At 40.9% G+C, this 144,179-nt stretch overlaps 1 protein-coding gene across 1 annotated transcript; it reads right to left on the bottom strand.

Moving 5' to 3' along the window:
* Positions 1-33,194: 33,194 nt before the first annotated feature.
* Positions 33,195-136,088, bottom strand: PIKFYVE (phosphoinositide kinase, FYVE-type zinc finger containing). Its single transcript, XM_056111650.1, has 42 exons — positions 135,952-136,088; positions 131,021-131,201; positions 126,376-126,537; positions 120,763-120,881; positions 118,912-119,083; positions 114,488-114,695; positions 110,474-110,563; positions 107,836-107,974; positions 105,053-105,210; positions 103,451-103,562; positions 101,266-101,413; positions 100,555-100,722; positions 90,256-90,315; positions 88,593-88,719; positions 87,988-88,168; positions 86,864-86,938; positions 82,539-82,646; positions 75,999-76,139; positions 74,713-74,839; positions 71,371-72,542; positions 68,133-68,233; positions 64,893-64,964; positions 63,517-63,688; positions 60,212-60,390; positions 57,713-57,826; positions 56,823-56,931; positions 56,564-56,718; positions 55,411-55,501; positions 53,872-53,932; positions 52,697-52,834; positions 51,760-51,880; positions 49,968-50,063; positions 47,712-47,795; positions 46,762-46,862; positions 46,339-46,503; positions 43,945-44,004; positions 43,245-43,421; positions 42,865-42,968; positions 42,079-42,207; positions 38,683-38,944; positions 37,780-37,854; positions 33,195-36,449 (listed from the first exon to the last, which is right to left on the bottom strand). The coding sequence occupies exons 2-42, from the start codon at positions 131,190-131,192 to the stop codon at positions 36,334-36,336; spliced, it is 6,321 nt and encodes a 2,106-aa protein (XP_055967625.1). The 5' UTR covers positions 131,193-131,201; positions 135,952-136,088; the 3' UTR covers positions 33,195-36,333.
* Between the last annotated feature and the right edge of the window lie 8,091 nt (positions 136,089-144,179).

Raw genomic sequence — 144,179 nt, 5'->3', positions numbered from 1 at the left:
GAGCTTTGTTATCTTGTGGATATGGTCGATGGTGCTGAATCCTTTGTGGAACCCAGCTTGCTCGCATGGTTGTCTTTCATCTAGTGTTCTGCCAATCCTATTCAGGATGATTCAAGTGAACAGCTTGTAGATGAAGACAACAGGAAGATTGGGCAATAGTTGCCAATGTCGTGGATGTCTCCCTTCTTGTACAGTAGTACAGTCCAGTTGGTTTTCCATTGGGACAGAACCTTTCATTCAGACAGGCAGTATGTGAAGTGCTAAGCCAGCGTATTGATGAGAACTGGCAGCGGGTTCTTCGGTGTTCAGGTCTGACCTTGTCAGGGCTAGGTGCTGTTTGCTTCTTTACTGATGAAATGGCGTGTTGGATTTTGGGAGGGAGAATGTTGGGAACTACATATCCATCCTGCAGAATTTGGTATGTGGGCAGGTGGGCGTAGCTATCAAAGAGATCCGATTAGATAGATGGATAATCTTATCTTCTCCACATCACACAGAGGCAACCAATCTTTTATACACATATATATGTATGTATACATACATACATACATATATATGTATACATACATACATATATATGCACATAAGGTTCAAACTTTAACAACATGTTAGTGATCTCTTATAGAAGCATTTAATGGCCCCTGAGTGAAATACAACAATCTTCACACTCTTTCCTCTAAGGAAACGTTTTGGATCATTTTTCATAACAAAGAATACAAAATAAATTATTTTGGTTCTGCCCTGGGGTAGGGGTTGGGATTTGAGATGGAAATACCTGAAATATGGTTGTGGGAAGATGTAATGGTGGTGAGATTGGTGTTTGAATATTAAATGTAATAAAATATTATGAACTACTTTATAAAATAAAAAATAAAAAAGAATAGGGATGTTTTAGAAAGTTGTGCTGAATTGGACTCCAGTATTTTTTGCCTAGATTTATTTATTTATTTATTTTATTAGTGAAACACCATGAGGTACAGTTATAGACTTACAAATTTTTGTGCTTGGGTTTTAGTTATACAATGATCAAGTACCCATCCCTCCACCAGTGCCCATCCTCCACCACCACGGGTCCCAGCATCCCTCCCACCCCCCGCGTCCCCCTCCCATCCTGCCTCTGTGGCAGGGCATTCCCTTTTTGCCCAGATTTTTTTAAATAATTAGCCAAGGTTTTTGCTGGTTAACATAATCAAGATATTCTAATTTGATAGTTCAAGGCTTTGTTGTATTATTTCAAGGGACATAGATCAAGCTTAGATTTTCCCAAGAATGCATCAAATATCACAATATCAAATAACAAATAGGTTGGTAAGCAAAAAAAACAACTCCTGATAAGCAAATAAAACAACTTAAGATTTTTCAGTAGGACAGTCTAATTATAGTCCTAGGAGCCAGAGAAACAGTACAGAAGATAATATGCATGCCTTGCATGCAATCAACCCGGGTTCAATCCCTCACACTGTATATGTTTTCCTGAGCACCATTTGGCATCACTCCTGGTCATAGAACCAGGAGTAAGCCCTGAGCACCACCTGGTTTAGCCCCAAAGTCAAAAAATAAATTTAATTATAATCCTAAACCAGATCCATACTATCATGCACAGACTCTAACATGACTCTTTTAAGCTGCTGCCACTGTAGTCCTCCACCTCACAACTGAGATCCACACAGATGCTAACCTGCTAAAAAATTCAGGTATACTGGGGCTTTTTGGCTGAAAACTCCAGGCCTTCTTGGAGTCAGGTTAGGCAACCTCCCCCAACTCTCCATACTTTCAGAAGCCCCAGTAGCCACACCCATGTCCCACCACTGACACCATGTAAGTTAAGTTCATCTACTGGCCTTGATCCAGAGACTCATAAATAAATCTCGAAAGAGATCAATGAGCAGCAAAAAAATTCTTGTATGCCCAGTCCCAGTTGAGACTTCCAGAGCAGTCTCAGGAGGGAACAGACAAGTTCCTGCCCTATCAAGACCCGAAAACTGTACTCATATCCCAGTCACCAGTTCTCTGGCTGGATGGTCTAATTAAATATTCTGAATTTTCTGGAGACTTCTTCAAATTCTACAGTGCTAACATTTCAGTGGAAATCCTTCAGATTGTATGGGAATGTAATGTAGAAGCCAACTAATCTCAACTAACAAAAACATTAACCCAGAATGATCAAAAAAATACTTTAGTTAACAAAATAGGAGACTAACACCCACGAATAGCCTAGATAAGTACTAGGTGGTTTATTCCATGGCTTGGAGGCCAGCTGCACATGCTAGGGGAAAAGGCAGCTCAGATAGATAAGGGAGCACCAAATAAAGGGTGTTGGGAGGATCCTCCCAGGATGGGAGATACGTGCTGAAAGTAGACTATAGACCGAACATGATTGCCACTCAATGCCACCTTTGCAAACCACAGCACCCAAAAGGAGAGAGAGAACAAAAGGAAATGCCCTGCCACAGAGCTGCCTGTGGGATGGGCTGGATGGGAGGTGGGAGGGATACTGGGGTCAGTGGTGGTGGAGGAATGGGTACTCGATCATTATATAATTGAAACCCAAACACAAAAATTTGTAAGTCTACAACTGTACCTCATGGTGTTTCACTAATAAAAATAATTTTTTAAAAAGAATTAAATCTTTATAAAGATGTTAAAAAAATAAAACAAAAAAAAAACTTTAGTAAAAGAAAATTTGTGAAAATAGTTGTATCTCACCATAGGGACATTAAGTCCTTGTCTGAGGGTTTACTAAGCTATTGTTTCAAGTTAAGCCTTCTGCCATTTAATGGTAACAAACAATATAAAATAAATTATTGTGGACCTACTATGGGGTTAGGCTCGAAGTGTGAAATTAGAGACAATGGTGGGGTGGAGGGAAGGTGAAAGTTAAGGTGGGATTAATACTGAGATATTGAATGCCTATAACAAACCATCATGAACAACTTTGTTAATCACAGTGTTTAGATAAAACACTAGTCATTTTTTAACTAAATGACTTTTAAAAATAATGATATAACATCCCTAAAGAAGTTTCTATTTGGAACACAAGTCTGTGATTGCTTCCACCTCTTCCTTTAAAAATCTAAAGTTGCACATTTACGCATCTACTAAGGCTCCATGGCAATTAGAAATTCATGGAGCACTAATCCTGGCTGCCACAGTAAAGAAAATCTTTCAACCACTGTTACTAATTTCTACTACCCCCCAATGAGTTTATTTCACCGGTTCTTACATGGTCAATGTATTTCACTTCCATGCTATTCAGGTATCATATCCTTGAAGAAAAAACTAAGGAGTGCTATGTATTGTGTACACTATACACTGAAAATTAAGTGAACATTGCTCTCCAATTAATGGTAACAAAGACGTCTGCTACAGAACTCAAAATGTTTCATTAAGAAAGAATAAAGAAGTTAATATTTAAAATGAAATGCCAAAGGGAGCAAACAATTTTTTCCTGGATTTCTGTAGCTTAGCAAATATTAAGAATCAAAGACCTAACAACTTGAAGTTTCTATTGTTTGATATTTTTATGAAATGTATGAATAAACTGATTATAATCATATACCACATGTGTTATTGTGAATTAAATAATAATACTTTCAATAAATAACTCATATTTGGAGACCTATTGGGGAAATATATATATATGCTCTAAAAAATAGCACTAAGAGAACATTTTTTATTTTTCAAAAATATATATTGAATGATTGCTATGTACTGGGGCTTTTCTGGATTATAGTAATAAAGCAGCAAAAAGTTTCTCCCTTTAAGGATCTTAAAATGTGTTCTTTAATAGTTTACAATAGAACATTAATGTTTGTTAGAAGCATAGAAGAATTAGCTTAGCCATGATTCATGATTTCCCCTTGTGAAGCACATATGCCTAAACTTGGGAGGAAGGTGATATTCCAGAGACTGTATGTTGACAACAATTTACAAATAATGATATAACATCCCTAAAGAAGTTTCTATTTGGAACACAAGCCTGTGATTGCTTCCACCTCTACCTTTACAAAATTTACAAAGGTTCACTGAATTTCATTAAAAGGCTAGAAATTAAAAGATGCATTTAGTCATCAGTCCTCCAGTGCTTCTGTTATCTTTTTTCATGTATGAGAGTTAATAAACTACCATGGTTTCTGCAAACATAACTGGCAATGATCCACAATTAATTGAGCTAATTAAGCAGAACAATTATCAAAAGCCAAAAATAATGAGAAGGAATAATTTTCATGAAACAGAGCATAGTGCTTTATTGTTGTACATATGAACCATGGATGATAGACAATATACTAGAAGATTTTCTCCTAATGAATGATGTGTTTGTGTTCTGCTGCTGCTTTTAATATTATTCCATAGAGTATGGCAGATTATTAATTGAGAGTAATGGAAAATAAATTATTGGAAGTCTAATCTTTCCCGGGACCTTAAATGTATTATAATTTCTAATACTTAAATTCAAATATATTGGAAACATCTTCACTTTATGTACACTCTACTACTATTCATCAAAATTTCTTGATTCTAAGAAGGATACTTTATTTAATTCAACATATTCATCAAAGTTTCTAATAGAGAGCTTCCATTAATTTTACTATGTGTATACTATGCTCCATGGAAACCGGAATACAGGACATTTACTGGTGATATCTGTTCATACTCAATATATACCTAGCTTTGGTTTAGAATCCACCATCATGGTGTTGGTGTCAACAAAAAAATTTTAAGCTCTTGAGATAGAACTATAACCAAAATAGGGAGAAGCAAAAGTTCAGAGATGTGGTCACTGAGTTGGTATGTCTCATCTACTAATAGTTTAATCATGGGTTATTCACAGTTTCCTTCCTGAAATTATGTTTATTCCAACATTTCTACTTTGCCTTATAATAATCTTCAATCTCTAATATCATGTCTTTTTTAGAGCATTTGCTATTACTTAATCTCAAACTGCACAATTCACAAAAATGCATTTATAGTAATGATAGATGATTTCAGGGGTTACAATACTTATGTACCCAAGGTACAGTGGATGGGAAGAAAATATTTAGATTTATCATGCTTTTGAAAGTAGACTATAGACCAAACATGATTGCCACTCAATGCCTCTCTTGCAAAACACAGGACCCAAAAGAAGAGAAAGAGAATAAGGGGGAATGCCCTGCCACAGAGGCAGGGTGGGATGGGGGTGATGGGGCGTGGGAGAGATGCTGGGACCCATGGTGGTGGAGGATGGGCGCTGGTGGAGGGATGGGTACTTGATCATTGTATAACTGAAACCCAAGCACAAAAATTTGTAAGTCTATAACTGTACCCCATGGTGTTTCACTAATAAAAAAAATAACAAATAAATTAGCATGCTTTCCCAAGTTTTGATACAACGGGACTCAGGAGAAGACACATCAGAAGAAATTTCATAGAAATGTTTAGGGAAAGTATGTAATGTCATTCAATAAGCGTCCTTCCTCAGGCTATGAATTACTGCTTCAATGGTGTAGAGACTCTTCCACTAAAGGATGGGTTCTTCCATTTTCACAAGTTTATTTCCATCCAGGGTATGTTACCAATCTCCTGAAAAGACATGGTACAGAATTTGCTGATTTTGAGAGCAAGTCCAACACCCAAATCCAGAATCTTCCAAAATCATCTGTGCTCTTTGAATAAGTTACTTACTCATTAAGCATGAATATCCTGATCTTTGTAAAATAAAAGAGGAGAGGAGTCAGAGCTATAGTAAAGCAGGTAGAGCACTTGTCTTGTTTGTGACTAATGAGCTTGGATCCCTGGCACCACATTTGGTCCACTGAACCCCCCCAAGGAGTGATCCCTGAGCACAGAGTTAGGAGCGAGCCCTGAACTCTCTGGGTATGGCCTCCAAATCATAATACATAAAGATCATCATCATGGTCCTCCTGTTGTTCATTGATTTGCTCGAGCAGGCCCAGTAACATTGTGAGACTTGTTACTGGGTTTGGCATATTGAATACATAACCGGTAGCTTGCCAGGGTTTGCCGTGCGGGCTAGATACTCTCGGTAGCTTGCCAGGCTCTCCAAGAGGGGCTGTGGAATCGAACTCAGGTCGGCCATGTTGGCTGCATGTAAGGCAAACACCCTATCCACTATGCTATCGCTCCAGCCCTACATAAAGATAAATACAAAATAAAAGAGGAAAGAAGAAACACTTTTATCCAAGGGTTGTTGTAAAGATGTGTTCAGAAATTGAGACAGATTGTATGCACTGCTTTTCAGAGAATAATCAAGAAAAATATTTTTTCAATACTGTGAGTGTTATGTAAAATAAATAGGCAGGGGTAAATAGCTCAATGGGAAGAGTGCATGTTTTGCTCACAGGAGGTCAATGCTTGATCCCTAGCATCACATGGTTCTCTGAGCACTTCCAGCAGTGGTTTCTGAGCATTGGATTATAAGAAGTCCCTGAGTAACACAGGTGTGGTCCATAAGACTGAAAAGAAATTAAATAATTAAATATAAAAATCAAGGAGTATGGTGCTGCCAGAAGGTCAATCTGTGCCTGTGAGGCGAATGCATCAGCAGCCTGATAGCGCCTTCAGACTTCCAGATACCCCAAAATTGCTGCTGTGCTTTTGGCCAGACACCAAAAATTTGGGGCAAAGTTTGCCAAGAAAGTAAATGGCCAAAAGTTAGGTATGTGGGAGACACGCCCACAAACCACCTCCGGCTCAGCTTTATAATTGGAGGCATGGCCTCTCTGGTTCCTGATTGAACTGCTTAATGGCCATGATCCCAGAGACTCAGAAACAAAGCTCGAAACCCAGCGGCTTTTGGCAGAAATGCGTCCAGGCCCCGCAGTAGATTACTGTTGCCAGGCCATCCTAGGGGAGAAAGGGTGCTACCCCTTCGCGTGCTCCCCCTTGGCAGTCAGTGGCTGCCATCCTCCAGAGGCCATTGGATGGTCAGGTTTAAGCCCTCAGTAACAAGACACGTGGGGCCTCATGGGATGGGGGTGGAGCCGTCCTTTTCCTCCCCGTCCCAACAAGACCCCAAGTAGCCACCCAAGAAAGATCTCTCTGGCTCTTGATCAGCTGCTTAACGACCATAATTCCAGGGACTCAGGAACAAATCTCGGAACTCAGTAGATTTTGGCAGAAATCCTTCCAGATTTAATTGTTAAAACTTCAGAATTTCAAAATCGCGCAGCCACTACTGCAGCCACATGACATCATATATTATTCATAACCAGCAATAGAAAACAAATTATCTACTGTTGCCTTTTCAGTAGATCTAAGTGTTGGGGTAAGATCCCAAGTCATAATGGTGGGTCTGGTGTCAAAATATTGAATGTAATCAAAGTAGAGAGAGAGTAACGTGGAAATCATCTGCCCCACATGTAGGGGGAGGGTGTGGAATGGGGGTACACTGGGGTTTTGGGTGGTAGAGAATGGGCACTGGTGAAAGTACAGGTGTTTCATTGTATGACCAAGACTTAAACCCAAAAGCTTTGTAACAATTCTCACGGTGATTCAATAAATAAAATTATAAAAAAAAAATGAAAAACAAAGTAAGGTGGAGTTCATGCCAAATTCAGTCAGCTAATCAGTGGCTGAATAAATAGCAGTACTCCTGTCCTCCCATTGTTCATCGATTTTGCTCAAGCAGGCCCAGTAACGTCTCCATCGTGAGACTTGTTGTTACTGTATTTGGCATATTGAATACATCACGGGTAGCTTGCCAGGCTTTGCCGGGCCGGCAAGATACTCTCAGTAGCTTGCCGGGCTCTCTGAGAAGGGTGGAGGAATTGAACCCGGCTTGGCCAGGCTGGCTGCGTGCAAGGTAAATGCCCTACCGCTGTGGTATCATTCTAGCAGTACTCCTAAATAAAAAAAAATTTTTTTAATTAAAAAAATAAATAAAAATCAACTGGATGTTATTTTCCCTCCATAATCTTCATTATGATTGTTGGACTGCAATGAATAAAGTCAACTTTTAAAAGGGAATTAAACTTGAATATAACTACAAAGCTCTTTTTTCCTGAAATCTCTGATTTTTTTTCTAACAGAATCAAAAACTTTAATACATATATATACAGATATATAATATATAATGTGTATACACACTTTCACCTTAAAGATTTTTTCATCTTTATTGCACATCAGATTTTATATTGCTCATAAAACAATTTTAGTAATATAAAAGCTTTTTTGCAAACAGTACAAGATAATCATGTTGATAATGTACGGATAACAATCTAGAGCTCAAAACACAGAGAACATTAAGATAAATGGTTTTACCTTTGTAAAAAGAAGTTAATTAAAAAGTAAAAAGAAAAGTTTAGAAATAGACTACAAATTGCCATCTAAACTTAAATTTCTGCTGTTTTATATAGAGAGTCTTTGTTTTTTACTGAATCTCTGTAAGATACAGATACAAAGCTTTCATGATTCAGTTTCAATCATACAATGATCGAACACTCATCCCTCCACCAGTGTAGATTTTCCACCATGAATTTCTCCATTATCCCTTCCACTGCCCCCACCTCCTGCCTCTGTGGCAGGCACCTTCCTTCTTACTCTCTCTCTACTTTTGGGTATCATGGTTTGCATTACAGATACCAAGAGGCCATCATGATTGGTCCTTTGAGACTTAATTTTTGAGATTCTGTATACTATCTCTTATGGTTGTTTGTCCCCTCCCCCCCCCAAATTTATATGCCTTAACTTCAGTGTAGGCACTGAAAGGTGGAATTATTGGTGAATGGAATCCTTTAGGAAGTTATTTATAAGGGTGGAGCCCTTCCTTATGAATGGATTTAGTGCCTTTATAAAAATAAATCATTTCTCTCTCTACATATACATGTATATATTCTTTCTTGCTCCTAGCCTCCCATGTGAGAAATACAGCATTTGCAAACCAAGGTGGGCACTTTCAAGTGAAAAATAGATCTGACAGTACCTTCTTCTTAAGCCTCCTACTCCCCTCAGAGCTTATGAAAAATAAGTTTCTAAATTTTTTGTAAGCCATCTGTGCATTTGAAATGTATGGGCACGCGCCACATGCATTTGGTGGTCAAGAGTTGCCTCCCCATCACAGCCAGCCACCACCGCTGTGGACAGATGCATGAAGGAGGAAACAGGGCCAGACTGGTTATCAATCAGCTGCCATTTATTCCAATCTCCGTCCCCATTCCAGTCTCACCACCTTAGTTATAGCACAAAGCCACAGTTGGGGATAGCAATATATATATAGGTGTGGTTGCACGATCAACATATATGTAAAGCCCCACTTTCTGAGGAAACTTCTTGTAGGACAAAATATCATCCTGCTAGGAGACCCGCCCAAAGGCAGAATCTCATGTAAGGCCTATTTCTTTTTTCCTTAGTCCAAATCTGTTTAAACGGTTATCTTAATACTTCTTAATAACATTTCTAGTCATTTTGTATGGACACAGAAAGAGATATATTATGCTTAAAGGGTGTCTCTTCCTGGGGACATCTCCCTAAATATCCCAGACTGCAGTCCACAATTCAGGATGGTCTTTCCTAACCCCAGCAGGAAAGTTACTTCTTTTTGGGTTGTGACAGAGTCTGTTTGTGACCTTGCTCTTCACTATATCACTGTCATCCCATTGTTCATCGATTTCCTTGAGCAGGCACCAGTAACATTTCCATTTGTCCTAGCCCTGAGATTTTAGCAAGTGCCACATTGGAGGCTCTTTCAGGGTCAGGGGAATGAGAACCATCATTGATACTGGGTTTTGGCATAGTAAATATGCCATGGGGAACTTGCCAGACTCTGCCGTTCAGACAGAATACTCTTGGTAGCCTGCTGGGTTCTCTGAAAGCAAGAATTAGACAATAAGAAGTCAAGCGGCCTCAAATGCACCCACGTGATTCTGGGAACTTGGTTTTATAGTCTCAGAATCTTGGCTGTTGATGAGATTGCATGGCGCCGGGGCAGAGGGAGGGGGGCAGTTGTGGATGTGACACCTAGCTATTGGAAGATGGGGGATCTGGGTGGAGGAGGCCCAGTCTCAATCCGAGTAGGCTTGGAGATCTCTTAAATTATTTTAAGTTTTATCGCTCTTGGCCTGTCCATTTTTGAAGCCAGGGTAATTCACAACTTGTTCCTTTGTGATGTCTGGGTAGCTTATGGCTTGCCCTGGGTCCATCCAAATCCCTTGTCAGACCCTCCTTTTGGGGTGTTAGGAACTAAGGGCAACTGAGGCTTAAGTCGATAAATATGACAGATGCCCAGGAGTAAATATTATCCAGATTCAATTAACTACCAAGTTACAAAAGCAGAGTGTTAACTGTCTTCCTGTATCTATACAAAAAGGACATTGCTCTAAAGTAAATTATGCAAAGGACATAAAAGAAAGTGAAAAGCAGTATTTCACTTATATATACAAAATCCAAAGTCCTCAGAAGAATCTGACTTTACAAGTCACAGGGTCTGATCTGGGGATAATAGTGATTAACAGGCGAAGCAGAGCACAAACGAAAAGTTAAAAATAAACACAGAGGAATGGGAGTACCTCGGGAGCACTGTGATGGGTGTAATTCAATAAACCCAAGCTCCCTGTGGCAGGGAGTAAAAGGACAAACCAATGTTATCCAACAGCCATCTATCTTATGGAACTTGTTAAAGCAAACTGAACTAAGAAATTTCCAAATAAATCATATGTATTAGCAGCTTCTCTATGACTATCTAGGCACTCTCACTATTGTTTATTAGCTATAAGGTGGGCTGTGATCTAAGAGCTTCATTTGTATTAAAATTATTTAAGTTTTACAATTCAACGATGTATTGATGTGGATGCAGTCAACATGAATAAGAAATACAGATGCAATTGTACAAGTACAGCGTCTATGTCAATACTCTATCTAAACTCAAACTGTATCCATATTTAATAACATATATATGCTGTGATCATGTAACTATGTATAAAATGATTAGGCTCATCAGAGCTTAATCTATGTTGTACATAGATTGATCTGATAGACATCATCTGCATATTATTTTCCCTGTCATCGGTAATTGTGACTCCTTCTTGCACCAGACATATGGAATAAATTTTAGATTTGAATGTTCAAATGTCTCCTGGGACTTTATGAAGGGAAATATTAAAAATTACAGTGGAAAGCTGTAAAACCAGCTGCTGACAATAATTACTGACAGAAGAGGGTGAAGATGAAGACCCAGACTTCTTGGTCTCTGAGTCAGGACCAGGCTGGGCAGATTCCTGAAATGTGTTTCAGATGGCTAGGATAGGATGGGTAGACTGCCTTTTAAATCAGAAACATATTCCTTTTTACTCTAGCTCATTTTGCTCAACTTAATTAGTAGTAACTTTGTCAATAAAGTATCTGTCAAACTTGTGTTTTTGGTTTTGGTTTTCTGAATCACAAGACCGAGGACACGGGTGATAGTTTTTTTTTTGTTTTCTGGGTCATATTATGAAGTTGGAGAAGTTATATACAGTTAAAAACCTGCTTTCATTTCAAATCTACAACCCTAAAATTAAACTTGACTCATAAAAATGATTGGTAATATATTAGATTCAAAGAATGAACTACTGCAAAAATCTTCCCAGAAGTGAATTGACTTCAGATTGTTTAGGTATGACTGGAATTCATCAGGCTTTCTGCAGAAATAACCACAGACGTTAGGTAGCAAAGTCTAGGAGTGGACATGTTGGTTCAAAGCCTATGAAGAATGTATTCCTTTTTTTTTCCCCAAAAAAATAGGGAACAAGGTAGAAGAACAAATACTGGCTGTCCTCTCCTATCTGTGGCATAAGACAGTGAAGTCAGTAGATGATATAAAACTCTTGGCCCGGGTCATAGAAATGAAAATGCCAAAGAAAAGAGGGACTATGGGCAATAAAGAGGCCGACTGGCAATAAATTAGGAGCATTGGTAGAGTCTGTACAATTGAGTGGTGTAAAGGTGAGGAAACTATGTATATTAAGAGAGTCACAAGAGTCAACAGTAGGTAAACAGTGAAAGAAACTATAATAAGCTAAAACAAACAAACAAAAAAAACTCATAATACCAAATATTTTAATTTTTGCTTTTGAGCCACACGTGGCGATGCCCAGGGATTTCTCCTGACTCTTGACTCAGGAATTACCTCTGGAGGTGCTTAGGGGACCATGGGGCCCACTGTGTGTGTATACCACAAGCACCTTACCTGCTATACTATCACTCTAGACCCAAATCATCAAGTTTTAATGAGTTTGCTAAGGAGGAAGGATGGGAAGAGGGAGAGAATCTTGACTGACTGTTGGAGAGACATGGGCACTGGTGGGAGCTTTAGACTTGGAACAATGAATGCAGGAAACTGTCAACAGCTTTGTAGATCATATCAAATTAATTTTTTAAATATTAATGGAAGTTTGCTATTATATTTGTTACCTACTCAATGCTGATGTTCATAAAAATTTTATTGATAAAACAAATTTTAAAATATTCTTTTGATTGCATAAAAAGAATAAATAATGAGCATCCCCTAGATCTTTTATGGAAACTAGAATATTTGAACAAATCCCATTTTTTTTTACTTCAAAGAGACGTTTCTTTTCTTAGGATTATGTCTTTCATTTTCTTCTTGCTTGGTAAAAATTTAAATTTAAAAGAATAGAAAAAATCAGCCAAATTTACATACAGGAACAAGTTATTTCTGTATATCCCTGAAGTCTCCTCATTTCACTATCACTCCATTTCCTTTTTTCTGAACCAAGGTGACAGAGGAACTTGCATGTCTTTATGAAACACTGTCTACTGTGAATAGTTTTTCCATTTTATTTTTCAGATATACAGGTTTCCCTTTAAATTTTGAAATATGAAATTCTCTTTCTCTCTCTCTCCCTCTCTCTCTCTCTTTTTTCAACAAGGAAGATGATGTTTTAGGTAGCAAGACACTGTAACTATACTGATACTACGTCCAATAATACATACTTTCCTTTCATAGTGCTAAGTATGCATGCATATATTATTATCCTTCGTATGAAATTCTTCTCACACATAACTGTAGATAGAAACTTTATACATATAAGCATCTTGTAAATTCGAAGTTGACTTATGTTCCTCTAACTTTGGCTGTTTTCTCTCCTTTTAAAATTTTTTTAATTGAATCACTGTGAGCTACAATTACAAAGCTTTCATGATTGAGTTTCAGCCATACAATGATCGAACACCCATCTCTCCACCAGTGTACATTTGCCACCACCAATGTCCCCAGTACCCCCCCAGCTCCTCCACCCCACCCCTCCCCCTGCCTCTATGGCAGACAATTTCGCTCTTACTCTTTCTCTACTTTGGGGCATTATGGTTTGCAACACAGATACTGAGAGAACATCATGTTTGATCCTTTATCCACTTGCAGCACACATCTCCCATCCCGAGAGCTCCCTCCAACTATCATTGATTTAGTGGTCCCTTCTCTATCCCAGCTGCCTTCTTACCCAGCTCATGAGGCAGGCTTCCAACCATGGAGCAATCTTCCTCGTTCTTGTCTCTACTATCCTTGGGTGTCAGTCTCATATTATGTTATTTTATATTCTACAAATGAGTGCAGTCATTCTATGTCTGTCCCTCTTTCTGACTCATTTCACTTAGCATGTGTATTCTCCATCTAGTTCTAAGCAAATTTCATGACTTCATCTTTCCTGACAGCTGCATAGTATTTCACTGTGTAGATGTACCAGTGTTTCTTTAACCAGTCATCTGAGCCCGGGCACTGGGGTTGTTTTCAGACTTTGGCTATTGCGAACAGTGCTGCAATGAACATACAGATGCAGATGTCTTTTCTACTGTGCTTTTCTTGCACCCTCAGGATATATTCCCAGAAGTGGTATTACTGGGTCATATGGAAGCTCAATTTATAGTTTTTGAAGGAATACCCATATTGTTTTCCAGAAAGGCTGGACCAGTCCACATTTCAACCAACAATAAAAAAAAAAGAGTTTCTTTCTTCCTGCATCCACGCCAGCATGGTTTGTTCTTGTTCTTTTTGATGTGTGTCAGTCTCTGTGGTGTGAGATGATATCTCATTGTTTTGATTTGCATGTCCCTGGTGATTACTCGTGCAGAGCATTTTTTCCTGTGCCTTTTGGTCATCAGTATTTCTTTTTTGAGGAAGTTTATATTCATTTCTTCTTCCCATTTTTTAATGGGGTTGGAGTTTTTTTTCTTATACAGTTCTACTAATGTCTTGTAATATCATGGATATTAACCCCTTACCTTATGGGTATTGGGTAAATAATTTTTCCCATTCAGTGAGCTCTCTTTATATTTTGTTTTCTCTTTCTTTTGAGGTTCAGAAGCTTCTTAGTTTAATGTAGTCCCATTTCTTTATGTTTGTTTCCACTTGCTTGGTCAGTGGTATTTCATCCTTAAAGATGCCTTTAGCTTCAATGTCATGGAAGGTTCTGCCTGCATTTTCCTCCATGTACCTTATGGATTCAGGTATGATATTGAGGTCTTTAATCCACTTTGATCTGACTTTTGTGCCTGGCGTTAGACAGAGGCCTGGGTTCATTTTTTTGCAAGTAACTGTCCAGTTTTCCCAACACCATTTGTTGAAGAAGCTTCCCTTGCTCCACTTCACATTTCTTGCTCCTTTATCAGAGACTAGGTGATTATATATTTGAGAGCCTGCTTCCTCTCTTAAATAATCAATCCCCTGAGGCTTCTTCATGAAATTTAACACTAATTGTCCTACTGTCACTTGCTAAGGACAGCAACGCTCACTGGAAAGCTACTCTGTGCCAGAGGAATGGCAGAGCCTGTTCACTGACTCCTCAGACTGATCAGTATATTCGGTACTAAAGCTCCAAAAAGTTACAGAGCTGCCCATGAGGGCTAGTGTGGATGAAGCACCAATGTTCCCAGCTAATTGACTTGGGAGGATTTTTTGTCCTTTGAACGTTTCTGTTAGAAACTAGATCAAGAATGATAGGTAAAAGGAACACCACTTACCAAAGTTTCTTTGTGTGAGTGTACAATCTATTTTTAAATGTTATATTCCTAATGTGCTAGATTTCACTCTTTGGTCTCTCTGATGGCTCTCGGTTGTTGCAAATACCTTCTCAATAAGCAGAAGATGGTAACATTTTTATTTTTTATTATTAGAGATCACTAATTACATAAGAGCTCCGGTTAAATTGATTACTATAGCGGTTGGAGAAATAGTACAGCAGTTAGGGCATTTGCTTTGCACACAGCCAACTCAGGTTCAATCCCTGACATCCCACATGGTCCCCTGAGCACTGGCAGGAGTAATTCCTGAGTGCAGAGCCAAAATTAAGCCTTAAGAACCACCATGTATGGCCCAAATATTTTTTAAATTTAAAAAGTTATTACTAAATATTTCACTTATTCTAAGGTGCCTTCCCTCTACCATTTAAGAAGTACTCTGGGATGCATTATATTTTGATACATAAAATGCATTTTTATATGTTAAGAGGACTTCATTTTTCTTCTGTTAACAAATTAAATGGGTATAAATCTTAAACTCTCCACATGCTTGGACAAGGAACTGGCAGAGGAACCCAGGTGTGTGGGACCTGGGGCTGAGATCTCCAAGCCTGCTCCGTTTGGGACTGGGCCTCCTCCACCCAGCTCCCCCACCTTACAGTAGTTAGACAGTTACACCCACCAACTGCCATGTAACCCCATCAACGGCCATCCAGAGACTATAAAAACCAAGCTCCCAGAAGACCTCTTATTCTCTAGTTCTCATTCTCAGAGAACCCGGCAGGCTACTGAGAGTATCATGCCCGCTTATATGCCTGACTAGGAACACCTGTAAAGGTGGTTAGAGGCTGCCCCAAAAGCCTCCATCCATCTCAGAGAGCCCGGCAAGCTACCGAGAGTATCCCTCCCACATGGCAGAGCCTGGCAACCTACCCGTAGCGTACTCGATATGTCAAAAACAGTAACAATGAATGGTCCTCATTCCCCTGACCCTGAAGGAGCCCCCAATATGTCATCGGGCTACATTTGCACGTGACAGGGATGAATGGAGATGTTACTGGGCCCACTCAAGCGAATTGAAGAACAACGGGGTGATAGTGATAGTGATAGTGATAATGATAATGATAAATCTTAAACACAGGCAGAGCCTGGCAAGCTCCCCTTGGCATATTCGATATGAGAAATATAGTAACAACAATAGGTCTTATTTCCCTGACCCTGAAAGAGACTCCAATCATTGGGAAAAGACAAGTAAGAAGAGGCTGCTAAAATCTCAAGGCTGGGAGGAATAGAGATGGTACTGGCACCTGCTCGAGTAAATCGAAGATCAACGGGATGACAGTGATACAGTAATAAATCTTAAAAAACTAACAAACAAAAAAAAGTAGTTACAGTTACAAGTAGTTACAGAACTTGGACTTTTGTTAAATATTATCACCATGTATAAATCATGTTTAAGTTTTGATTTTTGTATATTATGATGGTTTGAAATCTTTTAAAAAAAAAAACTATTCCAATGGGAAGAGGCTCCCCCTCCCAGCTCTAACCAATCTCAGAGCCAGCCATGGCCCAGCTGAGTCACCTTTTCTTTTTTTCTTTCTTTTTTTCTTCTTTTTGGGTCATACCCAGAGATGTTCAAGGGTTACTCCTGGCTCTGTACTCAGGAATTACTCCTGGCAGTGCTCGGGGGACCATATGGGATGCCAGGGATTGAACTCAGGTTGGCCGCATGCAAGGCAAACGCCCTATTTACTGTACTATCCAGCCCCATGAGTCACCTTTTCTATGCTGGGAACTCACAGGAGAACCAGCCTCCTCTACCAGACTCACAAGCCCAAGGAAAGAATGTGCCCATAGCTTAATGATCCTAGTCCAGGTGCCACTCAGGGACCCTCTTACAGCCCAAAGCCTGACAAAATCCTTCAAACTATTCAATCCGAGTAGGCTGGGAGATCTCGGCCCCGGAACCCGCGTGGATTTGTCCCTCTGCCAGTACCTTCAGGTGTGCGGAGAGTGGTCTCAGCATGGTGGTGACTGTAGTCCTAAACTGTAGTTCCTTCCTTGCCTTGCCTTAAAAATAAGAGGTTTTTTTTTTTCCAAATCACTATATGGCTCTGGCTAGACTACCAAACCTTCAGCATCTCATGCCCAAAAGCTAATTATAGAAATAACCTTTGGGTAAAGAGGAAAGGTTTATTTGTGACAGCAAATAAAGTCAGGGAGATGCAAGATCTCAAATCCAAGCCTGCTCCCATTCCCCTGGTCTGATTATGAAATGTGCTATGTGTTTCTGAACATTTTTATCTCAGTGATTCAATTTCATTTTCATTTCATCATCCTGTTATTCGTCGATTGCCTCGAGCAGGCCCCAGTAACGTCTCTTTCATCCCAACCCTGAGATTATATTCAAGGCTCTTTAGGAGAATGAGACCCATCATTGTTACTGGTATTTGGCATATTTGGTACGCCACGGGGAGTTTGCCAGACTCTGCCCTGTGGGCAGGCTACATTCGATAGCCTGCAAGTTTGTCCAAAGTAGGATTGAGATAGTAAGATGTCATAAAAGATGTTCTGAGAAGATGTTGCGCAGCCGCAAGTGCGGCCGCGCGGTTCCGGAAGCTGAATTTTATAGTCTCTGAGTCTTGGCCGTTGATGGGATTACACGGCGCCAGGGGGCCAGGTGGTGGGTGTGACCCCTGCCTACTGGAATTTGGAGGATCTGGGTGGAGGATGCTCGACTCCAATCCGAGTAGGCTGGGAGATCTCGGCCCCGGAACCCGCGTGGATTTGTCCCTCTGCCAGTACCTTCATGTGTGCGGAGAGTGGTCTCAGCATGGTGGTGGCTGGTCCTGGAGGTCTTCGGCTGCCGGAGCCCTGGTCGGGGCGGGGAGGAAAGCTCAACCCGCTCCCCTGCAATAACATCCATGTATTTCATGTATTTCATTTTATTAAAATATATGAATACTTAATATACTCATCATTTTTAGGAAAATAAGTGCTGAATGAATGTTATCAAAAAATATAGTCTGTTAATTTTTTATGGAAACCAGATCCCCATTAAAGACTGGCTAGGTAAAGAATGATATTTGGTTATGTTTTAAGTTGAATGGATAATTTTTCCTCAAAAAAGTTTTATATTCTTTTTTTCATTTTTTTATTAAAAAATTTTTAATAGTGAGACATGAGGTACAGTTGCAGACTTACACATTTTTGTGCTTGGGTTTCAATTATACAATGATCAAATACCCATCCCTCCACCGGTGCCCATTTCCCATTATATTCATTTTTTAACAGAAGATCAACTCTTCTGTTTCCTATACCTAATACAAACCTGCCTTGAAATAGAGAAATTACTGAAGAGAGATTACACGGATTTATAACATTGGAAGGGAGGTCTTGGGGCCCCTCTCAGGGGTGCTCAGGGATTCCTGGCTCTGTGCTCAGGAGTGACTCCTCCAATAGCCACACTCAGTGCTGGAGATTGAATTGGTGTTGAATGAATGCTTACAAAACAGGCACCTAAATTCCTATACCATCTTGCTGGCCTTGAATCTGTTGCATGTTATCAAAGAAGTTGCAGTTGAACGCAGAATTGTTTGTAGGCAGGGGGTTGAGGGAAATGATTGTATTCTTCAATGAAGATATGCCAGGATGTTTCCTCTAATTTGTAAATGAAACTACGCATGGCTTATGAGGAATGACAGTTTGTCATAACAAAAATTTTGACTGCATCAAAGGAACATTTTATCCTTTGTAGCCACAGTGAACTGGGACTTAGAAAGACAAGTTGAAGACAGGGATCTCTAGAAGCACTGCTGGCACTATTCGCAGTGGAGAGGAAGTGGCTATCATTTTTTTTCATTCATGTATTTCCATTAATTTATTTTTTTAATTTGTTTTCCATGTATGTCAATGGACTGAAGATGAAATAGATACCACTGAAACAAATACCAAGAAATATATTGCCTATTTTTCAATACATTTATGGTTTTTTATCTAACATCAAATATTTCATCTATTTTTTTATTAGTGAATCACCATGAGGTACAGTCACAAACTTACAAACGTTCATGTCTGCGTTTCAGTCATACAATGATCAGTTACCCATCCCTCCACCAGTGTCCATTCTCCACCACCAATGATCTCAGTATCCCTCCCATCCCCCCACTCCCTCCTCCTCCCCACCCCACCTCTGTGACAGGGCATTCCCTTTTGTTCTCTCTCTCCTTTTGGGTATTGTGTTTTGGAAGTGGCTATCATTGAATTTTATTGAAACAGAAATAACATTTCCCCGAAGAAATGGGTATTTTTATGCATTGCTATTTTCAATCATATGTCAGACTTTGTTTAGAACTTCCATCATTTTAACTATTTGTGTTTGTGATTTTAACGATTAATTTAGGGATAGGAGGGATTGTACAGGAATTAAGATACTTAATTGCATGAGGCCAAATCCTGCTCCATCTCTGGCACTGCATTTCTGGCACTGCAACACTGGAAGTAATCCCTGAGCAAAGAGCCAAGAGTGAGCTCTGAGCATCAACAAGTATGTCCTACCCACCCACCACCCCAAAAGAATTAACTTAGCAGCAATTTAACGCAATTCCAGCAAAAATCCTTAAAGAAATTAGCTACTATATCGCCTTCCTATATTTCTCCAAGCCCTTATAAAGTTCTTGATGAGAATCAAGAGGCCATTATATTTCTACTATGTGTATTTAAATGCTTTTGATGGTTGTAACATTTTTTCAATCCACAGAGCAGTGAGAACAGAAGCAATGACAGAAGTCCTGCAATGAGAGTTCTGCCTGCAAACACTTGAATGGTATCATGCTGAGCTGCCATTATTATTTTATTGAATGAATCTCAAATAGATCCTCATCCTGTTGGAACTCAAGTCGGTTTTAAGCACAGTCCATGAGACCACACATTTTGGGATAACTCAATGTTCCCTCCGGTTATTCTGAATTTCTAAATTTATGTTAACAGACGACATTTATTTAAAAGAAAAGAAGAGAAAAGAAAAGAGAAAAGGAAAGGAAAGGAAAGGAAAGAAAAGAAAAGAAAAGAAAAGAAAAGGAAAGAAAAGAAAAGAAAAGAAAAGAAAAGAAAAGAAAAGAAAAGAAAAGCACTCATTCTCCAGTCGCTGTGGGAAGGGAGGCATCAGCCTCTGAGGACAGCCCTCTGTGAACTATACTATTGTTAAACCAGGGTGAGATCTCCCCAGGTGAATCACACAAAGACAAGTTGTGATGCAATAAGCAAAGGGTCTTTATTGGCTAGCTCGAGCTGGGGTCCAAGTCTCATCCAACTCAGTGGAGTCTTGATAAGGACCCTGACTCCAAATCACAAGCAGTTTATATAGGGTTCAGAATTAAGAGCGGTTTGTATAATGAACTATTTTTAGCATTGGCTTTATTACATCAGTGGTCAGCAATTAGACGGCAGGTACCAGTAACAGTTTGCTGTTCTTTCCAAGAAGGGTGCGGTGACCCCTCATGTCTGGTCAAATCCAACTACCCAGTTTCTTATCTAGGTGAATTACTCAATTCAGAGTTTACTAGAAACTGCAAGTCCTGCCTCAGGGAATCAGAAACTGAGGCCTAGTTGAGACTTAATGTTGGCTGCAGCTTGTCATGGCATCAGTTTCATTCTCACATTCCCCCCTTTTCTTTGAACTAAACTGAGGAAACTTCCTCAGGCACAGGGTCATTAATGTATTAGTATTGCTGCCCCAAAGCCATCAACTGTACTGTATTTATTCTGCCCTTAATGAGAACCACTAGCTTGTTCAGGATGCAGGGATCAAGGGTCTGGAGCAAAACAGGAGCACTGGGGGTCCCAGTGGGCATGGGATCAGGGTCAAAAGTTGGCTTTCTCTGTTCCCTTCCTATAATAATATACCTATAGCACAATCTTTATCATCAAACACAATTCAGGAGTACTGGAATTGGCACAGTGGGAAGGAGACAAGCAAGGGTCCCGGTATAGGAGCTCTTATAGTTGACCTGTGGTATAATTACTGGAAGGTCACTCTAGAGTTTTGGTTACAATAGGCTCAGTAGGGGGAATCTTGCAAGTTATAAGTCCCTGAACAAACACAAGTCCCTCTGCTTGCATGAGGCTTTTCAATAAAATGGGATGGGGAGGAAGCCCAGTGTAGGATGTAGAGGGGTGACAGCACTGCAAAGCACAAAGCCCACATAGGTAAATCTGTCCAAGGCACAGATTCAATATTGTGAGCTTGAGAAATAAAATAATATGTCACCAAAAGGAACCTAGATTTTAATAGATGATTCAGAGGAAAGGGTTTTTTCCCCCCTTACTCTTACTTAATTGCCTGTGTGGGTTGGGGAGCAAGTCCAAAAATAATAGTTAAAACCCTGTGGGTACTCTTGAAAAATCAATTTACAGATGGTAAATTAGCTTCTGTGGATCAATTTTTGTGGTAACACAAAATTTTAACTTCAAACGGAGAAGAATTTGACAAAAATATTAAAGTTTCAATCAAACAACTCCTAGCTGATGAAAATCACATATTTGTCAATGATAGCTTTATTTATATGTACAAAATACATTATAATATAACAGCAAGCATTTTGATTTAAATAAAAACTATTATAAAAATAATATGGATAATAAAATTCCTTCCCAAGCTTACGTGGCTGGGGTTCTTTGTAATATTTTTTAAGTACTGGTTTACATTTAAAGCATAGGATTTCTAATACTATTTATCTTGGCAAAAATGTAATCATTACTGCCTGAGAAACAGAAACAACATAAGGCTAAATGTTAATAGCATGGTGGAGTTGGCGTGCTGTTACACCATGTGGCAATGAGGCATTAACTACTACTCAACTGTAAAAAAGAAATGAAATCCTGCCACTTACCAGGATAACCTTAGCAGCTTTTATACTTAGTGATGTCAGATGGAGAAAGACAAACACCCATATAATTTAATTTATATGTGATATACAGAGAAACAAACAAACAAACAAACAAAATAAAACAGGTGAACTAAATAAAACAAAAACAAGCATTCAGACCAGCATTTCTCAATGGTGGGACAATAGAAGAAGGGAGAGAAGAGGAGAGAGGAGAGAAGAAAAGGGAAGGGAAGGGAAGGGAAGGGAAGGGAGGGGAGGGGAGGGGAGGGGAGGGGAGGGGAGGGGAGGGGAGAGGGAGGGAAGGGAAGGGAAGGGAAGGGAAGGGAAGGGAAGGGAAGGGAAGGGAAGAAGAGACGAGAGACAAAGAAAGACAAGAAAAGGCAAGGAGAGAGGAGGGGAGGGGTAGGAGAGGAGAATGGAGGGGAGACCAGAAGGGAGTATAGGGGAGAGGGAAAGGAAAGGGAGGGGAGGGGAAGGGAAGGGAGGTGAGGAGGGGCAAGGAGAGAGGAGAGGCAAGGAAAGAGGAGAGGTGAAGAGAGAGGAGAGGCAAGGAAAGAGGAGAGGTGAAGAGAGAGGAGAGGCAAGGAGCACACTGACCATGAAATGACCAAGGAATACAAAGCTAAGAGCATCCCACGAGGGCAACTGCAAGATGAAGGAAAGAACCGGGTTTTTGGTGACGAGCTTAACGCAGTGTATATACGTATTCATTTTGGATGCTGCTCATCTGAAACTTATAATTTATGTTCTAATGCAGGTTACTTCAAGCTTAGAAAGCTCCTTTCAGAATCATGAGTGTCTAAATCGTGTTAGACCCTTCCAGGCGGTCGTGCCCAGCTTACCTGACAGGTGTCTTGCATAAGCAAGAAAGAAAAGAAACCCAGAACCTACTTAAGTTCCACGGAGTCAGGAAACTCGCCCCTACCCCGGGCAAGGTGGCGAGCCAGTGCAGTCAAAGTGCTGGGCACGGGCACATGCGGTCATGCCAGGGGTGGAGGGAACGGCTTTTACAACTCACCCTGCAGCAGCCGCGCTACTCAGGGCTCCGCTTTCCTTTCGGATTGTCCCTCTGCTGTCCCGGGTCCCCCACACAGTGCCTGCTCTTACTGCCTTCTCCAGAAATTAAAAGTACCAAACGGAAGAGTTGGACTGGATCTTATAGGCACCATCTATTGCGGAGCCTTGGGAAGGACAGACGGAGTGGAGGGGGAGGGGAAGTCACGATGCTTTTAGTTGTATTTTTTTTAAATAAAATTACCATGAGACATACAGTAACAAAGTTGTTCATGGTTGCGTTTCAGTCATACTGATGTTCTAACACCCAAATCTTCACCAGGTACAGTTCCCACCATCAATGCCCCAGTCTCCCGACTGCCACCCTAGCAAGCCTGCCTCTACGGCAGATGCCTCTCTCTCTCTCTCTCTCTCTCTCTATATATATATATATATATATATATATCTTGCTCTCTCTCCCTCCCTCTTTCCCTCTCTCCCTCCCTCCCTCTCTCCCTCCCTCCCCTCTCTCTCTTCCTCCCTCTCTCTCCCTCTCTCTCTTTCTCTCCTCGCCCTGCCAAACCAGATTCCCTTCATCCAGTCTGGCCAATGCAGATAAGTAGGCAAAGCACAGTTTAGGTTTCTTCATGAGAGATCTGAATTAACTTTCTCCCTTAGCTTACAGAACCTCATCCCTGAGCTTGGTGCCAAAGTGAGTCTTGAAACTCAGAGCTCAGGTTAAACTGTACTTAGTACAGTCTGCTTTGTAAAGTGATACCACCTGCTATGAATGTCACATTCATAGCAGGTGGTATCACTTTACAAAGCAGACTGTACCAAGTCTGCTTCTTAAACATAAACAAATTTTGTAATTACGTGACTTTTATAAATTAAAAACTGAACACAAACATCATCCTTAAGTCATAATACTAATTAAGTCATGTTGCCTTGAAAAACAAAATAGAGCTTTTTTAGTCTTTACCTCACATCTTACGATTGATTTATACTCACTTTTATATATCCATATATAAAGGCAAGCTTCTTGAGGCTGGGGGTGTGTCTTTGACATTTATACCCTCAGGACCTAAATAAGAACACATGTTCCAAATGTGTCTGTTGGTTGCTTGAGTGAAGGTATTTTCTAGATATACTTGCTTTTTTAAAATAAGCATCTACGTAGCCTGTGAGATAGTACAAAAAGTAGGGCACTTTCTTTGCATGCACCCAATCTGGGTTTGATCCCTAAAACCATCTGTGGTCCACCATGCCCTACTTCCATGTACTTCCTGAGCACAAAGCCAAGAATAAGCCCTGAACACTACTGGTTGAAAAATAACAAACTAAATAAACAAGCATCTTTTCAGGGCCAGGGATAGTCCAGGGGTTAAGGCATCCACCTTGCAATCAGCTGATCTCTGTATAATCTCCAGCACTGCACAATCTCCTAGCACTACTGGGAACAATGCCTGAGCACAGAGTCAGGAGTTACCTGGAACACAGCCAGGTGGGATCCCAAAAAAAAAACCCAAATAAAATAAATGAGCTTTCTGTTCCACAAAGTAACCAACATATATTTAGGTCACTAGGTCTCATACACAAAAGTAACCATCAAACTATCAATTATTGGAAGGAAGAAGACAGATGGCAATGGAGGAGAGGTCATAATGAGAGCAATGAATCAAACACGGGTCTTAAAGCTTTATAATAGGGGGAAAGAGAGGTATTAGAGGATTTTTACTTTGAGGAAAATTGAGGGAGAAGGCCGAATAGTGATTGAAATTTCAACATATCAGTGCCTACTTCTGAATGAGGCTGAGAAGGATACAGAGGAATTGAAGATAAACAGGAATTGAAAAATCATCAGGGTCTAGAGCCATAGTACAGCAGGGAAGGTGCTTGCCTTGCATGTGCCATACCCAGGTTTGATCCCCAGCAAACCACCTCATCCCCCAAGACCGCTTGGAGTGATCCCTGAGCACAGAGCCAGCAGTAAGACCTGAGCATTGCCGGATGTATTCCAAAAACAAAAGCAAAAGATAAAAGAAAGAAATATATCATCTAGTTAGCACACTGGTATATAAATGTGTATAGATTATAGCATAATACTGAGTAATCAGTGGAGAAGTGGAATTTTACGCAAACTATAAAACTGTAAAACTCACATTTTCTTGGATTTGGGATTTAGCTTATTCTTAAAATAGCAATTTGTTAACCCCCCAAAAATACCAAACTCTTGATTCAAACATCTATATGTATTATTATAGAAGAGTAGGGACTGTCAAATCTTGTCTGTACTTGTAAAATCAAATGTTCTAACAAACATAGTTAACAAAATTAAAATGTTAAAATCCCATCTATATGACAGTTTAAATAGGAAGGTTTCAAAAGTCATAAGTTTGTACACATAATGCCGTTAAATATATTCTTGATTAAAAAGAGCTGCCATTAGCTGACCTCACATGCTGGGGTAAAAGGCAGCTCAGATAGAGAAGGGAACACCAAGTAAAGGGTGCTTGGAGGACCCACTCGGAATGGGAGATCCATGCCAAAAGTAGACGATAGACTGAACACAATGGCCACTCGATACCTCTATTGCAAACCACAACACCCAAAAGGAGAGAGAGAACAAAAGGGAATGCCCTGCCACAGAGGCAGGGTGGGGTGGGGGAGGATGGGGTAGGGGTGATGGGAAGGGATACTGGGATCATTGGTGGTGGAGAATGAGCACTGGTGGAGGGATGGGTACTCAATCATTGCATGACTGAAACTCAAGCATGAAAGTTTTAAGTCTGTAACTGTACCTCACGGTGATTCACTGGGCACTGGTGGAGGGTTGGATACTAGAACATTGTTTGACTGAAACACAATCATGAAAGTTTGTAAGCCTGTAACTGTATCTCATGGCGATTCATTAAATTAAAAAAAATTGAAAAGAAAAAAATTTTTTAAAAAAATTTTAAAACTATTTAAAAAAGCACTTCCATTATACACAATTTAGATTTTCTTGGTTTAAACTTTTAAACTTGTTTTTCAGGCTAAATTTTGGTTAATTAAACTAGCAAAGCACGGGCAGCAGAGATCCTACCATAGGTAAGTCACTAGGCTTGCATGCGGCTGACCTGGATTCAATCTCCAATACCCTTGATAGTCTCCTAAGCCCCACCAGGAACGATCCCTTAGCACAAAGCCAGAAATAAGCCCTGACCACAATCTGGTGTGCCCCCCCTCACCCCACACAAAATAATTAACAATGCAAAAAAGATGGCTGAGATTCATCCAGCTCTGTTGATTACATTCCCTATGAATTTGTATACTCTGCACACACACACACACACACACACACACACACACACACACACACACACACACCCCTTATACAGAGGATTGCGGAAATGTTACAAAATTGAAGAATTGAAAATCCAAGTTACATGAAGCAAGATAGCCAAGGGTCGATTTATTCCAGGGAAACTCTATTCACTATACGGCTACTATCACCTAGTGAAGAAAGCCCAATACAGTCAATCAAGTATATGCTGTGTTAATTTAGCCCATGTTAAGAAAAGTAGCACACAGGCATGAAAGTTGGGAAAAAGGGGCGCTCTTTCACTGTTGGTGGGAATGCCGACTGGTCCAGCCTTTCTGGAAAACAATATGGACAGTCCTTCAAAAATTAGAAATTGAGCTTCCATATGACCCTGCAATACCACTTCTGGGAATATATCCTGAGGATGCAAAAAAGCACAGTAGAAATGACATCTGTACCTATATGTTCATTGCAGCACTGTTCACAATAGCAAAAATCTGGAAACAACCCAAGTGCCCTAGAACAGATGACTGGTTAAAGAAACTTTGGTACATCTACACAATGGAATACTATACAACTGTTAGGAGAGACGAAGTCATGAAAATTGCTTATAAGTGGATAGACATGGAGAGTATCATGCTAAGTGAAATGAGTCAGAAAGAGAGGGACAGACATAGAATAACTGCACTCATTTGTGGAGTATAGAATAACATAACATAAGGCTGACACGCAAGGACAGTAGATACAAGGGTCAGGAGGATTGCCCCATAGCTGGAAGCCTCTCTCATGAACGGAGGGGAGCAGGCAAATGGAATGGAGAAAGGATCACTAAGAAAATGATGGCTGGAGGAATCATTCGGGATGGGAGACGTGTGCAGAAAGTAGATAATGGACCAAACATGATGACCTCTCAGTGTCTGTATTGCAAACCATGGTACCCAAAAGTAAAAAGAGAGTATGGGAAATATTGTCTGTCATGGAGGCAGGGGGAGGATGGGAAAGGGGGAGGGTACACTGGGAACATTGGTGATGGGGAATGTGCACTGGTGGAGGGATGGGTGTTTGATCATTGTGTGATTGTAACCCAAACATGAAAGCTTGTAACTTTCTTATGGTGATTCAATAAAATTTAAAAAAAAAGAAAAGAAAAGAAAAATAGCACACATTTTTACCAGCCCAGCTTTACAAACTCATGATTAAAGCTCAGAGGAGATCAACTAGATACAGCTGTCTCCCAGATGGAAACTCTGGGAGCACCCTTAGGAAGGGGCAGGCCAAGTCCCCACCCTGCTGGATCCCAGGTAGCCACACTCAGCCCCATAGCTGCTACCAGGCCCACAGCCTGACTCCACCACCTCAGGACTAAGCTCTGCAGACATGCCAAACTGGCAAAATCTTCAGGTTCAAGGATCTTCAGACTGAGAACTCTGAGGTCATCTTGGAGTGGGGGCAGGCAGCCTCCCACCGCAGTACCTCCTGAAGCACTGGAAGCCACACGCACATCACTCACACACACACACACACACACACACCACCACCACCACCACCACCACCATGTAAGCTCATTTATTGGCCCAGCTTTACAGATGTCCTAATTAAAACTAGAAGGAGATCATCTAGCTGCAAAAATTCATTTGGGACCAGGCCACACCTCAGAACTCTACAATACTGACATCCCAGGAGGAGCACACCAAATTAGATGGCGAAGTAACGTAGACTCCAACTAAATTCAATAATCAAAAACATTCACACAGAAGGCTCAGCTAGCTTAGTAACCCTCAAACAAGGAATTAAGATCCCCATGGTGAGATAGAAATATTCACAAATTTTCTTTTACTAAAGTATTTTTTGGTAATTGCATTAGCCATTTAGCCAAAAAGCAATACAAAATAAATTATTTTGTGCCTGCAAAGGGCAGAGGCTGGGTGGGGGGGAGGGGAGGGTTGGGAAAATAGAAACAATGATGGAGGGAAGGTGACAGTGGTATTGGGATTGCTTGTTGGAATATTGATATCTGTAACAAATGAATCATTAACAACTTGATGAACAACATGTAAGTCACAATGTTTAAATAAAGGAGAGAAACTAAAATAAAGATAATTTTTTAATGGTGGAGGTTAATAGGAATGTAAACAATTGTTGTGTATTTTTTTAAAGAAAAGCCACACACAAAATCCCTTTCCTGTGGCAGCTGAATAGATTATGCTAGACAGCAATTTCCAGGTTTAGATTAATGCAGCAAATTTCCGCTTTTCATTGTAACCAAGGAGTTTCGATTTCTTAGAAACACCTCCTACATTCCCTAGCAGAGCGATGGAAGTCGCAGTCCTCAGAAATCAAGAGTAATACCTTTCATTGCTAGGTCTACCTACTCAGTCATGCACCAACTCGGAGCTCTGTTGTACAACTGCCATAAAGCAAAGAAGGCGACCAACCTCGGCTTAGGGTCTCTGGGTCTCAGGAACGAGCCCTCCTCTGTCCAAGCCAGGCCATGGGGTCTGGTGGTGACTCAAAGTGTATTTTTTGCCATATTGAATTCACCGAAATGAATTCTGGTTTTGTTATTATCTATTCTAATTTGTGCAGATAATGGGATTTCACTTAGAAAAGACTGGGTTTTTGAAAAATAATTTTTAAAAGCCACAGAATGAGAACGACCTTTTCTTTTGAGAGCGGAAACATCAATAATTGAACACATTTATGTACAGTCTTTATAAACATGATCTGCTTTGCAGAGAGAAGGTAATAGAGTAGATTCACACTCAGTTCTCCAGCACCCCTCCCACCTTAGAAACAGGTAAGCTTGCTGAAACAAAACAGTCCACTTAAACACATTTAAGCCAACATCTTTAAAGCGAGATTATTGCCATCTGTAGAATAATCATTTGGAGTTGGGTTTTTTCTTACTTTTTTGGGGGGAGGGGTCAGAAAAATTATAAATTACAAATTTACCAATATAGGAGCTTCCACAGGCTGGAGCGATAGCACAGTGGTAGGGCGTTTGCCTTGCACGCAGCCAACCTGAGTTCGATTCCTCCACCCCGTTCGGAGAGCCCAGCAAGCTACCAAGAGTATCTTGCCCGCATGGCAGAGCCTGGCAAGCTACCCATGACATATTCAATATGCCAAACACAGTAACAACAAGTCTCACGATGGAGATGTTACTGGGCCCGCTCGAGCAAATCGATGAACAACGGGAGGACCGTGACCGTAAGGAGCTTCCACAAAGTTACTCCTACTATTGTTATAACGCATTTCATAACATATAATTGCACAATTGAAAAATCGAGATCGACACAATTTTAAGGTCCATGCTTCATTGATATTTCTCTGGTTCTTCCTAATGTCTTTTTCCTGATTGTCACTTCTGTATATAGTTTTGACTCTGTGTCAGTGGCACATTGAGGAAAATTTGCTGTTTTCAAGTGAAGTTTTAGTGTTACCTTTATTTGAAAGAAGTTACACCAAAGAGTAGAAAACATTAGTTTTCTAACAAAGCCTGAAAAAGTCAAATTCTAAGGTGTAACAATAGCTTAATAAAACATTTAGGACTCAGGTGGAGACTTGGGGAATGTGGATTCCACTACTTCTGGTTGATCTATGGTTTCCTCTACCTGGAGAGCTAATCTGGAATAATTTTATCATACTAAGCTTAGTACTATGGTAACTCAATAAAAATAATTAAAAATACCATAGATACTAATACTATTGTAAAACATGCTACTTAACTACAAGGGGAAAAAAAAAGTAACCCCAAATTTATGACCAAGTATTTTAGTGTCCTCTACTGGCCAATGCTTGCTACTGCAACCTAATTTTGTTTGTTTTTATTTTTTTTTATTTTAATGAATCATCGTGAGGTACAGTTGCAGACTTACAAATTTTTGTGATTACATTTTTTTTCATTTTTTATATTTATTTATTGAATCAGTGTGGGAAAAGTTACAAAGCTTTCAGGTTTAAGTCTCGGTCATACAATGATCAAACACCTTTCCCTTCACCAGTACTCATTTTTCACCACCAAGAACCCCAGTATACCCCCCACCCCTCCCAATGCCTGTGAGGCAGATGATTTCTACTTAATTTTTCTCTACACTGATTACATTCATTATTTTGACAAAAGATGCACCATTATTGTTTAGAATTCCCCCCAACAATCAGAATTGCTGAAAAGGCATTGTGAAATACTTGTTTTGTTTGTTTTAATCCTAACAATCTCCCTGAAAAACAAAACCATATACTAACATGCACTTTACAGGACAGAGAATAGATTTAATTTTAATAAATTTCACTTGAAACTTTTTGCAATCCCCACATTGTTGCATGACTCTAGAGTTGCAAACCAATTTCAAAAGCAAGGGTTTAAGACTAGAAATGTGTAAGATAACACTAGTTTGTACTTTTTGCCTTGCCACAGGGAGCTTAGGTTTAACTGGGATACTTCCATCACAGTGCTCCCATTCCTCTGTGTTTATTTGTAATTTCTTTCATTGTGTTGTTAACTTGTAAATATTGCTTTTCCCTTCTTAAGTCCTTTGCGTAGTTAATTCAGAGCAATATCCTTTTTGTATAGATATGGGAAGACAGTTAATGCTATGCTTTTGTAACTTCGGAGTTGACTCTGAATGATATTCACCTCTGGGCATCTGTTCTCTTGACTTAAGCCTCAGTTTCCCTTATATCCTAGCACCCCAAAAGCAGGGACCAAACTGGTCCCAATAAAACTGGATGGACCCAGAGCAATCAGTGAGCTACCCTGGCATCAAAATGGGTCAGGCAAAGCTCCATAATACTATAAATTAAGAGCATGGTCATGGGCAAATTCTGTCATGACCCAAAAAGTACTATCTAGAATAGGACCCTGCTAGGGTTAGGAATGATTAATCTGGCCTGAGCACTGAGATCTATAGCAAGAGTCCGCAGGAGAGCCACTTTACAACCTCAATGTATCTCTTACTATATCCATACACAATAATACGAATAAGTAGAATTAAGATGTTAATAAAGGTGTTAATTAAGTTATTGGACTCAGAAGAGGAAAAACACCTGTAGGTGGTATATCCACCCTTGAGCCTGATCGTGATCAAGAAGAGCTTTTGATATGTTGATTGTGCTACAGACAGGGTGTGGTGTCTACCCCCAATGCTGGGGAGTTGGAGAGAGACAAGAGAGACCAGGGCAGCAAGACAGGGCGCAGAGAGACTAGCAAGGGGGACAGAGGGAGAAGAATGTAGGGGAAGAACGCAGGGGCAGGCGCGTGGAGAGATGAGAGACGTGGCTGTGAGATGGAGCGCGGAGAGATGAGTGGGAGAGACAGGAGGAGATGGGAATGAGGGGCAGTGTGAGACTAAAATGGGGGGGGTGCTCAGAGAGACTGGGGCAGGCATGTGGGGAGAATGGAATAAACGGCAACTGATCACCAACCATCCTGGCAGCCTTGTTTTCTCCTCGTCCGCCCATGGCATGGGCCACGGGGCGGGGGGTGAGGAGGAGGGGGACAAGATCGGGAAGCGGCTCAAATCCACGGAACTCTGGCGGTGTTCCCTAGCCGCCCGGAGTTTACACAGAAATGCTTTCTAGAAAAGTAATATCAACCTGAACTAAGTGCTATTTTTATTAAGTGAAGTTTATTTTCAATTTCTTTGTATTATCAGTAGATGTTTATTCTGTGGACCTATTTACATACCTATATACCTGGGTCATTAAAACTTCATGGGTGAAAAGGAGTCGTGACTGGGAAAACCTACAAACTGAATTTCAATGTAATTTAAGCGACAATCTTTGAAGTTGGTTAAATGACTTAATAGAAGGGAAGCTCTTCCCGTCTCATTCCATACAAATACTGGATCTCAACACTGAGTTGATATCAACTATCCTGCACTTCTCTATTAGTGGTGAACCCAAAAAGAAAACAGCAGTGAAAGGATGGAATACTGGAGTTCAGATGAGGTTTATAGGCATAAATTGTTGGGATGTTGCAGCGGGATTGAAAGTCCATTAATGCCCCTCTGTTCAGAACTTCTCTGGGAAAGCTCCAAGATAGCTGGACTCCAAACAGTGAAGCATGTTGTCCGATAAGGGAAGTTTACAGCAGCTTTTTTTCTGTAGTTACTTGCCAATTTAAGTATTTTCAGTTTAAAGTCATCTTTAACTCATTCTGATGGTGGATGTTCCCTTCACTTTCTCAATAAGAAACTCATGGCAACAAACTCTTGACTACACAGACAAGAAGCTACGTTGATTACTGTGGAGAAAAGACTGGGCTCAGAGAATGGTAAATTAGAGAACTATCTAGGGCTAGATGACAACAGATAAGAAGAAATAATGAACAGAAAATAACAAATCTAATAAACAGAAAATAATGAAACTAAGCACAGCTCCTAATGATAAAGGGTCAATTCACTAAGATGATATCATTATACTCATGCCCCAAACTCAGAGCTCCTAAATAAGTGGGAAAAAATTTTAGAAGAATTAAAGAGAAAAAATGGACAGCAATATGGTTAAGAGCTCCTTTCCCTTGTGGCTCTTTCTCCCCCAGGTCATGGCTCCAAGGTGTGCCAAATCCTTTTCAGATGCCAAAGGAGAAAGAAGACTCTGAACACGGGAGCAAGTGATAACAGTGATGGACAGGGGCTGGAGTGATAGCACAGTGGGTAGGGCATTTGCCTTGCACGTGGCTGACCCGGGTTTGATCCCCAGAATCCCACATGGTCCCCTGAGCACCGCCAGGAGCAATTCCTGAGTGCAAAGTCAGGAATAACTCCTATGCATCGCCAGGATTTGACCCAATAAGCCAAAAAAAAAAAAAAGTGATAGGCAAACTTGATCATTCTGGGCTGGAAATAAGTGTCTCATCAGAAAAGAGTTAACAAAACTGAACAAAAATCATACAGGTTCAAGACTTCGCCTTGAACACAGGTTCAAGGGTTACTTCCAAGATAAGTTCTCCAGTGGGAAGAGAATGAACAGGCTGTTAATTGACCCTAATAAGCCAGAGCCAAGGTTTCCTACCCCAAATTCCATTTTTGCATGTTTCCCCAAGCAGATTCAAATCAAGGTGAAGTAGATTCTCCATTTATTGTAAGTCAGTTTTATTTTACAGTATTAAGTCTCCAAAATGTCAAGGCAGTTATCATTTAAATAACATGTCAATCATATAAAACAGCTAGAACCAAAGTAGATAAAATATACAATATATTACATTAAGTATTTTCAGTATTGTTAAATTTTTCATATTAAATTAAAAGAGGCTAATCTGATTTACAATGTCACTTCTCTAGTTAAAATGTAATCTGCCTCAAAGACAAAATGTACATTTTTTACAAAACCAACACAGCAGCATTAATGACACTGCTCATGATTGCATTTTTGTTTTTTTATAATACACTGCACTCATGTTACAAAAAATAAATGAAAAGGGGCATTGCACGAGATGGTTTGAACACTGCGTTAAGTCAGTATGTTAACACTCGAAGAATAATGAACGGCTTGGTCGGCTGCACCATCAGGCTCATCCACAGTAGTTTTTTCCCTGACAGCTAAGCAAACACTCTACAGACTGCTACCCTTGGCAGTTTGATTGTAGTCCACTGTTACAGGGCAATAATGCCAAAGAGAAGCTGAAGCCACAAAAGCCAATACAACCCTACTATTTACAACATCTAATAAAAGCCAAAGCTAGAAAACCACTGACTGCAGAATCAAGAAAAAAGTCTGAAGTAAGACATTTTGTAGGAAAGTTTGATTATCTATAAATTCAAAAGATTCAAGACTATAAAAGGACTTACCATGTCCCTCCCCCTTGTTTTTCTTAGGCTTATGTAAGAAAAAAAATTCTTTTTATTAATTAATAAACTTTTTATGGCATTAAAAAGCTTCACATTTATAAATAAGATTCTTATACAATGTAATATGTTCGCATCATTTTGTTGTGCTACTTATCAACTGTTCTTAGGATTATGTTTTATTCTAAGGAAGAAAGATTCTTCCTCATTCCTAACTTTTCACCATTAATATGCTCCCCGGGTTTTAAAATGGAACTGAAGAGAGGTGAATTGTCATTCAACATTTAATACTTAATACTGAACAGCACAATATACGAAACAAGTTCTAACTATGGTGGTGGTCTGAATAAGAGCAGCTCGGGCTGAGGATACAGATCTACCACTCACAACAAAGTAATTTCTCATGTCCCCTCCATTAAGACAGTTTTGAAAGGGCTGATTATCCCTATATAAGGCAGCATCTCTTGCTTTAGATTATATGATATTGGAGTCATTTTTAGCCACAAAATTACCTAAGAGACAGCAATACTTTCCTCAAGTCATGGGCAAGGAAAACACAATCAACACAAGATGTTATTACTGTTGGGAACTCTGACAATGGGCTATTCAAGCTACACGCATGGCACTAGGCCCGCAAGGAACCCCTGACTCTCCGAGTGACAGCCAGATGTCTTCAACTGGAAGTGGACTGGAGAGAGAAACAAGAAACTGGACGAATAACCCTAACCCTGTGCTGAGTGAAACATAAAGTAGAACATACAGTGTTTGCAATTAAAAAGAGAGGTGAAATCAACTGTTTGTAAACACATAACAAGCTAGTAATGTTGCACTCTCTTTCATTCCTGTCCAACTCCTTAATAGCTGATATCAAAACTAAAGTCACAGGTGTTTTTTTATGTTTTTAAAGGCACGCAACATGTTTTCCTTAAAAAAAAAAAGTGCTTATCATCCAAGTAGTCATAGACCCTTGGACAACTTGCTGCTAACTACATAAGCCAGATTTTAATAAGCACCAAATGCCAAAATAATGTTTTCATTCTCTAAAACATATATTCCAAAATGTTCACATTTCTATGTGTTTCATACTACATAATCTCTGTAACTGGAATGTATCTGATTTCTTTCACTCACTATGTAAAAATTATGACAGAAATATGCTAGTATAAGGCTGCAAAGAGTAGAACATTTGGAATTATGTAAATTCTCAAAATTATTCTTGTTATATAGACAGAAGCCATGCAGAAACATCTGGGATTAAGCCTTTTTCTCAAAAGCAGCTTAGCATGTTTGATCGTTTTAAAGGAACAATGATCTCTATCAAATAAGAAGCTCCCATAGTTATCACTTAACATTTCCCAGTAATCAGTGGGCAAAAGACCTGATAAAGTTAGAAAATAAGGATGTTCACATTGAATATTTTGAATCTTAGAGATCCCACTTAAATTACTGGATAGATTGAAAATAAAACTTTACAGATACACAAAACACTTAGCCATCTCCTTCTCACCTAATTTTCACTGATCTTTTATATAAAAAAAAATCCTTCATTAAATAATGAAGGGATTCCCTCCCTTTAGGGATTCACTCATTCAGATTCATTTACTAATGTTTCCTTGGAAGTGGGAGAGAAGCCTAGAATAAAAGCATGTGCAGAAAAGTGCAGTTTCACATAACAATTTTACAAAAGCTGTAAACAAACTTAAAAAAAAAAAAGCCACCTCAAAAACTTACAACTACTGGCTGCTGCCTCCTGTCACCCAGAGATAACAGAATTTTTAAAACAACAAACATACTTCAAAACAGGGCAAGATACAAAAACCTGACAGGAGTCTAAATTTTATGCCAGATATCTCCTGGAAATACAACACATAAAATATGATCAACATGTTTCACTGAAAGCTTTCATAAAAATAATTCAGAATTTTTCAACGGCTTCAGAAATTCTGTCACTAGGCCACATTAAATTGTTCCATAAGACACACAAGGTCACCAGATCTATGAAATCTTTCTAAGTAAAGAAAGACTCAAATGTGATGACAGGAAAATCAGTCTATGAAACATTGATTTCTGAGCTGAACTCTTAGCAAATATGACAAGCTAGTTTTCATTTTATCTTCTTGCCTCCACCCCCACATTTGTCCTTAAACCTTTAAAATGTGTCTACATTCAGCTTCAATGGGTGGGGGGGGAAATGTTCACACAACTTGTCAATCCTACAGGTGGCTAATTTATGATATCAAAAAACCAAATCCATGGAGTCTGAACCCATCATTGATGATGGCCTATGGAGATTCAACACTTCAAGGCCTTTGCAGAAAGTGGTGAATATGATAAATCAATGAAGTAGCTTATTTTTGGTCCTTTGTTCCAGTGCCCTTTCTTTCACGGTCCACTTTAGGACATGTGCTTCATCTCAGCAATTCAGACCCAAGCCTGTCCAGTGGTCTGGGACCATCAGGAAGTACTTGTCCATGGCTTCACAAAATCTAGTCCTGTACAATTCTGGAGAGACCACAGTTGGCATTTTACCTGAGATTACAAAAGAGAAGAGGGAAAAGAAAGCAGTTACATCACTGGTCAAATGCCTTACAGTATGTTCTTGAGGAACTGCCAAAAAGATCGAGAAAGGAAGAAGGGGTTCTAGCAATCCATGTTCTCCTTTAAACATGTGCATCCTCCTTTTCTCACTCTGGAGATGTCCTGTTTTCTCTTGAACACAGTATTCCTCAGTCTGCTCCCACTTCCCTCCCTCCCTCCCTCCCTCCCTTCTTCTTCCCTCCTCCTTCCCTTCCTCCTTCTTCCCCCCTCTCTCCCTTCCTCCTTCTTCCCTCCCTTCCTTTTTTTAAAAAAAAAAATTTGGAGGGGATGGGGCATGCCCAGCAGTGCTCAGGGGTTACTCCTGACTCTACTATTCCTGATGGGGCTCAGGGGACAATATGGGATGCTGGTGATGGAACCCAGGTCTGCCACATGCAAGATAAATGCCCTACCTACTGTACCATCTCCTTGGGCCCCATCTTTCTAAGTAAATTTCATTCAATAAAGAAATACCTTGGGGCTGGAGCGATAGCACAGCGGGTAGGGCGTTTGCCTTGCACGCAGCCAACATGACCGACACAGGTTCGATTCCCAGCACCCCATATGGTCCCCTGAGCACCGCCAGGAGCAATTCCTGAGTGCATGAGCCAGGAGTAACCCCTGAGCATCGCTGGGTGTGACCCAAAAAGCCAATAAAAATAAAAAATAAAAAAAAAGAAATACCTTGCTTCACAAGGAAGGAAGAAGGGAGGAAGAGAGGGAGGATGAGTCACTATATCACATGATGATGGGAAGGGTCCTTTCTGACAGGACTTTATTTTTTAAAAATAGCCCTTGTGTAGAAAGGAGAGATGTCTAAAAGCACCAATGGGGCTACCAGGGAACCTGATCGGTTTCCAGAAAGACAATCTTGTAATCAGAACCTCTAGCCCTTCTTTTGTCCTTCTGTTTTGTTTTGTTTTTTTTTTAATTTTGAGAACCTTAGGCATTGAAACACAAGCATAAGCCCCTGATGTTATTGACTTGTTCATTCTCAAAATGATAAACACAGATATAACCACTTTTTAAAATGTGTTGAAAGCAGACATTTAGCTTTCATTTTTTTTCTTGTTTGTTTTGGTGCCACACCAGGGTGCTCAGAGCTGACTCCTGGCTCAGAGCTCAGGGATCACCATTGGCAGTGCTAAGGGACCACCTGAAATGCCAGTCATCAAACCCAGCATGGCTACCTGCAAGGCAAGTGCCTTATTGCTATACTCTGACCCAAAACATAAGCATTTTTTTTAAGGTTAACTAATAACAAAAGGAATAATCTGCTCACCTTGTCCTCCTAAAATTCCTGTAGATTTCACAACCATTTCAAGCTTTTTATCCCAGGTAAATGTTCTAATATAATCTATTTGTTACAGGAGGCAAAAATAACAGTTAATAAATATAAATGAATGATAATAGAATTTAACAGAACACTTCTACAATAGTTACCTCTAATTAAGTGATAAGTATGCCAGGTGCTGTCCTAAGGCTTTTTTTTTTTAATTCCATATTAAAAGTCTTTAAATGTTCACAACAGCTCACAGAGCTTCACTTATAAATTACTTTTTGAATACAGACATTTTTTGGTAAAGATAATTAAAATGCTGTGGAGTATAAAACAACATAACATGAGGCTGACACCTAAGGATAGCAAATACATGGGTAGACTGCTCCATAGCTGGAAGCCTGCCTCATGAGCAAAGGGGAGAAGGCAGCTGGAATCGAGAAGGGATCACTAAGAAAATGATGGCTTGAGGAACTGGTTGGGATGGGAGATATGTGCAGAAAGTAAATAAAGGACCAAACATGATAACCTGTCAGTGTCTGTATTGCAAACCATAATGCCCAAAAGTAAAGAGAGAGTATGGGGAATATGGTCTGCCATGGAGGCAGGGGGAGGGTGGAGAAGGGGGGGTATACCGGGGAGATTGGTGGTAGAGAATGTGCACTGGTGAAGGGATGGGTGTTTGATCATTGTGTGATTGTAACCCAAACATGAAAGCTTGTAACTATCTCACGGTGATTCAATAAATTTTTTTAAAAAAAAAATAATTAAAGGCAAACAGGGAAACTGAAAAGATGATCGTAAAATTTTAAAATGACTATTTTAAAAATCCCAAATGCAGTTTATGAGACACTAGGCCAGTGCATCACACCCTTTACACTGTACTCTGGATACTTACTGACTTACCTATAATCCCAACTACCAGCTCATTGCTGGTATCATCGCGCCCAACCAGCAGAGAATAATCTATAATGAGGTGGCTAGAGAGGAAGTGGGAGTCGCTGCGGATGGAGGCGCGCAGCACAGCCTTGGAATGAGAACGGATATACAGAGGGTTGTCTCGAACCATCTTTAAGAGGTTTTCATCCAGCAGGACTACATCACAACTCTCTTTCCCAGTGTCAGTTTTCACATTTCGATTCCGAAGTGAACCCTTCAAATCAAAAACCTAGCAGCAAGAAAGAAAATTCTTGGTCATTCTGTGCACTCAAGCTGCTGGACTGTCACTGTCACTGTCCTCCTGTTGTTCACTGATTTGCTTGAGCGGGCCCAGAAACGTCTCCATTGTGAGACTTGTTGTTACTATGTTTGGCATGTCAAATATGTCATGGGTAGCTTGCCAGGCTTTACCATGCAGGGGAGATACTCTCAGTATCTTGCCAGGCTCTCTGAGAGGTACGGAAGAATTAAACCCGGGCTGGATGACCTGCCGCGTGCAAGGCAAACGCCCTACCTGCTGTGCTATTGCTCCAGCCCATCATTCCATGTATTTTAAATTTTAAAATGTCAGGCTAATTTACACAATAGAAGTCATTAAAAACATGTATTACAACTGAGTAATATACAAAACATGACAGAACAGCACATGACTAATTCCTTGGTACTCAATTACGGAAGCCCTTCAGAAATATACTGACCCATTTCATCAACTTTAAGAAAAACATTAGCTATATCATAAAACATTTATAAAACAAACACAGCCTTAAGAAACCGGAAAGTTTCTATTCTAATCTATGCAATTACTTGCGACAAGATAGAAACAATAATATCTGTAAGGTCAAGGACCAGTATTTTGAAGAGCAAGTGCACAACTCTTTTAGCATTAGAATACTCTAGAATCTAGACAAACCTAAGCTCTACAAAGAACTATGTGACTCTGATAGATTATTTAATGTCTCCCAGCCTCTCCTATTCATTTTTCTTTTGCAAACGTCCCAACTAATTTGGGGAGGAAGTGTGTGTGTGTGTGTGTGTGTGTGTGTGTGTGTGTGTGTGTGTTTAGGGGTGGGGGGGTGCGTGGAGTCTGCTTCCAGAGTCTCAGCTAACTGAACTGTGATTCAATGCAAGGGCCCAAGGATGTGGTGCTTCTGGGGCCCTACGGCTCCAATGGCCATCACAGTCACCACACAGTGCTCAAGGCCGCCAGGGCCACACCCAGCAGTGCTTGGGAGGCCATGCACTGCCAGAGATCAGGAATATGCCTCACCTAATCTCCTCAGCCCCCATGTTTTCCATCATTAAAAGTGAGGTGACAGAAATATCTTCCCAATTATCCTGTAATCCTATGGTTTTAGAATATGGATATGCTAAATTTTGGGGTCAGTTCACAACGTTCATCTTTATTCCTTCCCATAGGGCCCTAAGAATCAAAAGTTAAACTTTACAGAAATACACGTAAGTGTGATAGGCATACACATGCAGATAAACATGCTGTTAAATATGATAACATGCTAGAAAATATGTAAAGAGTACACATAAAACTTTACTAACCCCATTAGAGTAGTTTGAAAAAAGGAATTCATCTTTGGGTTCCATACTTTGATGAATTGCTGAAGTATATTAGATTAGCTTGTACAATAATTAGCCTTGGAGTAAAGAATTATTTATGAGTGGTGATGATTTTCAAGTCTGCCTTAATGCTCTTTGATTTCTTAAATTACTGCATTGAAGATTATTTTTATGATGCTCTAGCTGATCCTTCTCATGGTTGTTTTATGTCACACTGAAGATGATTAATTCTTCCTCAATAGCTAAGAGTGTATCTCAAGTGGACTGTTTTTGTTAAAGGCTCTTTTTGTATATAATCATGTGAACATATAATTCTTCTATCAGTGACGAGTTCTATGGATAGATACTTGGCATTGCTATGATAAAACTTACTTCATCAAGGCTGAAGAGACAGCTCAGGGGTTAAGGGGCTTGCACAATGGTTTGATCCCTGGTACCACATGTGGTCCCCGGAGCAATACAAGGAGTGATCCCCAAGCAGAGAGCCAGGAGGAAGCCTTTAGTACTACAGGTTATGACCTCAAATCAAATATAAACAACAACAAAAAAGACTCACTTTGTCTTGATTTAATAGAGAAGAATTTGACATGTAAGTTTAAATTGTGCAGCACGATTTAGGGGACCAGAGATAGTACAGCGGGAAGGATACCTGCCTACCCGTACCAGCACTGGTTTGGTCACCTACAGGACATCTGGTTCCCCAAGTACTGCCAGGAGTAACCCCTGAGCATCACTGGTGTGGCCCAAGCCCTTTCCCCAACCAAAAAAAGAAAAATAAATAAATAAAAGCAACACGATTTCATTTCCTTTCTTCATATTGTCTTTGTGTTGTACTTGGGGGTACTAATTTTGTATTGCTTGCTGTATTGTTTTTTTTTAAGGGGCTGGAGCAATAACATAGCAGGTAGGGCATTTGCCTTGCACATGGCCAACCCGGGTTCAATTCCTCCGTCTCTCTTGGAGAGCCCAGCAAGCTACCGAGAGTATCTCGCCCGCACCCTGGCAAGCTAACTGTGACGTATTCGATACGCCAAAAACAGCAACAAGTCTCACAATTTGTTGTGAGATGTTACTGGTGCCCACTCGAGCAAATCAATGAATAACAGGAGGACAGTGCTACAGTGCTATTGTTTTTTAAATTTATTACTATGATTTTTAAAACATAACAAAACAGAATTCAATATATAAAAAAATTAATAAAAAAAAATTTTAATTTGAAGCCATAGAGACTGTATAGGGATGAAAGGGTTAGCCTTGAATCTACGACAAACCCAGCTCAAATCCCTGCCCACATATGGTCCCCAGAGCTCTACCAAAGGACACTCCTTAGCACAGAGCCAGTATTAGCTCCTGAGCATCATTGGGTAAGGCCTTCCTAAAAGGAAGTTAAATTTGAGCATGTAGCCAATTTAATATTTATTAGCAAAGTTTAATATTTATTAATATTTATTAAATAAATTATTTATTATCAAAAGTATCCTGCCCACACGGCAGAGTCTGGCAAACTTCCCATGTCATACACAATATGCCAAATACCAGTGACAATCATGGGTCTCATTCTCCTAACCCTGAAAGAGCATTGAAATGGCTCTTTTAAAATCTCGGGGTCTAGGAAGAAGGAGATGTTACTGGTGCCTGCTCGAGGCAATCAAAAAACAACAGAATGATCGTGATCGTGATCGTGAATATTTATTTATTAGTAAAAAGATACTAGTCCTTGGACCATTACATTCAAGAGCCAGAAGCATACAAAGGGTTCCAGTAGCAACGCTTTGCACATTCCAATAGTCTTACCTGTGCCATCTTTCTCCCATAGAAAAGATTTTCCATGACAAGCAGATCTAATTTCTTCTCGGTATTGTTCTGAGAATTCTTATAACCAATTCTGTACACGCCAAGAATTTTGGCCAATGCAGTGGGCCTCTAATCAAGGAAAGGCAAAAATGCACTCGTCAGAAAGATGATCTGAAACTTCTCACTGACATCTGGATTATCAACTTAATACCCACACATGATTTCCATCTTCAGAGCAAGCACTGCAGCAACACTAATAAAAATACTAAATCCTTAACACACTTTGAAGTAACAATCTTCCACAGCTGCTCAACTTTTCACTTTTTCCCCTCCATGACCTAGAATTTCCCCAATGGCGGGCTCTAGACGATGAATGGAAATTATCGGTGGGACTCTAACATACTCCTACTGGGAGTCACCAACTCCTCTGGCTCCTTCACGGCCCTCAGGCCCTCCTTTCTCAATACACATCGCAAAATTATACATTAATAAAGGTGCAAATAGTTTCCTCCCCCTTTTAAGGCTTTTGATGCCCTGCTCCCCTCCTCCCGCCCTTCTTGCTTTTTACTGTAGCTGGCTGTCCTTGCTTTTTAACAGAGATTCTAATTATATGTAACTTGATCATTATTTCTCAGTTCTTAACTCTATCGTATCCTAACAGAGCTCAGAGATCTAACCTTGCCTGGGTCACACCTTAGCACAGAGAAAAAATAAGCACTAATTTTCAGGATCTAAAAAAAAAAACCCAATGAATGCTAATCATCAGCCCAGGTTTGGGATTTCTACCTTTTGTTGAACAGCATTTGTGATATAGTTGAAGTAATGTGGTGCGAAGTCAAGGAATGACTGGACTTCCAGACGGGGCATTTGCTTCAAAATGAATCGATCGTCTACAGGGCAGAAACATCAAGGGAACAGTCAAGGTTATTATGCACAAAAGTAACCTAGAAGTCACTCCACACATCCAAAGTGATTTGTTCACTTTTTCTTTTTTTTCAGTCACAGAGCAATAAAATGATTTAAAACATGGTTCTCAAATAAATGAAGGGCTTCTGAGGATTTATACAGTCAAGAAAACTCTGGAAGAACCAGACCTAATTTCATAGCGAGGCCATCTACTTTTATAAATTATTAAGTAAATGTAAAGTAAATGATTACAGACCCACCTTCAGTGGCATAAAAGGCTGCTCCCGATTTGCCTCCTCGGGCCTGCCAGGGCGATGAGTGAGAGAGGGAACGAATGAAATCTTCCTCGCTGCTGCCCAGAATCACCTCACGCATCTTATGAAACTCTCCCGCGTAGTAAAGCCGACAGTAAAACTTGGCATTAGCGTCAGAAAATTCTAGAGACAGTGGAGTTTAGAGAAACACACAACTTGAAAGGATCACAAGTATCTTCTCTTTCTTGCCCCTGCCAATTCCAACCACTTAATTTCCTCTGTAACAGCAATTTTAAGTCTACATGCCCGTACAAAAAAATTACATATGAAACAAGACCCATTTCTAATTTTACACTGGTTACTTGGTTTAAAATTTAACTGTCCATATTATGCAGATGAAAGTAATGTTTGGCACCCCATGCCTATAAGCATAAGTTTAATGGTTTTGGCTTACTAATGTCATTTTTTAAACATTAGAAATGAAATGAAATAAAAAATATCTCAAGTTATAAATTAAGTTGCAATTCCAATTATATTTAAGATTAAATAGTTTTCGTAAACTAAATCTCTTACTAAATAAACTTAGTGTCAGTACTTAACATTCAGTTCAAGAAACAAGATACATATGGAAAAGATGTGAGTCTCGCAGACTAAGTTTGCTCAATTCTAGCCCCTTGTCCTGAAAACAATGTTATTTCATACTTACGAAGCTCCACATGAGGATTTGTGAGTTGTTTCTTTTGTGAATCTCCTCCATCAATTTCATCTACAAAGTTTAGCATCATTAGTAAAATTCGTCTTAGATAGTTCATTTTTGTCTCATCTCTTTCCCCCCTTTGTTCAAACAATAAAAACTAGCAAGTCAACTCTTATCCTAGTCAAGTCATTCACAAGCATTAGATATACAATTCAAATACACAAATTATTACAATAAAAAATGTATGTGCCTTTTGGAAGATCAACTCTTAACATTTAAAAACCATTCAAATTGGAGAGTAGTTTTCCCTTTTTTATTGTTTTTGTTTTGTTTGAGGGCCATGACAGGTGGTGCTTAGGGCTTACTCTTGGCTCTGTGCCTAGAAATCACTCCTGGTGGAACTGAGGAATTGAATGCCTGGGAATCAACCGGGACTGGCCATGTACAAGACAAGAGCCATAACTCCTATACTATCTCTTCAGCCCTGATGAAGTAAGTCTTATCATGCAATGCCAACTGTGTCCACATAATTCATCACAGATAGAAGAATTATATATGTTCACAAGGAAAACACCCTACCTGCAGTACTCTTTCCAGCCTGAGTAGTTTTTCTTATAATTAATTCCTAGGATAGCAATATTCTGACTCAGTTGTTGCATCAAGTGTTCACATTCATTTTGATGGTTTTTAAATAAACTTGTAAATTGAGATGCCACTAGTTTATAATATCACTTTTAGGTATACAGCATAACGATCTGGTACCTGCATACACAAGGATCACCAACAAAAATCTAGTTTCCAGCAGGAGAGTACTATACAGATAAGGCGTTTAACTTGCAAACAGCCAACCAGGGTCCAATCCCCAGCATCCCATATGGTTCCCAAGAACTGCCAGCAGTGATCCCTGAGCAGAGCCAAAAGTAAGCCCTGAGCACAGCTAAGTGTGGTCCCAAAACGAAACAAAAAATCTAGCTTTCATGGCTTCAAAATAAGACTTGTAAAGGCTTTCTTCTTATAATAATGCTTACCCAGTAGTTTGAGATGTTGTTCTAACTCAGATACCAAGATATAGATATAATAAGATACAATGTACAAAAATATAGTTGTCTATTTTGGAGTTATTAATTTTATTTGAAGGTATGTCTGGAAAATTTACTAGCAGATCAACCCTGTTCAATTATCATGACTATAGAATACATTTTAATGTATTAAAGAATAAATTATTCTGAGTTTACATTTCAAATTATTTTTTCAAATTATCAATGCTTTCTAAGGATCATATATAACAGCAAATAAACTACTGCACTTTATTTATTAAAAAATAAATTAAGCATATCTTAATTATTAACATGAAAATATTCTGCAGTTGCTTCACATACACACACACACAAACACACACACACACACATACTTCACAATCTTGGGGCCGGAGTGTTTGCACAGTAGGGAGGATGCTTGCCTTGAATGGGGTCAACCTGGCTTTAACCTCCAGCACCACAAATGGTCCCCCAAGTCCTGCCAGGAGTGATTCCTGAGTGCAGAGCTAGGACTAAGCCCTGAGCACTGGCAGGTGCGACCGAAAAAACAACCAAACACACAAAAATGTAAGATCTAGGGGTCAGAGCTATACTACAGTGGTAGGGTGTGTGCCTTCCACATGGCCAACCAAGGTTTGATCCCAAGAACCCCACACGGTCCTGTCAGGAGTAATACCTGAGCACAAAGGAATAAACCCCGAACATCACTGGGTGTAGCCCAAAAACCAAAAATACAAAAATAAATAAATTGTATGATCTAAACCCATTACTTCAGCAAAACATCAAATGATAAGTATTTAACTCAGTCAACAATGATTTAACTTGCTACCATAACATCCAAACAGTAGATAAATGAGTGCACACATGTATTTGTTTAATATAAAAAAAATAAATAAAAGTGCATATCGGTGACCACCTCACCTACAATTGAAATGATGAACTTCAACCCTACAAACACTGGACCAGAAAGGAAGTATTTCAAGGGACAGTGAAATAAACACCTTTGAACAATACCAGAAGCTACACAGTGCAACAATACTGCGTGTGTAATCATCTCACTTAGTCAACCTGGCAAAGGGATGTGACTTTTGCCAGTGGACAGCTGTGGGGACTGAGGACTTAGGGTCCTGCTATGCAGTCAGGGATAGCAACAACACATGCCACCGGTAAACTCGTCAAGTGACCTGCTTTTCCCTTTTTACCACACTAAGGTATGAGAAGAGAGAGAAGGAAAAAAAGATTTTTTTTTCCTGATTTCAGCAGGAAATAAAGGAAAAAAATCATAGTTAAGGCTACAGAGAACAGAAGCAACTGACACAAAATCAATCAAGCCTGGAATCAGCACATTCGTCTACTTTGAACACACCTTGAGGCTCAACGCCTTGATTCTCCGTCCCCTCCTTGCCCGTCTGCCCAACCTGGTAGTAAGCACTATCTGCTCCACGTAAGGTCTCTCTCTTCTGGGAAGAGAGATCAGGGCTTTTCCCTGCTGTCCCTCGGAAGAAGGACAACATTCCAGAAGCCTTTTTGGCTAAAAATAAGAGGTAACATATTAATATGAAGTACAGGTCACTGCAGGTTAAAAAAAAAAATTCAAATTTTTCAACTGAATCCTGTGAGCAGTAACCCTCTTAGGAGGCTAATGGTGATGTACCAAAGAGGTACACTTTTTTTTTTCTTTACTTTATGCCTCAAATACCAAAGGCAACAAATCCTGGATGTCTTTTCGTTTCCAAATCACAATGTGGAACAAAAATCACAGTAACAACTTCTCCATTTGTGATCTTACTTGGCTGCGGCTGTGGATCCGCTTCTGCTGTGCGGTTCGTCTGTCCTCCGCCGACCTCAGGCAACCGCACAGGGCTGCTGCTCTTGGGTCTATCGAAAGCACTGGAGCGAAAAACAAGGAAACGCAGGTCAGAGACAGTCAAATAGGAAATTCCCCAACTTCTACATTCATCTACCTTCACCTAACCTTCCCCACAATATTTAAAAAAATCAGATTCGTCACTTATATAAATACAAATTAAAACATAAAAGAAAAAGTCTTTGGAATTAAGAAAAACACTTTGGGAAATTAAAAGAAAAAAACACAAAATTATAAAAACATATGGAAAATACATGAAAGCATAGGTTTTTCTACTATTTTTCCCCCCTAGGTCCATTAGGGTAATACTGCTGCTTATAAGACAATCAGAGTGAAAAAACAAGTTCACCTTTCTCATGCTAGCTACCCACCATAACATAGTTACAGATCAAGTTTCAAAGTGTTAGTAAAGGTGGAAAACCTATTTCAGTAAGAATCATGATAATGAGTCCACAACAATTTCCATCTAAATGCTTAAGATACTGAATATTAAAAAAAATGGTTTGGGAGAATTTCTTTTCTAACTATTAGGCTCTTTATGGAAAATTCACAAACATCTGAAATCACAAAGTCAATCCAGAAGTTTACTGACTTTCCAAGTTACTGTTTTAAAAATCTAAAGAATAAAGGGGCTTAAACCTACAATGTACGTGAACTCTTGGGCACTTATCTGAAAATTGTTGCCTGGAAGACTGTGTAAGCCCTAGTGCTACACTTGGATTCTCTTCTACCGTCTTGGGTAAAAGAGAGGCCCACTCTCTATATCCATGAAACCTTTATGCTGATACTATTCTATAATGAAAACCAAGTACAGAATAAATGAGGAGAGAGAATGATGAGAGCTGAATGAAAACAGATGCTACTCGGATCACCTATTTGCCGGAAGCCCTTCTTCGGAACTGTTCCGCACGGTCGCTTTGGACAACTCCTCTAAGGCATTTCGGTATTCTTTACAACTTAGGGTAGAAATAGTTTGGAAAATGTTAAACATTAAGCTCTTCTTTTTAAAATCATAGGCTTCAGAGTAAGTTTTGCATCCTAGAAATACAATCATTGTAAGTGTCCATAATTCAACAAATACATTGGTGTTAACTTAAAAGTTATCGTGGAGAAGTAGCTACGTTCTTCAGGAAGATCATGGTGTTCACGGAAAACAGCACAGAAGAGAATCTGACAGGTCAACTAGAATCAAGATCTGAAATGGTGACTGTGAGCATCACCATGCCAACCCTTAGATAAAACGCCTTCAGGAGTTGGAGAGGTCATTTAAGATAGGAAACTCCAGGGTTTAGCATCATGGAGAAGAAAGGAACTTAAAAAGTGCTTTACTACTTAAAGGCATTCAATTTGAGGAAAATAATATTTTGAGCATATTGGCCCCCAAATACCCAAGTGCTATACAAGCACCCCAGAAACCCTGCTTTAGATAAACCCAGTATCAAGAAGAAGGGGGTCTTGGGTGTGCTGATAGTCACACTATGTTTGACTCATGTCAGCTCCACTGCACCTCGCATAGACTGTTTTTAACAAACAGAATATTTGTAGCAACCCTGTGATTAGCAAGTCTACTGGTGCCATTCCTCCACAAGCATTTAAGTCTCTGTACCAATGTAATAATTCTGACAACATGTGAAACCCTTTGATGACATTGGTAATGACTGCGTAAGAAAGGAGCCTAACTGGCTGTAGACTCAAATGATGGTTAGTACGTTCTAGTAATACAGTCCTGCTTAACTAAAGAACAGCATAACTACTTATTCAGGCATCAAGCTGCTGCCCACATAAGAGACTACAGTTTAACAAATTTAACTTTTAATGTCTCCGAGGAAATCAAAAAAGAAGTGTGGCATGCACTATTGCAATATGTACTATTGCAGTGATCTGAAACTAAACCTTGGTGTCGTGAGTTCTGCCTAAATACTTTTACAAGACATTATTTTATAAAGTGACTTCAGCGAGTATAAATGGATACTAAGTAATATCTAATATTAAATATTACAGAAGTTCAAATCATTGATAAATAAGTAGACTCATTTTGACTGATAAGCAGAAGAACTTAATAGAAAGTTTGATTATTTCTTTGTTTGGTCACACCCAGTGATGCTCAGGGCTTACTTCTGGCTCTGATTCTGCACTCAGGAATCACTCCTGGCATTACTTGGTGGACCACAGGGGATGCTGGGAATTGAACCTTGGTTGGCTGTATGCAAGGCAAATGCCCTATCTACTGGACTATCACCTCCCTCTCCCTGCAAAAAGTTCAATTTCTTGTAGGAGAAACCACACCCCAGGGTGCTGGGCACTTCTCCTGGCTCTGTGCTCAGGGATCACTCCTGAAGTTGCTCAGGAACTGTATGGTGGCAGGCTTAGAACTAGAGCCTTCTGCATGCAGTTCAGGCACTCACTCCTCTCAGCTATTTCTCTGGCCCAGAAAAAGTTTAAACATTCCAGATTTTATTTAAACTAAGTCCCATCACTTCCAAGATATCATTCAGATGGAAAGGTTTTGTTCTTTAGACATATCAATATTTCAAGAGAGGAGTGTTCTTTAAAGACACATGATAAATTCACACATGTAAATTAAAAGTCAGAAAAGTCTATGGGTTAAGACACTAGAAAAGCATTACTCTAATTAAGAAAACTTTACCTGGTATGTGTGGGAAGCGGGAAGGAAAAGAATAAAGAGTACAAAAAAAAAAAAGAGAGATGTTTAGATAATATTACACAGAAATATTCTAAGAATTGTGTAGAAAATATAAAAGGTTAAGTGGATACACATAAGAGAGAAAATAGTTATAGGATATAAGGATCACTACATAATAACTTATCTACTTGATTTAGCTACTAGGAACCTGCTTAAGAATCATTTTATTGTTTGGGTAAAGGGCACAATTACAAAAAGAACAAATTATCATACCCAGAGTGTCTCTGTGTATGTGTATATGTATGTATGTATGTATGTGTGTATATATATGTATATATATATATTAGAGTATATATATATATGTGTGTGTGTTTGCTTTTAATTATTCATTTTCCCCTGCTCTATGTGAAAGATTTCAACAATATGGTAATTAATAAACAAACATAAAGAATAAAGATAAAACCATATATGAGAAAAACCATACCTGAGAGCAAAAGCAATGATGGAACTAGGCTCCTTCTCACAGACTGCAATGGGCACTCGTTCATGTTCATACATTAAGTAGTGTTTATCTGGATCACTGTTCGAAAATTCAAAAGCAAATAAATTCAGAAGCACAAAATTAGCAGAAAACCTCATACAGTATACCATTGAGACATATAAGTAAATCATGGGGCAATTTACAATTAGTGAAATGCTGCAAAATGTTAAGAATATAAACCAAATATATGAAGAACTTGAACAAGACAGGCAAGGAAAGGACATAAACAGAAAGACAACTGAAAACAAATCAGCATCAATTGTCAAATCAGAATGCCTTGGAACTAAATTTCTCTACAAAACTTCTCACATGGCCAAGATCTCGGGCCCATGTTAATCTCAGAAAGGTTTTACAAGAAACAGCAGGTACATGAAAAATCTTTTTCTTAAAAGAAAATATCTTGTAGGTGTTTTCCAGAAAATGTGGAGATGTACAAATAGTTCCATAATAAATGACATAAACCAGTCACTCTTTGATCGCACAGAAACTCAATGGGGTGATTTCAACCCAAATCGTGCTCCCCCACTTCCACTCTATCCTACCTAGGAACACATTTATTCATTTGTGCAAGTGTTATTTACTGAGCATGTAAAGCATTTGCGGTCGCTTGATACCTTATTATCTCATTCTTACTTTGGACAACCTGGCGGGCTACCGAATGTAACCTGCCCACACGGCAGAGTCTGGCAAACTCCCCATGGGGTACCCAATATGCCAAATACCAGTAACAATGATGGGTCTCATTCTCCTAACCCTGAAAGAGCCTTGAATATGGCACTTTTTTAAAAATCTCAGGGCTAGGGCGAAGGAGACGTTACTGGGGCCTGCTCGAGGCAACAAACAACAGGATGACCGTGATTGTGATCGTAAAGCATCAGAAACACAGTATGTGGAGAATCTACTGCTAAACATCTAACATGCACAAAACAACACAGCTGTGAAAAGCACTGGCATGGGAGAGTTTACAGTATAGTGTGATAAATCCTACAAATAACATTTTCTGTGGTAAGTGCATTAGGGAATCTTGAAAGAAGCAAGAGCTAACTTGGTAAGGACAAGGAGTTAGAGGAGGGTCTGGTAAAGGATTTTGTGTGTGTGTGTGTGTGTGTGTGTGTGTGTGTGTGTGTGTTTTTGAGAGCAACGAGTAGGAGTAACTAAGAAGAAAAGTCAAGGCCATGAAACAGGAAGGACCATAACCCAGGCCACCTTAGACTATATTTGAGTTTGAAGTAAAAAAAAACAAACCTTCTCATGCCCTAACAGACAGTATCACAAACTATGACTCTCTATCTTATTTTATCCCAACTGTAAACTCTTGTTTTTGTCTTTTTTCTTGTTAATGTTAATCCTACATCCTCAAACACCAAATACTAAATAATAATAATAATAATAATAATAATAATTCAGTATTGATTGAAAAATCCCAAGAACAAAGATCCTTGAGGCTGGAGAGATAGCAGATGTAATAGTATATCTTCAAAAATGTATACATGTAGTTATTTGAGAATCAGAAATCTTAAAAACTGAGCAACATTAGTGTTCTACTTATCTACTATAAAATTTTACATGTTCTATACATTTTATTGGGACAAAGTACATCTCTTTACTATGATAAAGCATAAGTTAGGACAAATACATTTACAGCCATATTTTAAATATCTACAGAGTAAACTTGTTGATTTTTTTAAATTTAGTGAAAATAAATAACCCAACAAGAAACAGTTTTTATACTTACAAAGGAAATGGAATAGGGTTATAGCTATTTCCTGGAAGCAAATTTGCAAAGATGGCTTTCATAGTTGATTTTTCCTTCACCTGACTGTCTGTGGATCCCAACAAATGTCCATCAAACACATCTACGACAAATAAGATTTCACTTAAATTTTAATATGCAGAAAACATTCACAAAAGTATAAAGTTTCAGCTTTAGTTCTTTTCCTTTTTGAGACACGGACAGTATTCACTGCCAATTAACAATGAAGATTTCTGATCTAGGAATAATGACTCACATAGGATGAAAAGGAAATAATAGTAAAATACAACAGCACTGACTTCAAGAAGATTCCCTCTCATCCCCCTTTAAGAAAAAAAAAAAGTTTTAATATCTCTGAAATTGAGACCATCCTACAATTGATGGCTAATTGGGATCTCAGGAGCTGGGCAGCAGACAGGATGTTCTCTCTGCCTGTGCGAACCTGGCCACAGCTATTCATGTCGCTATGGCAACTCAATTTGCACAACGTGATTCATCTGAGCTTTAGTGCAATTTAGAAGTCGAAATAGTTAACTGCTTAATCAGAGGAAGGGCAGGCATACATTTATTAATAGTGAAACAGACACTGTTTGGGGAAACACAGCTGCAATCCCTCTTACTTCCGTGCATGGCAACTCACATGTGCTTTGGGGGACATAGAAACGTAACTGTCCCTGCCAAAACGCAGATGAAGCTTAATCACACTTGGTTGCTCAGACACTTCCACGTCAGGCACAACTGAATTAGTGAGAGGTAAAACGTACAGGCCGAAAAGGGCTGCAAATACAACACTTGGCTTTAGAACTCGCCTAGTATGGGGACAGTAAAAGAGCACTTGCCCCAAATTCTCAACATTAAAATGTCAAAGCATTAGCAGCACTTTTCTGGGAGACATGGAGCCTGTGTGGCTGATGTGTACCTTCACAACTGCTGGCGGTATCGAGGTCTGCGGGCAGGCCGGCTGACTGCTCAGGTGTGATTTCGGGGGGAGTGGGCAGCTGGAGGTGGGAAGAGCTGGTGGAACTCTGACTGGACAATGTAGTCAAGAAGCGGTCCTCTAAAGAAAAATAAGAAACAAAAAAGCCATTCAAACGGTAAGTCCCTTACTTCCAACTGGTCATGTTTTTAAAATGCCAACTCTTAATTTTTACGAGTAAACTAAAAAAAAAAGATTTTTAGCTTCTTAAAAATTATCTAGGTCAGGGCTGGAGCGATAGTACAGAGGGTAGGGCATTTGCCTTGCACGTGGCCAACCCGGTTCGATTCCCAGCATCCGACATGGTCCCCTGAGCACCACTAGGAGCAATTCCTGAGTGCGGAGTCAGGAGTAAACCCTGTGCATGGCTGGGTGTGAGCCAAAAAAAAATAAAATAAATAAAATATATATATATATATATATATATATATTTCATTAGGCATGCAATTTTACAGATTTTTCCATATTCCACATAGGTCTTTGGACTTTTTTGTGACCTTATGTTACAACAGTGTTAGAACCATAATGGTCAACCAAGATTGACTACTACCCAGTCTTTCAACTGCTTACTTAAGTTTTAGTTTACCTAATAGGAAATGAAATTAAGACACAGTTGGGCAGGGGTTAGCAGGGGGAAGAATCACATTCTCAGGGGAAAAATTACAATTTAAGCTCTTGTTCTACAAAGAGAATCTAAGTAAATGCCCTTATTTATTTTCTATGATGACACTAAATTATTCAAGGAAATATTGTGAAAGACAAATCAAGCTTAGAAAAAATTTCAGTGACATAAAAACATAAACTTCCCAAGACTTTTTCAGTAAAATCTGGAAGCTACCTTCAGAACAAGCAAAACAAAAATATAATTTCCTCTTTTCTCTTTATTTTCCTAACAGCAGCCTTCTCTCTTTATCATGCGTTTCTCTATACAAATTCATCTTCTTGCCTTGTACTTTAGGATCATCTAAAGCTGACAGGGCAGAAATGCTCTATGGGAAAGAATTAAAGTCTACGAATAAATGCATCTGAAAAAAAATCTCAAAATTGGCGGTTCAAAAGAACTTAGAGACTAAGAAATTCCTTAAGTCCAATGGTGGTTACCAACTTCAAAGACCAACCTTTTTCTCCATTTTGAAGTCCTGGAGAAACATTGCGTGGAGATGCATCTATCGCACCTATCTGTAGAGAAGAAAACACTATTCTTATGAAAAATATTAAAATCACATTTAAACATAAAAATATATACGATTTGATTCAAAATGATTTAAAGACTTGAATCTAAGACCTAAAGTCAGATAGTATGTATCAGAAGACATAAGCTGGAGAGATAGTACAGTGGTAAGGCACGTGCCTTACACGTAGAGGACCCGGGTTTGATCCTGAGCATTGGATATGATTTCCTCAGCCCTGCCAGGAGTAAGCCAGGACCAAACCCTGAGCATCGCCAGTTGTGGCCCCAAAACAAAACAACAAAACATAAGCAGTAAGTTCCTTAACATTAGCTACAGAGACATATTTGGGGAAGTGACTCCAAGGGAAACAAACTAAAAGCGAGAATGAACAAATGGGATTACGTTAAATAAAAAAGCCTTTATACTACAAAGCAACCTGTGCCAAAATGAACAGACATTTCACTACATGGAAAAAGATATTTTGCACACCATACATCCACCAAAGGGTTAATGTCCAAACTATACAAAGGAAAAAGTGAAAGTAAAAAAGTTTACTTTTTACTCATTAAAGTTAAAAAAAAAAAAAAACCTGATTTAAAACTGACAACGCATTTGCATAGATTTTTTTTCCAAAGAAGACATAGAGACCACTGATGACCAACAGGCCCATGAAGAAACATTCACCATCCCTTAGCAGAAAGATGCAGATGAAAAAAACAACACATCACCTCAGATCTGTGAGGGCAGCTATGACACAGCTAAGAGAAAACAAGTGTTGAGGAGTGCATGGAGACAACAGAAACCTTGGATTCTGTTGGTAGAAATGAAGAGTGTTGCAATCATTATGGAAAACATTATGAAGATTCCTCACACAAGGGAAAAAAGAGAAATTCAACACAACCTAGTTATAGCACGTGGGGGTATTCAGTCTACTATGTACAAAGACACTGATGCAAAGAGACATAGGCTTTTGAAGACTACACAGCTGCAAAGAAAGACAAAAGCCTGCCATTTGCAATGGTATGGACAGACAGAGGGCATTATGCTTGGTGAAGGAAGGCAGAGAAAGATAAGCCACTGTATGATTTCACTAAGAAGTGGCCTAAAAGTAGGGGGGGTGAGGAACAGGAGAAAAAGGAAGAGACAGACCAGAAGTTATATAAGGACAGTAGTAGAGTCTTGGGAACTTTGGTAGTGATTAAAGCATAATAATCCTTTTGTAACTGGTTTTTGAGCCATACCCAGTGGTGCTTAGGGTTTACTCCTGGTTCTGTGCTCAGGAATCTGTATTCATATGTAAGGCAAGCACCCTATTGGCTGTACTATGCCTCTGACCCCAACAGTGCAATAATCTTGTATAACCAAACCATAAAATTCATCACTGCTGTTAACCATGACACCCAAGATAAAATAAACAGATTAGTGCATGAACCAATGGTTGATGAAAGTTTTTTCAGAGTACCTGTTATAACTACATGTTATTACCTTGCTTTCCTCCCCTTGTCTCAGTCTTCCAGGACTTGGAGGAACTGAAGGCCGCTTTCGACCCTTCTCCTGCTGGAAGAGATCCTGCAGCCTGCATTGAAAGGAAGGAAAAATAGCTTTATATCTCACTTTTTTTTTTTAACTTTCTGGGTCACGCCCAGCAATGCTCAGGGGTTACTCCTGGCTCTGCACTCAGGAATCACTCCTGGCGGTGCTGGGGGACCATATGGGATGCTGGGGATCAAACCCGGGTCAACCGCATGCAAGGTAAAAACTCTACCTGCTGTACTACCTCTCCGGCCCCTATTTCTCACATCTTTTAAACAATATTTACAAGTTCTTCCTGTGCAGCTTTGAAAAAGTTAAAATGAAATTTTCCTACTTTGGTTGTAACAGATGTGAAAGTTGCACGTAGCCCTATTTGTATCATATTCATATTCCTAACCAAATTATCAGACTACCATAATAGGGCATTTGGGGGGGGGTGTGGGTTGGGTAGCAAGACGTTCTAAGAGTACAAAGCACAGTGTAAGGCATGGAGCTTTAGAGACCAACAGGTCAGGGTCCAAAGCCCAGCTCTGTCAGTAGCTGTATAACTTCAGCAAACTCCTTAGTCTTCTAGAACCAGGTTTCCTCTTTTAGAAGACAGAAACAATATAAACATTATAGGATGTAAAAGACTGGATATAAAAGTGACTGTCCATCTTAAACTTACTCAGTGCCGACCATAACCCAAGTGTTCAAAAAGTAAATTCTGCAATAACCTGAGCATTTAAATAATTACTAAAGAGAAATACTCCCTAGCACAAATTTAAATTAAGATATAAGATGCACATCATAGTTGAAATTCCTGGCCTAAAAATTGATCATCATCACTTCAGGGTAACACTGATTCAATTACTCTGGATTAAGTAAACATACACACTAATAAGGATGTGAAATAGTGTTAGAAGCTATTCTCACCATTATTTTTGACCTTCACAAAGTCTAAAGATCGGCATATTTTACAGAATGAAAGAGGAAGTCAAGATAGAAAATGAAAGTTTCAATTTGTTAGTAAAACAAAATATCCAAAAATTAATAGAACTTAGAAGAACAGAAATTTTGTTTTACTGCCTTAACAGTAAAGAAACACCAGACTCCCAAGTCCCACCTGTTATTCCAAGCTTGTAGCACTTCACAAAGACTTTGTTTCTTGGCAATGAGAGACTCAAAGACTGACTGGAGTTGCTGAGGTGTATCTACGGAGGAAGAAATGAGCCTTGCTTGCATCTTCTCTATCCAGTTCTTGAACTCACCTTCCTCCATCTACAAAGACAGAAACTCATTCAGCAAAACGAGAAACAACCCAAAAGACACATCTGATACACTGGGAGGTAATTTGGGGAAATTCTGTGAAAGAAATGAATTACCTCTTTTTGTGCAAAGATATCCTCCATTTTTTCTTCCCTTGTTTTGCTGAATGTATCGGTTTTCAAAGAAGCAAGTCTTTCATCAACAGCAAGATAAACCTGTGAAACTCTAACAATAAATATCAAACACTTAAGAAAAGTTAGAATAGGGTCAAGGAAATGCCTCAAAGGACTGGAGCACACGTTTTGCGTGAAGGAGCCCTGAATTTGATCCCCAGCATGCTATGGTCCCCTGAGCACCACAGGGAGCTGCCCCCCAGCACCACAACGGGAATAAAGCAGGTGGGGGACCCCCATACACAATATTTTATTACTTTATCAAAAATTAAAATTTGAATCAAATGCCCAAATTTCACCTAAGTAGACATCACACATAGAGCATGAATTATGCTTCAACTAATTTAAAGTCATACATGATTTTTCAGAATGAACAAACAAGGAAAGGTTTCACATCAAAATTAGAACATCTGGGCTGGTGCAATAGTACAGCAGGTAGGGCATTTGCCTTGCACGTGGCCAACCAGGGTTCAATCCCCAGCATCCCCTATGGTTCCCCAAGTACCGCCAGGAGTAATTCCTGAGTGCAAAGTCAAAAGTAAACCCCTGTGCATCGCCCGAGTATACTCAAAAAGGAAAAAAAAAAATTAGAACAACTATTTTCTCAGGGACGGTTTTACTTATTTTGCAAGACTTTTGTGTATTATCTACCTTTTCTTTCTCTTTTCTTACACCATATATAAGTAATACAGTTAGAGAAATTACATTTTCTAAGATGATTAAAGAAGTCTGGTGTTTTGTACATTACCACCAACACACACACACACACACACACACACACACACACACACACACACACACACACACGATGATCAGAGAAAACTAAAACTTACTTTTGAAAGAAGTCCTTCAGATCCTGAAGAAGGGACACTTTCAATGGGGCCTGGCGTTTAATGAATATTTTTGGAAGTGGAACACATACTTCAAGAAGCCGAATGGGAGAATAACTAGGAAACAAAAAGGAAAGGAAAGGAAAGGAAAGGAAAGGAAAGGAAAGGAAAGGAAAGGAAAGGAAAGGAAAGGAAAGGAAAGGAAAGGAAAGGAAAGAAAGGAGAAAGAAAGGAAAGGAAAGGAAAGGAAAGGAAAGGAAAGGAAAGGAAAGGAAAGGAAAGGAAAGGAAAGGAAGGAGAAAGAAAGGAAAGGAAAGAAAAGGAAAGGAAAGGAAAGGAAAGGAAAGGAAAGGAAAGGAAGGAGAAAGAAAGGAAAGGAAAGGAAAGGAAAGGAAAGGGAAAAGAAAGAAAGAAAGAAAGAAAGAAAGAAAGAAAGAAAGAAAGGAAGGAAGGAAGGAAGAGAGAACGAGAGAGAGAAAGATGTTTTAATATCTTAAGTAAAGGCACAGCATACAATCAACTAAACTGTAAAACAATCACAAAAATACTGATGACAACTTTCAACCATATAAATAGCCTCCCTAATTTTGAAAGGTCTTTGTTTTGTTCATGTTATCCTTTCTCCCTTATCCTCTCTGAGCTGTGAAAACAAAAATGATTAGGTGTAGACCTCTATGAACACGGGGTGGGTTCCCTCCTATAATCAGCTTTAGTGGAGGTACTCGTCATCTTCCAGCTCCTGAGCATTCGACCTGAGTCTGCATTTCCTCCCACCTAAGGGTTCCCACTGTCCAGTTAACGGAGGTACCCTAACCTGGTCCTTCCATTCAGGCTAAAGGCTCTTTTTCAGGAAAGGCCCTAGGGTGCTCTTGGAGTTTCTTCCTGGCACAGCTCCCTGAACAACTGGCCTGTTTTGTGTGTGTGGGAAAGCCCCGAGCACTGGCCCTGAAGGAGAGTGAGCTTGCTGCCAGGGAACCGGCATTCCCCGACAATTAGCATAGCTTCATGGTCCTGCAACTGTTGGCAGCAGGGGGGGAAGGCCAACACCAGTGATATCTTCTGTAAAGCTCACTGTTCCATCTCTGCATAAGACAGCATATGATACCATATGATCAACTGAATTTCTATTATTTCATAGAAATTTCTTGACCCCTCGTGACATTCATCCTGTCGTGACACTTAGCCCATGTGACCACAGAATTCATCTTCCTCTTCCTGTCTTGGGATCTGCATATAATGTGTCCCTTTCTGCCCCGATATATAACCCATTATCCTCCCAGTAAACTCAGTCATATTGACATCAGTCTGTGACCCACGTGGATGTTACCACCCAGCTTATCCAGGAGGTGATTATCTTTGAGCCATGAGCCCTAGATGGGATCAGCGTCTCCATGCTCCCAGGTCTTCCAGTAGTCACAGGACAACTACAAGTGGTTCCCCCAACAAGAAACTGAAAGGTATAAAGAAATAGCTCAGAGCTTTCCCACAAGCACTAAGGGCCAGGTGTCCAGGGAGTTGCGCCAGGAAGAACTTCAACAGGGTGCAATTACAAATGTTTCCATTTTGTGTCTGATTCTATTTTCAGTTCTAAATAAAATCCATAATTGCTTTCCCCAGACTCAGGAAAAAAGATTTGGGTGACAGATACCTCAGTAAATATTTGAAATATATATCAAATGCAAGTGTTCGAGGAAACATAAAGCAAGAGAAGGAAACAAGGAGCACTAAGCATAAGAGGAAGTTTGTGCAGAAGGAACTAAACAACGGGCTGCACAATGTTAAGGAAAACCAGACCTGGGAAGGGTGTAGTTCAGAGAGAGAAGCACAAGATCAACCCTCTCAAGCAGAAGGCGACTTGAAGTAACTGAGGGCCCGGGAGAAAGTCAGAGGAGCTGCAAAGGGCCAGTGGGAGGAAGTTGGGTCAGAAAGCAGGGGCAGGCAGAACATTATGGGTCAGAGAATGAAATGTTTTCTGACTTTCTCTAAGAGTGAAAAAAAACATTCACTGCAGTGGAGCTATGGGGAACAAATATTTGTCCTAGAACAAAGGAACGGCCAAAACTCACATTTATTTAACAAGATGTTTCTGACTGCTAGGTTGAAGACAAGTCACAGAGGCCAAGCCAGGCAGAAGTTGTTGGAGGCTACAATAGCAATATTTTAGTGGAAAACAGAGGCTCTATCTGGAGGGACAGTGGTAACTGCTAGTAAGTATGTGGGTGTGGGTTATATTTGAAGGCAGAGCCTAAAGGCATTGTCTAGCAATTTAATGCCATAGTGGTAACTACCATTCTTTGAACTAGTAATCTTAGTTCAGTCTGGAATATCTAATTATCTGTGTACTAGTTAATGTCCTAACCCCCACCCCAAAATATAGATAGAGAGATACACGCACATATATCAAACTCCCAAACTGTTAATAACGACAAAACATCAATCTAGCAATCATGGGAATGTAACCACAGAGTATGTGAATGTGTGCCATGCACTCTAACTTCTCACCTGAAAGAGGCCACCATCTGGTTATAGGAGAAATACTGGTGATAATCATGATGGATGGAGTGGCCGCAGGGTTCGGCATTGGCTCTCCGAGTGTACTGGTGCCCATAAAACCTAAGCTCAAGGTATTTTGCAAATGACATGGACCAGGACTCATTGGAAAGAGCAACCACTGGTGTTACCTGAAATTCAGCATAAAGTCTTCGTTATCAAATCACACTTTCAGAAGCTCTTTTCAAAAACAAATCTTCTTTTCTATCAAAAATCTAATAAACTCTGTTGAAACTGGATGAAAAAAGAATAGTCTGAGGGCTGGCTAGGAAGAACAGCAATTCCACTACCAGCATCAATACGCTAATACATTTATTTTAAAATACCATATATAGTATATTTATAAATAATATTTATAAATAATTTCTTTCAGTACCTTTATTAACTTGGCAATATATCAAAAATATTTTCCAGACAGAATATTCTTGCCCAGGAGTGGAGAGGTAGTACAGCAAGCAAGGTTTTTGACTTGCATGTGACGAACCCAGGTTTGGTTGCTAGCACCTCATTTGTTCTACCAGGAGTAACCCCTGAGCACAGAGTAAGTGCTGAGCATTACCAGTGTGGCCCAAAAACAAAAAATAAAATCTTGTCCAACCTGACATGCAGGGGCAGCAGATTATTCAACTGTTATATAGGTATATATTTAACAAATCATTCTTGATGAGCACTCAAGACATTATATGCTTTTCTTTCACTTGATCATGCTGTGATAAACTTTCTTGATATACTTATTTCCAAAGAGCCATCATTTCCTTCGAATACAGTATTAAGAGAATTGGTAGGCCAAAGGATTTGTACAGCTTTTGATACTCTATGCCCCACTGACTTCCAAAACAAGGTAAACTAATTCATACAATCTCTAATAGTTTAAGAGAATACCAATCTCCCATTTTCTTACTAGTGGTAGGAATTAAATTATCTTTGAAATGTAATTTCTTTTAAAAATTTGAAAGGTTTCTTTTTACTTTTATATATATATATATATTATTTTTTTGGGTCACACCCGGAGATGCTCAGGGGTTACTCCTGGCTCATGCACTCAGGAATCACGCCTGGCGGTGCTCGGGGGACCATATGGGATGCTGGGAATCGAACCTGTGTTGGCCATGTTGGCTGCGTGCAAGGCAAATGCCCTACCTGCTGTGCTATCGCTCCAGCCCCATTACTTCTATATATTTTATCTTACACTGATTTGTACTAAATTCCTAAGTCCCTGCCCAATTTTCTATGATCAAAAATATCAAATTTAATGTTTTGTACAAATATTTCTTACACATGCTATACCTTTGAGCAAAATTTTTCATCTTTGTGTAATAAACCTTTACGTTTTTCTAACATAAATTCAACAGAAGAGTTTTTATGCATTTATTTAGGTTTAGGGTACACACCCAACCATGCTTAGAGCTTACTCCTGGCTCCGTGCTCAGGGATCACTCCTGATGATGCTCGGGGGTCTAAAGATCAAACTGGGATTGGCTGTGTATAAGGCAAGCACTTTACTTTCTATACTATCTCTTCAGCTCAAAAATAAAGTGCATACACCAAAATACACAACAGCTAAAGACAAAATTTAAGTTATTCATTTAATTCCATGGTCAATCTACATGATCATATATACAACAGCATAAAATTAAATAAGAACTAAAGGGAACCAGAGTGATAATATAATGGGTAGGGTGCTTGCCTTGCACACTGCTGGCTGGGTTTGATCCCCAGCATCCCCATATGGTCCCCTGAGGAGAAAGCAGAGTCAGGAGTAAGCCCTGAGCACAGCCAGGTGTGGTCCCCAAACCAAAAATAAATAAGTAAGTAAATAATAAATAGGAACTAAAGCCTATAGGATGAAAATTCAAACTAATACTGATGGCTGAAGGAAAGAATTTTATGGCTAAATGATTTCTGTATAAAGAACTACTTCTGAGTTGCTTCACCCATTGGTGTTCATATTAGTCACACACTATGATTTTATCTGTAAGTCCAATATACACTTACTGGCAATACATGCCAGTATGTCAATTAAGAGAACAATGGAGTCAGAACTGACATACACACTGAAAACTCTTTCAATGAACAAAATTTTAAAAAAGAATACTGGGGGTTGTAGGAATAGCACACAAGGTAAGGCGCTTGCCTTGCATGTGGCCAGCATGGTGCTTTGATTCCCAGCACCATGTATGATGTTTCTAAGCACAAAGCTGGGAGTAAGCCCTGAGCACCACCAGGTATGGACTCAAAATAACAACCACCACCAAAAGAACCATAATAAAAACACTAAATATTTGTTCCAGAGTTAGAAAAAAAAAACAGCAAGAGAACATAAGGGTCTTTCCTCAGGAATGTAAAGATGATGGTCCTCTTCAAATCTCTTACAGAGTAGAAACACTGAAACATGCTGAAACGTTTTATGTAAATTTCCAGTAGTCCTGTAATTAGTCTCTCTCCTACTTAAGCGAACAGAAGCCAGACCTTCTTGCTATCATTCCTAGTTCCTAGGAATGCACGTTCCTGGAACAAGATTTATGTGTGTGCTGAATGAATAAACATAACCAACTTGTAATATATTTTATTGGACAAGGTATCTATACTTAACAATGACTAGTAAATACTAAAATAAAATCTCCAAAACAATTAAATATGCAGTTTATTCCAACTCAGTTGTAATCATATCCTGTTTTGGAAAATAACAGCTGATATATAGTGGAGAATTTTAGCACAAAATACTAATGGGAAACTATGGAAATCTAAATCCCTGTAAACATAACTCTTTTTCCCTACCTTACACTTTATGCTGAACATTTACAAAAATCAACAACTTATCCTTACACACTTAAATAAGAAAAAACTAATAAGCAATTGTAAAATAAACAAAAATACAGATCTGGAAAGTAGAGAGTTTAATGACAGATAAAATAATACAGACCATTCTTCTGCTCCTGAAAGAGCTATACAAATAACTTGTCTTTTCAGCAGGTAAGGTGCTTGCTTTGCAAGTGGCTGGTCCAGGTGTGACTCCCACCCAGGATAGCATATCATTCCCCCAAGCCCCGCCAGGGACACATAAGGTCCCTGTGTCCTACCAGGAGTGATCTCAGAACATGGAGCTCCAAGGACAGGCAGGTGTGGCCCAAAAATAGGGAAGAAAGGAGGGAGGCAGGGAGGGAGGGAGGGAAAAAAGGTGGGAGGGAGGGAAAGAGAGAAAGAAAGGGAAAATAAATGGTATCTTATGAAAAACTATAGAAACAGGGAATACTTACCTGCTTACAGATTCTGCACCAGGAATAGGTGAGGATTGTATGTTGATATCCAGGTACAGGAGAGTCTAGTTCCTTCAGGATTATCTGTACACAGCCTTGGCCATGAACAAAGCGTCGAATGTGGTGCACCATTGGGGTATCGCAGAACATGCTAGGACACTGGTAAGAAGGCCTTTAACAGAAACAAGTCCTCTCATTAGCCAGAAAACCACAGAACAATGCCCGGCGCAGTGTCTACTAAGAAAAACACTGCAGGGCAAGCACAGCATTCTCCAGAGACTCACAGTAAGCAGGTGACAGTCTCTGCAGGGCACGGCACATGCCTGAAGCCTGCAGCTGAACATCAGATCTTCAGCTACAGCACGAGGTGCCGTTTCCACTTGGGGACAATCTTCGACTTGCTGAAGACTTTAAAAACCCTCTCATAGTGCTCATTAAAACCCCTCACATTTCTGGAGCACGTTTTAACTGCAAAGGGTCATCTAAGGATGAAATCACTTGCTCTTCACATGAGTGAAAGTACTAAAACTTTTAAACCAAAAGCTCATTTCAAAGCTTCTCTGGCCACTCATCTGACACCATAAACCGATACATCCAGTACCCACCTGAAGGAAGGAAGGAAGGAAGGAAGGAAGGAAGGAAGGAAGGAAGGAAGGAAGGAAGGAAGGGAGGGAGGGAGGGAGGGAGGGAGGGAGGGAGGGAGGGAGAAAGAAAGAGAAAGAAAAAGTGAGAAAGAGAAAGAAGGAAGGAAGGGAGGGAGGGAGGGAGAAAGAAAGAGAAAGAAAAAGTGAGAAAGAGAAAGAAGGAAGGAAGGGAGGGAGGGAGGGAGGGAGGGAGGGAGGGAGGGAGGGAGGGAAAGAGAAAGAGAAAGAAAGAGAAAGGAAGGAAAGAGAAAGAAAGAAAGAAAGAAAGAAAGAAAGAAAGAAAGAAAGAAAGAAAAGTCTTTTCAGTCGAAGAGCAATTAGACTAGAAAAGATTTGGCCGAGATAAAGCATCCCAGGTGCCTCAGCCGTACTTTTTCTTATCTGAACCCAGGGTGCTAACAGTACAGCACCCTGGGTTCAGATAAGAAAAAGTAGCAGGGGCTGGAGCAATAGTACAGCTAGTAGGGAATGTGCCTTGCACAAGACCAACCCAGGTTCGATCCCCAGCATCCCATATGGTCCCCTCAGCACCGCCAGGAGTAATTCCTGAGTGCAAAGCCATAAGTAACCCCCATGCATCGCCAGGTGTGACCAAATGAAGCAAAAAAAAAAAAAAAAAAAGAAGAAAAAGTAGACAATATTTGACATATACAACTTAGGTCGGTGCTAAAATATAAAATTCTGGGCATCAAAAATGCATAAATAGAAAAAAAAGACAAAATTTGTTCTTACCTGAAACAGTATCTCTCTAAAAATATTCCCAACGTAAGATCATTCTTTCCATAAAATTCCATTGTGACAATCCTAATAAAAAAAGATAGAGGTCATTTCTTCAACTGAACTGGAAACTAAGGGGGCTTCTGTGGTGGGAAGGGGTAGGGACAGATCTTCAAACACTGGTGTAGTAAGAAGCACTACAACTGTAAATCAATGACTTTGATACTATTGTAAATAATAAAACAATTAAAATTATGTAGGTAAATATAAAAATTATGAGGGCCAGAGAATAGCACAGCTGGTAGGGCATTTGCCTTGCATGCAGCCTGGGTTCGATTCCTCCACCCCTCTCGAAGAGCCTGGCAAGCTACCGAGAGTATCTTGCCCACATGGCAGAGCCTGGCAAGCTCCCCGTGATGTATTTGATATCCCAAAAACAGTAACAAGTCTCACAATGGAGACGTTACTGGTGCCCGCTCTAGAAAACTGATGAACAATGGGAGGACAGTGCTACAGTGCTATATGTATAAAATTGATATATGTAATTATATAGGAATTATGTAAGTAAATAAAAATAAAATTAACCAAATATATGAACTTAGATCCTTTTAAAGAATATGGAGAGATGCCAGGGGGAAAAGTCAAATATAAAATTATTTTCATCTAATAGCTACCCGTGATGTATTCGATATGCCAAACACAGTAACAACAAGTCTCATGATGGAGACGTTAATGGGCCCGCTCAAGCAAATCGATGAACTACGGGAGGACCGTAATCACCATAATCACACACATAATAAAACCTTGGAAAATTCTGGAATATAAAATCATTTCTTAGAAACCTATTGTAAGAAATACCACATGGCAAAAATATTACATGAGACTACATACTCATTACCTATTAAATTTAATTAAATTTAATGGTCCGTAACGGACCATTAAAGCAACAAGATTCTTTATTGTTTTAAAACAGGTTTTCCCACATCTAATAAAAATAGGTTTTAACCTGTTATGCCACGGTATCTTATTCACTCCTAATCTGTTATTGTAAAACTACTGAGGATGCATAAACTATATTATTATATGAGAAACTAATGTCGGACAGAAAGAAGTCACAGTTCATTGGTAGAGGGAAATGTACACTGGTGCAAGTATGACTGAAACCCAATTACAAACAAATTTGTAACTGTGCCTCTCATTATGATTCAATAAAAAGATGGGGGGGGGAGGGAGAAAGAGGCCAAGTTTCCTTTACAAAGTCCGGCCAACATAAAACGAGGCTCCTTTCTCCTCTGATCCATAGCTGTATTGACCATAGAAAACAGCAGATCAGTCTTCCAAGAGAATCAATTCCTACTAGGAACCTAGTCTATGAGTGCTCACAAATAGCTTTTCTATCCCACTGTTGAGAAACCACATCTTATTTAAAACTTTACAGACCTCAGAAATCTATAAACTCCTAGAGAAAATGCCTAAATTTACCTGCTAAAATTGCTACTAAAAGAAATCTCGGGTCTCACTGAGTAAAAACAAACATTTCTGGTGCCCAAAATTAAAATGCAGAACATTTTATCATGGAAACAGTGATCAAGATCATGGAATTATATTCCATGGTATTTGTAAAACTAAAGTTGAACTATGTAATAAGTAAGCACTTGTGATTATCCTTTGAAATGAATAATTTTAGCGTTACAAGATGTGGCAGGTTTGGTTATCAGAAAATAGAAAATGTCAGCATTTATTCTCTTATGCCACATATAACAGAGGAAATTAAAGGAAGATATTTATAAATATATATAGCTTTTGAAAGAAACTACATAAAAATTATGTGAATATGTATGCATATTTTAGCTTATATATTTAGAATATCATATAAAATGCACTACTTCAAGCAATCATTTAAAATTAAGCATTAGAATAAAACTCATCAATAAGAAAAATAATAGTTTTTATAAAAATTATGCCTACTGAAAAACTTAATTTTACATAAGTTATCACCAATTTAATTTTTTTTTTTTGAGTGAAGGAAAAGTTTCACTGAAAGACATTAACTTAGAGACACGTGAGAGAAGAGAAAGAAATACAAGCTTAAGTATAAACGCGGGCTTCTCCAGAGGGAAAAAAGCCTATCATCAAAAGAGTCAAAATTCGCTTTGATACAGAATCTTTCTCATTTGCATAAGTATGGATTTCTCTCTAGCCATTATATCCATTTCACACTTGCTGAAGATACTCTCAATTCTACCCAGGAACAAACATAAAAGACCTACTTAATTCCTAAGATGCAAAGTTTCATCATATGACCCTAAATATGCTAAACATACTAAAAAAAAAACAACTCCTCATGGCTGAATTTTTGTTTTTAGCTTTCTTTTTGCTTCAAGTGGCTAATGGGTGAAATTGATACTGTTTCTTTTCAATGCAGCAGTCCTTCTCTTTTAAGTGTTTTGGACACTGAAAAAAATTTTAAATATTAAGGCACTGTGATTTGCATGTTTATTTATATTTAAGTTTCAGGTGTACAATGTTCCAACGTCAATGTTAGCTTCCCTCTACCAGTGTCCCCAGGTTTCCTCCCACCCCCAATCTGTCTAAATGGACGGGCATATTTTTAAGTCTGGTGGTAGTTGTAGTTTGAACTCCTGCTTACAGCACTGCTGACGCTGTAGTTTAGATATACACACACACACCACACCTCTATCCACCACCACCGTGCCCAGACTATCCTCGACCCTGGATCATAGATTATAAGGACAGGGAAGGAAAGAAATCAAGGCAGGGAACAGAAAGTGGATGGGAGGTAACAGGAATAGGGATCAAGGAACCTCAAGCAGCTTCATTTTCTTTTCAAGTTGCTGGAACTCTGCTTCTATATTTACTGATTTATTTATTTATTCCAAAAAGTATGAGGGTACACAGGGGTGATCCCAGCAATACTCAGTCTCTGGGTCCATAGGTTCGATGTTAAGGAAGTGCTGCTTGGGTCCAGTGGTGTTGTGTGGGCCCAACCGTGCTGCGGAACCACCATGGTCATGCTCAGGGACCACCAAGAACATATCCAGGGACGGCTAGAGGGCATCCAAGGCTACATCTGGCAATGCTGGGGGGGGAGGGGTGTGGCGGGGCCCATGGTGCTGGGTTTGAATCTGAGTCATTGCACATGCCAGGAATCTGCCCCTGAGTACTGAGCTATCTCCCCGGCCCTTGTCATTCAGGAGTAAAGAACAACAGTGCAAGGGAAGCAAAGAATCCTACCATGGGCTGACACAGGCACTGGGGGCATTGCTGGACTGGGCGGACGAGCTGCTGAAGAGCACGCACAGTCTCTGGTGGTTAACAGGGTTCAGACAGTCCACCTGAAAGGGAAAGCAGAAATGAGCACAGGAAGCAGCCCCTCCCCGCCCAATGCGCACCTCCAACAGCCCATGCTCTGTTCCTTGCGGGCAGTCCCCTGTCATCCCAGTCGGGGTCCTGGCTGGATATGAAATTACCAGAAACTAAATACAGGGACGTGCAGTTAAGTTTGGGGCTCTAACAAGTCCAAAAGCTTAATGCAGGAAACAGAGATATTGAGGCCGGAGGGTACAACACAGCAGGTAGGGTGCTTGCCATGCGCACAGTTTGACCCAGGTTCCATCCCAGGTGCCACAGACGGTCCCTGAGCATGGCCAGGAGTGATTCTTTTTTTTTTTTCCCCACTTTTTGGGTCATACCCGGATGACCCAATGCTCAGGAGTTACCCCTGGCTCTGCACGCAGGAATTACTCCTGGTAGTGATCAGGGGACCATATGGGATGCTGGGAATTCAACCCAGGTTGGCTGCGTGCAGAGCAAACACCCTACCTGCTGTGCTCCAACCCCCAGGAGTGATTCCTGAACACAGGGCCAGGAGTAAGCTCTGAGCACTGCTGGGTCTGGCCCCAAAACAAAAACCACAGACGTCTAAATTCCCTGTTTTCTTATCTTAAATATACTGGTTTTTACAAAATTTCATTAAATTATTTAAGAAATAGTTAACTAGGCGCCACAACAATAGTACTGCAAACGGCCAACCAGGTTCAATCCCCAGCATCTCATATGGCCCCCGAGAGCCAGGAGTAATCCCTGAACATCCCTGGGTGTGACCCCAACCTCCCTGCTCCAAAAAATAGTTATAAATATACCCATCTGAAAACTAGCTTGATAATTAGACTGAAATTATAATTAACTATAATTAAACTGGAAACAGCTTGATAATTAGACTTTATATCAAGCTGACCGATCTGGAAACTAAAATTTTATAATATTTCCTGTATCTGTCTTTGACGAATACGAAAGTTTTAAAGGTGCTGCCTGATGAAACTAAAATAGCCTAAAAAGGTACATGAGGAAACTTATGAATTGGGCCTGAGCAACAGCACAGTGGTAAGGCATTTGCCTTGCACGCGGCCAACCAGGATTCCAAAAATGCAAAGCCAGGAGTAACCCTGAGCATTGCTAGGTGTGACCTAAAAAGCCATAAACTAAAAAAATTAGTTCATGAACAATAAACCTCTTCTCTGCTACCACTTCACTGCCCAAAATGATAGGTGTGGCTATGTGGTTAAAAGAAAATTTCACTAGTTATACTTTTTCACTAGTTCAGACAGAGGAAATGAAAAAACACCCTATAAGTATAGTAACCTTGTGATTCTGTTATATTAAAATGAGATGTTACCTACACTAAATACAAATTCCTTTTTAAAATTTGCAAATATATCACGGGCTCTATCCAGATTATTAACTGAGAAAAAACAGGGCTGGAGTGACAGCATAACGGGTAGGGCGTTTGCCTTGCACGCAGCCAACATGGCCGACCCGAGTTCGATTCCTCCGCCCCTCTCGGAGAGCCCGGCAAGCTACCGAGAGTATCTCGCCCGCACGGCAGAGCCTGGCAAGCTCCCCGTGACGTATTCGATATGCCAAACACAGTAACAACAAGTCTCACAATGGAGACGTTACTGGGCCCGCTGGAGCAAATCGATGAACAACGGGAGGACAGTGACAGTGACCAGTGAATTATAAAACAAAAAAAAATGTTTCAGTAAACCTCCCTGTACACATTTTTTTAAAATGCTTACTAATTTCTATGGTAAGATAATATATAAAACAGCAATCCTGGATAGTAATATACATGTCCTTGAAAACGAACACAGACACCTACTTTTTATAAGTTTACACCAACGTACATAAACATAAATTTAGTTTAGGGAGGTAGCTCAAAGGGCTTAGCAAATGCTTTGCATGCAGGAGGCTTAGGTTTGATCCCCAGCACCACATGGTCCCCTCACCACCACTGGGGATGCTTGCACCTTCTACCCTCTACCCCCAGAGCTGGGAATAGTCCACCAGGTACTACCCAAAACAAAATTTTTTAAAAAGAGGTATTTTATCACACCAAATTAATGGTGGCTTTTTATCATCTTCCTTTTATCGCCACACTCACAAACTAAAAAACGTTATACTGTAATAATTTATCTCTTTACTACTAAAAAACTAAAATAATTTTTTTTTAATTTTTAAAATAATTCTATTTTGTCTTTCAGAAATGGTTTTCTGGATTTCATGTGACCACCCAAATTTGATTCCTGGTATCCAATATGGTCACCTAAGCACTGCCAGGATTAATTTCTGAGTGCAGGGTCAGGATTGAGCCCTGAGCATTACCAGATAAGGCCCAAAAACAAATCACACACACACACACAAAAAACACACACACACACAAACACACACAAAACAAGGCCTTCTCATAAGTTCTGTTCCCACCATTATCAATAATGTATAAAGTGGACATAAATTGATACATGATCAATAATATAAGATGTGTACTGAACAAATTCCTACTGAAAACTGACACATTTTCATTAAGAGTATAGGAAAAAAGGCAGTATCACAATTAAATAATGATATGAAATGTTTTTTCACGGTGAGCCACTAAAAAAGTTTTGAATCTAACAATTTCTGAAAAAACAGACCCACTCAAGCATCCATCATTCACTCCCTCTTGCCACTGCTAAAGCTCACGTCACACCAGACAAGAGAGGTCTCATCAAAAATTGCAGACAACCCCCTCCCCATTGGTTTCTACCAACCTCTGAGCCATTTCCTGGGGAGCTCTGCTTGAAACCTTCACTTCCATCCCATCCTATGGGATACATTTTAAAGAAACGCATAAACCACAGAAAAATAAGTATGGAATTAAATCTGCTGAGTCTGTCCTATTTTGCTGATTTTTTTTTTCGTTTTGGGTCACACCCCGCGATGCACTGGGGTTACTCCTAGCTTTGCACTCAGGAATTACTCCTGGCGGTGCTTAGGGGACTATATGGGATGCTGGGAATCGAACCCGCATCCAGTGCGTGCAAGGCAAACCCCCTACCCCATCGCTCCAGCCCTTACCTGGTGTTCTTAACCTGCTGGAGCAGTTTCCTGACACTGTATCTATTAGGAAAGGACCAGACACGGACTGGCTCACCTTTGCTGACAAGAGCGCGTCACTGGGCATCAACCCCTTCTCGTCCTCGCCCTCGGCTTTGCCTCCTGCCTTGCTCCCGGCGGTGGCTGCCGGAGACTCCTTGGAGTGCGCGAAGGGGTCCACGCTCCTCTGCTGGATCCGGCCTCCCCGGGCGCGGAAATCGGCCAGCATCCGGCCCAGGCTCTGGCTATCCCCCAGGTGCTCGGCGATGCTGGTGTTCACGAGCTCGTGCGAGGGCAGGACCTGGATGGACCTGGCCTGGATGCTGCCGTTCATGGCCTGCAGGCCCGAGAGATCCCGGAGCATCTGCTTCTTCCTCCGGCTCTCCAGTTCCCGGTACTCTTTGTTGAGGAGCGGGGACCAGTACACCTGCTCAGCAAAATAGTCGCGGGTGGCGCAGCGCATCCCCTGCTCGGTGAGCAGGAAGGGCTCCCGGAAGGTGATCACGGGGGAGATGCAGAGAATCACGTCCTTCAGCTCCTGCTTAAAGGCCGCCGAGTACGTCTTGAGCTTGTCCTCGGAGGAGGTCACCTCCTCGGTGACGTACAGCCCCGTGTCGTCCTGGAGCGGGTCCCTGAAGGCTCTCATCTGGCTCTTAGCATCCTGCAGCTCATCGGCCGGAGGCAGAGTCGCCGCCTGGTCACTGGCCGCGACATCCTCCTGTGGACCATCTGCCGGCAGCAGCAGCAAGGGCTCTGGGACGGGTGGAAGGAATGCGCAGGGGACCGCGGGGGTCTCCTGGGGCTTGGTGGAAGCGCCCTCCTGGGGAACGCCCCTTGTTTCCTGCTCCCCCTTCTCCGACACCACCCTTGGCTCCCTTGGCTCGGGTGGTGGCGGTGGGGGACCGCTGTCATCAGAAGGGACGCACTCTGCGGGGAAGTCGGGCTCCCGGGGGAGGGGGCTCCCGCTGAACTGCTGCTCCTGGGCCACCCCGTCGTCCTCCCGCCCCTCGATCAGAGAATGGAAGGAAGGGTTCTGCGTCAGTGTAGGTGGCATGGCAAACTCATCCATGAGGAAGGAGATTTCAAGTTGAGAGTGATAGGCCGCACACACCATGAAGATCAGAATCTCCTTCACTCGGGCCAGTTCGTAATCGGAGCCTCCTCTCAGCTTGACGGTGCAGCCCAAGTGCTGAGGACAGCCTTCGAAAAACATCAGCGTTTTGGTTTGCTCTATAAGGGAAGAGGTGAAATAAATGAATAAAATATAAATACATACAAACAAGAGTTCAAATGAGGATGTGATACATATGCACAATGGAATACTATGCAGCTGCAAGGAATGATGAGATCGCACAATTTGCTGCAACGTGGTTGGAATTGGAAGAGAACAGGTTGAGTGAAGAAAAACCAAAAGAAAAAAAAAAAAGAATATGTACAGGACATAAACCATGGCAGAAAGTATATTAAAAATGAGTTGCAGTCAGTTTAACACTACAGTAAAAATAAAAATGGTATTTTAATGTCACAAAATATTTCAGAAAACTTTGGGAGTTTAGATAAGAAAGATTACTTTAGGAAAGGAGTTAGAGAATATTTTTTGTACTAACACTTAGTCTAAGTCTCCATGAATGAGTAAAGGTAGGAGAAATGTTTCAACTGGACATGAGATCTATGGCATAACTGAAGACAGAAATTGACGGTAAATAGCTAAAAATACAAGCTTGAATTAGTTCACAGTGGGTCTTGAATATCAAGCTAAGATTTTACTTTATTAAACACATAAAAAAAAAACCATTAACAGAATTCTAACACTAGCAAGATAAGTCTAATGATAGAACATGGATTCAACTACAAGATTACAAGTTGAAAAGCCTGTTTTCTTCCTGTTTTAGTGTACTTTGTTTCAAGTTTTATGTTATTATAAAATCATAAAATACCAATGAATAAAAACCAGCAAATAAAAAAAAAAAGAAAGAAAAACCAAAAGGATGACCTCACTTATCTGTGGTATACAAATCATAAAATACCAATGAATAAAAACCAGCAAATAAAAAAAGAAAAAAGAAAGAAAAACCAAAAGGATGACCTCACTTATCTGTGGTATACAGAATACTGGATAAAGAAATGTACTGTTGGGGCTGGAGTGATAGCACAGCAGGTAGGACATTTGCCTTGCACACGGCTGACCCGGGTTCGATTCCCAGCATCCCATATGGTCCCCTGAGCTACCACCAGGAGTAATTCCTGAGTGCAGAGCCAGGAGTAACCCCTGTGCATCTCCAGGTGTGACCCAAAAAGCCAAAAAAAAAAAAATCTACTGTAGTAAAAGGCATGCCTAGATGACCCTTGACTCTAGTGTGTAGGACAAAGAAGGAAAGAAATCTAGCAGGAGAAGAAGAGAACAGGAAGTAATGGGTGAACAGGCATCAGGGCTTCCGTTTCATCAGTGATATGAGTGAGGGGCATAGCCATATACCAAAGCACAGACTCAACAGCACTGAAAACATGAGATCCAAGCTGCAAATACTGAAACTCTGATGTGCCTATCAAATTGACAGGTGGGGATAAGTTGGGGGATGGGGTGGGGAGAGAATATGCTAACACTAAGAGAGGGAAGTTGTGACTCAGGTTCAATCCCTGGCATCCTCTAAAGCCCCCTGAGCATCGCCAGGAGTAATTCCTGAGTGCAGAGCCAAGAGTAGCCTGAACATCACCCAAAAAAACAAAACAAAACAAAATAAAATAAAATGCAACTTTCAATAACTTTGTAAATCACATTTAACTTTGTAATGTTGGAGAACAGTTTTCCCCAAGGTTCCGGGAACCGTTGTGCACCAGGTCCGGGCAGGTGCCTGATCATGGGGCAAAGGAGGACAAAGCGCTTGGAGAAACATCCTCCAGGAGCAGCTGATTACAATTCACTTTATTGCCAAATACATGCATTTTTATAGAGGGTCTTGGCTTACAGGAAGGTCCGATCACACAGTTTAGCATTATTGGCCTATTACCTTTTCTTCTCTGCTTTGCCCAGTCCAATCCCAATCAAGGCTAGATGTTGCGGTTAGAATAACTTGCTAAGCATAGATAACAGTTTTCTACATTTTTGGCCTATGTGACTAGGAGGTCAAGTAAGGGTCAAGGCCAGACACCTGGTGGAGACACCCGGTTTTGCCAACTTTGCCTAGTTACTTCTCCTTGCGAGGCTTCACTTCAGGGCCACTTTACAAGGTCAAGTCTTATCTGCTCCAATGTCCATTGCCTTGCTCCACTGTAATTCTTATTTAACCACAGTAACGGACAGTTCCTACTTAGAAAGACCATCGGCTTAGTTAGTTCTGATAAGTTGATGAATTTTCTCAAGGGTCCATGCTCAGATGAATCTATGACAAATATCACTCACCATTAGGCAGCTGAAACATCTGCATATAAAACTTGTGACAAGTGCCCAGATGCGGTTTTGTAAGGAGCTGGTCCATAGACATTACTAAATCACCTTGGGTCATACGACTGATTCGTTCTAAAACTTGCTAGAACACAGAAAAAATATTACATTACAATTAGACATTACGAAATTAGACACAAATAAGAATCCTTGGTAAATTTAATCTGGAAAAGTAATGCAAACATTTTTTTTTAATTTTTATTAGTGAAACACCATGAGGTACAGTTGTAGACTTACAAATTTTTGTGCTTGGGTTTCAGTTATACAATGATCGAATACCCATCCCTCCACCAGTGCCCATTCTCCACCACCACCAGTCCCAGTATCCCTTCCACCCCCATCCCCCCATCCCACCCTACCACTGTGGCAGGGTATTCCCCTCCGTTATCTCTCTCCTTTTGAGTGCTGTGGTTTGCAAAAGAGACATTAAGTGGCAATCTTGTTCGGTCTATAGTCTACTCTCATCACGCATTTCCCATCCTGAGGAGAACCTCCCAACACCCTTTATTTGGTGCTCCCTTCTCTATCTGAACTGCCTTTTCCCCTAGCATGTGCGGCTGTCCTCAAAGCCATGAGTTAATCCTTCTGGTACTTATCTCGGATATTCTTGGGTGTTAGTCTCTTTGTTACTTTATGTTCCCCAGATGAATGCAATCTTTCTATGTCTATCCCTCTCTTTCTGACTCATTTCACTTAGCATGATACTTTCCATGTAGGACCACTTGTAATGCAAACATTTTAACCCTCATGATCAATTTTCTGAGTTTTAGTGGCATTAAAACTTTTAATTTCCAAGTTATAAGAACTGGTATGTGTTTACTTAAACAAACCATACTCCTTAATAAATAGTGTACAGAAGGTATTTAAGCTCCATGCAATATACCAGACACTGTGGGTAGAATGAACTTTCTGGAATAGAGATCTATTCTGAACATGATTACTTTCTAAGGTAGAAAACATTTTCTGCTTGCAAATTCCACAAAATGAAGGTGTAACAAACAATACTTATTAACTAATGTCTACCACACCTTTGCTCTTGAAGACCTCTACAATTAGTGTTATAATTAATCATGCTTTTTTCCAGCCTGACATTCTCTAGCCTTAATGAAATAGCTTCCATGCCTCCTATTTGCAATATATGTAATCAATAAAGAAACATATAATTAAAAGATATGTTCACCCATCCACACATTCATATAAATCCAAACACTAATTTTTTTACATGAAAAAACAGGAACACTCACTGATTTTACATTAATGACCAAAGTAATGCCATGTTCCAACAGCATGTCTTGGGCAATCCGAGATACTGTCTTCTCAACCAGAACCAAAGTGGGTCGAACATCAACTATTCGCTGGACATAATTCTTTAAGAATTCCCTTTCCTAAGGAAGAAAAATCAGAAATTTTACTCCTAATAATATTAAAATATCAGGACACTTTATGATTATTCATCTTAGCCTAATTTTTCTTGATCCACAAATAACAAAATTCAAATACAACTGTTTTCGTCATAAACCGTTATATTGGAAAGATTTTCAAGACATTCCACTCTCTAATACACGAGCTTTTCTTTGAAGAAAAGTCAACAACCTAAAGGCAACAAAAATCCTAGTATCATAATTCCCCAAATAAAATTCATTTCTAAGTTTTTTTTTAATGCCATTAAAGAATCCCCTTTCACATTCTGAAACCAACAGGACTATCTCTTATTTGGTATCTGAATAAATGATTCCTCACACAAAATGCTACTTTATGACTTCCTACTTTCAACCTCTCAAAATACTACGTACTCTCAAAATAGCTAAAACAGAATGGTTATTGAAGCTAATTTTCAAAACAAATACGGTAACAACCAGAATTAAAATAACATGATTAGCTCAGAACTCTGCCTAACACCGTGTACAAAAGTAAGATCAAAATGGATTAAAGACCTCAACATCAGACCAGAAACCATAAGGTACATTGAAGACAAAGTTGGCAAAACCCTCCATGACATTGAAGCTAATGGTATCTTCAAAGATGCCACGCCACTGGCCGAGCAAGTGAAAACAGAGATAGATAAATGGGACTATCTTAAACTAAGAAGCTTCTGCACCTCCAAAGAAACAGTGACCAAAATACAAAGACAGTCTACAGAATGGGAAAGGATATTCGCCGAATACACATCTGACAAGGGGCTGATATCCAGGATATACAAAATACTGGTTAAACTCCACAAGAAGAAAACATCCAACCCCATCCAAAAATGGGGCAATGAAATGAACAGGAACTTTCTCAAAGAAGAAATCCGAATGGCAAAAAAGCACATGAGAAAATGCTCTACATCATTAATCATCAGGGAGATGCAGATCAAAACCACAATGAGATACCATCTCACACCTCAGAGACTGGCCCACATTCAAAAGAACAAAAGCAACCGATGCTGGCGTGGATGTGGCGAGAAAGGGACACTCCTTCACTGTTGGTGGGAATGTCCACTGGTTCAGCCCTTCTGGAAAACAGTATGGACGATTCTCAAAAAATTAGAAATTGAGCTCCCATTTGACCCAGCAATACCACTCCTGGGAATATATCCCAGAGAGGCAAAAATGTATAGTCGAAGTGACATCTGCACTTGTTTGTTCATTGCAGCACTCTTTACAATAGCCAGAAACTGGAAGAAACCTGAGTGCCCAAGAACAGATGACTGGTTAAAGAAACTTTGGTACATCTACACAATGGAGTACTATGTAGCTCTTAGAAAAGATGAAGTCATGAAATTTACATACAAGTGGTACAACATGGAAAGTATCATGCTAAGCGAAATGAGTCAGAAAGAGAGGGATAGACAAAGAAAGATTGCATTCATCTGGGGGATATAAAGTAACAAAATAGGAGATTAATACCCAAGAATAGCTGAGATCAGCACCAGGAGGATTACTCCGTAGCTTAGTGGACAATTGGGCATTCTAGAGGAAAGGGCAGCTCAGATAGAGAAGGGAACACCAAATAAAGGGTGTTTGGTGGTCCCTCCCAGGAGGGAGGGGAGATGCATGTCGAAAGTGGACTATGGACTGAACATGTTTGCCACTCAATGCCTCTTTTGCAGACCACAACACCCAAAAGGAGAGAGAGAACACAGGGGATTGCCCTGCCACAGAGGCAGGGGGGGATGGGGGGATGGGGGTGGGGGGGACATTATCCATGGTGGTGGAAAATGGGCACTGGTGGAGGGATAGGTATCTGATCATTGTATAATTGAAACCTAAGCACAAAAATTGTAAATCTACAACTGTACCTCATGGTGTTTCACTAATAAAAAAAAAATGCTATAGAAAAAAAAAAATAATAACATGATTAACTGTTTTATGGCTGGAGCGACAGCACAGCGGTAGGGTATTTGCCTTGCACGCAGCCAACATGGCCGACCCGAGTTCTATTCCTCCTCCCCTCTCGGAGAGCCCGGCAAGCTACCGAGAGTATCTCGCCCGCTCGGCAGAGCCTGGCAAGCTCCCCGTGACGTATTCGATATGCCAGACACAGTAACAACAAAGTCTCCAATGGAGATGTTACTGGGCCCGCTCGAGCAAACTGTTTTATAAAATGTCTGGGCTTCACATGAACATCTGAGCACGTCTGTTAACCCCAACCCATAATCCCTTAAGTGTTTTCTAGTCAAGACTGCATCCATGAGGCTGAAGCAATGGTACAGCGGGCAGGCTGACCCAGGTTCAATCCCCAGCACCTCATAGGGTCCCCCTTGCCCACCAGGAGTGATCCCTGAGTACAGAGCCAGAAGTAAACCCTGAGCACTGCCAGGTGTGGCCCCCAAAACAAAGACAAAACAAACCAACAAAGACTGTAACACTGTACCTATCGCTACTGCTACCAACAATAGATGAAGCTAATCCCTGTTATGAACTTGCCCTGTTAGGGAGTTTGAGTCTTCTCTCTTTATTAGGTTCTGGTTATAGAAATCTGTGTATTTCAAAAATTTGCCCACTGATTAACAAGATGGCATTCCCCCCACCTATAATGTCCTAAATTGGGGGGTAGGAGCGATAGTACAGAGAGTAGAGCATTTGCCTTGCATGCAGCCACCCTGGGTTCGATTCCCAGCATCCCATATGGTCTCCTGAGCACTGTCAGGAGTAATTCCTAAGTGCAGAGCCAGGAGTAACCAATGTGCATTGCCAGGTGTGACTCAAAAGGAAAAAAAATTTTTTAAATGTAGTAAGTTTCTATTCTGTTTACTGAATTGTAATTTTGTTTTGTTTTTGCTTTGGGGTCATACTAGGTGGTGCTCTGGGCTCCTGTGGCTCAACGATTGGGGAGGCTTGGGTGAGGGGGGTCTTAGAGGTAGCTGGGGATTGAACCCAACTTGGCCGTGGTGCAAGGCACTGCGTGGCTCCAGTAAAATATAATTAGAATCAGTTGATGATCTTTTCTCAATTGTGTTTGGGAGTCCGACAGTGCCAGGAATCAAAGTCAGAGCTTTGTATGTGTTCTACCACTTCAGTTAACTCCCTTGTGCAAGAATGAGCTGATTTAAAAAAAATAAATAAATAACTTCTGGCGCCTGGTATACTCAGTAAAAAGGTCTGGGCCAGGCTCAGCAAGGAAAAAATTAGAGGTAAACCATGAGTCTGGAAGAGAATAGCAGAAAAGCAAAAGACCTGGTAGGGTCAGATTTGTGAAGACACTACAAAGAAAACCACAGGCTAATTATTTTCTTGCCTTCAGTTTGATATCCCTCTTTTTCTGACTGTCTTCCCAACATCTACTCCTTTAATCAGTTAGTCCATATTAGATGAGACAAAGAAAAAGGAGACAAAATTCAAATTAGATGATACCTCCATTAGATCCAAATGAAAACATTAATACAGCATGAGTTAAAGGAGTATTAAAATTGTTTTAAAGCACTGACGGATATTTTTGCTTGAAAACATTAACACAGCATGAGTTAAAGGAGCATTAAAATTGTTTTAAAGCACTGACGGATATTTTTGCTTTCATGAACTAAATCATATTTATTAAAAGCAAAATAGTAAATACCAAATTTAAAGCTTCATTTTTAATTTTAAATGTCACCTGGTTTTTAATATAGTGTATTCTACTAAAATCCACTCTAGAATAACAAAGATCATGTATACAATTGGTAAACAAGAAGAATGTCAGGTGAAAGTTTGTTTTCTATGTGTTTTCCTTCAAGAAAGAGGGCCTAAAATAGCTCCGGCAGGATAATAACTTTCAAGTACAAAGACAAATGGTCTCAGTTCAACTGTTATATATGCAGGGCTTTTTAATAGTTTGGGCTCTATATTGTGGAATTAAAACTAAACTCCTGTCTAATATTTTAAATGTTTTTAATATGAAAAACCTTTTACTTCCAAAGCGTACTTCCCTGATTGCAAAAATGTGTTCAAAATAAAGTGCATAAATTTTAAGTATAACTTCATTACAAATAAATACAGGAGGATCCCAATTACCTATTTCATCCATTCGGAGACAAAAAATTTACACATTTAAGCACCAATGCAATGATCATGTGTCCTACAATCAATATAATGTAGTTGTGACCTAATCCTGTCAAAGTCATCTGGCACCTCTGTAAGACTGAGAAAATCCCTAGCAGAGGCCAGAGAAATAGTACGAAGGTGAAGGCATTTGCCCTGCATGTCGTCAATCCCGGTTCAACCCCTGGCACCGTGTATGGTCCCTAGAACGCCACCAGGAGTGGTCCTGAGCAGAGTCAGGAATCAACCCTTGAACCAGTGGGTATGACCCAATACTCTCACCTTCCTACCCCCCACCACACACAGACACAAAGAAAACCCCTAGCATAAAAATACCATAGTCCTCCACTGAAAAATACAGTAAACTAGAGCCAGAGAGGATAGTATAACTCTAGCAGAAAATCCTTTGGGGGCAGAGAGAGCCCATAACCAAGGGTTCTGAGGATGAAAAGACTGTATCCAAGGCAAGTGCCTCCCTCACATATAATCTCCGTTCTGAAAATCCTTTTTAATAATATAATGTATTATCAGTAATATGTCATTGAGTCTAAGAAAAAAACAATCCTTTATAACGAAAGTTCATTAAGCACCTAAGCAAAGTTTCACAAAGCATCACTGTCACTGTCCTCCTGTTGTTCATCGATTTGCTCGAGCAGGCCCAGTAACATTGTGAGACTTGTTACTGAGTTTGGCATATCGAATATGTCACAGGTAGCTTGCCAGGCTCTGCCGTGCGGGCCACGTGCAAGGCAAATGCCCTACCCACTGTGCTATCGCTCCAGCCCTTCACAAAGCATATAGTGCCTTTTACTACAACTCAGTTTTTTCTCTTTGATCTTAAGATTTCAGTCTAACATCACTGCGTGTACCATTACCAATGAATTTTCAAATAATATCGTTCCTAAATATTTCTAGAACCACGTATAAGGTGTTTCTGCTCTAACATGAATACACATTCCTAAAAGCCACCTGTTTTGAATGATCCTTTATAACAGTGTTTACGGAATGATCCTTTATAACAGTGTTTACAGAAGAAAAATGGCTGGGAATGAAAACTTTAAGTCTATGAGAGTTTCATATTCATAGGACTAATATAAATAACCTTTGGTAACTTGAGCGAGAACTTGGACAGCACACAGTGAGGCAGAGCTGCAGGCTGCCTCCAGGGGAATTTAAAATGCACAAAAGAAACAGTGTTAATTGGAAATGGAGCTTTGAATGGCAGAGCTATTAAGAGGCACCCAGGGTTGGAAGTACTTTTGGAGGAGGATCCTAAAAACAGGAGGTTTAGTCTTAATTCCATAAAATAGAGCCCAAAAGTCTCCTGATTGTGTAACAGTTGAGCTGAGACCACTTGTCTTTATACTTAAAGTCATAATCCTACTGGAGCTATTCTGGGTCTTCTCTCTTAAGGAAAAATAACAGAAAACAATTAAACTTCCATCTGTCATTCTTCCTGTTTACAAACTGTGTATATGATCACTATTTTTCTAGAAGGTATTTTAGTAGAATACACTATATTTAAAACCAGGTGACAGCTCCAAGAACTTGAGACATCTCTTCAAGTATACCAATGACCTGATGGGAAGAAAAATCAGGATATGGACTTGAACATTTTCTTCCAGATATTCCCCTAATGTCATGTGTTCAGCTCTAAAATAATGAGTGACTGAGATTCTGGTAATCTTCTAAAGTACAATACATAAAAATGTCTTTTAGAATCAGAATCTTTTGAATGAAACAAGCAAGTTCATCTGCCTGTCAAATTTCATCAATTGGAATAACAGGTAATATTATCAAGAATAAATGTTATTGGGGCTGGAGCTATAGTATAGCGGGTAGAGCGTTTGCCTTGCACGCAGCCGACCCGGGTTCAACTCACACCATCCCCAATTCCCCAAGCATGGCCAGGAGTAATTCCTGAGTGCAGAGCCAGGAGTAGCCCCTGTGCATTGCCAGGTGTGACCCAAAAAGCAAAAAAAAAAAAAAAAAAAAAAGAATAAATGTTATTCTTAAACAATTAAGAATTTGTAAGCATCACAGCACATACAAATTCCCCCAGTGAGGAATATCTCTGTAAGTTCTTAACACATGGAGGCCAGAGAGTACAGGTGCAGCTTGTTTCGCAATGCAGCTGACCCCAGTTCAACACCTGGCACCAGAGAGCTCCAGCCATTGCTAGGGATCACTCCAGAGCACAGAACCAGCCCTTGATGAGGATTGGCTCCAACTATCTTCTCTCCGCCTGCCTCCAACCCATGCCCACCGCCAAGAAAACGTTCTTACCTGAAGCACAATAGGATCGATGCAAGTAAATTTGGTTTCTTCTCTGTACAGATACTCAATCGAACATTTCAAAAGAAGGATTTTAGGGTTTTTGATACAAGAATTCATCTACAAAGAAATAAAGTTTGTTAAGGCTTTTCAAGTTTGCTCTTCAGAGATTTCCTTACTTCACTGATTTCTACTGTTCATAAATCCTCTTACATTAACCAGATTTTTCTCATTACATTCGTATTAAGATACTCCCATTTAGCTCTTTCATGGCAGTCTTACATTTGTTCTGAGCCAGGCAAAAAACTCCAAAAGCTATTTCACTAGAAACTATTATTAAATCAAGTTCTCTACACTCTTAACTATTTTTTTATTTCAATATTGCAAAAAGATATATCAAGCACTAGACTAGGGCAAGAAGAGCTGGAAGGCAGGCTATTCTATTTCATAAACTCCCAGAGATGAGCAATTCGCGGGGAGGGAGGGCAGCGCTGGGAATCAAATCCAGGGATTCACATTCAGCCCTCGCCCACTGAGCTACATCCTTAGTCCAGAAATCAACTAGTTTGAATCATGGACTTTCTAAAATTCAAGAAGAGTAGAGGAAGGAGAAAAGAATTAAAATGCTTCCCGATAAGTGATCGGTTTCTTTTTCTTTCCTTTTGCTTTTTTGAGCTTTGGAGTGTGTATATAATATCTTGGACATTAGACTTTATCAGATATATGCAACGCAAATATTTTCTCCAATTCAGTAGACTGGCTTTTTATTTTAGTGTGTTTCTTTTTTGTTATGTTTGCCAGGAGAGATAAATCATTACGAACACCTCTAAAGTCTGTATCGAGTAGAGTTCTGCCAATATTTTCCTCATGGTATTTTATGGATTCTGGTCTCATCCTGAGGTCTTTAATCCATTTGGGGCAATCTTTTGTGTATGGCGTGAGACATGCATCCAGCTTCCCCACCCCAATTGTTGGAGAGATGTTCCTTGCGCCACTTCATGCACCCAGTTCCTTTTTCATAGATAAACTAGCTATGATCTTGTCAATCCTATTTCTTTTGAAAAATCAGCTCCTGCTTTTATATACCCTTTGTATTGTTCTCTTGGGGGGTTGGGGAGTGGGAGGGATACTGGGACCCATGATGGTAGAAAATGGGCACTGGTGGAGGGATGGGTATTTGATCATTGTATAATTGAAACCCAAGCACAAAAATTTGTAAGTCTACAACTGTACCTCATGGTGTCTCACTAATAAAAATTTTAAAAAAAATAGGGAGGGACAATGAACAAACACTTCTTTGAAAAAGACACACAGGTGGCCAGGAGGCATACACATGAAGGACTGACTGTCACTTATTATCGGGGAAAACACAAAATGGAAATTCAAATGACAGTTAAAACACCATATATTGAAAAAGACTGAAAACAACCGGTTGTTGGTGGGACAGTGGTTAAAAAGGAACTCTCATCCACTGTTGAGAGGAATCCCCCAGGGTTCAGTCCCTATGGGACTGAATAAAAGTTTCTCCCAGAAATAGGACTATTGCTTCCTTATAACCTAGTGACTTAACTCCTTGCCATCTGCCCCAAATACAAAATCTTTCATTCAAAATGGTTCATTGTAACACTAAGTATTATGGCCAGGGTACGGACATAACCCAAGAGACAGAGGACTGGATGAAAAAGTTTGTGGTATCTAAATATAATGGCACACTGAGGAACTGCAGGAAATGAAATCTTGCAATTCTCCACTACATGTATGGAATTGAAGGGCATTGTGGTTACGTGAAATAAGTCAGAGGGAGGTCAAGTATCAGATGATCTCACTCATGATGGTACAGAGACAAAACAAGGGAAGAGATAGCACCAGACAGTCACAAACTCTGGCCTTGGGTTATGAAAATTCCTTTTTTCATAGATAACTAGCTAAGGTTCTTGTCGAGCCTGTTTCTTTTGAAAAAAAAAAAATGGCTCCTGATTTTATTTATCTTTGTATTGTTTTCTTGATTTCAGTCCCATCAAAAATTAGGGATTTTTTTATTATGAAAATAAAAATTAGGTGGAGTTCATGCACAATTCAATCAGCCCAATCAGTGGCTGAATAAATAGCAGTACTCCTACATAAAAAAAAAGAAAAATTAATAAAATAAAATTTTTGATTATAAAAATAAAAATTACTAGTGGGGGACAGGCTGAGTGGAGATGATATAGAGACAGCGATGAAGGGTGTCTTGGAGTTTTTGGTGGTGAGGGGGTACGGTAGCTTAACACATCAAAGCCATAAACAGGAAATGGACAAATAGTACAGTGGGTAGGACACTTCCCTTGCTGGGTAGGACACTTCCCTTGCACACAGCCAACCTTGTTTGATTCTGGACCCACATATGGTCACCTGAGCACCATCAGAAACGACCCCTGACCATAGTCAGGAATAAGTTCTGGACATCACTGGGTTTGGCCCAAAAATAAACACTGAAAACCAATAAAAACCATTACATAAAAATCAGTGCGACCATAAACTAATAAAAAAAAGTTTTATTACCTAAAATTACAAAAATTTTAAATAGAATAAGATAAGATGCTAGATTGAACAGCTTTCTAACAGAATAAATTTCCAAGCAGCTGTATATTGGCAATAGGTTAAGTAACAAGAACTTAAAGAAAACCTTAAATCCAAAAGCATATACTCCAAAGAATATATAATATATTCAAAAACCAAACAGGCTTCTAAAGACACAGGCAAAATAGCCTAAATTCTGAAAATGGGTTACAGGCTCTACCACATTCATAGACCCCCAAACCAGTAAATGTCACTGAAAACTGAACCTTCACGTTGGGGAACTTCATGCAAGGGTTGTTTTTTGGTTTTTGGTGTTGTTTTTTTTTTTTCAGTAACTACAAATTAAATACTAAATATGGCCAGTCTCTAAATACAGCCAGTGGTGCAAGACAGCCATTCATGCATGTAGCTCTACCATACTCACACAAAATTTTCAGTTCTGGGAACACTAGCACTTGATTCAACAAAGAACATTTAATTTAATTTAAAAGATTTCTTTAGTCAATAATAGTGGATACTTTTTTATTTCAGTATTTCTGTAGAAATAATGACTGTGGATCATGATAATAAAATAAGATCAGCTACAATATTTCTGCTTGTTCTTGATTTCTAACAAATTTGAGGAGGTTTATGACCCAACAATAAAGCAATGTACTTATTTTTGCTGCAAAGGAGGAAAAACAGGGCTGGATCTCATCCACTTAGTTGCTCAAGCTAGATGTCGGATTAACATCCCACTCTTACTAACTTTCCCCCAAGGTTACTGTTATTTCAGTTAAGTTTCCTCAATGATTCTGAAGTCTGACAAGGCTTCTGAGGACTTTGAAAGATCAGAACTTTCTCGGGAAGTGAGGACCAACATAACACTGACAGGCTCGGGCACCTACTTTAAAAGCAAGCCCCTTTCCCTGCTTCCACTCCCCCTCAGCCTCCTACTCAGCTAAATCTCCGGAATGAACATTTCTAGAGGTGGGTGTAGGATGGGGGGGCACTGTGAATCAGGCCCACTGGTGCTGACATTCACTGTGACCATCAGCAGCCCTTGAACTACAGCTCCAGACCCTTCGTGGAATACAAAGTTTTGGCCTGCTTACTCTGGCCTCCTCCCCAGCCATTCCACGTCTTTCTCCTTAGGATTCTAGAGTTTCCTTACCACATCTATTACTATATACCGCTCCTCTGTGCTGGCGATGGAAAGGCAGGGCTAAAGCAGAGGTACAGAAAGTGGGAGGTAACAATCCAGTGATGGTTGTGCAGCTTAACCTCAAGTGTTTTTTAAAAAAAAAGTGTTTTAGGCCTCTGGAAGAATTCCAGTCTATCAGAGAAACCTGATGTGGCAGGTTCAAGATCTGTATCTGTTGGTCTAGAAGTATAACTCAGCCTCTCCCCCTTCCTTCTGATGAACTTAAGTTATCGAAATCCAAAATCATCAGTTCTGAAACAGCTTCCCTGGGTCTCCAAATATTTGCCTCTGTGGCAGATACAAAATTCTGCCCTTGGCACTGGAGCGATATAGTACAGCGAGTAGGGTGATTGCCTTGAGGCAGCCAACCTCCTGGGTTTGATTCCCAGCATCCCATAAGATACCTCTACTGCCCCCACCAAGGATAACTCCTGAGCATTGCTAGGTGTGGCGTAAAACTTAATCAATCAATCCATTTTGCCCTTTGTTGCTTCTCAGTGCCATTCTCCTTTTCTTCCATGATTTGGTAACCCAATTTTTTCATTCAGCAGAATCACAGTTTAACGAACCTCATTGTTAAACTGAATCATATTACCTTTTTATGTGCAATATTCTTGGTACAAACAAATCCATTGACAACCATAGAATCAAACTTCTTTCCACCTGGAATCTATTTAAGCAATTAAGAAAAAAAAATAAAATTCAATAATGCAGTTTTATAATCCAGTCAGGTGAATAGACTTAACTTATTTTCATTTTTACCTTAGTAATTATATAATCAAATAAGAACAAAAAAAATTCAGGAGATTGATCATCCTTTCAACCAATAATGGTTTCTTAAATATTTTTCCACTTCATACTCTCTAATTGTCCTGTCTAGTATTCTAAAGTACCCATCTGACAGAAAAAAAAAATTGGTGCTACATGAAAGTTACAACTACTATCAGGGGGGCCAGAGCAGGTAGGACATTTGCCTTGCACACAGACAACCCAGGTTCAATCTGCAGCATCCAATATGGTCCCCTAAGCATCACCTGGAGTAATTCCTAAGTGCAGAGCCAGGAGTAATCCCTGAGCATCGCTGGGTGTAACCCAAAAAGCAAAAAAAAAAAACAAACAAACAAAAAAAAAAAAACACTACTTTTAGGGGCTGGAACAATATAGTACAGAGGGTAGGTTGCTAGCCTTGCAAACATTTGACCTGGGTATGATTCCTGGAACCCCATATGGTCCCCCGAGCCATGCCAGGAGTGATCCTAGAGCACAGACTCAGGAATAAGCCCCAAGAACGTTGAAGTGTGGCCCCAAAACAAAATAAAACAAAACCGTATTAGGCCAAATACAGATAAAGAATTTCATTACTATCTAAATAAAGAAATCACATACCGTTGTTCCTCAGAACAATCACAGTGTGGGAAGAGGCCTTCTCATAAACAATATGTGAAGAAGAAAAAGAAAAAAAGGAACTGAGGAACTCTGTTTGGGTTCCCGGAGCATTCCACACCTCAGTCACCCCATCTCATTCATCAGCAGTGACTTCAGTGAGTGGATCCCCATGACCCTCCGAGGACAGCTGACAAAGATCAAAGAGAAAAAGCTTGTCCTCCTCACTGAGTAACCTTCGTGGCAATGGTTCCCTAGAATTACCGTGAAGACATACACTACAGTCAGGCCCGCACCACCAGCTCCAAGCATGAGGAAAGCGTTAGCAGAGCTCACTTTTTTGATGTGGACAAACTGACGGATATCCATGTCGTCATCCCTGATCTTGACATCAGGTCGGACTGTCTGAACAACTTGACAGACTAGTGACACAATGATGTCCCTCCAAGATGGTGACAATGACTCATTATGGAGCAACTGCTGGAGTAGTGCCATCATGTGATTATGATTAGCTGAACTACAAAAATGTCACAAGAAGTTGACACAGTTAATATTGCCAGAAACAACAATTCTAAAGAAACAACAAGCTGTCTACAGAGAATTTATTAGCATCTAGAGGAGCTACGGCTCCCGGATCAAAATCTCCCCAGTAAATCACAGACCTTCAGTACAGCTGCACCTTAATGATTTTGCACATAAACGTATCTGTGAACGGCTTTCGTGAAGATGACCCCTTTGATTTGGTGTAATTTTGACACCTGAGTTACAATGGGGACAGACAAACACAGGGGAATCTTATTTTATAGGAAACTGCATCAGAACAGGACTTGGGACTTGCTTCCCAGGTAACCTTAGGATTTATAAGGAAAAACTACGCATGCCTAGAAAGTCATCAATGAGTCTACCAGAGAAAGGGAAAAGGAACAAGCTCCCGGCCTTACAGCAGTCTCTCCATGGCCTGCTTCTCTCCATTCTCCTCCCGCAGCTCCAGGTTGTTATGGTGCCAGCCCAGAGGGGTGAAAGGCAGTTCTTTGGGTTTCTCCTCTACTCGACGATTAAATAGGGATTCTGTGCAAGGTTATAAAAGGGGAGATGACACTTTATTATAGTCTAACACCATCTACTCGTGGACTGAGAAACTACCAATTCCTCTTTGTGAATTGTTCAAGTTAACCAATTCAATTTTTTGGTGTTAAAAAGGCAAGACACTGGATAAATATATAAATAAAAAGAATTATGCCCAAGTTGGCTCTTTAATGTTTGCAGGAGTCAGAACTGTGAAAAGTCAAATTACATTCAGCAACGGGAACACCCAGTTCAAGGACTATAAATTCAACTTCCAAAAAGCAAGTAAAATTTTTATACTGTCCCTCTGTTTGGGCATATTTAAAAAAAAAAAAAAGAGGGTGTTAATTTTCCCAGTGAAATCACAAGCTGAAAATGGTATTCAACAGAAATCTGAAAAGTGAACAGAACAGCATATGACATGTGGGCGCTGAATTACAAGAGAAAAAGCTCAGTTCCAGTATGTCTGAAGCAATATGTGACAGTGCTGAATATCTAGTCAGGCGTTCCTTGATAACATTTATTTTTAAATATTGGAACAAAGTTTTATAAAATGAATGCCCCCCACCCACTCAAAAAAACTGTGAAGTATTTTTAATATGCAAAAATTTATAAATTTATAAAAATTTACAAAATTAATTTTAAAATCCTGTAATTTTTAGAAAGGGAAAAATTAATCAAGACCAATAAATAAATAAATAAGAGTGTTAAATGCTTTTTAAAAACATATTCATAAAATAATATTTGGCTATAAACTGAATAAGATGCAAAAGGTAGAAAATGTCTACCATTTACTTTTTTTTAAATAAACTTTATTTTTTTAACATTTTTTAATTCGTGGTAATTTAAAGCCAAAAATTTCCAACGAACCAGTCTAGCAGATTACATAATAAAGCATATCTTCATAACATGTGAGGGACACAAACCATACTTTTTAATTGCATGGAAGCTGGAACAAGCACACGGTAAACTTATAAACACTGTTAGCTTTGCAATCAGTAGGAAGAGGCCTTCCTACTACCAGGTTGCCCAACTTTTTGTGCTACGGGTGAAACTTCCATTATCTGAGGTCTAGACTGTGGAATGTCAGGAGTCAATTAAGTGTTTCTTTAACTATACAATAAATATGAATGGAGTAACAAAAGGCTTGTACTGCATACTTCCTTTATCCCCAGAGTACTTTATATTCTCTACTTCTCTTTCCTGTTCTTCAAGGCAAGCAGCATCCTCACTCGGATGAGACCTGCCCCTGGTCCTTGAATATCTGACAATCCTGAACCATACATACATCAATATTCACTGATACAGGAAAGGACAAAAAACAAAATGCATATTTATTTAAAACCCTTTCATTGTTTTCAAGGACCACATTTTAAAATCACTTCCCATGAAGTATGTCACTACAGATGTGTCCCTGTGATACTGAAATAATCAAATAGATTTTTCAGTACCTGTCCTCCGCCAATCATTGTGTCAGGCCTTAGTTATACCTTCATAAACAAAATGACCCCCTCCCATCGATAGATTTTGAGAGATTACCTTTGATGAAGGCGTCACTTATTGAGAGCTGCTGTCCTCCATTGTCAGAAATCAAATACTCTGCATACCAGGAAGAAAGCAGAGAGAGGAGGAAGGAAAGGAGAAACTATAACAAGCCAGCATAATTACACTGAGAGCACACCCACACAAACCATTACTCATATTCACCCATCACTGCCCGGGCAATTCGAGAAAGCGCCAAACTACATCTTTACATTTGTTACACATATGTCCTGCTAAATTTAATAGACTTGACCAAAACCTTGAAATAAGCCTGGAGAGACAGTACAAGTGTTAAGGCTTTACCTAGCATGTGGCCAACCTGGTCTCCCTATAATCTAAGCACTTCCAGGAGTCTTTCCTGAGAACAGTGCCAAGAGTAAGCCCTCTGCAGAGAGAGAACAAAAGGGAATGCCCTGCCACAGAGTCAGGGTGGGATGGGGGGAATGGGGGATAGGAGGGATACTGGGATCCGTGGTGGTGGGAAATGGGCATTGGTGGAGGGATGGGTATTTGATCATTGTATAATTGAAACCCAAGCACAAAAATTTGTAAGTCTACAACTGTACCTCATGGTGTCTCACTAATAAAAACTAAAAAAAAAAAAGAGTAAACCTTCTGCCAGGTATAGCCTAAATTCCCCCACTAAACAAACAAACAAAAAAACTTCAGAACAGTACTGTTACATAATTCTTAACATCTCATTTTCCCTTATTAAAGCTGAACCAGATTATGAAAATTAAGATTTTTCAAGAATTTGCAACGAGACCCCAAGTTACCACCCACAAATGGCCTTTCTGGCTCCTGATCAAGCTGCTTAACAGCCATGATTCAAGAGACTTAGGAACAAATCTCAGAACCCAGCAGGTTTTGGCAGAAATTCCTCCAGATTTAATTGTTAAAATTTTGAAATTTCAAAATCACGCGGCCACTACTGCAACCACGCGACATCATATGTTATTCATAACCAGCAATAGAAAACAAATTGTCTACTGTTGCCTTTTTTAGCAGATCTGAGTGTTGCGGTAAAATGCCAAATAATAATGGTGGGTCTGGTGTCAAAATATTGAATGTAATCAAAGTAGAGACAGAGTAATGTGGAAATCATCTGCCCCACAGGTAGGGCAAGGGTGTGGAATGGGGGTATACTGGGGTTTTTGGGTGGGCACTGGTGAAGGTACAGGTATTTCATTGTATGACCAAGACAACTGCTCTCACGGTGATTCAATAAAATTATAAAAAATGAAAAAAAAAAGTAAGATGGAGTTCATGCCCAATTCAATCAGGTAATCAGTGGCTGAATAAATAGCAATTTGCAAGACACATCTAAAAATTAAGACATTTTTCTCAGATATAACTATATTACTTAACAATGCCTATATGTAAAGTGGTTCCCAAAGAAGCCCCTGATAAAACAATAAAAGATAATTGTTTTAATTTCAGAATATAAGGTATAATAGTGGCATGGATAGGCAATAAAAATGTAACTCATAGGATTTTTATTAGTTTTTGAATTAAGAGTTTGCTTTTCAAAAATTCTAATGAAACACTGCCAAATGGTTACCATTCAAACAACTACAGAACACATTCTGAATGGGTTCTTCTCAATCTTTTAAATATTCCATTTTTTCTCACAAGTGAAACTTGTTTACTTCCCCATGACTTTAACTCTGTGACCAAGAGAAGTTCAAGTGGGGTTCTTTCTGCCAGGCAACTTAAACCACAATGCCTTTTATGGCCTTTAAGACAAACCTTCTCAACCAAAATCTTCAAGCAAACTTTACGTATTAAAAAAAAATCAGACTTCAAAAGTTAATGTTTATGAGTCAACAATGCTCATCCTTCTAGTAAGGAAAAAGAAGGGAAAATTATTTCCAGAACTCAAATGTGCCAATTTCAAAAAAACCCAGTAAATTTGATGTTGCATTTTATTTTTGCACAGAAATTAATAACACCACTCCCTGTTTATTCACTTATTCTCGTGTCTTGGAGCTGAAGTTAACTCAACGATGCAGCCTATTCAACAGTTAAGGCTGGGTCCATCCAGTCCTGCATGGTCACCAGAGCCCAGGGCCTGAAGTAGCCCCTGGCATCACTGTGTGTGGCCCCAAAACAAAGACTGTATGTATACATACACATACACACACACACACACACACACACACACACACACACAATAAACATATATACAAAGCTTGTAAAGTCACTATATACATACATATATGCAAGTATTTATGTATAAAGGGGCTTTTTTTCCTTCTTTCTTTTTTTTGGGGGGGGAGGTCACACCTGGCAATGCTCAAGGGTTATTCCTGGCTGTGCATTCAGGAATCACTCTGGGGGTGCTCAGGGTACCATATGGGATGCTGGGGATCAAATTTGGGTTGACCACATGCAAGGTAACATAGTGGCTTTTTATACTAAAGCTTATATGTATACATATACAAATTCCAAAGGGACAGATTGTCCCCAGTTGTGTTTGAAAATAATTCAAACACACAGAAAACCTCATACACCCATTGTCTAGACTTAACAACTGTCAATCACTTGCTCAACTCTCTTAGGATATTTCTCTAGAGTTTTCCATATTCAAACTTATCTAATTGTCTCCCAATTGGTTTAATGTTTTCCCCCCTCACACCAAGGGACAATGTGACTTTATTCTCTTTATTCTCTTTCCATCAAAAGCAGGTCCCACAACTTTTTTTTTTTTAAGTAATACTCTATTCTGTAAGAGCTTAGGCTAAATGTCCTAATGTGGGGCTGGAGTGATAGCACAGCGGGTAAGGGAGTTTGCCTTGCACGTGGCCCAACCCAGGTTCGATTCCCAGCATCCCATATGGACCCCGGAGCATGGCCAGGAGTAATTCCAAAGTGCATGAACCAGGAGTAACCCCTGTGCATCGCTGGGTGTGACCCAAAAAGCAAAAAAAAAAAAAAAAAGCCTAATGCCCTAAATAATGTTCCACATTCAGGGTCTGATGGAATGTTTCCTTCTAGTGCCATTTAACTTGATTCTATATGCCCTATGTTTTCCTAAAATGGAAAGCTGAATCAAAAGGCCTACAGAAGCCAGGATTTTGATTTTTCTTCTCTGGGTTCTTCTTGTTAGCTTTCCAAGAATGGCTCAAAACACTGCTTGAAATACCTAACTTAAAAAATTTAACTGTACAACTCTCCTAGAACTATAGTGAAGAATATATCAAACCAGAATATCATACCAAGTTTCTGGAAATGAGACATTTATTTACAATAAAAAAGCATGAGGAAAAAAAATATTTTTAGGTCCAGATGTTTCAACCAATTTATAAAACCTAATTTCCTCATGCTTTAGAAGATACAAAATAATTTCTAAGAAAAAGACATAAGGAACTCATCCACTGCTGGTGGGAATGTTGTCTGGTACAAGCCCTGTAGAAAACACTATGATGAGTTCTCAGTAAACTTAGAATTGAACTGTCATATGACTCAGCAATTCCACTTTGCGGCATCTATTCCAATGACATAAAAAACCCTCTCAAAAAAATATATGCACACAATTATTCGTTGGTACACTCAGTATTGTAGCTAAAATATATCAACCTAGGTGTCCAACAACAGATGAATGAATTATGAAGATGTGGTATATATGCATAATGGAATACTACACAGCTACAACGAACAATGAAATCATGCAATTTGCAGCAACCTGGTTAGAACTGGAAGGTATCATACTGAATGAAGTAAACCAGAAGAAAGACAAAGGATGATCTCACTTCTCTGTAGTATACCGAATACCGGATGAGGAAATGTACTGTAGTAAAGGGGGATGGCTTAGATCACTCTTGACCCCCAGTGTTTAGAGAAGAGAAAGACAGAAGAAAAGAAACTGAGGGGGAAAGAAGAAAATAGGAAGTAATGAGTGAAGAGGGGTGAGGGCATCGATTATACTGGGGTGATATGAGTGTGTGATACAGCCACATATCCAAAACAGACTCGACAAAACTGAAAAGATGAGCTCTAAGCTGCAACCACTGAAACTTTTCAATGTGCCTGTCAAATCCAACAGGTGGAGATGGGGTGGGGTGGAGGTGAGGAGGGAATATGGGAACACTGGTGGAAAAAATTGGTGTTGAAATCTTATATGCCAAAGACTCAACTATCAATAACTTTTTAAATCACAGTATTACTTTTGGCTTCTCTTTAGGGACAAGAACCACTTACTCCCATTTATATGTTAAGAAGAATGAAAATAGAAGCAGCAATCTATCCTTTCTCTTCACTACCAGATCACTCTGACAACCCTTACTTTCCGGTACTCAGTGTTCACCTAAGTATGGTGCAAGGGAAAAGGGATGGGACAGGGAAGGATGCATTTCAACTTCATACAAAAAGGAAAGCCAGAAACATTTACTCAAAGGCTCATAAAGACTTCAAACTAGAAACAGTGAAAGTCGCAAATGACCTGAGAGGCCAATATAATAATTACCTTATTTCTGATGCTGGGCAACTTCTCTATTACAGTCATACAGAGCAGAAAAAGTATTTCTTATTTTCTTATACTCTCTATATAACGCCATAAGCAAGGTTGCAATATAATGTTACCTCAGTAAGACCAGTTTTGATTATTAAAAATACTAGAATAGACCTAGATTTATTTCAAAGTTCAGAAATAAACGAAAACGCAGAAATCACCAAGTCAACCTAAACTCTCTGCCAGAAGGTAGACATAGATCTTTGATAACCCAGGAAGGTAGTTGTTTTCGGTTGTTTTTTTCCATTAGTCAATAGTGACAAAAGTCCACTATCTCTAACTACTGAACCATTTTTCCTTTAGCCAGACTCAAAATGAATATAATTTCTACCCAATAATCATTCATACCTCCAAGCAACATCATTAAATTAGAAATGGCTTTCTCCAGAGTATGAATAATAAACTTTAAATTCTAATTACATTACTTTATAGCCAATTTCTTTTTGCTCTAAGGTACTACTTGAAACAATAAATACCTGGGTGGGATGGGGGTGTGGGGAGTGGGAGGGATACTGGGATCAGTGGTGGTGGAGAATGGGCACTGGTGGAGGGATGGGTACTCGATCACTGTATAACTGAAACCCAAGCACAAAAATTTGTAAGTCTACAACTGTACCTCATGGTGTTTCACTAATAAAAATTTAAAAAATAAATGAATACCTTTAAATTCTAATTCTAATTTATTTAACATGCTAGCTTTTCTTTCAAAATTTTAATGATCTGTGAATTTGAGAATCATTAAAAATGCTGACCAAAAAAAGTTGCTAGACAACACCAAGGTCCTATTACCATGCCTTATTTTAGTAATAATACCACTGCCCGGTCACCATCAATTCCTCTCCTAAGTACCAGAGTACATCCTGTTCACTGCATTTTTCTACAATTTTACCAACTTCCTATATGTGACATCAAATATAGGATAACACTGGTTTGTCCTTTCTGCCTTGCCACAAGGAGCTTAGGTTTACTGGGTTACTCCCATCACAGCGCTCCCATTCCTCTGTGTTTATTTGTAACCTCTTTCTTTGTGCTCTGCTTCCCCAATCAGTCAATCACCTTTGTCTCCTAAACAGACTCTGTTAACGTGTAAATACTGCTTTTCTCTTCTCCTTAAGTCCTATGCATAGTTAATTCAGAGCACTGTCCTTTTTGTATAGACACAGGAAGACAGTTAATGCTATGCTTCTGTAACTTGGGATTTAATAGACTCAGAATGATATTCACTCCTGGGCATCTGTTTTCTCAACTTAAGCCTCAGTTGCCCTTACTTCCTAGCACCCCAAAAGTAGGGCCCCGAAGAGGGACTGAATGGACTCAGGGCAAGCTGTGAGCTGCCTTGGCATCCAAATGGGCCTGGCCAAAGTGCCATAATTAGAAGTTAAGAGCATGGTCATGGACAAATTCTGTCATGATCCAAAAAGTAACAACTGGATTAGGATCCCGCTAGGGTTAGGAAAGATTAATCTGGCCTGAGCACTGTAGTCTGCGATCTATAGAGAGATGTCCCCAGGAGAGCCACTCTACAAACTTAATGTATCTCTTACTGTGTCCACACAAAATAACTAATATTAAAAAGTAGAATTAAGATGTTAATTAAGATGTTAATTAAGTTATTGGACTAAGGAGAGGAAAATACCCCTAAGTGGTATTTTGCGCTTCAGCAGAAAGGCTTTCCTATGTTGATTGTGCTACCAGAGTGGGTGTGGTTACTACCTCCAATGCTGGGAGACAGGGAGAGACTAGACAGAGACCAAGGCATGAGTGGGAGTAGAGAGATGAGAGAGGGGGACAGGAGGAGATGGGAATGAGGGGCAGTGTGAGACTAGAATGAAGGGCTTAGTGAGACTGGAGCAGGTGCGTGGGGAGAATGGAATAATGGGCAACTGATCACCAACCAGCCTGGCCCTCATTTCCTCCTTCGTCTGGCTATGGCATCAGCTGTCCCGGGTGGGGAAGCGGCACGAGACCACTGAATGCAGGCGGCAAGAGAGAGCAGTGGGATTTCCCCAGTTGTCGGGAGATTACACAGCTCAAGATCCTTCATCAATAATCTTTGTAATTTTTTTTTTTTTTTACTTTTCTGGTTCTGTTTGTAGGGTTGTTTTTTTTTTTTTTTTTTTTTTTTTTGCTTTTTGGGTCTCACCTGGCGATGCACAGGGGTTACTCCTGGCTCTGCACTCAGGAGTTACTCCTGGCGGTGCTCAGGGGACCATATGGGATGCTGGGAATCAAACCTGGGTTAGCCGCGTGCAAGGCAAACGCCCTGCCCCCTGTGCTATCTCTCCAGCCCCTGTAGGATTTATTTTTGTTTCTGTTTTTCTTTCTTAAATTTCTTAATGCTTCTAGGGCAGATAGCTCAAGTGGTAGACCATGCTGCTGACATTATGAGTAGCTGCTGTGTCTCTTCCTGTCCGTTCAGCACTGCTGGGAAAGGACTTTATAAATTTAAAAGGAAAAAATTTCACATCTCCAACACTTCAGTAATCTAGACCAGTGCTTCTCAAACTTTTTTCCAACCATGGCCCCCTCTGACCTTATTCCTTCCTACAGCCCAATTGTTCTACAAAGTGGCCCCCTACTTTTATGCTGTGGCCTTCCATTCACAATTTTCATCTGCGGCCCCCTGGGGATATCCTGGCGATCCACAGGGCAGTATAAGACCCACCCATGAGAAATTCTGATGAAGGAGCCGGAGCGATAGTCCAGTGGGGTAAGGCTTTTGCCTTGCACGCGGCCAACCCAGATTCAATTTCCGGCATCCCATATGGTACCCCAAGCACTGCCAGGAGTAACTCCTGAGTGCATGAGCCAGGAGCAACCCGTAAGGATCGCTGGGTGTGAACCAAAAAGAAAAGAAAAGAAAAAAAGAGAGAGAGAAATGTGATCAAGACCCCCTGCTATTCTCCACAGTTCTTCAGAGCTTAAAAAATGCTGGATCCATACATTAGCATTTCAAATTCTTTCAACAATTTGGTATAAAATTTGCCTGGACCTGGCAATAAACTTAATGTAAGAGGTATTCTCCCTTCATTTACTCTGGACTTTATCTTCCTCTTAAGTGTGTTTTTTCTTAATAAAATCTTCCTGATAGAGAGTGCAGGACTTGGGGGGAGTCTAACTTTCCCTTCTTTGCTTCACAATTTTCAAACGTCTTTTTCTAACCTTTCGTTGGCACTTGTACAACCTTCAGTGCTCTCGAAATCTAGCCATCCTGCCATTCTTTGGTAAGTGCTGGCACATCTTTCAGAATCATCCTATCAACACTACATCTCACCCCTAGGTAAGAGAACTCATTGTAAACAACCTTTCTAAAGGGATGAGTTCAGCGGTACCACAGTGGCTGTGGTGATTTTTTTTTCAACTGCCAGTGCTTTCTCGTTTACTTTCACTTATCAATACAATCGGAGGTTCTAGTGTGAAATATGTCACTATTGGACTCTTCTGCCCTAGTCAGTCCAGCTTTCGCTATTAGGACTTTTATAACAAGGAGTTACTTTGTAATTTTCAAAAATCCCTTAACTCTCTAAAGGGTGATGTTTTTAGCAAGACAAAAAAAAAAGGTATGCTTTTTGGCACTCAACTTTCAGAAAAATAAAGTGTCAACAAGTACATTCAAAGAAAAAGTATCTTGTCCCAAGATATCACATACAGTTCTGTCCCAGATACCACATACAGTCCCTCTGAACTACAGCTGTCATTTATATTTTAAAAGAAACCAGCCAATGTTCCCCAGGTGTGTTTAACTTACAATCAAATTTCACATGTGCCCAGCTGTCTCGTTACCCTTTAGTACCCAAAAATTCTCCACATTTTTTCAATCCATTTTAAGGATTCCCACAAACATGTATATTTCACTCATACTCAAATGATAGCCAAAGCTCCCTTTCCTCCACACTATTAAAAAAAAACCATATATATATATATATATATATGTCCTTATTGTACTGGTTTTTGTGTGTTTTTTTTTTCTGTTTAGGTCACACCCAGCAATGCACAGGGGTTATTTTTGGCTCATGCACTCAGGAATTATTCCTGGCAGTGCTCAGGGGACCATATGGGATGCTGGGAATCAAACCCGGGTCAGCCGCGTACAAGGCAAATGCCCTACTCACTGCGCTATCATTCCAGTACATTTACTTAAGTATTAAGTGTATTTTTACCACATCCTTACCATACTAATTAACAGGACAAATTAAGCAAAATGTTTTAAAAATGTAAAATTTGTTTTCCATTTTTTTAGCACAGATGTTAAAGTTCAAAAGTTCGAAAGATGTTAAAGTTCAACTTTAGAGAATTAAATGTTAAAAATTTAAACTCTAGGGCTAGAGAGATAAAACAGTGGGCAGGGTGCTAGCCTTGCATGTGGCTGACCTTGTTCTGTCACAGATACCATATATAGTCCCCAAGCCTGCCAGGCGTGATCCCTGAGCCTAAACCCAGGAGCAAAGCACTGCCAGGTGTGACCCAAAACCAAAAAAGTAATAATAAACTCTGGGTAAAATCATAGTTAACTACTTCATGATTACAATGTTTCAGTCATTACAACAATGAAATTCTATAATAACTATTTCCGTATTTTAAATTATTGACATGATCATATTAAGGCTAAAATTTTAATTTGCTTTAATAATTACAACCAATAGTGGGCTGGAGCGACATGTGCACAGCGGGTAAGGCGTTTGCCTTGCACGCAGCTGACACAGCCGACCGGAGTTCGATTCCTCCACCCCTCTCGGAGAGCCTGGTAAGCTACCAAGAGTATCTCACCCGCACGGCAGAGCCTGGCAAGCTACCCATGATGTATTCGATATGCCAAACACAGTAACAAGTCTCATGATGAAGACATTACTGGGCCCGCTTGAGCAAATCGATGAACAACGGGAAGACAGTGACAGTGACAGTGTGGGATGGGGGTTATACTGGGGTTTTTGGTGGTGGAAAATGGGCACCGGTGAAGGGACGGGTATTTCATCATTATATGACCGAGACTTAAACCCGAAAGCTTTGTAACTGCTCTCACAGTGATTCAATAAATATATAAAAATGAATGAATAAGTAAATAAATAAATAAAAACAAAAATTACCATTTCAAATATTAAAAAAAAGTAATCACAACCAATAGAATAAACTTCACCTATGTTTAAAAAGCAATCTCTTCTGTGTTGTTATGATAGATTTTACAACAGTTTACCTCGTGTACCAAATATCTTGTGAATATAGCCACTATGATTTTGACCAGTAGACTACAGCCTCATAAGTGAACTAAAAGCAGTGAATTCATTATATGTCATTTAAAAAACATCTTATAAATATAGCATATGCGTTTATACAACCTTTTTAAATTACGGCACTTATTTTGGACTACGTGACTATCCCCGCCCTTGCCCCGGTTTAGTTGAAGCATCTGAAACGGTTTAGTAGAATACTGCACTAGTGCGTAAAGAGCAGGAGCAAACAGGCTGCCAAATGTTAGGTAAAGAAAGAGATGAACAAAGCAGAACATCCATGTCCGTGAGTGCCAAGAAACGCCACCTTGGAAGGTCAGAAAGAGTCGCTTTGTAAGCTTTTAACTTGGGTGGGTGGGTGGGACTAGAGGAGAGAACAAGAACCAACCCCCTCAAAAAAGGGTGCGGGGAGGAGGTATGGGGAGAATAAGAAAGGGTGAGCCAAAACCCACACCAAACGCCCTCAGCCATATGGGACAGAGGAAGCGGGTCAGGCCGGCCTGAGCTCCGAGCCCAGCTCTCCAGCCAGTACTGGGGTTCCAGACAGTGAGCACCTCCTACCTTTTTGGTCGGCAGGGTGAGGGGGCACATGTGGGTACTTGGAGGGCTTCTTGATATGGAAGTTCACGTTGTCCAGCTCCACGTTCAGGCTGATAGAAGCGGCTGAGTCACTGTCCACTGTGGACTGGAAACTGCTGACTGATGTACGCTTGCTAGGGCTGGCAGAATCTTTTAGTGTTGGGAGGCGAAAGATATACAGGGAGAGGAAGGGGAGTGAGAACGGGATTGATCAGGGTAGCGGAGGAAAGGAAAGAAACGTTTTGTTTTGTTTTTTTTTAATACACAAGCCCAATGTGCAATACCAAAAATGGATACAGTATTTTCCTGCTCCTTCCATGTAGATGGAAACGAGTTTGAACAAGTTGGATATAAAGTGAAATTTTGAAAGAAGAAATAGGTTGGAGGTTCTGCAGAGAGAAAAGCTGATATCGTAGTGAAGAGGGGAGAGGTTTGTCTGCTGCGTTATTAGCTCAGTTATTCGCTGTGAAGCTGCCACACGCTATAGACTACAGCAAAATCAGAAACGCCAGTAGCCTGACAAGTTGGTTTCTTGAGAAAATACTGTATCTGGACAAGGACTGTTATCAGATGTTCTATATTTAATGGGAGTCAAAAAGCAGGATTGTTTCAACTGAACCAAAGTGCTCATTTTTATCATACGTACACTGTTACGATTCATATAAACAAAGCGATAGGAAGTTCAAGGCTTACTAGTCAAATTATCGTCCCCTTCTTCTGCTATCTGCTCTGTGTCGCTGTCGTCAAACTTGATGTCTTTGCACCAGGACGGCTCGGAGTGTCCTTCCACAGAGTTCACGGAGTCGCTATCCGGGGAAGGGGTCTCAGAAAATTCTGTACTCTGGGAGAACCAAGACAGGACCCAAGAAATTGACCCTCAATGGCAAAAGCACTGAGAGGCTCACCTACCATATACATTCTAACCACTGAATAAATTTAGACAAGAACAAGCAAAATAATTAAAAGCACCATTGTGCTTCCGCTCTTAAAAGTAGAATTTTCAGGGGCCAGAGGACAACAGTTAAGGTACTTGACTTGCAAGTAGCCCACCAGGAGTTCAATTCCCAGCATCGCTTAAGGTTCTCTTGAACCCCACCAACAAGGACTGTATGGGACACAGGAAACAGGACAGGGGTGATCCCTGAGCACAGAGCCAAGAGTAAGTCCTGAGCACCACTGGGTATGCTTCGCCCTCCCAAAAATGTATGATTTTCAGTTATTGGTCGGAAGCATAGTATGAACAAAACTTTATAGTCTTTGCAATCCTTTAGTCCTGATAGTGAAGATGACTTGGAATTGATTCTATCCCTGTACGAATTCCAAAACACATCCTAGAGAGCAACCATTAGTGTTTTGCAAGTAATGGCATACTGATCATTAGGGTTATCTTAATCACTTAATCACTTAACTTCCCATTAGTCGGTTTGCTCGAGCGGGCGCCAGTAACGTCTCCATTTGTCCCTGACGCATGCTAGTGTAGCCCAATGGCATCTGTTCGCTCTGGGAACATGAAGAGCCTCAAACCGATCATTCATGTTCTTGATGAAGAAGTCTGACCATCTGGTAGGTGGGCAGCCATGCGGGTTATCTATCTTTTCTAAACCCCAAGTTTCCAATATAAGTTCACAAAGGAGTCTATATATATGAACATTCATGACTCCTTTACATACATGGTTGTTTGGTAGCACTGTAGCACTGTCCTCCCGTTGTTCATCGATTTGCTCGAGCAGGCACCAATAATGTCTCCATTGTGAGACTTGTTGTTACTGTTTTTGGCATATCAAATACAACACAGGGAGTTTGCCAGGCTCTGCCGTGCGAGCAGGATTCTCTTGGTAGCTTGGTGGGCTCTCCAAGAGGGATGGAGGAATCGAACTGGGGTCAGCCGAGTACAAGGCAAACACCCTACCCGCTGTGCTATCACTCCCGCCAAAAGTGAAAGTAAATCCTGTTTGTTATGTTTTGTTTGGGGGCCACACCCAGAGGGCTCAGAACTATTCCTTGCTTTGTGCTCAGAAGACCATTAAGTGCTGTAACTCAAACGGTTGACCTATCTCTACAGTCAAACTGAAAATCACTTAACTTAAATGAGCAATATAATACCACAAAGCCACGCTAAATAAAAGCAATACCAAGTGAATAGTGTTTGATTCCAACTGCTTTTTTTTTTATTACTACTAATTGCTCAAGGGAGATCTGAGATCTCCAAGCTTGCTCGGTTCGGGACTGGGCCTCCTCCACCCAGCTCCCCCACCTTCCAGTAGCTACACAGTTACACCTACCAACTGCTCTGTAACCCCATCAACGGCCAGGATCCAGAGACTCTAAAACCAAGCTCCCGGAAGCGTGCGGCCACGTTCGCGGCCACATGACCTTTTATTCTCTAGTTCTCACTCTCAGAGAACCCGGCAGGCTACTGAGAGTATCATATCCGCCTATATGCCTGACTAGGAACACCTGTAAAGGTGATTAGAGGCTGCCCCAAAAGCTTCCATCCCTCTTGGAGAGCCCAGCAAGCTACCAAGAGTATCCCACCTGCACGGCAGAGCCTGACAAGCTAACCGTGGCGTACTCGATATGTCAAAAACAGTAACAATGAATGGTCCTCATTTCCCTGATCCTGAAGGAGCCTCCAATATGGCATCGAGCTACACTAGCACATGACAGGGACGAATGGAGACGTTACTGGGCCTGCTCGAGCAAATCGATGAACAACGGGGTGATAGTGATAGTGACTCATTGCTAAGTAAAAATATTTCAACTTTCCTCAAGCAGCAGAGATGGTTTTCATGTATTTATTCACTACTTATCATCTTAACGATACCGACAGACTTCCCAGTAATCCGCTATATGCTCAACAGTGGTACATGGCAACTACCTGCAGTGGCCTGTATAGCGCATACTCATCTCTGAACAGCTGGTCATGATGACTGACGCAATCCAGCCAACGTCCATCAACCATGGCTTGTCCAATAGCTATAGCTTGCACCCTGAATGCAGATTAAAAAAAAAATTCAACTTGTTAGAATACATCTATGGGCTGGAGCGATAGTACAAGGGTTTGGGCAGTTGCCTTAGTTGCGGCCGAGCCAGGTTCAATCCCCTGCATCTCATAAGGTCCCCTGAGCACCACCAGGAGTAATTCCTAGTACAGAGTAGGAGCAGCCCCTGAGTATCACCAGGTGTGGGACAAACCCACGCCCCCACCTTCCCCCAAAAAGTTAAAGTCTAAAGAATTTAATAGGAACAAGCTAAGAAACAGTGAAATTTAAATATTCCTTCAGTAAGTAAGGGGTAAAACAAGGGAAATTTGAAGACACATTAAAAGATTTCCCCAGTACTACAGGACAAAAGATGGTAAGCAGTTCTAACAAAACTTAAATTTAATTACAGCAAGCCTTTATCAACTTTAAACAATGCATGCACACCTCAATAAAGGAAGAAAATGTTGAGACCTGCAAGGCAAGAAGCCTTGACATGAAGAAAATACCCAACATTATGAATCAGGGCAAAAAAATGCATACGCATAGAGATATGAAACAGGTACTTATTAACGCATTGCATTTACACGGCATTTTATAGGGGATAAGGCACTTTATTTCACAATATTTCATCTTCAAGATTTCTTCACAAGACTGTATTAAATACTTCCTTATGGTGGAAGCGAGGGGTCCAAGGGCCAAAGAGATTGCACAATTTCACTAAAAGCCACAAACTGAAAAATAAAGATATGAAATGGCTCAAGTTGGAAAGCAGATCTTCCGTACTTAAAGCAGTTCCTCTCTCTCCTACATACTTATTTCCTCCCTTAAGAGAAGGAGCAAATCTTAATAAAGCGGAAAAGCTAGGGGACATGAGAATCTTAGGTCACAGAACCTATTGCTCCCGTTTACAAGTATTTATGAGGCAGATAAGGGGACCCCCACCGGTGGCCACAGGCCCAAAGCTCAAAAATAGCTCACAGTTGAAATAGAAGAACATTGCTAGGAGAAGCCACTCTGGCCACATACCCCACTACAACTTAACTGTGATGTTCCGTTTAAGGAATTTCTATACACTTCTGTTTTAATAAATAGTACAGATTTTTACCACATTTGGCTCCTTGCTTCTGGCAAAAAGCCAGCAAAGAAGAATTCAGAAAATAGCATCTCAAAGTTCAAATGCAGAACACAAAGAAATCTGCTCTCCTTATATCAAACAATGATGAGTTATCTTTAAAGTATTAATAAATAACATACTTGGACTACAAAACTGATTAACAAGCAGTGAGGGGGAAGGGTGAAGGGGGAATGAAGATTGGAGACAGAGGTGACACAGAGACAGGGAGTGACACGTCATGGTGGTGGCTGGATGCACTAATCGTGTGCATCAATACCACACACCTTAGCCATAGTGCCATCGTATTACCTAAACTATATTCAGAAATACATTTTAAATTGAATAGAAAATATCAAAAAGTCTCTTCCTCAGATCCCATTACCTCGTGGCAATGTGTCCATTCCGGATTAACCAGTTGACCAACTCTTTTCCTACAATGCAGTTGGGATGTGTCCTCAGCCAGTAGCGGTGATCCTGAAACTCCATTCCACTACTGTGATGGCAGATTTTCTTCCACAGGTCCTTCAACTGAGCACTATCCTGCAATCATGACACGAGCAAGTAGTGATTTCTGAGAGAAATGCAAAATGCGCACCTTGAGATTCTTTCCCATAAGTTTTGGAGTGGGCTGGATCGATAGAATAGCATGTAGGGCATTTGCCTTGCACAAGGCCCACACAGCCGACCGGAGTTCAATTCCTCCACCCCTCTCGGAGAGACTGGTAAGCTACCAAGAGTATCTCGCCCGCACGGCAAAGCCTGGCAAGCTCCTCGTGACATATTCGATATGCCAAACACAGTAACAATCGTCACAATGGAGACATTACTAGGCCCACTCAAGCAAATCGATGAACAACAGGAGGACAGTGACAGTGACAGTGACAGTGAAGTTTTGGAGTCAGGAGAGGGACTTCAGCTCACATTTCTGTCATGGCTAACCTACACACTTAAATAGAAATGACACGTGAATGGAGTACCACCTTAACTCAGCTCCTCTCATTCAAACCATCTTTGAGATGCTGAAAACTAAATATGTCAAAGAATCCTATTCTCAGTCTTTTGGACACAGTCACATTCTCCTAGTCATTTGAGTACAACATATGATACACATCTTTGGCAAGGTGCCAAGGGACAATGGAGACAGGCAGTCCATCTTGCTAATCTAAGGTAACTTTGAAGTAGACTTGATTCCTCTGGATGCTCATCTCTATGAACTGCCAGACAGATATTTCTACAGAAAGGCCCCCTGAATTATTCCTGGATCAAAACAACTCCCAAAGTGGCTCAGAGTCTTCGGGTTTAAATCTAACTTATAGAAACAGAATTCACCATTTTCCACCAGGAAGTCCCACTAATTCTCCAAGCTAACTGCCACAGGTACCAAATCAAACTCTCAATGTCTCCCATTAAAGTCATCCTACTTCTGTCCATTAAAAAAAAAAAAAAAAAAGAAAAGTCAACTTTGTGCTTCTCATCTCTGCACCTTCCCTCATATCACTATCTACCCAAAGCCATTCCAACAAGGTTCAATCCAAGCACTCCGGCTTTAAACGCCTTTCTTATGGGCCTCGGGATGGGGCTCCCTGGCATGGTCCCCACAGAGTCAAGAGTGCTATCCTGGGGGCTGGAGTGATAGCACAGCGGGTAAGGCATTTGCCTTGCACGTGGCCAACCCAGGTTCGATTCCCAGTATCCAATATGGTTCCCCAAGCACCACCAGGATGATTCCTGAGTGCAGAGCCAGGAGTAACCCCTGAGCATCGCTGGGTGTGACCAAAAGGCCATAAAAAAAAAAAGTGCCATCTTGGTGGCACCCAGTGCCACAGGCTATAGTCTCCATGCACCAGAACCAAGTTTGCAGCAACCATAACCATGCCTCCAGAAACCACACAACATAAGGGAAAAAATAAGATTAATGAAGTCTTCCCTGACTCCTTCCCTAGTAAGTCTATTTATTATTAAAATATTACTTCTCTTACTATGGAAGAGTGGAATTAAACTAATTCCTACCTTTTTATTTTTTTTTTGCCTTTTTTTTAAAATTTTTATTAGTGAGACACCATGAGGTACAGTTGTAGACTTACATATTTTGTGCTTGGGTTTCAATTACACAATGATCAAATACCCATCCCTCCACCAGTGCCCATTTCCCACCACCACGGATCCCAGTATCCCTCCCATCCCCCATCCCTCCGTCCCACCCTGCCTCTGTGGCAAGGCATTCCCCTCTGTTCTCTCTCTCCTTTTGAGTGTTGTGGTTTGCAGAAGAGGCATTGAGTGGCAACCAAGTTTGGTCTATAGTCTACTTTCAGCATGCTTCTCCCATCCTGGGAGGATCCTCCCAACACCCTTTATTTGGTGCTCCCTTCTCTATCTGAGCTGCCTTTTCCCCTAGCATGTGTGGCTGGCCTCCAAGCCATGGAGCAAAATTCCTGGTACTAATCTAGGCCATTCTTGGGTGTTAGTCTCCTATTTTGTTACTTTATGTTCCCAGATGAATGCAATCTTTCTATGTCTATCCCTCTCTTTCTGACTCATTTCGCTTTTGAATGATAAACTTGAGGAAAGAAGCCTTACGTATCTCCCATTTCTTCTAGTCGCTCTTGGAACTAAGCACAGTATTTTATACAGAAATTTTCAAAACTGCTCTCTTAGTAACATTTAACATTTAGTGCCAGAAGAGTACTAGGTATGCACAAGAAATACGTTTCTAAGTTTAAAAAGTAACCTGAGACCTGGATAAAAGTTAAGCTCTCAGGGCTGAAGCGACAGCATAGCAGGTAGGGTGTTTGCCTTACACACAGCGGATCTGGGTTGATTCCCAGCATCCCAAATTGTCCCCTGAGCACCACCAGGAGTAATTCCTGAGTGCATGAGCCAGGAGTAACTCCTGTGCATGGTTGGATGTGACCCAAAAAGAAAAAAATATATATATTAAGCTCTCTCATAAAGTAGGAATTCAGAATCTGAATAATCCTAAATTCTGGTCTTACCAGACAAAAGGGTCCAAGAAAAATGTTAACACAATACTATAATAAGGCATGCTTGATCTAATAAAAACTTAAGCTATTTCAACTATTTAATCTATATGCTATTTTAAAAATCCGTTAAGTAATCACTTTATGCTTAAAACTAGCAATGTGTCAAAGATATTGCTATATGTACCAGAAGAATTTTGCGTTCATCCTCAGTGGTCTCCGTCCGAACATATGTTCTGCTAGCCTGGGGACTGACAGATGTCTCATATGAAGGTACCATGGGAGAACCGGATCGATCCAGTGAGAGATTAGTAATGCTGGCTGATCTGGAAATAAAAACAAAAAGGGAAAAGTTAAACTCTTCAATTCATAAAATGACAATGAAATTTTGCTTTTAAATAAATGCTTGCTTTTTCAATGTTAAGAGTTCTTTTGAACACAGATAGGATGTTATCTAAAGGGGAGCTAGAAGAAGGATATCCAGAAATTCTTGACATTAAGTTGCAACTTCTCTGTTACTCTAAATTTATTTTGAGGAAAGTTTAAAGGTTGCAGGGGGGAAAAAGAACAACCTACAGATGCAATTCATATACCAGTAATATTCAAAAGTAACAGTATAAGTGTAAAAAGACAGGGGACCAAAAACTATTTACCATAGACCTGAGAGTCTCACATACTCATTGAAGTAAGAAAAATATGTGCAGCTGCACATACTTGGTGTCTTCATAACAGCGAGTACTAGGGCTGGAGAAAAAGTTCAGTGTATTTAGAGCCCGATTCAGGCGGCCAGGATTCGAGCCCCAATAATGCATCATCTCCTGAGCTCATCTGGGAACAAGCCCTGAGCTGGAAAGAACCCCTGAGGACCACTAGGGATAGCCAAAACAAAAAAAGCAACGACAATGAATCAGGAAATACTAACTTTGATCTACAAATGATCAAAACATTAAGCCCCCCCCCCCACAAATAAAACGAATTCCTTTCCAAAGTAGGTCTATATTACCCTCGGTGATTATATTTTTAATTTGATCAATTTAAAAATAAATCAATGATTCTTTGTTGCATTTGGGATTAGATAAGACATTGTCTGGACGGCCACCCACCCAGACTTGTGGCCCAGCACCCCATATGGTGCCCCCAAGCCAGCCAGGAGTGACCCCTGAGCCCAGAGTCGGGAGAGAACACTGAACACTACTACATGTGGCCAAAAAATCAAAAACACAAAAGAAAATGTCTACTCTCATTTCTATTCACACAATAGCCTTATTTCTGTCTCTTAACATTACCTGATCAATGACTTGTAAGTGGAATACCAACAACACCACACCACTTTCATTTATATTAAAAAATAATAATTAAATAGATGCTTAGTGAACTTCTACATAGAAAAAATGAAATCTACTTTCAATTTCTTTGTAAAGGATAAAAGGCAAAAACACCCATAATCCCTCCGTGTTGGGCAATAATATCTAATCTATTCACTAGAACTATGTGTGTATCTTCTCTCATTTAATCCTTAAAGCATCATATGAAGTACTATTAGATTCATTTTACACAATTCTTTCCAAATGTATCTGTTCATTCAAAAGTCTATCATTCAGCGAGTTATTCAGTGGATATTAAAGAACTGGTTATAAAGTTTACAAGGAAGGAGATGCAAATGACCCAGAATAACCAACACAATATTGGGAAAAAAACAAAATCAAAGTGGGAGAACTGACAAAACTGAACTTCAGTATTTACTATAAAACTGTCATAATGAAGATAGTATATTAGTCAAAGAACACACAAATACATCAAAGAGCTAAAAACAAAGACCCAAAATAGACCCACATAGGTACAGTCACTGATCTCTTAGAAACAACTGGAAATCCGCATGCAAATAATAATATCTAGATAGGAAAAGAGCACAGTGATTAGGGCCCTGCCTTGCCCACAGTGAACCCGGGTTCAATGCCAGACACACAGATGGTCCCCCATACCCCATCAGGGTGATCCCCAAGTACAGAGCCAGAAGTAAGCCCTGAGAACCAGGGGTGATTTTCAAAAACAATATATACATAGATATGTGTATATATATGTGTGTGTATATATGTATATGTTTAAGTACACACACACACATTTATATAAACAATTAGACAGAGACTGAGTTGCACGCAGCCAACCCAGGTTCAATTCCAGCATCCCATAAGGTCTCCTGAGCACTGCCAGGAATGATCCGAGTGCAAACCCAGAATAGCCCCTGAACATCACCAGATGTAGCCCCAAAACAAAACCAAAACAAAATAAAACAAAGAAGAGGTTAAAAAGAGCAAAAGAGCTGCCAACGCAGTCGCCTTGGTAAGAGGTGGCAGAGCTGAGGAAGTCCTCATGAGTGATCTCTCTCTGCTACATTAAAGAAAGTGAGGTTACCTGCCAAGCTACAAGAAAGAAGGCAGAGGTTCCTGGCCAGCAAGAGACTCTCAGGAGTCACAAAGAACACAGGTAGGAGGTAATCAGGAAAAAAAGAAAATGATGGCACAGTCGCCTTTTAGAGCTAAAAGAGTGGAACAACCTACACCCCTCATTTCTTTCTGCTTGATCTTCTCGTTATGATGAAAAATCTCAGACAGAGCAGCATTTCTCAAGGAGATATTCCAAAGGGGCCAAGAGTAAAAATCATGCAAATGGGGGGGATGTGGAGGGAGGAAGGACACAGTAAGATTCCCCTCAACTGACAGGCGAGAGGGAGGGGCCACAGGAAGCAGGTAAGGTCAGAGGGGGCCACGGTCAGGGAAGGGATGAGGAACATGGAGCCAGAGAACAGTTTTCATTTGGCAGCTCACCTATTTCGAGCAGGCGATTTCCCAGCATCCTCTTGGACAGACACAAGTCTTGTTGAAAGAGCAGTATTTGAAGAGTCTGGATGAATCAAACTATAAAGAAATTTGAAAAATACCAAGATGATTTGGGATAGTAACATACAAATTTTCAATGTTAATGAAGTGCTTTTAAACATTTAAACTTTTGATTTTTTTAACCTACAATAGATTTTGGGTCAATTTTTGTTTTCTTCCTTTAAAATGGAAATAGGATGATTTTATTTTTACAAGTAGATTAAAAGCCAAAATAGACTAATAAAGAGTTTAAGTATGTGAAATGCAAATGAAAAAGTAAAATTGTCTAAATGGATAACCTAGGGAGTTCCTCACATGATGTATTCATTCAAAATTGCTGGGGGGGGGGGTAGATTTGGAGTTCAAACACTTTATTCGCAGACGCCATAACTCAGTGTATTAGCACCGAAGAGTCAGAAAACCCTCGATCCGCTTGTAGTAGTGTGACCTTGGATTCTCTACCCCGCAATCTCTCTAACCTCTGGCTTCCACATCTGTCCACACTGATGAACATCAAACAATTAGCACGGAATGACAGTTATTCTACTTTTGGCTTCCAATACCTCGTCTCTTCCAAACCTCATTTGTCTCATTAAATCATACTTGTCAATTCTGCATTCGCACCACAACAAAAAAGACACAGCTCTCCAGGGCTGAGTGACAGGACGCTTGCCCCACACAAAGCCAACCCGGGTTCAATCCCCAGAATCCCATATGGTCCCCTGAGCTCCACCGGGAGTGAGCTCAGAGTCAGGAGTAAGCCCTGAGCACTGCCAGGAGTGGCCCCAAAAAAACAAACAAAAAACCTTAAGCATGAATGGAAGGATTCCAATATGGCTCACCCTTGGAGAATGCACTAGCGGGAAAGACACTCCCCGCAGAGCTGAAAATCCAAGGCTGACTTGTTATGCTCCAAAACTTAGCTACTAAGCCTGACATTATTCTTTTCCCTAGTCCAGTTTTCCTTATTTTATTTATTTTTTCAATTGACTCATCATGAGACAGACAATAACCAAGTTGTTCCTGATTGGGTTTCCGTCCCTTTACTAGTGTACATTTCCCACCACCAATGTTCCTAGCCTCCCTCCCGCCAACACCCTGCCTCTAGAGCAGATAATTTTATTCTCTGTCTCTCTCTGTCATTCTCTTTCCTCTCTTCTCTCTCCCCCTCTCTCTCTTCTCTCTTTCTCCTGTCTGTCTCTCTGCCTCTCTGTCTGTCTCTCTCTCTCTCCTTCTGGGCATTATGGTTTGCAATACAGGTACAGAAATGTTATCATGTTGTCTCTTTTCCTACTTTCAACACTCAGTTCTTGTCCAGTTATCATTTCCAACTATCATTGTCATAGTGGTCCCTTCTGTATACCAATTGCAAATCTGATAATATTAACAGTCAACAAATACATACTTGTAAGTGAAATGGAGAAGGGGAAGGAAGGGGGGAGGGAGAAGGGGAAGGAGAGGAGGAGGGGAAGGGAGGGAGATGAGGAAGAGGAAAGGGGAGGGGACTGGAGGGAGGAGAGAAGCCAGGGAGGGAGGAGGGAGGGAGGACGGAGGGAGATACATGGGTTATCATAAATGTCACCATCCACATGATCTCCACACTGAGTAGGAATTAGGAGTAGTGGGAAAATCTTCATAAAAGTGGAACTGATCATTGCAGCACTCTTTACAATAGCCAGAAACTGGAAGAAACCTGAGTGCCCGAGAACAGATGACTGGTTAAAGAAACTGTGGTACATCTACACAATGGAGTACTATGTAGCTGTTAGAAAAGATGAAGTCATGAAATTTACATACAAGTGGTACAACATGGAAAGTATCATGCTAAGCGAAATGAGTCAGAAAGAGAGGGACAGACAGAGAAATATTGCATTCATCTTGGGGATATAAAGTAACAAAATAGGAAACTAACACCCAAGAATAGCGGAGTTCAGCACCAGGAGGATTACTCCATAGCTTAGAGGCCAGCCGGGCATTCTAGGGGAAAGGGCAGCTCAGATAGAAAAGAGAGCACCAAATAAAGGGTGTTTGGAGGATTCTCCCAGGAGGGGAGATGCATGTTGAAAGTAGACTATGGACTGAACATGTTTGCCACTCAATGCCTCTTTTGCAGACCACAACACCCAAAAGGAGAGAGAGAACAGGGGGGAATGCCCTGCCACAGAGGCAGGATGGGATGGGGGGGTGGGGGTGGGAGGGATATTATCCATGGTGGTGGAAAGTGGGCACTGATGGAGGAATGGGTATTTGATCATTGTATAATCAAAACCCAAGCACAAAAAATTGTAAATCTACAACTGTCCTTCATGGTGTTTCACTAATAAAAAGAAAAATATATATATAAAAAAAAGTGGAACTGAATAGTCCGAACACGTGTCATTCAAGGATGAAGTGTGCTTTACTGTTTGCTTGCTCTACCAATTGTAGAACTGAACTGAGCTTTAAAACTTAAAAAATATGTGTTAGTTACAAAGGATCATGATGCCATAATCGTGATACCCCCATTAAGCAACTACAAATCAAGGGTCACTGACTTCGAACTGCCTGAGTTTCCCTGCCTAATCCCATTCCCTTCCCTGCTCTCCAAGAAATTTCTATGAAATTGCTATGAAATTTCTATTTATCAATCTCTTCCTCTTCAATACATTGGCTATGTTTGTATCCCTCGAGAATGTAATGTATTTTGCATATTTCTAAAATTTATATGAATATATGCCAAACACAGTAACAAGTCTCATGATGGAGACGTTACTAGGCCCGCTCGAGCAAATCGATGAACAACGAGAGGACCGTGACCGTGAATTATTCGATATCAATGTGACTTTCTTTTCTACTCCTCCCTAGAATCATAATGCTAAATGTAGCTATGATTCATTCCATTTTTAAAACTACTGTCTAAATTCATTAGTTATATACTAATTCCTTATTTCCTAAATGAGTAATTGATAAAAATAATGTATCACAGATATGTAAAAAGTCTAAGCACTTTGACATGTTTTGGTATCATTTATTTCCAAAGTATTTAGCTGGAGTCTGAAACTGATAAACTTAGTGTTCTCATTCACACACTACCAGGTAAGAGTTAGTAAGGAACTGCCCTATAAGGCATTAGAGCATGTTTAGAATTACAACAAATATGAAACATTTCTTCACTGTATCTCTGTATCACTGTCATCTTGTTGTTCACAGATTTACTCAAGTGGGCGCCAGTAATGTCTCCATTCATCCCAGCCTTGAGATTTTAGCAACCTCTCCTTACTCATCTTTCCCAATGATTGGAGGCTCTTTCAAGGTCAGGGGAATGAGACCCATAATTGTTACTGTTTTTGACATATCAAATAAGCCATGGGGAGCTTGCCAGGTTCTGCCATGCAGGCAGGATACTTTCAGTAGCTTGCTGGGTTCTTCGAGAGGCATGTGTGTGTGTGTGTGTGTGTGTGTATATATATGTATATATATATATATATATATTTGAAACATTTTTTAGAAAAAACCTAATATTTAATAAATAAAATATCACTCCCAAACATTATAACACAAATCTTATGCACACTCTCCTGTCATGCTGTCATATTTTCTTAATTTGTGAGAAGTTAATAACATATTCCTACTCAAATGAGGGTCCACTAGAAATTACTGATCTCTAATTATTTGATGCCGATTCAACAAATACTATCAGTATCCTATGCATGCCCTATGCATGTTCCTGATGCCAGGCATAAAACAGTAAACAGGAAAAATACACAATTTCTCCTCTTACAGAGTCAACATTCTGATGAGTTATTATTACTACTATCTAGAAACAGCTTCTATAATGCTTTCAGAGGAAAGTCACAGGAAAAGGAGGATAAATAGTGAAGTTTTAGGAAACAACAAAGAAGAGGTTTAACAAAAGTCACTCAAACTTCACACACTCACCAGCATTTCTTAAATAGAAGTAAAATTATACTTAAATGAGAGTACCTTTGCCAAGCAAAATCATCCTCTAAAAATATGTTGCGGCTCGCTTTTCTGCTCCCCACCGGGGTCCGGGGTTCGCCGGGATCAAGCACAGACACAGAGGAAGCTGAATCCGATAGTGCGTTCAAATCTTCCCCTATAGAATTACTGTCTGTGGAATGAGCGTAACTTAAGGCTATTTTTCTACAGTATGTACAAGCTCGGAGGTCACCTAGGAGGGAAAAAGAAAAAAGAAACTAAGTGAAAGATAACCATCATATATTACTTAACAAAACATACTAAATATTTGGGGTAAGAGTTAGCCTAACAGTAACATTTAAAAAAAAAAAAACTTTAAGAAAGTTAAATAAAGGGCCAGAGAGAGATACTACAGCAGATAGGATGTTTTCCTGGAAGGAGGCAGACCTGGACTCAATCCCCAGCATCCCAAAAGGTCCCCCAAGCACCACCAGAAGTAATTCCTGAGTGCAGAGCCAGGAGTAACCCCTGAGCATTGCTGGGTGTGACACCAAAAGGCAAAAAAAAAAAAAAAAAGTTAAATAATTTGGTTAGCTCCTTTATAAGAATATCATTTATCCAGATATGCAGATCACGCCAAATATTTACAATTAAAGAAAGCATGACTAAGCATTACTAGAAAACTGCTATATTTTCCAAGATTCTAAAAGAGAAGCAATAGTAGATGCAATTGGAAAAAAATACTTTATTTTTTGGTTTTGGGGCCATACCCAGTGGTGCTTGGGGATTACTCCCAGTTCTGTGTGCACTCAGCCAATGTAAGATATCTCTTTATCTGGGGAAAACAGTTTAATAAATAGATTATTACAAACAGAAACAACATATTTTCCCCAGAGAGACAAGTAAGGAGAAAAAAATATTAAGGCACTGCTGGTAAAACTGTGAAGAGTAGCATCCACCAGGGGGCGCAGTTTTTAAGCAAACTAATAAACAATGAACTTCCAGATCACATGAAGCATGAAAGCAAAACTATTTTTTTAATTCTGAAGAGTTAAATTGATGATGAAAATAAAAATTTCTTAGGACAACAAACAACAGAGTTTACTTAATACTTTTAAATATATTTTTTTCAGGATGCAGTTCTGTCAAAATACAAATTTTTATTTCAGCCCCAATTTTTAGTAACAATGTTTTGTATATCTCTAGAATATTTCAATGTACCATAAAAAAGGCAATTAAACTTTATCAATATTACACTTCTTTAATAATTCTATCTTAACATTAGCATTAAAATTAGAAAAATGACATGTCATGAAACAGACTTCTAAAAGTCAAGTGTGTATTTTCAATATAATTATCACCAGCATAATAAAATTTTTTTTCATCTTAAGACTACAATTGCCATTTATAGTACTCAAATTTTGTTGAATTATAATCATATTTTATACAAAATAAAATATCGCTTATTACATTAATTCTTTTTTGATACTAAAATATAATAGATGAAATTTTTCCAAATTCTAAAGAAAAACAATTCATTTCATCTGGGACCAAGAAAAAAAAGAACTCACATCCTCCAAGTTCAGAATATGAGAGTGCAGGACAAAGCACGACAGACAGCCTACAATAGTGGAGTGGCAGTAAAGCGAAATAACTTCCTCCAAAAAGGAGTGATTAAATTGCCACAACAAAGATCTAGATTGTTTCTTATCTCACAAAGGAAATCTTCCTTAACCCGCCAGCTATTAAAACAGACATTTTCAGATGCTCAAAAGACAGGGCGAAGCTTGATCTAAAAAGTCTTCATTGCATGAAAAGCTCTCGTCAGCAGGTGTCCAGAGCACGTGCCAATAGGACGAGAGGGGACCAAGAGATGAGACACAGCCCTGCCCGCCATCAAGGAACCCCGAGCACTGCAGGTGACAGACTCACGTCAAATTCAAAAGCTGTGTGACAGACACAGAGATAATACTGCTACAATCCAATCACCCACCACCAAAACTAATAGCCTAATGCTCACTGATCTAGGTTCTACGTGCCAGACATTATTCTAAGTGCTTGACATGTGTTCAGCACCAAGGATGTACCATGTGCCCAGCATCCACTTGCCCATTTGCAACTCCTTATGTCATCTGTCACCTGGGCAAACTGTCTAGTCAAACAACACTCTGGTAGTTGCTGGGAAGGCTTTGAGATTCCCACTTAAACCTGTTCACTTTAACGGGGCCAGAGCGATAGTACAGTGGTTGCTTTGCAATAAGGCCAACGCGGGTTTGAGGTAACTCATATGGAGCCCACCAAGAGTGATCTCTGAGTGCAGAGCAAGCAGTCAACCCTGAGCAGGGCTGGGTATGGCCCAAAAACAAAAACATAATAAAAATGGTTCACTTTAAGTAGATGACCCTCAGTAATATGGTGGGTCTCCTGTATTCAGCAACCACCTTAAGGTCCTGAGAGCAAAGACTGAGAAATTCAGAAGATAAAAGAAACTCTGTCTCATGTCTGCCAGATTAAAAAAAAAAAGGGGGGGGGGCGGTGGCGCTGGAGCAATAGCACAGCCTTGCGTTTGCTTTGCACATGGTGACCCGGGTTCAATTCCCAGCATCCCATATGGTCTCCAGAGCACCGCCAGGAATAATTCTGAGTGCACGAGCCAGGAGTAACCCCTGTGCATCGCCAGGTGTGACCCAAAAACCGGAGTAAAAAAAAAAATCCAGAAATTCAGAGATTCTCTGTCCTGCTAGCTTCCCTCTGAATTTCAAATTTGCCAACTCCCATAATCACTGCAGTGAACTCTTCAAAATACATGAAATCAACTCTTTGAAAACAATATAATACAAGAATTAAACTTCAAGGTGACAACATATTGGACATCTTAGTACCCTGTAAAGCTTACTGAGTACATGAGATTGGGACTTTCAGGTCAGTCAAAAGAGTTTCAGTTCAGAGGGCCAGAGCGATAGTACAGCGGGTAAGGCATTTGCCTTACCTGCGGCCAACCAAGGTTTAATCCCTGACATCCCTATGCCACCCCCTCCCCCGCCCCAAGAACTGCCAGCAGTAATTCCTGCATGCAGAGTCAGGAGCAACCCCTGAGCATTACCAGGTGTGATCCAAAAAGGAAAACAAACAAACAAACAAAAATCAAAAGTTTCTGTTCAGGTCTATCTCCTAGTAGGTTCAGGGGCTCCTAAACCATTTTGCAGTGATGTCCCAGTTCTAGACTCTACTGTTGGAATAGACTTACTTCAAAAACAGCAGAGTCCCTACAACAGTTTCCCTATCCCGTGGCGTGAAAGATATTATGACAGTGAACTGGGCTCCAGCACTGAAAACTAATTAAGGAGATGGCAGGGAGGAAGGGCGGGGGGAGGGGTGTGTGTGCGTGCTTGCGTGTGTGTGTGTGTGTGTGTGTGTGTGTGTGTGTGTGTGTGTGTGGCATTGAACATGACCAGAGGAAGACCTGTATAGTAATAACCACTTGAGAGGAGGCTAGAGCCTGGAGCCGTAGCACAGCCATCAGGGTGCTGGCCCTACACATAGCCAGTCCAGGTTCCAATCAATTGGTCCCCGAGCACTGCCAAGAGTAATTTCTGAGCAGAGGCAGGAGAAACCTCTGAGTACAGCCAGGTGTGGTGTGGCCCAAAAACAAATACCAAAACAAACAAATACACAAAGAAAACCATGAGAAAAAAACACTAACAATACTCTCTTTTTTTCACCGAGAACACTCTCTTTTTTTTTTTTATTAGTGAAACACCATAAGGTACAGTTGTAGATTTACTATTTTTTGTCCTTGGGTTTCGATTATACAATGATCAGATACCCATCCCTCCACCAGTGCCCATTTTCCACCACCACGGATAATATCCCCCCCACCCCCATCCCCCCATTCCCCCCTGCCTCTGTGGCAGGGCAATCCCCTGTGTTCTCTCTCTCGTTTTGGGTGTTGTGGTCTGCAAAAGAGGCATTGGAGAACACTCTCTTTTTTCACTCACCTTCCACAACCAGTCACTTTGTAAATCCACTCACCATTTAATTTTTCTCTCCGCCTCAATAAATACTTTAAACGTTCTGCGTTGCTAACGTTTGTGGGAGAACAGGAAGACGCAATTTGCCAAACCAGTATCAGATCAGGAAGATCAGTTTCATAAAATGAAAACTAATGGTAATATAAACTAGTTATCTGCTCCATTTGGTCTCACATTTTTCCTTCTCCCATAGCTTTTTATATTGTTTTTTTCTGGTTCTGGTACCTATATCAGATCTTTCATTCGCTATTTACGAGGAATCCCATCAATTTATCATGCAGTGAATGAAGGCCTGAAGAGGAAAGCTCTGTGTCCTTCACCTTCGTGTCACCATTTCACACCGTCCAAAATAAAAACGGCCTTAATTCTGGTATTTTACATCTTTTTTATAGTTCTGACCTTTAAAGAAATGTAAAATTGTTAATAAAATGCACGCACCTGTGTAGCCCATAAATTTTCCAGGGATTTCTTGATTGCAGCAACGGCTGCAGAAAATCTGCCCACAGAGTCGGCAATGATGCCTGCGCCGAAAGGTCGTAAATTTCTCACTACAGTCATAGCACTCTTTACACTGGCTATCTGGCATCCAGTACTGCTTCAGGTCACTATCCTGCAAGAAGAAAGTGTGTCAAGGCGTCTGAAATATATATATATATACATATATAGAGTGATTATTAAAATGCAATGACAAGCGCAAAGCTTATCAAAAGCCCAGGTTTCTTTTACAAAAAGGAGGAAGATTTCTAAAATGTATATAGGAATGTAAAGGGTTAAAATGTCCAAGGCAGCAAGGACATACTTTATCTAAAGCGGCAAGAGTCTCAAGCAGTGTGATACTGCAAGGACAGAAAAGGAGCTACAGAAGGAAGGAGAAAGTCCCAGTACTCCTACACACACACACACACACACTCACACACACACACGCACACACACACGCACACACACCTGGATTTATGAGAAGACTACCAATGCAATCACAGAATTTCAAATAGACCTTTGAAAAGAAAAAAGCAGCGTGCACTCCAACTGGACTTTGCATGAGAAATTAAACACACAGCTAATAAAGACTCTTGGAAAGAGCCACAAAGAAAACAATTAGTGACCGTGGGCCAAACACTTCTTAAACAGAACACAAAACGCCTTCCTCTGAAATGGGGCTGAGGTGGAGAGCAGTAAACGGTAAGTTAAATTAAGAATCTATTTGGCGGGCCGGAACAACAGTACAACAGACAGGGCATTTGCTTTGCATGCAGCCGACCTGGGTTCAATCCCCGGCATCCCATATGGTCCCCCAAGCGCCTCCAGGAGTAATTCCTGTGTGCAGACCCAGGAGTAACCCCTGAGCATTGCTGGGTTGACCTCCCCAAAAAACTAAATAAATAAATAAATGAAATAAAATCTGGGTTCCATTCAAAAAAAAAAAAAAAGAATCTATTTTGAAAGGGCCAGAACAACAGTACAGAGGGTAGGGGCACTCCCCTTGCACGCAGCCAACCATGGTTCAATTCCCAGCATCCCATACATTTCCCCTGCCATCCCCCAAGTCTGGGCTGGAGCCATAGCACAGCGGGTAGGGCGTTTGTCTTGCACGCGGCCAACCCGGGTTCGATTCCTCTACCCCTCTCGGAGAGCCCGGCAAGCTACCAAGAGTATCCTGCCCCACAAAGCAGAACTTGGCAAGCTCCCCGTGGCATATTCAATATGCCAAAAACAGTAACAACCTGTCTCACAATGGAGATGCTATTGGTGCCCGCTTGGGCAAATCGATGAACAATGGGAGGACAGTGCTTCAGTGCTATACCCCCAGTCTAGCCAGGAATGATCCCTCAGCACAGAATAAGGGAGTGGAAAGCCTCAGCACCACCCCCAAAAAAAACCAAGATCTATTTGTGAAACTATTACAGTCATGGGTTGGAGTAATAGCACAGCGATAGGGCGTTTGCCTTGCACGCAGCCAACATGGTCAACCCGAGTTCGATTCCTCCGCCCCTCTCGGAGAGCCCGGCAAGCTACTGAGAGTATCTGGCCCGCACAGCAAAGCCTGGCAAGCTACCCGTGATGTATTCGATATGCCAAACACAATAACAAGTCTCACGATGGAGACGTTACTGGGCCCACTCGAGAAAATCGATGAACAACGGGAGGACTGTGACCATGACCGTGATTACAGTCATAGCTGGAGTTGGTACCAGCTGAACTTTTCAAGTGTCATTCCCCCGTGCACAGACAGGAGAGCCTAACCCCAGTATAAACACTTAGAGAGTCATCTCCCAAAGCCTGGAGGGCTACCTGGCTTTTCCCCTCCATGATCTCTTTGAGCCGTTTCAACACTGTGCTGAGACTCCGAAGCTGAACTGCTGTCCGAGGGTCATGACCGCCAAAGGTGTGTTCCGCTTTCCTTCTTGTCTCTGAGGTGGACGTACCAAGAAGAGGAAAAGAAAGGACATTTTTAAAGGCATCTTATTCAGTCTCTAAGATCGTAACACATGCAGAACAAGGTACAGAGGCAGTGCAGCGTGCCTGGGATCACTAGCATCCACCACTTCTCCCAAAGCAAGTGATACAGATGGAGCATCAGAACTAGGCTTTATAAAGGTGAAAGGCTGTTGGCTGTTGAACTTTCCTCAGCATGCCAACTACTCTCCTTTGTTTGAGTTTGGGTGGCCATGGCCAGCAGTGCTAAGGGGTTTATTCCTGACTCTGTGCTCAGAGATCACTCCTGCAGGGCTCAAGGGACTATCTGGGATGCTGAGGATCAAACCCTGGTCAGCTGTATGAAAGGTAAGTGCCCTACCTGCTGTACTATCATTCTGGCCCTACAAATTACTCTTTCACCAGCAACTGAGAGCTACCTAAAACAAGTACTATCTGAGAATACTAGGAGTCTTGATGAACTGGAATCACACTAGGAGTCTTGAACTGGAATCGCAACAGTGTCTTAAGTGGTCCAAAATTCTTGAATGAATTCCTGGGCTTTTTGGTCCCAAGCAATAATACCTGCTCTTGGAAAATTTAGCAGAAGTCAAACCCCAGTGAGCTCAGTCTCCACAGTCCGTCAGCAATGGAGGTGAGTCTGCGGACCATGTGTCGGGCACCGTAGGATGGACCATTAGAAAGGGCTTATAACAGCACGATGTTTAGAGTCAGACAGACTACAGAGGTCAAAGCTACAACATGGTGGGCAGGGTGCTTGCCTTGATCCCTAACACCCTTTACAGTCCCCCAAGCCCCAGAGTAAAGCCAGGGGGAAGCCCTGGGCACCGCTGACTGTGGCCCCAAAACAAACAACAACAACAACAATTTTGACAGACTTCAGAACTTTCAAAACAGTAACTGATTTGAATCTCCTTCCCTCAATATCCAAAAGGATTAAAACTGCAAAAATTTGTATAATCCTCCCCTCTCCTACTGCTTCCTACTCCAAACTAAAAGAAGGGATCACTTCCCTTTGAAACAGAGATACTGAGCCAGTCTTATCAATAATAAAACAAGGCCAAATTCCAGCTGTGTGGCCAGAACAGGGTTATGGCCAACAAAACTGTCATGTAATACCTCCTAACTTTAGACCAAGATTCTATCTGAAATTCCTGCCTACTCCTGCCCTGGGCAGTTGTGAAACCTCAGTTCATAAGGAAGCTCTTAGCTTGACAAAATTCATGAACATGTGGCGCTGGAGTAATACCACAGTGGGTAGGGTGTTTGCCTTGCATGCGACCAACCCGGGTTCGATTCCCAGCATCCCATATGGTCCCCTGAGCACCGCCAGGGGTAATTCCTGAGTGCAGAGTCAGGAGTAACTCCTGTGCATGGCCGGGTGTGACCCAAAAAGAAAAAAAAAATGCACGAACATGACTATCAGTTTAAATTCATTAAGTTAATAACAATATGACAGAGTGTGATGAGAAAAACCCTACTCAAAAGTATTCCTCAAATTAGCTTATTTGCGAGACTTGCTTTAGGTGCTGTCTGTCTTGGTTGTGTGTGTGTGGGGGGAGAAACGGATTAGAGATAATATCTAAATTTATAAAAATTTCCCAAGATTAATTATAGAAATAATTATCTAAAATGCATCTGTCAGAAAACTTCAACTCCTCTTTCTATAAATCGTACTTATTTGAGCCTTGAATGAAACTTTATTTAAACATCATGATTTACAAAATTGTTCACAATACAGCTATTTCGAGTATTGAATATCCCAACACCAGTCCCACCAGCAATGTGCCCTTCCCCTCCACTCATGTCCCTAGTTTCCCATCCACCCTCCAAGGCCACTCTCTTGGCAGACACTACATAATTCACTTTATATAGCTTGTTACACAATGTAGCTTGTAACGGTGTTGTTGAATCGTGGCCTGAAAATTCACTGAGCTGTTAGGTGTGAGTTGGGCCTTGAGTAATACAGTTTGGACCCACTGAGCTTAGTGCGCGTCTACTCAATTCTCCCACCTAACTTTCTTTTTGTTTTTTTCTTTTTGGGTCACACCCGGCAATGCAGAGGGGTTACTCCTGGCTCTGCACTCAGGAATCACCCCTGGCGGTGCTCAGGGAACCTTATGGGATGCTGGGAATCGAACCCGGGTCGGCTGTGTGCATGGCAAACACCCTATCTGCTGTGCTATCACTCCAGTCCCATCTCCGACCTAACTTTCTGGGCTCCTCCTGGGCTGTTGGCTCTGCGAAGACTGGAGGTGTTGCACACAGGCAACTATACATTTCAAGAGCTTTGAAGCTGGGAAGATCAGCTACAGGTGCCTCTCTGGCATCTGTCTGGGATCATTAGAGTGGCAGCGGTACAGATGGGTGAGTGAAGCACTGGGCCTCTGGTAGGGCGGGGACTCCACCTGCCCCCATCCCACTAGGGCCTCTGGCAGGGCGGGGACTCCACCTGCCCCCATCCCACTAGGGCCTCTGGCAGGGCGGGGACTCCACCTGCCCCCATCCCACTAAGGCTGCAGAGCTCCGGACCTGGGGGCAGCCAGGGCTACCTGGAATAACTCAGCTGCCACCATCTCTCTGATCATAGTCCCGAAGCTCTATAAGCGGTACCATCTTCATTCACTTTAGCAGATGCCTCAGATATATCATGGCCAAAATAAAAACACTGAAGCATTAGAATGACCAGATTTTTCTTGAGTCTCACAATATAAAGCAAGTTTTCATGATTTTCAAGTTGAAGAAAGAGGTCATAGGGGCTGGAGCACAGCGGGTAGGGCGTTTGCCTTGCACACGGCTGACCCAGGTTCGATTCCCAGCATCCCCTATGGTCCCCTGAGCACTGCCAGGAGTGATTCCTGAGTGTATGAGCCAGGAGTAACTCCTGTGCATTGCCGGATGTGACTCAAAAAAAAGAAAGAAAGAAAGAAAGAAAGAAAGAAAGAAAGAAAGAAAGAAAGGGAGGTCAATAAAGTTGTTATAATTGCAAGGGCTAGGGGCCAGCAGGGAACCTAGGGTCACTGATGAAGGGAAGCTGACCCTGGTGGTGGGTTTGGTGTTGGAACACTGCATGTCTGAGACTGAAGCAATGAATAACTTTGTGAATCACGGAGCGTTAGTTCAAAAAAAAAAAAATCAGCTTTAAAAGAAGAATTGTAATGATTATGCTCCCAAGGACAGGCAACGAATAATCACCAAACCCTCTGCTTTTTGCCTAATTGGAAGATGAAAACATTAATAACAGGAGTCACTGGTAAAGGAGCAAAACTATTTGTGAAGCAAACACTATCACAGATCTTAGAGCAAAAAAAAAAAAAAAAAAAAAAAAAAAAAGCAAGAGACCCTGAGAGAAAGGTGAGTGTACCATTCTGTCCTGAGCAGATACCCTTAGTTGCATCTCTGATAAAATAGACATTAGAACATAAAATAACTCTTCTAAGGTCACAAAGCAGGTAGACAAATTACAAAACTGCAGCATTTTAGCAAGGGGAAAAAAAAAATAAAACTCAATTGAATACACTCCCAGGCTTCTGAAGTTCAAAATGCCTCAGCAGGTATTACAGAACGAAGTGAACTTGACTTCAAAATAAAAATAAGGATAAGGAAAGGTTGCGAAAGTAGCAGACCTGAACTTGCTACTCTGCCTAGTGATGCTTAAATTCAAGTTTGTGGGAACGGAGTGATAGTACAGAGTGTACGACACTTGACTGGCATATGGCAGACCGGAGTTCAATCCCCAGGACCCCAAAAAGCCCCCTGAGCCCACAGGAGTGATCCCTGGCTGCAGAGTCAGGAGTAAGCCCTGAGCACCACTGGGTATGGCCCAAAAAACAAATGATTAAATAAATAAATAAATAATTTGATATGGTCCCCCAAAAAGGGCAGGTATTGATTCTAAAGTTTCTAATCCCTAGAAGATTAGATTGGCTACAACTCAATAATTTTACAAAAGAAGAAATTCTAAGCTTATTCGACATAAAATTTAGTTGGAAGAGCTCCCTCATGAAAATAGGAGGGCGGTCTTCTTATCGGATTCAGGAACTAAGAGGAATTTATGAAGGTTCGAGACCAGAATGGGATACGGTCTCTTCCTTATGTTCCTCTGGAGTAAACAGACAACCCTCTATCTACCTCCGCCCCCTTCACACTTTCTGATTCCTCCTTCCAAGTGGCGGCTCCAACCCAAGCAGAAGCTCTCTGCCCTAGGAAACCCGTCCAGCAGGCAAGCCAGCCCTGGTCTAGTAACTAAGGGGAAAACTCCTTCCACCTGGTTTCTCCCACTCCTTCTGGCAGAAGGTGGTTCTGAGCCAAGTCCCAACTGGCGTTAAAACATCCTTGTAACCACCACCATCGCTTGTGCCTACGGATTATTGATTTTTCCCTTGAGGCTCTCAACAGGGAAATAGGCAGACAAGACAAGCTCTTGTTTTCAGGGATCCTATCCCTTCCCCAACCCCCACACCATGATGACTGCCAGGGCTACGGACGGGCGACGCCTCTTCCCCTTTATGCTGGCGTCTCTTTTCTTCTTTCCCCTTGGGAAGCCACCACGCAGAGTTCAAAACCATAGCGGATGTAAAGCATCCAATGATGGGCTCTACGTGCTCTTTCAGTCCAGGCCACGAGCCCTGGGCTTTTCTCATGAGAAGAGCATGAGGATGAAGGCGCGGGCTATGGAGTGGAGTGCGATGGAGAGCACAAGGTGAGTGGAGCTCAGCCGATCAAGCCCCAGACGGACTATAGCAACAAAGACAGAACCAGCAGGCAGGCCATGGATGGAGTCGACAGGTCCACAGCCAGAGGCAGGTCCACAGCCAGAGGCATGCACATCACATCCCCGCAGCCGTGCGGGGAACAGAGCAATTGGGCTTCATTCACAGAGCTGAAACTAACCTGGGCTTTCCTGGCGGGGTGGCAGACTGTTCTCTGCAGAAACCCAAGCAGGTAATTAGTTAATTTTTAAAAAAAAAAAAAAAGGCAGTCAAAAAAATCTACTTTGAGCAGTACTCCTACATTATTTAAAAAGAAAAAAATGCACTTTGACTCAAATGCTGATTTTTTTTTTTTTGAGTGATAGCGCAGTGGCAAGGCGTTTGCCCTGCACACAGCCGCAGCCGACCCAGGTCGACCCCGAGTCAAAAGCTATCAAGAATATCGCACCCGCAGGGCAGAGCCTGGCAAGCTAACCGTGACGTATTCGATATGCCAAAAACAGTAACAAGTCTCACAATGGAGACGTTACTTGTGCCCGCTGGAGCAAATCAATGGACAACAGGGAGGACAGTGCTATTTAGGTATCAACAATTCTTTCCCTATCTAGGTCACAGTTTCATTAATTCTGCAGAGTACTTGGGCTATTCCAAAGAGAAGTTAATTAACCACCTGGAAAACACAAGCTACTGTGTGAAGAAAAAAAAAAAAATCTAGTACACAAGTCTGGCGAGGAATGAAATACCACCGCTCTCTTACCTAGGACGGCTGAAGAGCGCCGCTGGAGATCCTCATTAGGTTGCTTTTTATAATGTACAGGAGACCTCACCGACTGCGTCCTGGCCGCCCGGGCCTGGAGCTGAGGGCTAGGCCAGCTTCCGCCCAGAGACTGCTGCTCTCCCTGGCCCCCTTCCGCTCTCTCTGGAATGAAGGAAAGCGTGGCATTATTTATTAGAAATTAAGATTCAGCATTCAGCAAAGAGAAAAATGACCTTATTTTCCCCCAGGAGGAAAAAATGTCTATGGATTACATGTCTACTTAAAATTTAGAATTAAAAATTTTTTTTTCGAAATATGTATTTATTGAAGTAAACTTGGTTTACAATAATGTGTTTGTAATTTAGGGGTACAATGTTACAGAACCATGCTCACTGCCCAAGTACTGATATCTGCCAGCACTGTCCATAGGCCCCTACCAGAGCACCCTTAGCCCGTCCCTGCACCCCCACATACTTAGCAACTCTTTGTTGTCAGAATCCAAGGGGTTGCTCTTGTTAGAGACCTTCCATTACCTTGCTTTGTTTTCTTTTTTTTTAATTGAACCACTGAGATATAGTTACAAAGCTTTCATGTTTGCCATACAATGATTGAACACCCATACCTCCACCAGTACAAACTTTCCACCACCAATGTCCCCATTATCCACCCCACCCCCACCCAGTCCTCACCCTGTCTCTATGGCAAACAATTTCTCAGACACTCTCTCTCTTCTTTTGGGCATAATATTATCCTCAAATTTTCCCACCACCATTCAAGCCTGCTCTTCCAGGGACAGAAGCTAGATCATTTATTTTCCATTGCTCATTTTGCATATCATGAGAATGAAATTCTCAGAGAATTAAAAAACGAAACTCAAAGATAGCGAGAGAATTCCCAGCCAATAATTACATCCTTGGTGCTAGGTGAAGTTCAATTTGCTTCACTTGCCATCAGAAATATCATAGACATATTAAAGGAAACAGAAAGCAAGCTTCACACAAAGACAGAGTGTGGGTTTTATTTTTTTTGATCTGTCCTTTTTTTTTGGGGGGGGGGGTGGGTGGGGAGAGTCCCTTTACTATGAGCATAGTACAAAGATGCTCAATATACATTTGCTGAATGAGAATTAAAAATTTAAAAGACTGTACATAAAAAAAATTAAAAGACTGTTGTTGGTTTATCGAACTAAACACAACCAGGTATTCTGGATGGTATCTTGGAACAGAAAAAGGACCTCAGGTGAAAATGAAGAAATAAGAATAAAATGCATACTCTAGTCAATAACCATGCACCGATGTCGATTACTTGGAATAAACGTGCCTGACTAATGTAGGGGGAAAGAAGGGAAACTGGGCGAGGGGGCACAGGAAAATTCTCCAAACCATCTTCCCAATGTTCTTTGGGTGGCATTACTGCTAGGTCAGTGAAATGGAACTCTGAGACATTGGAGAAATTTTAAATTACATTATTTTCAAATTCCTATTTGAAAGATCTATGGGCTGTGCAGTAGGTTACTGTTGCCGGGCCATCCCAGGGGAGGAAAGGGTGGTGTCCCTCTGCCTGCCCCCCCTTGGCGGCTCGGTGGCCATCATCCTCCAGAGGCCACTGGACAGTTAGGCTTGGGCCCTCAGTGACGAGACAAGCTGGGCCTCACAGGATGGGGGTGGAGCCGGTCCTTTCCTCCCCACCCCAACGAGACCCCAAGTCATTGCCCACGAATGGCCTCTCTGGCTCCTGGTCAAGCTGCTTAATGGCCATGATCCCACAGACTCAGAAACAAATCTCGAAACCCAGCGGCTTTTGGCAGAAATGCATCCGGACCACACAGTAGGTTATGGTCACCGGGCCACCCCAGGGGGGAAAGGGTGTTGTCCCTCTGCCTACTTTCCCCTGACGGCTCGGTGGCCATCATCCTCCAGAGGCCAATGAACAGTCAGGTTTGGGTCCACAGTGATGAAACTTGTTGGGCCTCATGGGATGGGGGTGGAGCCGGTCCTGTCCTCCTCACCCCAACGAGACCCCAAGTCATCGCCCATGAACAGCCATTCTGGCTCCTGATCAAGCTGCTTAACGGCCATGATCCCAGAGACTTAAGAGCAAATCTCAAAACCCAGCTGATTTTGGCAGAAATTCCTCCATATTTAAGTGTTAAAATTTTGGAATTTCAAAATCGCGCAGCCACTACTGCAGCCACACAACATCACACGTTATTCATAACCAGCAATAGAGAGCAAACTGTCTACTGTTGCCTTTTCACAGATCTGAGTGTTGGGGTAAAATCTCAAATAATAATGGTGGGTCTGGTGTCAAAATATTGAAAGTGATCAAAGTAGAGAGAGAGTAATGTGGAAATCATCTGCCCCACAGGTAGGGGGAAGGTGTGGGATGGGGGTACTGGGGTTGTTGGGGGTGGAGAATGTGCACTGGCGAAGGTACGGGTGTTTCATTGCATGACCGAGACTTAGATCCGAAAGCTTTGTAACTGCTCTCACAGTGATTCAATAAATAAAATTGTAAAAAATGAAAAAAAAAAAAGTAAGGTGGAGTTCATGCCCAATTCAATCAGCTAACCAGTGGCTGAATAAGCAGCAGTACTCCTACATAAAAAAAAAAAAAAATCTATGGGCTGGAGTGATAGCACAGCGGGTAGGGCCTTGCACATGGCCAACCCAGGTTCAATTCCCAGAATCCCATATGGTCCCCTGAGCACCACCAGGAATAATTCCTAAGTGCAGAGCCAGGAGAGGAGTAACCCCTGAGCATCGCTGGGTGTGACCCAAAAAAGAAAAAAAAAAAATCTAAAGTTATTTGGAACAAAATATTTTTTTCTTTTCTTCAACCTAACAGGAGTTGGGGGTTCTGCTGCCATAGTTGGTATTGTTGCCATCCACCCAGCAGCCCCTGGGGAACCCAGAAGGGCTGAGGACCCAATCCCGGAGCCTCATAGATGCAAGGCACGCGCTGCGCCACTCGAGCCAGCCCCGAACAGGAATTTTTAAAAGAGTTTTAAACATGACTTGTAATAAAAGCTAATGCTAATGGAAATTTCTACTGAATAAGTTAATACTATGAATGCCCAACCCCTTGCAGTAGGAGAGTTCACTTTCAATTGCCCTTCAAATAATCCAGTCAAGTACAAAGCAAAAGATTTTAGGTCCAGGTCTTTTTTCTCCTCTCCTTCCAGGTAAGAGGGCAAAAACTAAACTGCCTAAGGACAGCTCAGGTTTGGGGTTTAGGAGAGAGTTAAATGGCTGAGCTCATGCTACTAGACAGACAGGAGACCCAGGTTTTATCCTGGCACTGCATCTGGTTCTGGGAGTACCACTTAGACTGTCCCAAGCACTGAGGTGGAAGTAAAAAAATAAAAAACCAAAAAAAAAAAAAAGATTCATTTTTAAAGTTCCTTTTCATTTCATGTCACAACACAAATACCTGAGACTAATGACTTTAGTCTCAGAGAGCCCGGCAAGCTACCGAGAGTATCTCGCCCACATGGCAGAGCCTGGCAAGCCACCCGTGATGTATTCAATATGCAAACACAGTAACAACAAAATCTCCAATGGAGACGTTACTGGGCCCGCTCAAGCAAATCGATGAACAACGGGAGGGCCTTTACTTTACTTTTAATGACTTTACATTTAAAAAAAGAGGCTTGGAGCTGGAGCAATAGCACAGCGGGTAGGGCATTTGCCCTGCACGAAGCCGACCTAGGTTCGATTCCCAGCCTCCCATATGGTCCCCCGAGCGCCGCCAGGAGTAATTCCTGAGTGCATGAGCCAGGAGTAACTCCTGTGCATCGCCGGGTGTGACCCAAAAAGCAAAAAAAAAAAAAAAGAAAGAAAAAGAAAAGAAAAAAAAAACAACAAATAAAAAAAAAGAGGCTTGGGGGCTGAAGCAATAGCACAGCGGGTAGGGCGTTTGCCCCGCATACAGCCTACCCGCATTCGATTCCCAGCATCCCCTATGGTCCCCTGAGAACCACCAGGGGTGATTCCTGAGTACAGAACCAGGAGTAACCCCTGTGCATCTCCAGGTGTGACCCAAAAAGAAAAAAAGAAAACAAAAGAGGCTTGCTGATGCCTTTCAGTAATCTTTCCTCCTATGTGATTTAATTAAGTCTTTTAACTACCAACCCCCTAAAATAACTACATCCATTTTGTGAACATAAGATAAACTGAAGTAGGGGCTGGAGTGACAGTACAGCAGGTAGGGCGTTCGATTCCTGGCATCCCATATGGTCCCGCAAGCACCACCAGGACTAATTCCTGAGTACAGAGCCTGGACTAACTCCTGGGTGCAAAGCCAGCAGTAACATCTATGCATTGTCAGATGTCATCCAAAAAGCTAAAAAAGATAAACTGAAGTATATTAAGAAAAGGGGCAGGGGTGGGATGGGGGCAGGGGGGTGCTAACTTTTCTTTTAAAAAGGATCTGCTTTTTTAACATGAAATTTTCAACTGAGATCTTTAATAATTAACAAAATTATATGGAAATTCTAGCTTTTTCTCCCTAAGCAGTAAACTTCAGTTGACCTACCTCCTTGTTAATATTTCACTTCTTGTAGAGGCACTGCCTGAAAGCTGAACAAGAAAGTTCTAGAGAATCAAAAATTAGGTGTTCTCTGATCTTGAAGAATAAGTCTTACCTTTGTTAAATCGAAAGAGATTTACGAAAGAACTATATGCTGATTTAAAAGGAGGTTCGTCCTGATCAGGAGTCAAAGGCTTGAAGTGTGTGAGGTGAGAAGGACTAGTAGGAGATCGAGGCAAATCATTAGCGGGGTCCAATGTTGGGGAAGTCTTATCATCTGTGGCCATTTCATGTGTCTAAAAAGCAAAAGAAATAAACAAAAGATATATATTCCTCTGGATCCTAAAAGCTGATTCCAAAGAACCAAAGTATCTAGAAATCAGACAGAAATACCAGATCTATAACAACCAAAGAGCAGATTAATCTTGACAGTACAGCAGGTAGGGCACCCCATATGGTTCACCAAGCCCTGCCAGGGCTGTTCCCTGAGCACAGAGGTGAAGGTAAGTCCTGCGCACCGCAAGGTGTGGCCCCCAAAACAAAAATAAAAATATACTTTGTATGTATTTCAAGGGCTGGAGCGATAGCACAGTGGTAGGGTGTTTGCCTTGCACGCAGCCGGCCTGGCCGAGCCAGGTTCAATTCCTCTGCCCCTCTCAGAGAGCAGCAAGCTACCGAGAGTACCTCGCCTGCATGGCAAAGCCTGGCAAGCTACCCATGACATATTCAATATGCCAAGTACAGTAACAATGAGTCTAACGATGCAGACATTACTGGGCCCGCTCAAGCAAATCGATGAACAACAGGAGTACCATGCTATATACCGTGCTATGTATTTCAAATAAAGTCTGGGAAAGTCTCTGAAGACAAAAATTAAGTCTCAAAACTATAATTATAGGAGCCGGAGTGATAGTACAGCATGGAGGGTACCTGCCTTGCACACAACCAACCCAGGTTCAATCCTGGCATCCCATATGGTACCCCAAGACCACCAGGAATGATCCCTGAACTCAAAGCCAGGAGTAAGCCCTGAGCACAGCTGGGTGTGGCCAATAATATATATATGCATATATACACTATAATTAAAGAGTCAACATAAATGATAAAATTATATAAATTACAGAAAATATTATTTAAAAGTGGGAGGTAAGACATAAATGTAAGAAGATAAGTCATTTTTATATAATTTACACTAATTTTTTTTAAAGAATAGTTTTTAAAATAATAGCTCCATCCCTGGACCATATGAGTGCCAGGAATTGAACCTGGGTGAGCTGCATGCAAGGTAAATGCCCTACGTGCTATACTATGGCTCTGACCCCAAGAATAGCTTTTTTAAGTTAGGAGAAAGCTGGTTTTACCCTACTTTCCTCATACACGGGGTTCTCCCAAATCATCCCACAACACTCAACCCTTTAAATGGAAAAATATGTAGAAGATGTAAATGGCCTTGAGAAAAGATAACAAGGGTGGTGAGAGAGAAAGTACATTGGGAAAGATGCCTGCCCCACACATAGCCGACATATGGGTCCTCTAAGCTCTGCTAGGAGTGATCCCTGAGTGCAGAGACAGGACTAACACCTGAGCACTGATAGGGAGGGAAGAAAGGGAGGGAGGAAGGGAGCAAAGAAAGGTAGGTCATGATTCAACCGAAACAGTAAAGCAAGCACATCACCAGAGGGAGGTTACAGAAAAGCACTGCTATTTATTTTCTGCCATAATGATCAATAACATTTAAAAGACTGAAGTATATTAACTCATCATTATACTGTTACAGTCTGTAATCTGACTTACACTTTACAAGAGGGCATTACACGCTGGTAAAATGCTTTTCAGAATGGGTGGTGGTGGTCTTAGGCACTTTGGAGGTGGGTGACTTGAAGTTAACTGTGTACACCAAGACCGTAAATACTTGTCAACCTCACCATCAACACATCTTGAGTATGATTTTTTTTTAATTTTGTAATGCTTTCCACTTTCAAAATTGTATCAATCATCAGTTTTTATTTTCACAAAAATCCTTGAAGATGCGTGCACAGAGCGACTGTACTACATTTAACCTTTGAGACAACCTTTGTACCCTCCTGAACCTAAAAGAGCTTTCTTAACAAACAGTATCAGCGGCAGAGGAATAACCAGACCCCACGTTCTACTCCAGAACTCATCTTTGGACCCAGATTAATGTGGTAGTTTGACACAAACTTCCAAATCTTCTCTATCCAAATTCTCTAACTTCTCAAAATGTGGCCTGATTAATAATTGATTCATAAATTGATTAAACAAAGCATTACTGAAATCACTAACTTGGACATGATTCTGTCAATGTGCCTTGCAGTAGAGCGAAGGTCAAGGAAAGAAAGGAAACAAGAAGAAGGGGAGGAAGACAGAGGAAGAGGAGGAAAAAGAAAAGGAAGAAGGGAAGAAGAGCTCCGGGATCAGCTTTTACTGGGGAGAGCAGTCAACAATCCCTAAGTAGCAAGACAAAGTGGCTAGGGAAATAGGCCGGTGGAAATCAAAAGTAAGTTCAAAGTAAGGGGGTAGCATGGAGTTCACAAAAAAGGACAGTGAAGGCAATAACAAGCCCTAGGGAAGCAGTTTACCGTCCACCAAGATAACCAACAACATCAAAAGCAGCTCTCTGTCTCAACAATCATTGTTTTACTTCTAAGGATCACCCACACACAAAAATTTTTATTAGGGGACCAGAGAGATGATACAGCAGGTAAGGCACTTGCCTTGTACATGGCCGACCGGGGTTCAATCCCCAGCATCCACATGGTCCCCGCCTAGCACAGCCAGGAATGATTCCTGACTGCAGTTGCTGGGTGTGACCCAAAAAGCGGAAAAAAAAAATTGATTAGGCTTTAGAAATGTGTATGTGTGTGTTATGTGTGGGGGGAGGGGGTCGGGGGGGAATAGTTAACAGGCAAATGCTAAATAAAATGTAGTCTCTGAAATATAAATACAATCCCAGAGTTCATCTTCATAATTACGTGACACCAGGATCCTAAAGGAACTACTTTACAACTCAATCTTGAAAGCCAGTCATATAAACCAGAACTCCTTGCTAACCAAAAGACAATCGGGTCTAGCCTACTCACTCAAAGAGCTCCTAGAAACAGTATTTGGTCACACATGAAGGCTTCTGCTAGTAATGCACATTATCTTGTTGGTCAATCCAATCAGAAGACTAATTGGAAATTAAAGCAAAATAATAATAATAATAATAATAATAGCACTGTCCTCCCATTGTCCATCAATTTGCTCGAGTGGGTCCAGTAACATCTCCATTGTGAGACTTGTTGTTACTGTGTTTGGCATATCGAATACGTCACGGGTAGTTTGCCAGGCTTTGCCGAGTAGGCAAGATACTCTGGGTAGCTTGCCGGGCTCTCCAAGAGGGGCGGAGGAATTGAACTCGAGTCTGCCTGGTCGGCCGTGTGCAAGGCAAACACCCTATTGCTGAGTGATAATAATAATAATAATAATAATAATAATAATAATAATAATCGATTTGCTCGAGCGGGCCCAGTAACGTCTCCATTGGAGACTTTGTTGTTACTGTGTTTGGCATATCGAATACATCACAGGGAGCTTGCCAGGCTCTGCCGTGCAGGCGAGATACTCTCGGTAGCTTGCCGGGCTCTAATAATAATAAGCCTGGCCTACAAACCAAAATAAAAATTCCAGCAGATGGAAAATTTCAAGTAACAGTCAAGCCACTTCTAAACAATTGTTTTCAAATATTCAATACAAGGGTTTTCCCTTCTCAGCGGTACCTCCTAGTATGTGAGGTCGGGGATTTTATTCTTGACACAAAAGCAAAATAGTACCCCCCCAAAAAACCCTCAAAACTCAAACAATGCAAAACAACTGAATACTGGAAATGTCCCCATCAAAAAAAGATTTTTTAGTTCAATGTTTTACTGACACGCCAACAGAAAACACTCATATGAAAATCAAATCTGATTTCCATTCCTCTTTTCAAAGAGGCGGGGGAAAAAAAGGGAAAGCATTCACTCCTGCTCCACAAAACACAATCTTTGTCACTGACCAAAGACTCTAAAACTTCTTTTTTTTGTATAGATCCCAACAGATGGGAGCTTTAACATTCTAAAAAGGACATTCAAATAAGTTAAAGATGAGAAGCAAGTAAAAGTCAAATGTGAGGAATAAGACTCGACTTCTGCTGTCAACACACTAATTTTATAAGAGTCTGCAGTGAATCAAAACATGGCATTTAGCATATACACACATCAGTGACACCAAAGGGTGGCCTGATACACAATTCTAGCATCTCTAGCACTTCTTGAGTGTCTTAAAAAAAAATAACAACCTCTATATTTATTAGACAGAACATTCTGAATTCCTTCTTTAAAAAAAACAACCCCTTAACATTTCATTCTCACTCTTCTTTTGGAAATATCCTGAGCAATGGGAAGCTACTAAATGTAAATTCAAATTCCCTCTTCAAAGAAGAGGGCACTAACGAAAGAGCCTTCAAAAAAAAAAAAAAAGGAGAAGCAACAAGAAATGAAAGGGGTGGAGGAGGAAGAGCATGAAAAACAGATAGAAACATATTTGCAACCAAGCTCCTGGCGTCGTCGTTTCTGGCGCTCGTAAACTTTCCCTCTTCTCCACTGATGGCACCAGGGACACACACAGGCTCGAGCCTGACCCATCGGGAGAGGAACTGGACTGTGCCCCTCCGAAATAAGTTCAGGGACAAGGGTCAGAAAGAGGAAAGGGGAAAAGAACTTCACCTACTTCCCAGGACGCCTCTTGCAGAACAGCCCCCCACCACCACCACCAAGTGCCCTGCCCCACCGGCCAGACCACAGGGGCAGCCCGGGAAGGAGGAGAGCCGGCAGTGGACTGGGGACACAGGTTCCCAAACCCGTCACCTGGTCAGCCCCGGCCGCTGACCGGCCCACTGGCGCGGTGCAGAAGTCCAGCTCTCGCCCCCCACCGAGGTCTCCTTCCCCAGGGCTCCGGCCCCCCTCGATCTCCCTAACCCGATCCTCCGCCCGAGCGGCGCCCCTTTACCTGCGCCTCCCGCCCTGGCCCCGCTGGCCCCTGTCCACCCCAGCCGCCGCCGCTTCACCCCCGCTCAGACGCAGTCAGCTGCCCCTAGAGCGCCAGAGCGGGGCGGCCGGGCCACCAGCTGCTGCGGCAGGAAGCAAAGCTACTTCCAAGGTACTTACGGCTCCTGGCTTCCCCTCGAGGCTCCGCCCACCGCCCCTCCTCCCCGCCAATCCGCAACGTGGCCGGGCGCCGGCCCCGCCCTCTCCGCCCCGCCCGCACGACGCGCGCATCGGATGCTCAGGCAGAAGGAGTCCAGCCCAGAGCGAGTCGTCCAGGACTCTTGGCCCCCGAAAACTAGGCCGCCTCCTGCCGAGAGCAGGAGGGCGACTGCGCGCGTGAGCATCACGCGGGCGGGGTTACCGGAAGGGTGCCGGCGGGACCACATTACCGTAGGTGTCCGATCATGCGAGCACTCGTGCTAACGCTACCGCGCTCCAGACAGATAGTCAATTGGCAAAGGCAGAAGAGTCCCTGCGTCTCTGGCAAAGAACAAACTCATGACTCTGCCTATTATCATGGCTTATGACCATAAAACCAATCACCTGGTTCCCAGACACCTTATCTGTAAAATAGAGCTGTACTAATAATAACCACCCATCATCTTTGGCAAATTAAAATTTTCAAAAATTCAAAACACTTGTCCCCAAATAAAAGTGATACTGAGCTCCAAGACTCAGCTTTTTCTTTCAAGTTTTGTGCTGCTACAGATACGCGTTTACCAAATCCCATCCTGTCCAGACTGCCTTGCAGATCCATCATTTTATGCGGCTATAAGCAATGTGCTGTCAACTGAAGAAAGCATGCCCAAACCTGCTGGCCCCACGCCCTCGTCTTGGCAGGGGTTGCAGGGAAGGAAACAAAACCTCAGTGAGGTGTTATTTTAAATGAATTCTGCAGTCCTTTTCCTCGAAAGTTAGGGCCAGTCCCTCTAACGTTTTTCTTGAACTAATCGCGTCTGGCTTCTGGAGTAGCTGGAATCTGTGCATGATGGCACCAACACAGCTGTGGTCACCACCCCCATCTCGAAGTGGCCACACAGCAATAGACTTCTCCAGTCCCTCACAACGCTATTCCAAATCTCCCACCCTCCAATACTTGGACAATTGTAGCAGAGACTCTTCTTAGACTTGAGTGATAAGCCCAGGACTTTTGGGTCAACCCTACCACCACACAGAAGTTTCCTTCTTCCATGACATACAGTTGTCTGCAGCTGGGAAACCAGTCCCAGTCCAACTTCTATCTCCACGGATGTTTGCACCAACCTCTTCTCCAGCAACTTAACCCTCAACCTATAGCTATACCCAATGCACTGCCTGCCTTAAAAAATAAAAAGACAGGCAAGCATAGTTTCCCCTCATAATTAGCACACCAGCTATTAACATTTTATAAAGCTACAATATTCATTGGACCCAGAGATTATCTGAATAAGATAACCATCAATATTACAGTGTATACAGAAATGCCATGTGGTGGTAAAAGATAAACTGAAGCATATTAAAAATGTTAAGGGTTTAAGAGAGAAAATAAAAAATCCTTTGAGTAGCACAGCACTCAAACAAGTGCTTAGGATCCACTCTGTCATTAGAACTAGGGGGTAACTTTTATAGAAGGAAGAGTGGGAAGCATAACAAGGGAATTGCTTGCCTCTGACTTCAGTTGACTTATTTGATAGAGCCTGGTTAGCTCTCTGTCACTAGTTGTCTTTTTTTTTTAGTTCCTTTCTGTTTGTTGCGGGGGTGTGAGGGGGCATCCCCAATGCTGCTGGGGACCACCAGCAGGACCCTGTGTGGGTACTCAGGAGGCTTTTTAGTGAGAGGATGGGTGGGTTTGTGCAAGCTGGTAGAGCCCTCTCCCTGACCTTGAGACAGTAAGAGTTGGGTTTCGGTTGACTTGATCATTCTTCTGAGGCTTAGAGCTACCTCCATGGAATAGGGCTTCCTTATTGACATGTTTCTTAAGTGACTAATTTAAGGGACAATATATTAGGTAGTCATTAGGAATAAAAAAAATAAAAATAGAAACAGTACAGTCCAGGCTTTGGTGGGAGGAAGCAGACACTGGTCAAAGGATTGGTGTTGGAACATTGCATGCCTAAAACTCAATCATAAATAATTTTGTAATTCATGGTCATTGTCTGTCACTGTCACTGTCCTCCCATTGTTCATCGATTTGCTTGAGCGGGCCCAGTAACGTCTCCATTGTGACAATTGTTACTGTGTTTGGCCTATCGAATACGTCACGGGGAGCTTGCCAGGCTTTGCCATGCGGGTGAGATACTCTCGGTAGCTTTCCGGGCTCATGGTGAAGCAATAAATTAGTTTTATTTTTTTAGAAAATGTCCTCAACAAGTTTATAATTTAATATTGATATTAGCTTGCAATTTAATTTGTTAAAAAAAAGAGATGGAAAAAGGGTTACCACCGAATCTGTGTAGAATTACACCTCATAATAGATTTCAAAATTCACTCCAGAGGAACTTCATCTGTTGAAAGATACTTTATGCAAATATCCTTCTCAAAAACTTCATCCATCCAGGCACATATTACAATTCTGAGGGTTTTTTATAATATAATGGTACTATTTTTATGATATTTCATGAATTATAGTCTTACTGAAAATAAATTAGCAGTTTTGTTGTTTATATTAATATTTATTATCAATTAAACTAGGAGGTCTCCAGACTGATGTGGAACTCTTGCCTTAGTAGCCTACTTAAGCAAACCAACTTCTAAACTTGAAATAATTCAAGGTTATGAATTTGAACCTAAGGACAATCACTCACAAATCAACCTTCCTGGAGTCAGAGAGATGTACAGCAAGTAGGGCTCTTGACTTGTACAAGATCAGCACCCCATGTGGTTTCTGAGTCCCGTCTGAGTAATCATGAGTGCAGAGCCAGGAGTAAGCCCTGAGCACAGTCAAATGTGCCACTACCCAAACACATACACACAAAATCAGGCTCTCCCTAATATGCAATGTCTAAGTTGTAGCCAATCAAATAACTTCCTTACTTTGCTCTGGCCTCTTCCAAATCTTTCCCCTAATTCCTTTCAGTGGAGCATTAGTAACTAATTACTTTGCATTTAGCTGATTCAAGCTCAGGAATTTACTTAAAATGTTTATATCTTGTTTTTTGTTTTGTTTTGGTGCCACACATGGAAGTGTTCAGGACTTACTGCTGGCTCTGTGCAGGGATCACTCCTGGAGTGACTCAGGGGATCATATGTGGTGCTGGGAATTGAATCCTCATCTTCTGCATGCAAGACAAGTGCTGCATGCAACTGCATGCAAGTGCTCTGCCTGCTATTCTATCTTTCCAGCTCCCCTCAGTTTACTTTTAACAGTACCAATATGCACTGGGGGGGGGGGGGGGGGGCATCCTATATAATGTATTCCTGCCAGTACTCTTAGTGATGCTTAAGTTCTCTTTCCCAGGGATTTCCCCATCCATCTGGCTCCCATGTCCATCCATTTGGACATACCTTTATCACACTTCTGAGCATTTCCTTAACTTTCTAACCCAATAAAATACATGAAGGTCATCTTGAACTATCCTTGACCTGGGCTTAGAATTAATGAGCTTCCTAAGGAGACTTATTTCCCTCTAACAGGAAATGCCAAAATATATTTGAAAATCTGAAAATTCAGTTCTGGCTAGGGTGTAATGAAATTGGCATTATATTGAACTGCATGTGAAACATACACAGGTATAGCAAAAAATGATTTGGGAAAACTTAACAAGCACCTTACAAATAAATGCTTATATTCCTTGACCCAACAACTGCAACTCTAGCAAGCTGCTATCCAGAACAGAGACAAGTATAAAATAAGATACATCTAAATATGCTCCCATAGTTATTTAAAATCATTATAAACAGGGCTGGAGCAATAGTACAGCGGGTAGGGTGTTTTCCTTGCATGCGGACAACCTGGGTTCAATCCCCAGCGTCCCATACGGTTCCCCCAGCACCACCAGGAGTAATTCCTGAGTGCAGAGACAGGAGTGATCCCTGAGCATCTCTGGGTGTGACCCAAAAAGCAAAAAAAAAAAAAAAATCGTTATAAACAATTAAGTGAAAACTAATTTCTAACCAACAGAAATGAGGAGTATAATCCAAAATAATGACCAAGAATTTAGCTATCAGATACCATGCTTATTTGATATGCCAAAAACAGTAACAACAAAGTCTCATGATGGAGACGTTACTGGGCCCGCTCAAAAAAATCGATGAACACCGGGAGGACAGTGACAGTGACAGTGACAGCTATTATAAAGAATTGTTTTGCACTTCACAACATTTTTTTAAATGTTTTTGAGTTTCCCTATCCCAAACTTCTGCTCACAATTAAATCTTCTTTAATGTGGCATTTATCTGAATCATTCATGACAGAGTGGTTCCTCTTGGAGTGCGTTCATGAGTTCCCCCTACTTGCCAAAATTTTAATGCTCTGTCTTCCTTAACCTCTCTGCAGTACATCTTTCTTTTCAGAAACTTTCTCTTCCTTTGCCTTCCATCAGGCTCTGATGAATCTTATCCTTATATTTGCAGTCACTTCACCCTGTGTTCTCTTTCCAAGGTACCTTTTCCTCTACCTGGCTCTTAAAAAGATGTTAAATATTCCAGAACTCTTGCTGAAATAGACTCTTCCCTATACCTCTTGATAATCCGTGTGCTTTCTGATTTCATCTACTATAAAAACATGCTTGCGTTAGTTTTGGTGGGGATACCACACACACACACACACACACACACACACACACACACACACACTACAGAGAGGCCAGAGGAATCATACAACAGGTAAGCAAAGTGCTTTCCTGGTATGCAGCAACTGGATTTGATCCTTGTACTCCATATGGTCCCCTGAACCAACAGGAGTCATCTCTAAGTACAGAACCAAGAGCTCCACCTAAGTACAGAACTGAGCTTCACCAGTTGTGGCCCAACCCCCCCATCACCTCCCAAAAAAGAAAGACATAGTTCTGGAGACTAGGAGTCTAAGATTAAGGTGTTGGCAGGTTTATTTTCTCCTTTAGCCTCTATATTTAGCAGCAAACAGTCATTCTGTTGCAGTCTCTTCACATGTCCAACCCCTGTGTGCAATTTATGTATCAAAAATTTCTCTTCTTTTAAGGACACCAGTCAGATGTCACAATTACTTCTTTAAAGGTTCCATTTTCAATTACAGTCACATTCTGAGGTACTGGGGTGTTAGAGCGTCAACTGATACCAGGGGGAGGTGGTGGGAAAGTAATTTAAGTCACCGACATTGCTAAAGATGCACAGGTTTCTTTCTAGTCCTAAACTAACCTAATAGCCTCCTGGACATCCCTATCCTAATGTCACTAAGGCAGAATTTATTTCCTTGATCAAAGCTTGAAATTAATTCAACATCATGGTCATCAAACCTGTGATTCTATGAATATCCCTGCAGTTGAAGGACAACTTGTCATCTAAATCCCCAAAAAAATCTCCAATATTTTTTCTTATTTTTCTCTCTTTTGTCATCTTCATGGTCAACGAATTTCTACAAATTAAATTTTCACAAGGGAGAATAAGTTGTTCTTTGAACTTTGATATTTTTATCATCAAAATGAAACTACATATTACAGAATCTTATGAGAATCCTATTATCTAGATGAATGTTTCATTATGAAGAACTCACAGAACTTTCAAGTCCTTAATTTTATTTAGTATGGTATTTGGGACCAGATATTAAAATGTTTAGGACTGGAGAGACTGATCCGTAGGTAGATTGCTTGTTTTGCATGCATCAGATCTGAGTTTGATCCCCAGCACCCCATTAGTACCCTGAGCTCCACCGGAAGTGATCCCTGTGCACCTCCAGGGCCCCATCCCCTCCGAAAAAGACAGAAAACTGATGCTAAATGAATCATCACATAGCATTCAAGTAGAATAAGTTAAATTCAAACCTGAATGTAAGCAATGAGCTTCATAGCCACATTTCAAACAAAAATTCCATTTCATTGTTGGAAATTTCATTGTTGTATTTATATTGATAATAATAATACGGCCAAGACTCAGAGACTATAAAATACAGCTCCCGGACGAGAACAGTGCAGTCTTCTGCCCCCACGCCTGGCTGTTCCTCGCCGGGGTCCCTTGGAGGGTTGAGCTTTCCTCCCCGCCCCAACCAAGGCTCCGGCAGCCGAAGACCTCCAGGACCAGCCACCACCATGCTGAGACCACTCTCCGCACACATGAAGGTACTGGCAGAGGGAGCCACGCGGGTTCCGGGGCCGAGATCTCCCAGCCTACTCGGATTAGAGTCGAGCATCCTCCAAATTCCAGTAGGCGGGGGTCACACTCTCCACCTGGCCCTCTGGCGCCGTGTAATCCCATCAACGGCCAAGACTCAGAGACTATAAAATACAGCGGCCGCGCGACATCTTATCAGGACATCTTTTTATGACATCTTATTATCTCATTCCTACTTTGGACAAACTTGCAGGCTATCGAATATAGCCTGCCCACAGGGCAGAGTCTGGCAAACTCCCCATGGTGTACCAAATATGCCAAATACCAGTAACAATGATGGGTCTCATTCTCCTAAAGAGCCTTGAATATAATCTCAGGGCTAGGATGAAAGAGACGTTACTGGGGCCTGCTCGAGGCAATCGACGAATAACAGGATGATGAAATGAAATGAAATACTTTGTTTTCACGGTTGTTTCCTAATCATTATTTCTATACTTTTATTATTGTATAAGAACTATGCACATTTCTAGTATTATAAATAGCACATAAACAGCAACACAAGTAAATTCTAGATATATAGAAAGTACTTTAAATAAAAAAGGAATTCCTACATTTCTGCCATAGAACACATTCTTTGGTGATGAGACTCTCACAAGTGTGATCTTTCTTTCCACCCTTAGCTTAATGACAAATTTGCAGTCCATCCCTAGTAGTGTTTGATATATTCGTAACACAGCATGGTTCTGTATATTTTACTATATTCTCTTTTCCCACGGAAATTCAGTACCTTTTACCATACTATATATTAATTCTATGCCTCTTGAACACTGCCCTAATATTTTTCTGGAATAAGAATAAATTTAATTTTAGGAGTGGGCATTGGGTTCACATCAAACCCAGTAACATCAAGTAAATTCACAATCTCAAGAGACTTTGGGTCCCAAATTCAGGAAGAAAAGAGAAGCTAGATAATCATTTCTACAGAAATAAGTAGAGGTGACTGTTTCCAATAATCCACCTCAAAAATCCACAAGTGCTAGGACTGGAAGAGTAGTACAGTGGGTACGGTGTTTGCCTTACACGCGACCAACCCGGGTTTGATCTTCCACATCCCATTTGGTCCTGTGAGCCCCTCCAGGAGTGACCCCTGAGTGCAGGACCAGGAGTAAGCCCAGAGCACAGCTGGGTGTGGCCGAATGCTGCCCTCTCCCCCCGCCCCCAAATCAAGTGCTTGTCTCTTGTAATCTTTTTCTTTTTCTTGAGAAAAATACCAGCGCCCTCTAGAGTCTAAAATGCATCTTGCCGGCAATGCTTTTTCTATCTTCAAAGAGCAATTGTAATTCCATTACTAGAAATAATAGCTAAAGATAAATTGGGGAGAGAGCATCAAAAATCTGGGTAGCAATATACACACATGCTATTATTCTACAAATCACAACCCAGAATCCTCTCTTCTCCTCCCGTTTTTCCAAGATGAAGGAATGTACAGAAAATGATTTCCCGCAGGGAAGAGATCCATTGTTTCCTAAGACTTCAGCTCTTTATTCTAATTTCATTGGGACGCAGATAGTATCATCTCATCCCTTTTTATCTTCTAACGCAAATAATAAACTGGCTAACTTATAGTCTGTACTAGTAACTGGAATGATGATCACAATAACGTGTCGAGTTGACCAGGTTTAGACTAGATATTGGTGGGGGAGGGTTTCTGGAGAACACGCCTGCTTGGGAAAGCGTTCAATTCTGAGCGTTCTATCTGAAAAGCCCCCAGAGCGACCCCACCAAGCCATAGGCGCGTCGCTGACGACAGCACACCCGTGGGCACGTGGAAAACAGGTTCGGGAGCTCCCCAGATTGACTTTATTTTGGGGGGGCACCTAGAAACTCACTCTGGGGGGCCCTCCTAGACTTTTACAAAGCCCAAGATGTGGATTTCAGAACAGCAGCCAGGGAGCGCCCAGCACCTCA

This window comes from Sorex fumeus, unplaced genomic scaffold (genome assembly GCF_029834395.1).
Source record: "Sorex fumeus unplaced genomic scaffold, SorFum_2.1 ptg000014l, whole genome shotgun sequence".
Classification (NCBI taxonomy): domain Eukaryota; kingdom Metazoa; phylum Chordata; class Mammalia; order Eulipotyphla; family Soricidae; genus Sorex; species Sorex fumeus.
The sequence above is the reverse complement of the archived record's forward strand: the minus strand, read 5'-3'. Positions and strand labels throughout refer to the sequence as shown.

Bases quoted from the DNA above. Each gene is read 5' to 3' on its own strand.
- PIKFYVE (XM_056111650.1), bottom strand. From the start codon at position 131,192: ATGGCCACAGATGATAAGACTTCCCCAACATTGGACCCCGCTAATGAT. The intron at 46,863-47,711 runs GTGATCCGAGTA...TTTTCGCTCCAG, and splicing joins GAAGGGCTTCCGGCAAATAG to TGCTTTCGATAGACCCAAGA. The intron at 42,208-42,864 runs GTAGAAATCCCA...TTCCTTGATTAG, and splicing joins CAAATGCTGTTCAACAAAAG to AGGCCCACTGCATTGGCCAA.